The 121,896-nt window shown below is 36.8% G+C and overlaps 2 protein-coding genes and 1 long non-coding RNA gene across 16 annotated transcripts in view; 1 reads left to right on the top strand and 2 right to left on the bottom strand.

Annotated features, from left to right (window-relative positions):
- Nucleotides 1–11,389: 11,389 nt before the first annotated feature.
- Nucleotides 11,390–65,674, top strand: ALDH1A1 (aldehyde dehydrogenase 1 family member A1). Its single transcript, XM_021064911.2, has 13 exons — nt 11,390–11,508; nt 25,946–26,050; nt 34,096–34,236; nt 36,405–36,534; nt 38,378–38,439; nt 39,792–39,920; nt 41,177–41,290; nt 46,457–46,559; nt 48,197–48,381; nt 51,317–51,481; nt 55,160–55,317; nt 59,290–59,364; nt 65,077–65,674. Exons 1-13 carry the CDS (start codon nt 11,443–11,445, stop codon nt 65,147–65,149), a joined length of 1,506 nt encoding a protein of 501 aa, XP_020920570.1. The 5' UTR covers nt 11,390–11,442; the 3' UTR covers nt 65,150–65,674.
- Nucleotides 14,281–108,444, bottom strand: LOC110255694 (uncharacterized). Of its 3 annotated transcripts, XR_014841787.1 has the most exons (4): nt 108,275–108,444; nt 70,022–70,089; nt 27,272–27,344; nt 14,281–15,630 (listed from the first exon to the last, which is right to left on the bottom strand). It is a non-coding gene; the product is annotated as an uncharacterized LOC110255694 (long non-coding RNA). The 3 variants fall into 3 exon arrangements; XR_014841785.1 differs by lacking the exon at nt 14,281–15,630 and having other exon boundaries at nt 26,372–29,962; nt 108,275–108,367; XR_002336366.2 differs by lacking the exons at nt 14,281–15,630; nt 27,272–27,344 and adding an exon at nt 67,567–67,650 and having other exon boundaries at nt 108,275–108,358.
- A 9,670-nt stretch (nt 108,445–118,114) lies between these two features.
- The window catches only part of TMC1 (transmembrane channel like 1), a 397,188-nt gene continuing 393,406 nt past the window's right edge, over nt 118,115–121,896 (bottom strand). For all 12 annotated transcript variants that reach the window (XR_014841737.1, XR_014841739.1, XR_014841750.1 and 9 more), the window contains one exon: nt 118,115–119,708. Coding sequence is in view for 9 of the 12 variants with exons in the window: in XM_085018990.1 (XP_084875116.1) it covers nt 119,686–119,708 (23 nt within the window). In the remaining 3 variants the exon portion in view is untranslated. The remainder of the gene's footprint in view (nt 119,709–121,896) is intronic.

Raw genomic sequence — 121,896 nt, 5'->3', positions numbered from 1 at the left:
TTTAAAAGAATCAAGTAAAACTCTAAAAAGTAAAATCATAGCCAGTGAAATTAAAAACTCAATAGATGCTTTAAACAGCAGATTAAAAATAGATGAATAGAGAATAAGTAAACTAAAGTATAGGTTTGAGGAAATTATCTAGATATCAGCATAGAGAAATCAAGATACAGGGATTATGAAATAGGTGTTCAGGAACACAGAGGTTAGAGTGAGAAGGTCCAATATATGTCTAATAGGAATAAAGGTCCTAGCAAATATACATATTCTTTGGAAGAAGGTAAGATCATCATAAATCTTCAATTATTTCTATATATAAATTTTTAAAACAAATGTCTAGTACATGATATCTAGGAAAGTCAGAAGAAAAAAAGATAACATGAACAAAAGCCAGGAGGAACACCAGACAAAATATATACCTCAAGGAAGAGACTTAGGATACTGGAATTACAGCCACAGACTTCAAAAGATCTATATTTAAAAGACAAAACTAAACATTTCAGATGATATCTGAAAACTAAAAAATAATAACAAAGAAATAATTCTTGAACTAAAAGTGACGATTATCAAATGCCACCTAGATTGACTGACTTAATAGGAATTGGATACAAATGAAGGTAGAATTAGTAAACAGGTTGGAATAGAAGAAAATGCCCACAATGAAGCCTAAACAGGTAAAGGAATGAAAAACAGAGAAGAGAGAGTAAATGACTAAAGGACAGAGATATGTTCTAATAAGACATAGCTGTATTCCCAGGAGAAGAGAGAAGATTTAATGCAATGCCAATCAAAACCCCAGCAGCTGTTTTTGTGGAAACTGCCAAAATGATTCTAAAATTCACATGGAGGAGTTCTCTTATGTCACGGTGGGTTAAGGATTCAACATTGTCACTGCAGCAGCCTGGGTGACTGCTGTAGCACAGGTTTGAGCCCCGGTTCAGAAACTTCCACATGCTATGGGCGTGGCCAAAAAAATAAAATTAAATAAAATCCACATGGAAATAGAAAAGATATAGAACAGCCAAAAATACTTGGTAAAACAAACACTGGACCAACACATACCTGATTTCAAGACTCATCATTAAGTGACAACTATCCTAACAGTGCAGTATTGCTATAAAGAGACAAGAAGATTAATGGAACAATATAGAGTCCAGAAATAAACCTACACATACATAAACAACTGATTTTCTACAGAGTTATAAAGGCAATTGGTAGATAAAGAATAATCTTTTCAACAAATGGTATCAGAACAATGGTATAGGTAGACAGTTGTTGAAAGTCTTTTATTTATTTATTTATTTATTTATTTATTTATTTTTGCTTTTTAGGGCTGCACAGCACCTATGGCATATGGAGGTTCCCAGGCTAGGGGTCCAATTGGAGCTGTAGCAGCCAGCCTATGCCTATGCCACAGCCACAGCAATGCCAGGTTCAAGCTGCATCTGCAACCTACACCACAGCTCACAGCAACACCGACCGGATCCTTAACACAATGAGCAAGGCATTCCTAGTCATTTTCATTTCTGCTATGTCACTATGGGAACTCCTGAAAGTCTTTTATTTTATTTTTAACTACTACATTATCTGCAAGCATGTCCTATCTTAATAAAAATATTTTTGCATCTTTTTTCTTTTATCACTTAGTCTTACAAAGCATTCTCCATCTTAATATTTTTTTCAAAAATACAATTTTTGGCTTTGTTGAATTTCTCCAGTTTGTTTTTTTTTAATTTAATTCATGCCTTCCTTACTTTTATTCTTCTTTCTGCTTGCTTTAGGTATATACCAGTATGGATATCCTACTTCATTAAAATGAGCAGTTATTTCATTCAATTTGAAGAATTTTTTCCATATAAACCTTAGGAATAAAAATTTTTCTTGAAGTATGATTTTTGTTTGAGCCTCACAAATTTTAATATATAATTTTATTTTTTATCTATATGTTTATAGATATATTTATATTTCTACTCCCAAAGTAAGTCACTAAATGCAAATCCAATGTAGCTTTAGCTCTAATATGCAAGGATTTTTAATATTAGAAAAAAACATAAACTGACAACATACAGAATTAAAAAGAAAAAAAAATACAAAAAGCTAATGTGATACAAAAATGCCTTTATGAATTTCAACACAGCTGTAATAAAAAAAAAAACCTCTAAGTAAAGAATAAAAAGAACCTCTTTAAACTAATAAAGGGTTTCTAAATATTAACAATCCAACCCACTACAAAAATCAATCTAAAAGGGAAAACATTAGCAATGCTATCTTTAAAATCAGGATATAGAGGAGGATGTCCACTATCATTGCTTAAAATCCACAATGTGTTGGATGGCTTAGCCAGTGTAATATAAATTTGAAAATTAAGTATTCAAGAATAAATCTAATAAAATTCATACAAAATCTCCATAAGAATTTTAAAACTTTATTAGGAAATATTAAAGATTTGCTAAATACACTGGGGAAATATACCATTTCATAGATAGAAATGTTTATACAATGAAGATGTCAATTCTTTCCAAGTTGCAATTAATGTATCAAAACATGGCTTTTCATCAAACCTAAAGTAAAAAAGATTCTAAAATATATATGGAAGAGTATAAAGCCAAGAATAGCAGGTACCCTTCTAAAGAAAAAGAGCGGAGAGAATAAATTTTTTTCTATTAAACGTAGTGCTTACTACAAAGCTATATAAACTAATTAATACAAGGTGATATTGGAAAATGGATGGGCAAAATGACCAGAGAAATAAAGACGTTCCCCCCCAAAAAAAACACATTTATATGAACTATTATCCTATGACAATGGTAGCATGTCAAGTTACTGTAGAAAACAAAACGGTTCAATACAAGGAACTTGAAAAATGATTACCCGCATAGGGAAGATTAATCAGTACTTCTACTCAGTGCTGTGCTGTTAAACCAACTCTCTAAAAATCAAACCAAAAAAGCCCTGATTTTCAGCATTTGACAATTCTCACAATACAAATAGTCCACCCATGGTTGAGTTCAAGTAACCAATGTAAAGTCATCTGGCTCTCAAATTCCTTAAAGATCCATAATCATAAAAATTCCCTCTGTGGCTCAGTAGTAATGAACCCAACTAGTATCCATAAGGGTGTGGGTTCGATCCCTGACCCTGCCATGAGCTGTGGTATAGTTCGCAGATGTGGCTGGGATCCTGAGTTGCTGTGGCCTGAGCTAGTATGAGCCAATTGTAGTACACTATTAACTTTACCTCACACCCCATATAAAAATCAAAAGAGATTCAAAGGGAAAAATCTAAAGATCTTAATCAAAAAAGATGACAGCATATCTTTGGTCTGTGATATTGGGATGATTTTCTTTCAAAGAGCATAGTAAATATTGACTGTAAAAATAAAAGACTGAAAAATTTAATTATATTAAAGTTAACATGTTGCTCATTAAAAATATTGTATGTAAAGTAATATTCAGAGATTAAAAGCTGAGAAAATACATTAAAATATTATTAGAATTGTTAAAAATATGATTCATTAGGGATCAGAATCGTGTGTATTTTAAAATGCTACAAAATAATTAAAAATACATAGACAACCCAATAAAACTGTGCAAAATGTGTAACTAGGCTTCTATAAAAGCAAAACTGACCAATAAATATATGATCAGGTTTTCAATACACTTTGTGATCAAAGAAGGACAAATTAATATTGCAATGAGATACCATCTTGTATCTCTTTGATTAGTAAAAATTTAAAAGCCTGACACTCAATGCTGAAGAATATGAATCCACAGGGTCATTTTTTTCCACTGAAGGTAGAAGTATAAATTGATACAACCATTGTGGCTTTATATCCCAAAGTCTAACATTCCCATTCCTTAAGAAATATCAAATTATGTCTAATCACTTATGATGGAGCATGATAATGGGAGAAAAAAGAATGTATACATGTATGTGTAACTGGGTCACTATATGCTGTACAGCAGGAAAAAAAAAAAAACTGTATTGGGGAAATAACAAAAAAAAGAAAAAAAAGAAACACCAAATTTGATTCTAGACATATTGCCAATAGAAATATACACAAAAATGTTCAAAGAAGCACTGTTCATAATAGCAAAGCCCCCAATAACCTATCAGAGCCTGGATGAATAGACTATTATCAGAAAGGCATAGTGTGCCCTGCAGTCAAAATAAAAAAACTATGGTGACATGTAACAATATGGATGAATCCTATCAATATAACATTTAAGTAAGAAAAAATAACTCCATTTTTATAAAGTTAGAAATAACTATTATAAATACACATACACACAAGCACCTGCACAGAATTTCTGTAATACCTAGAGATACAATGCAAGTCAATCAAAAGAATAATGAATACAGGTTTCATAATTTTCTCATCTGGGTGGGAGAGAGTGGACAGAGCAATGGGATGAAGAACCACAAGTACACATGTAAGTTATTGTCAAAGTATTTTGTTTTGTGTAGCGGTTTGCTAGTGCTTATTATGTTATTAAACAAAACTAATTCTAGGAAACAAAACAAAAAGATGTATCTGACATTGTAAAATATCACAGCAAAAACAGAAGGCTCACCTAGCTGGAGTTTTGAAAATGATGTAATGAGGGAACTTTTTACAGAAGGGTGGACAGTTCACAAAGAGGTACTGATGAAACCAGAGCTTGCAGAGATGTGAGGCAGTGACCATTCCTTAAAGTCTGAAGAGACAGGAGGTGGAAATGATGTTTTCAAAGCCCAATCATGGCTCAGGGGTTAATGAACCCAACTAGTATTCACAAGGACTCAGGTTCGATCCCTGGCCTTGCTCAGTGAGTTAAGGATCTGGTGTTGCCGTGAGCTGTGGTGTAAGTCACAGACACGGCTCTGATCCCATGTTGCTATGGCTGTGGCATAGTCTGGTGGCTACAGCTCCAATTGGACCTCTTGCCTGGGAACATCCATATGCCACAGGTGTGGTCCTAAAAACACACGCACACCAAAAAAAAAAAAAAAAAAAAAAAAAAAAAGTCTGATTTTGAGAAATAATACAGAGTTCTCTTAGTTAAAATGCAAACTAAGAGACTAGGTAGTTATAGGTAGTTAATTGAGTGAAAACGGTCTAAACTAAATACTAGATACTAGAGATAAATTGGGTCTATGCTGTAATAAAGTGATCCTCAAATTTGAGTTTGATTCAGAATCATCTAATGGGCTTCTTAAAGCACAGATTGCTGGGGGCTGTCTCCAAAGACTCTGATTCAACTGGTCTGAGCTGGAGCCTGAGAATTTGCATTTCTAAGTTTTCCAGGTGATGTATATGTCATTCCAACTTGAACACCATGAGGAAATGGAGCCAGAGCTGCTTCAGTGGTTCTGACAGCTAAGTACACATTAGAACTTACCCCAGGAAATTTAAATGCATATCAACAGCTGGGCTCAAACCACTGTTATTGAATCGCATCTCTGTTTTGTTTTGAAATCCCTGGGTGATTCCAATGGGCTGGCAGGGTAAAACACTCTTGAAGCCTTCTGATGTTTAAGTTAAAATCTGAGTCATTATGTAAATGTTTCTATTTTTTATCATTTTGCATGGTCCCCATAAAACAAATCTGTAGGCTCTCAATTTTCAAACCCAGCTACCTGACTAAATGTGACATGTAACACAGGTACCCTACAAGCAGCTGGAATGTAAATCCAGAGCCTGGAAGTTAAGTTTGGAGTGTGGTTATAGATTTGGGTATCTATGTGTAACTTTAAAATGTGGGAAAAAAATCCAAAGGAGCAAATGCAAACCAAGTTTGATATTGTCCAGATAAAATGATCATTTAAAAAAAATTTAATGGCCTCCATAAACATCATTATCTGTTGCATCTTACTTTTGAAATTGAATGAATATCCATTTATACCACAACTGAACCCGGAAATTTTTTAAGATGTCAAGCACCTGAGTAGTTTTTATTCTGAGATACGGATGGGAAAGGGCTTTCTTTTACATGAACATGAATATTTAGTTGTTAACAACAAACCAGAAAAACATGCAGAGTACATGGCCAGTGATAGCGTGTACTATCTGGCAAACCTGAACTGATGCTTACATTGATTAGTGTATTCAATTCCCAAGAGTGATGTAAAAAATTACCACACACTTGGTGGTTTAACACAGTGCACATTCATTCTCTTACAATTCTAGAGGTCAGAGGGCTGAAGTCAGTGTCGCTGGACAATATCAAAGGGGTGGGCAGAACCAGCTCCCTTCCCTCCAGAGGCTCTGGGGTAGAGTCCATTTCCCTGTGTTTTCCATTTTCTAGAACTGCATTCCTTGCATTGCTTGGCTTCTAGCCCCTTAGTTGTCAGAGCTAGCAGCTCCAGTGGTCATAAGGCTTTCTGCTTCTGTGGTCAGATTCCTTTTGCCTCCTTCTTAAAAGGATACTTGTGATTATATTTAGGACCCACCTTGATAATCTAAAATAATCCCTCATCTCAAGATCCTTAATTCTTTTATCATGCATAAATTCAGTACACCAGAAATGACACTGAAATAAAAATGCAGCTGTTTAGCTTTCCAAATGCTGAGGCGAAGGTCAAAGGCAAATTGCAGATTTTGCTCAGATACTAAGAGTGAAGCACAATTTCTTAGCATTCCTACAAACAGCACACAGGTTTATAACTTCTTTCTTACTAATTTTTAATATATCACAAAAATTCTTCAAATATTTGTTAACTTTTTTTGCTAACCAATGATTTATCTAACCATTTGGTATTTTTAAAATTTTATAAATAATATTGTATTAGAGATACTTGTTCAGAATTTATACGTATTTGATTGTTTCCTTAAAGTAAACTTCTAGAAAGAGAATAACCAGATCAAGGGTAGCATATTTTTAATATTTTAATACAATTTTCCAAGTGTTATTAAGCTCTGAGAAATACTATAGGCAAAGGTCCATTTCTCTGCACCTTTACACGTATCTGGATTGGATTTAAAAAAAGTGCTCTCTGACTCTAAGAAATACTAACTTGTTGCTGTGTATTTCGCACTTATGTTTATTGGAGAACATTTGGGTGGGGAGTACTCCCTAGGAAACTTTCTTTACATATAACTACAATTTAATTCACCTGCCAGATTAACTTGCATCTCTGAATTTCCTTTGTAAAAATATTCTGACTGTGTAAACTTCTTACACGTTCAAAATCAGGGAAAAAAGATTGTATGGTATTAGATGTTAAGATTCTGGTCAACCAGGGTGAAGAAAAGGGAAACAGTGACAGAGGATGTACAAACGGCTGTGGGGTTCTGAGAGTGTTCTATTCTTTGACCCCAGTGGTTGTTACTTGGTTTTATTCCTTTCATGATTCTTTGTTGAGATGTACACTTATGACTTTTGCAGTTTTCTATAGGTGATTTGACTTAAATTTTTTTAAATTAAAACAAATAAATCAAAATAGAAAAAAAATATGTCTACACACTCAGTTTCAGGCACAATCTCCTCTGCATACCGAAAGTCAAATTTCTTTGCTCCAAAATCTGGTCATTTGCATGAACCTAGAATTTCAATGACATGATTGAATTAAGTATCATTTAAGTTGTTGATTTGACAGGAGGAAAGGGAAAGTGATTTCTGTGAAAACTAAACTGAGTGTTGTGCAAACACTGAATCTGGTCAAATTATTAAACACATGGGCTATTATATAACCTGCACATAAGACAAGTGTAAAAAAAATGAAAAAATATATCAAAATCTCAAAGTAGTGTACATTAAGATTGCCTCAAAGATGTCTTTAATGTCTTTAAATTCTTTCTGTACTTTAAGGAAACAAAAAAAATGTAAACACAATTTATGCAAGGTTATTTCAAATCCTAGCAGCATACCCAGTTCTAAGAAATAATTTTGGCCCATGAAGTTTAGCAAAGACCTGTTTAACCTAAAATAATTGTTTTATGGAGGCTTTAACTACTTTTTCTTTTATTGACCCTATTAATTAGTTCATGTCTTAATTGTACCAGATAAGAGAGGCATCTGCCATATCATAGTAACACAAGGCAAAGAGAAAACAACAAGCGGATATGTGAGGCTTTAACTACTTTTTCTTTTATTGACCCTATTAATTAGTTCATGTCTTAATTGTATCAGATAAGAGAGGCATCTGCCATATCTTAGTAACACAAGGCAAAGAGAAAACAACAAGCGGATATGTGAGGAACAGAAGAAATCAGAGGTAAAGAAGTTTTGCTAATTGGAGAAGAATGGCAGATGAACAAAAATTATGTTCACAATATGTTCACAAACTCAAATGCTCCTTTCATCTCCATTTTTAATAATGATTTGCCAACCAAGCATAGATCCTATCATCATACATAAGATCCATGTTATCCAAATGGGCATAAGAACCATGTGGTGTCTGCTGAAACTGCAGTGATCAGAAGCAAAGGGATATGTCCATTGCTGGGTTAACTGACCATCAGACTCACCCAGCCATGCTGAAGGCAACACTGTAGAGTCAGGGACACAGATGTCACTAAGCAAAAGAAGTTTTGCTCCAAAAAAAATCGATCCTGGATTTTGAAATCAGAAAGCGTGAAAATTAGCTATTTTTTAAAATTTCCAGCATAAAATTAGGTTTATTAAATGTGAATGGTTTTTATTCCAGTTATTCATGTAAGTGGAAGAAGGTTAGACTCCATTAGTTTTTTAAGGACTGAGGTTTGAATGGAGTTCTACAGAGACTCCTCATAAAGTGAGACAGCAATTTCAGCAATGGTTGAAGACCTTGGAATCCATTTCTTAGAATAATACATTTCTGGAATAATAGTTTTCACAAAGGGCTGGAAGAGGTCAGATTCAAAAGAAAAACTATCTTCCTCTTTCCCCCCTCACTGTCATGTTTACGTGTGTGTGTATTTAATTTAACTTGTCTCTAAGAAGGAAAGATAAAGCATCCTTTGTCTATTACTCCTAAGTTCAAGTTCCAGCCCCTCCTCTACCATAGAATCCTTGCAAAATATACAAATATACTTTGTATATAAAAATATACAAGCTGGGGTCCAGTCTTAAAGTTGGCCTTCTTGGCCCCTGTGCTCTCATCTTTGTAAGGGAGGGAAGTGATCACCAAGGCCTTGCACCCACACAACCACTCCCAAGAATATACTATTCTATAAGACAAACTCCAGGGGCAGGTTGATACTTACTTTAGAAATGTGTATCTCAGACCCTGTGGTTTTTGGACAGAAAAGATCTGCCCTTCAATTAAGATTAAGGTTGGAAAGTTCCTGATACTCTGATCACAAGGCTTTACTCACAGGACATACTTGGTAAATGTTAAAATTAAATGGGCAGGTGTGGTAACCTGTTTCCAAAGCTGGTCCTTTTACCTAAGTTCAGTAAGGTCTGGCATAAAGGGACATGCTCTTATGTAAATATTCAATAAAATATGATTAAGGATGAGCATATAAACAGCAGATGACACACCAAGTGTGTTATGAAGCTTTGAGCTTTCATTGCCTAGACATCAAATAAACCAGTGTTTGACTCCACAAACAACTGCAAAGCTGAGAGCAGAAGAAAGCAGCAAAACACAGCTGTCTGGGCCTGGCCAGAGTACCACACTGCAAGTTATGTAACAGCTGTTGTGTAATTGTGCATTTAACTCAAAACACATTTTTAAAAGAGAAAATAATTATGTTTTCCAAAAAGAATGAAATTGAGAGAGAGAGAGAGAAGGAAAAAGAGAGAGAGAGAAATGATGAAATAACACAAAAGTTTCTATCTGGCCTTCCTGCGTGAGGCACAGAGGAGGGAGGGACCTTGGGGATGGTCGTCTTAAAATCTAGGAACTTGGCACGTGAGCCAGATATGGCCTGCCTACTGTTTTGGTAAATAAAATTGTATCTCAAAACACCTACACTCATTAATGTATCTTTTGTCTGTCATTTCTTTCATACAGTTGAGTAAATTACAATGGAAACCATCTGGTCTAGAAAGCAGAAAATGTTATCTATCTCCTTATAGGAAAAAGTTGTCAACCCCCATCTTAGATGAGTAAAAGCCTAAGCTTAAGTGCCTATGAGGGTGACCATTCAGGAAAAGCAGAAGAGGTGATTCTCAAACCCATCTGGGAATTCTCTTATGGCGAGGAGGGCAAGGAGAATAAATAGGAGTAACAGCCAGGGTTTCGCTGTCAAACTGGCCTGAAGTGAAATCTTGGCCTTGTACTTATTAGATCTATGATCATAAGCAAGCTGCTTAATCTCTTCATATCTTTAAAGTGGGAAACAAAGTGAGGATGGAAAAAAAAAAGGTAAGATTCCTGCACCTGATTTGGAGTCACTATTCAAAAATCCTTAGCTTCCCTACTTAAACCCCATATTTGGAGGAGCTGGTATTTTTCAACAAAATAGTAATTGTTGTTCTTAAATTCTTAGTAACCAGTTAAGAGCAACCAAAGTTTTCTATCTTATTCTGACTGTAACTTTCATGAGAGCTTCAATAAAATAAACTACTGTACTTAAAATGGGAGTAGTACAGTTAACTGTCTTTTTTGAATGTTCCCAACTTGAAACATTAATTTTAAGAACTTGCATTATTTGGAAGTCCTGCTTAAATTCACTCTTGGTACAATTGCCTGTTTCAATGATTGACAAATATCAGCCAACTTCCAAAACCAGAGGTTACTTTCATTTTAAATGTGTTTTAACAGACAATATTGCCATATAGCTATTGTGGTGATTGTGTGCCACAATGCAGTCTGAGTTCCCTAAAAATCCTGCTGACTCTTCTGTTCCCCTATATAAAGATGATTTAGAGCTCCAGAAATCCTAGTAGGTCTACTTACCAAGCACTGAAAATATATTTGACTGGTGTGATTTTTTTAAAGCAAACCTCAGGTAGGGTCTCTAAAAAGGGTCTTTCTTCACCAAACTGCACCCTGGTTTTCTGGGGCACGGACGGATCCACTGACAGCATTGCCCTGAAGACACCTGGACAGGGTCCTCTCCTCACTAGCTTCTGCTAACAACAAATGCCCTTTGAGTTTCTTTTTCAATCCTCAAATACTCTGATTCCAAGTCTGTCAGAGAACAGAAAGTTTTACAGTAGCATAAGAAGAGTGAAAAGCCAAAAATATAATAACTGGCCTTAGTGGCCAGAGCAGCTGTGATTCATATCCTTATCACAGGTTTCGGCTTTGTAAATTAATTCGTCTGCAAATAGTGCCTTGTCTCCAGATGCAGCGTCAATGCTGGAGCACTGGTTTCTTAAGGATTTAAGTTTAAAGTCAAGGGCTTCCTGCCCTAGGTGTTACAAATAAGTAGTGTCGTTTTCTTTTTGCTCCGAGTTTGTTCATCCAATCATATCCCAGTATGCAAATAAACCTTAGCCCATGCACATAAAAAGGAACAAATAAAGCTAAGTGCTCTATCAGAACCAATTCGCTGAGCCTGTCACCTGTATTACAGGAGCTGAACCAGAAATGTCGTCCTCAGCCATGCCAGACATACCTGTCCCACTGACCAATTTGAAGTTTCAATATACTAAGGTTAGTACAACTTTTATTTGCTGCTTTGCATCAGGTTTATAAAAACTACATTTATTTAAAGCATAAAAGGTCAATTTAAGCAAACTTGTGTAAAGAGCCCTTTGCAAATATAAAAATAAAAGGCTTGCAAAATGCAGGTGTGGGTTTAGTGTATTGATCAAATAATGAATTCTAAATTGTAGCAGGCAAATTTTCATAAATTTATTTCTTAAAATATTTCTAAGTGAAAGGAATTATCTTTGGTGTATAAGGTCCTTGTGCTAGGATTCAGGGGACTTTACCAAGCAGTTCTATTAACTTTCAGCAGAACCCAGCATGTTTAAGAGAGACGAATACTACAGAAACGGACTGGAAACAGACAAATGGGAAATGATTTTTTTTAAGTAAAAAAAAAAAAAAAAAAAGGAGAAACAGCATGCTTAAGTAAAACAGAGCATTACTGAAGTAACATAATTTTTCTATATGCAAATGAGTATCAAAACTGAAAGACCTGAATCTGATAATTGGATGAAGGAAAACTCCAGTTACAAAAAACTTCATGGGACTTGCATTATTTAGCATATTTGGAAAAAGAAAGCATCCTTATTTATTTCTTCAGCCAAATCTGCTGCCATTGGAGCGATGCATAATTGTTAACTGATAAATATTTAGAGAAACAAGAGCAGGAGCCAGATCCAGACTTAAAAATTCACAGCTAGGGAGAAATGGATCTTATTTGAATCGCTCAAGAGTACCTCTGAACTTTGCCTGTTTCACACTGTTGCATTCCTGCTTTCCAGTCAGAGCCTAGAACTCCCAAAGAAACAAGTAAAACAAACAAAACTAATCTAACCAAAATCACTTAAAAAGTGAGTTTTATGGTGTGATACAGAAAGGAAGGTAAGAAAGGAACCATTCCAACTCAGGGATAGCCATTTTGCTTTCTGAATTAACCAATGAAAAACTAAAAGCATTATCATTTAATGATAAAGTAAAAACCCCACTATTATTAATTTGTTTCCTTACTCGTAACCATGGATGATTTTCATAAGCACAACAAATGAGGAAGTTGTTCAGCTAACTGGCTCTTTTCCATAGAAAAATATCTGCAGAGATCAGACAGTGCCTTTAACATGGTCGACCAATAGCTACAAAGTTTATTAAAGTATTGTTTTCACAAGGTTTTATTAAAAGGGAAATTTTTTCCATTTGATTTTATTCAACATGGGAACATGAAAAATGTGATGAGTTCATACACTTCAAAAATGTTGCACTTGGCAAAAGTTTGCCCAAAAGATAACAAAACTCCAATTTTTCCAACTTTCTTATTCTAAGTTTGTCATTCACAAGAAATTTTAACCAAAAGGAAGCAAATTTTAAAATGCATTCATTTCATAAAGATCAAACCCATTGGCAATGACTGAATTATCCCACTGCTATTATTACTGAGTCTTTTTTTTCTATGATACCACCCGAAAAGATATTTTGGTAGTCTGAATGTCACATTTTTTTAAAATTTGATTTGCAGAAGTTTTCAGTTTTCCTTGTGTTAGAATTTCCTGGAAGCTCTAGTACAAAGTATTCTTTCTACTGAATGAAGCTACTCTTAGTAATTAAACATAGGGAAAAAACAGTAGTAGACAAATGAGACAGTCCTTAAAATCTACCATACAGACACTGATCTAGAGATTCTTTAATACAGGGAGATAATTTTAAGATTAAAATCTCCAGTTCACTTAAAAGTCATTACACAAGAACACCCTCTAGGGAAGCTAACTGATCTAAGTGTTCAAAAGAAGTCAAGACTCCAAGAGCAGGAATTTGCTCTTGTGTATAAGAACTTTTCTGAGTAAAAATACCCAGTGCAAGTCAGTGAATTTTGATTGCTCATACATCTTCTCTATAAATCTGTTCTGCTCAGATAGCATTTTATTGTCTGATTTATTAGTTACAGCATTTTCACACTTGGAAGGACACCAGTTATGTATGTAATTAAATCTAAATGGGTGAGCTTTTTCAAATGCCTTTGCATTTTCTTTTTACTGTGCCTCACTGAAGAATTGTATTGGATTTGCACTTATAAGAGAAGTTGCAAAATGATGGCTATTAACTAAGTTTCCTGGTTGCAAACCAAATAAGCAAGGATTTTATAGTGTCTGAGAAATTACCTTCTACGGCTAGCCCCTAAACTCCACTATTTAAGTGTCCATCTTTATTATCACTAGTATATATTGGTTGTGGTGGCAAAGCGGAGGGAAGAGACAAGGCTGAGTAACAAAAAGTTATTACAATTATAGAAGAGCTACATATTCTTAAGCTTGAGACTGTTTCTCATCTAAACAAAAGAAGTCACTGATATATGACTTTTATGACTTATTTCCTAGTACAGTCTGATTATTTTTTAAGGTGCATAAAACAGAGACTGGAGTTTGAGAAATACTTTCTAAAATGATACAAAAGGTCTTTGAATTTCAACCTCAATAACATCATTATAAATCCACATAAACTCAGATTCCATCTCTATCCTCCTTTTCCCCCTTTCTAATTCTGAACAAACCCTACATCTGCCAACACCTCCGTTTTATTGAGCTTTAAATGATGATCACATAAATTGAAAATTATGCGATCTTTGGACAAACTACATTAGCTCTCTTCTGCCCCTCTTTCCTTACATGTAAAATGGGAGTTTTCTGAGGTAAAAGAAAGTATTAAATGAGTTTAACGCATATAAAAGCACTTGAAATACCACCTGGTACATGGGAAGTGACTGATTAACATTAGCTATGCTACTTCTTTTTGTTTTTTGGAATTCTTTCCAATTTTCCAGAACCTTTTTTTTATTCAACCTTTCCTAGACCTATTTCCCACAAGTTTTCCTCTCATCTCATTCTTTTCTCGTAGTTTTCTGTCACTCTTTCTTGCACAGTCATGCCCCACCTGACAAAGATTGCATTGGAGCAAAGTTTCAAGGGTTTATCTGGGATTTCGGGGATCAAGAACTTTCTCTTACAGGATCTGATAACTTTGTTTTCCATTCTCCCTTCACAACACTGTTGTCTATCTTTAAAAAAAAAAAAAAAAAGACAAATAGAAAATTCAAGAAGAAAGCTTTCTCAGACAGGATTCAAACCCCAAAATATTTAGCTTAATTCAAATGTAACTCACTGAGTAATAATTCATTCATACTAGAAAAGATCTTCAGCTAATGACATCTCACACACACATACCCGCACAGGAAATACTGTAGTTAAGATTCACTGTGTTTACTCTGTGCCGATAACTGTTTAAGTTCTTTACAATGATGTTATTTACTCCTTACAATAACCTTACAAGGACGTAACTAGTCCCATTTTGTAAATGAGGAGACTGAAGAAGAGAGTGGCTAAGTTACTTGCCTTAAGCTACACAGCTAGCAAATGACAAAGCTAGACTTGGAAAGTTGTCAGTCTCAGCTATCACACCAACAAATGACTTGTCCAAGACAAAAATCACTTCTTTGGGACATGAAGTTGCTGGCATCCTGTTTTATCTTCCTCATTCTTTCATTTGTCCATTCCTTATTATTGGAGGGACATGCCATGAGCCTTCCTAGTTATTTCTAGTTGTCCCCAGGACAACAAGAGGAAATTTGCCACCAACATAGAAAAAGAGGAGAACAGTAAGAAAGACTGGAAACAGACTTTCTGCTTTGATGGAAAAGGTGGAGTTTGGAGTGAGGCCATAACACAGAGAACTTTGACCGCAGTGTGCAATTTCTTCAACTCTCAGGGAACAACAAATGTTGATTGGAAGAGGAGATACTTTCCCAGATTTCTGATATTACTGCTTAAGATATCTGCATTAAAGATGTATTTTTAATAAAGATTATGAACTATTGCGTACTATATGCTGGGTACAATTTAAAGTGCTGTTTTTCATCATTATATCCCTTTAAATTCTTACAGCAAACAAATTCAGGCCATATGCATTTCCAAATACCCCACGCTTTCACCCTCTTCACTCATTTCTCCTTTTTCTCATTTTTCTCTTCCTTTCTCCCCTCTTCTCTTCCCTTTAGCAGATCACTGAATGACAGTTCTGTGCTAGGCCTTATGATGTAAGAAGGCTAGTATGTTTCTTGCCTCATGGTGCTTATATATATTCCTGGAGGGTATGTGGGGTTGGGGTGGGAAAAAAACAAGCAAGTTAACACTTTACTCACAAAGTATGGTAAATGCTAAAAAAGATGACAATGGAAAGCTGAGACAATGTGAGGGGAACAGATTACTTTTGATGAGGTTAGGGAAAGTCTCTTTAAGGAGGGGATGGTTAAGGGGAGCAAGAGGGAGGCAGAACATAAGGTGGCCACAGAAAGTGGGGAAACAAAGACCCAGAGATAATAGCATGTGCAAGAACATATGCAGACAAGAGCTTGGTATTTTCAAAGAACTATCCAAAGGCAAACATGGCTGTAATAAAGTGAGGAAGAGAGAGCATGGATGAGACTGGAGAAAGAGGTTGCAGCCCAACTGCCTGATTTATTTCATTTGAAGGAATCTACTGAGGGGTACTTAAAACTGGACAGGACTTATGTTTAAGACAAAGCTGATTGTGCAGTGGCACTGCTTTCATTTGAGAAATCATTTTATCTCCCTTCTGAATGAAGCAATATTTTGTTTTCTCTTGGCTTGGAAGCAGCTGAACAAATAGCTGGATGGCTGCAAGGTGCAATGGTTTAACAAGATAAACCAGGCCTCAATTTTCAGCTCTTCTACTTATTTAATGATGTGACCTTGGCCAAGTTTCTCATCTACTTTAGTTTCAGTTCCCTTGTCTGTAAATTGGGAATAATAATGACTATCTTGGAAAGTGGCTGTGAGAATTAAGTGAGGTACTTTGTGGAAAATGTCCAGCACTTATTATTAGTTCCTTGATCCAGGCTCTCTTTAACCCTCTCCTTCCCAAGATGACTTCTAGAATTCTAAAAATTTTTAGTTGCCAATGTTAGTGGAACAAATACTTGTGATATTTGTCACAGTTCTGACTATATTCATCTATTGATCTCATATGAAGTTCACAATTCACCACCTGAATGGGTTAGGAAAAATGTTACTTGTATCCAATTTTAAAGCTGAGGACCTTGATTGAGCTCATACAGCTTAAGTGACTTGCTAAAGATCGCACAGCTTTTAAGAGTCAAAGCTGGATTATGAATCTTCTCATTTCAGATCTGATTCTCTTTCATGTGATTTAATTTTTTTCCTAAACATTAAAAATTGTAGTACTTGGACTACCTGTAACAAGGCTTTCACACCTATTACTTAATTTGTTATTATTCTTTCCTGCTCTGATAAAGAGAATGAAAATTTGGATGATAAGAGATGATTTAGACACTAAATCCCTAAACAGGTGGACCAATAGAAGGAAGATATTTTAGAGCAGTATATCTCAAATTTGAATGTGCAAGCAAATCACTCAGGAACCAGGTTGAAATGCAGATCTGATGCCATAGGTCTGAAGTGAGGTATGGGATTCTGCATTTCTAAAAGACTTCCAGGCTTTGCTGATGCTGCTCAAAGTATGGTCTGTTGACCACAGCAACTAACTGTCTACAAGTTTAGGGTCAGCCTTAGAACTTTACCTTCAGTAGTCACCATCTAATTACTTAGGAACCTCACTTCCTGATTTTTCTGGAAACTCACTCATAACCAGCCAGGTCAGAGGCACTTACCTTCTCCTTCTGAGAAAGTACCCAAGTCCAGCAAGAACTAGATCATGGCCACAAACCAGTGAGAGAACCAACTATTCATTCTGTTCCCAGGAGATAAACATTCTCTAAGAATGCAATATTTTAGCTCATCTCTGAAGACAGTCTTGTTTTGTTCTATAACGTCTGCCTGCCCATAAGAAAATCTAATCAACAAAAATCCTGAAGTAAATAGCACATACCCTAAAAGAGGATGTTATCCCATTTTATAAGGACTTTCAGAGTACTGTTCTTATGATTTCTGTAAACTGGACTTCACCTAATGAATTTGTCATTAACTACTTTGCCATAATGAGGGGGCTGGGTGAGTTTTGAAGAGTACAAGAAATAACTCCTTTGAGGCACAACCCAGAGTTAGATTAATGTCTCTGAAATGGCATGGGTAATCTATAGGATGATATAATACAGATTAACATAAAAGAAACCTCATGGGAATACAGGCATTGATAAAATGGCAATAAACTTGTCTCAAAAAGCAATTTATCTGGCTTGGGGTGGTGATGGTGGTGGTAGTTTAGGTTTTCACGATGCTATTATAATTGTGGCTGAATGCATTATACATTTACTGGATCTAAGTGGCAACACAGAACCATGTTCAAAAGAACATGAGGAGTTCCCGTCATGGCTCAGTGGTTAACGAATCCGACTAGGAACAATGAGGTAGCAGGTTCCATCCCTGGCCTAGCTCAGTGGGTCAACAGTCCGGCATTGCCGTGAGCTGTGGTGTAGGTTTCAGATGAGGCTCAGATCCCGCGTTGCTGTGGCTCTGGTGTAGGTCCGCGGCTACAGCTCTGATTAGACCCCTAGCCTGGGAACCTCCATATGCTGCAGAAGCAGCCCTAGAAATGGCAAAAAGACAAAAAAAAAAAAAAAAGACAAAAAAAAAAAGAACACGAGAAATATTGCTTCATAATTAAACATTTAATTAAGAGCCACTGCTAGTAAACAAATCAGAAAAAGGAAATATTTATGTAAATCTGAATTTCACCACATTTATATATTTTGAGCATGTGGGCAGGCATGCGTGCATGTGTGTGTGTGTGTGTGTGTGTGTGTGTGTGTGTGTTTGTCTGTTGAAAGTTCCCACAAAAACTGGCATTGCTTGCAAGGTGTGTAAAATGCTGCTAATACTTGGCTTTCTAATATTATAATATCTCTACCTGATGCCTTTGTTGTGATGTTAGAGTTATTAATGAAAATTTCTTGGCTGGGAATCTACACAAATATCACAGTTCTCAAAAATTTCCCTGGGAGTTCCCATTGTGGTGCAGTGGAAATGAATCCAACTAGGAAACATGAGGTTGCAGGTTCAATCCTTGGCCTTGCTCAGCTCAGTGGGTTAAGGATCCAGCGTTGCCGTGAGCTGTGGTGTATGTTGCATATGTGGCTTGGATCCCAAACTGCTGTGGCTCTAGCCTAGGCCAGCGGCGACAGTTCTGATTTGACTCCTATCCTGGCAACCTCCATATGCCACGGGTGCGGCCCTAAAAAGCAAAAAAAACTCAAAAAAAATAAAAAATACTTTGCCTAGACATCTATCTTCCCCACCCAGATCCCACTGATGATTTCCACTGCTCTCCCAATGCTTTTTCAGAAGTCAAATGAATTCAAACATCAAACTGAATTATGGTCTACATTTGGTACTTTCTTTAGATGGAAGAAGGCAATTATATTGTTGGTTCTTGATATTGTTAAATATTAAATATACATAGAACTTTCTAGTGCTTCTGCATGGTGTGTGGAAATTGTTAGCAAGTATTTGTCTCATCTGTAGGACAAAACAAAGGTGTAGCTCGAAACAAATGCTCTAGCATCTTTTCTTTTCCCCTGATTGAGTTGAAAGGCTGAAAGAAATTTTCAAACAAGAAAGAGTATGCACTTATGTTACTGAAGTCAGACTTTAATATAAAACAGAAATGAAAGGAAAATTTTATTTCTCCTACTTTTGTTTTGGTCACCCTCTCTTTTTGTTTTCATTCTTTTGACTACAGTTAAATATTTTCTTCCCCTCTGTTATTTCCTCCTTAATTTCCTTTTAGATTTTTTTTTTTTTTTTTTGAGTCTTAACATTTTGCTTTGTTGCCTCAGGGTTTGGGTTAAAAGTAATTGCCAGAGATTTAGCTTTGATTCTTTTCAATGTTTAACACTCCCACCTGACTTTTGTTCAGTCTTTCTCTCTTATTATTTAACCCCCGTCTTGTTCTTTCTCCCTGACCGCACTCCCCACCTTCATGGTCTTTGGTACTTTGTCAGTTTCTAATGCTGAGAGACAATTTATACATTTACATCATCCATCACTTCCTATACATTTACAATAGCATCCATCATTTCACACGCTGAGACCTAGGCTCTCAGGTTTGGAATTTCACACAAGTGACATAAAATGAGAGTCTCATCAACCTTCCTCTCTCTTGGCATGACTTAAAAGAAATTCTTTGTGCGTTGAAAATGTGATCTGCTAAAAATCTCTGTGCCACCAAGAAAGCATTGCCTTTTCTTACAGGACCTGAAGCTGCTGGCCAGGTTGCAGTCCTGCAGAGATGATGCAAATTTAGGGTACCCTGGGACTGATAGGGAGTCAGGGGTTCTCCCATTTAAGCCAATGGGTTCCAAAACCTTATATCAGCAGATAAGGTTAATAGGTTTCATTTGCCTATTAGTCAAATCTAACTTGATCTAAGCCAGGCATATTTTGAGAAAAGTGCTTATTTATTTAGAAGTATAGCTTTATGCCAAACACATTAAGATATAATAACTTTTATTCAGGAAAGGCTTTTTTTTTCTCCCTTCGAAATTATGATTTATTCTTGGACACTAAACTACATTCAGGAAACAACCTGAATATCTGACATATCTAAAATTTAAAGAGTAAAAATCAATTTTTAAGTTGCTCAGCATTTCCATTGATTGCTTCCCCAAATAAAAAGCACTTGGAGTTGAAGAGTATGCATAGTCATTTATAATTTCCCATCAATACTGTGAACTTTAAGTTGATGCCTACTGTACATATGTATTATTCAAAAGTATTCTGAGCCCAAAATTAATATAGTTAACATAATGGTTAAATAGGATCCAAGAATTTTTTTTTTTTTTTTTTTTTTTTTGCTTTTATAGTATGAGCTCTTCCCCCCCTAAACTTGGTAAAGGCAAAAAGCAAAATGGAAAATGAGGTTGTCACCATGATCAGTAATCTCAACAGGCCTACAACAGGTTTTGTAATTATTATAATAAACATTCATTAGCCTGCACTTCTCCATAACATTTTATTTAACTATAACAAGGATGATTATTTGAAAACATTCAGTTACATGGTTAGCTGGAAGGTAAATATAAGCCCAATAAAATTGAAACAGGAAAAAAAAAAAAAAAGATGATTAAGGTAGTTACTACCAGTAAATTCTCCATAGCTATGGGGAATAAAAGGATGGTACAATGCTTGACTCTTTCATCTCATTATCTGTGCTGAGTTCCGTTTTTATGAGAGAATGCATATCATTCATAATTTGCAAACTATACTGCTACACCACTCTAAAGCCTTAAGATCTCATGCCCAGTCTGTTAAAATGGTCTCCATCCTAATCCCCTGGACTCCATTTGTTCTACCTCACATCCATTTGGGGTACATTAAATTCAGTGTTCCTAAAGCATCCATTTGATCCTGTCACTCCCTTATGATATCCAAAATAGATTCTGAACTTCTCCCTTGGTTATCAAGATCCACCACAAACTGGCTTCATTTTCATGGTTGGAATTTATCTATAACTTGTCTTCACTGGTACTCTCTGTTTGGGGCTGATCTCTCCACTGTGTTCCAAACGGTCCAATAGGGTTCCCTCGCTCTGCTCATGGTTTTCTTTCCGGCTAGAAAATCAATCCTACCTTTCAAGGTTGCATTCTTCCAGGCTATGTTTCTCTCTTCCATGAGTTTCAGCCTGAATTTATTGACTAGAGCACTGCTTTGGTCATCGTACTCTACAATCCTCAATTTTTTACTGGCTGACTTGATATAAATATACTCTCCTCTTAGATCATATGCCATTTGAAAGCAAAGGCCATAGCTCACGCATAGTCTGTGTTTCCAGGGTATTTCCCAGGCATCTAATCATTTTTTGACAAAAACTTTTCTGATAAAAATAAAGTGTCTATTTTGGATTAAGTGAGTGTAAGCACAAATTCAAACAAAAATTAAGTTTACAGTGTTCTCCTATATTAAAGTTTAAAACTACATAATGCAGAAGAGTTGCTGGTATAATTTGGGATCGTCTGCAACTGATCTCTTCAGTTGCCTAGAGGCTGACAGATAAACTTATGTTCTTACTTTAATTCTCATTTACAAAATATTCACTGTCTTTAATCAGAAAGAGGAGTTTTATGTTAAATTTAAATGCTAGAGTCTGATAATGAAACTAGATGGTATATAAATATTATAATGGTTCTTTTACCAAAAGATTGGTTGATGGGATTAAAATAAGTTATAATATATTGAGAGCATATTATTGAGAAGTTGAAACCACAAATTATCAAGGTAAGAGAACTTAAGTGGGAGCTGGAAAGTTTCACCACAGGCCTAACAAAATATAATGCATTCTGTATCTTGTTTTCATTAGAGTTTTGGTAAAGTTATACTGTGAAAGGCTGGAATTCTGGGCATGTGTTTAACAGGGTAAGACTTAGTTTACAGATATAAAGTTGGAGGAGACAATACTATCTTTAGGAAAGAGAAAAGGCTGAATTTGAAATTTGTGAGTGAATCTCAATCAGGTTTTCCAAGGCTGGCTAAAGAATCTAGGGCAAGTACTATGATGTTTTTAGGTTTCTATTTGTAATTTGATGAGTTGATATATGTAGATAGCTAGCTTTAATTCAAAACAGAACATTATAAGTAATTTAATAGTAGGATGCTAAAATGCTGTGTTAGAAAAGAGGAAAAAATAAAAGGTTAAATCCAATTGGACCTATTAGTGAAATCTTCATGGGGAATTGGCATTTTAAGAGTCTGAAGAGGAAAAGAAAATAGTGAAACTCTAGTCTGAGGATCAGCATGAACAAAGGTATGGAATAGAAGAGCATATAGGGTTTTAGGCAGTATAATGAGGCTCAAACAAATGGTAAATTGAGGAAACAGTGAGATAAAAAGTCGGAAAAGGATATCGGTGCCAAATCATAAGCCACTTACATTGCTGTGCTGAAACATTTGAGAATGGAAAACCGCCTAAGTGTTCTAATGAGAGGACAAAATTTGAACTGGCTTGGCTTAGAAGGATTATGGTAACAGGGTAAAAAGAAATTTCAATTAGGCAGAGGTGGTGGTGGGGCACAGGGTGAAATTTTTTTTTACAATAGTACAGAACATAGTGATACAAAAGGATAAGCAAGGATTCTGTGTGTCATTGACAGAAGAGGGAAAGTGTGTGTGGGGTGGGTGTAAAAGAGAGAGAGTATGCATGAGTAAGTTTTAGAACCTTAGTTTGAAGTGAGAGTAGCATAAAGCTAGAGGTGACAGTGAGCTGAACTTGGGACACTTAGATTAAGTTGATTCCCAGCCAAGCTTTAGGGGAAAAAATAGGAGGTAAAGGGTGAAGATGCATGAAAAGAAAAAATACTTTAATAGCAATTATAGGATTCCATAAAATGTGTTTTTGATAGAATGCTGATTCACTCCAAGAGATGTGGACCAAGTCAGTAGTTTTAATCTGTATTTATCTTTCTTCCAGTTGAACTGAGATCCCAATGTTTTTTTTTTCTTGAAGGCTAATAGAAGCTTTATGGTCTTTGTCTGTATTCCATTATCCCATCAGAGAAACAAGGACTTCCTTGATACTTCTGTCTTTCTCAAACCTCCATATATGTGTCTTTGGACATCTTTTTTTTTTTTTTTTTTTTTTTTTTTTTGGTCTTTTTGCCATTTTTTGGGCCGCTCCCTTGGCATATGGAGGTTCCCAGGCTAGGGGTCCAATCGGAGCTGTAGCTGCCGCGTCTGCAACCTACACCACAGCTCACGGCAACGCCAGATCCTTAACCCACTGAGCAAGGCCAGGGATCGAACCCAAAACCTCATGGTTCCTAGTCGGATTCATTAACCACTGAGCCATGATGGGAACTCCTGGACATCTATCTTGCCTCTTCATCTAAATTACTTTGCACCCCTCCCCCCTTTTTTTTCTCATGCTCACATCTTTGTCCTGCCAGTTCCAGGCTAGCACTACTATTCTTCTGAACTCCTCCAATACATAGGTTGTATTGGCATGAACAGGCAAATAAGGAGGTTTACCCTTCCTCATTGTTTATCAAATCAAAATATCAGCATGTACTCACATACAGAATATTACAGGTCTTGTCCCTATGTAGCTACTAGATTCTAGGTTCTTTGATTCCATTTTAAGTTACTTAATTCAAGAGTTCTTTACTGAGGTTAAGATCACAGGAGGTCTGGGATAGTGTTGACACTTTGGCTGAGATTTTTATTGTTGTTGTTCTGAGGATAAACTAGAAAAATAGACAAATATGGTCCTTGACCTTATCTTAGCTTACAGCCTAAGAGGAAAGGTGGATACTTAAAAGATGACCTTTTTAAAAAGTGGAAAATTTTATAAGAGAAGTGCAGGAGACCAGGGAAATTTTTTAAAAGTAATCTTATGAATCACAGAATATAAAATTAATTTTACTTAAGCATTTAGGGATACATGGCAAAATACACTTTATTAATTTAACAGAATTTTGAGCTAACTTTGGATACTGCACACAGAATAGCTAAGTCAGTGCAAACTCATAGGTTAATTTAAAAGACTACTTTTATTTCAAATATATACAATATAAGTGATTAAACTAGCACTATAATTATACTAAATGTATAATTTTGATAGCTGTCATTGGGGAATTTTTAAAAGCTCAGTAATTTGTAATTAGTTTATCAAAGAATTTAAAGCTTGGGGGCAGTGTTTTAATACATCCTCCCTCAGGGTTGCTCAATTAATAATTTATCTTTGAATATCAAGTAAGAGGAGGTATCTGAGTTAAGATATATAAATCCTGTGCACATGTCCCCCTTTATTTAAAACTATACATGTCAGAGTTCCCGTCATGGTGTGGTGGAAACAAATCCAACTAGGAACCGTGAGGTTGCAGGTTCAATCCCTTCCCTCGTTCAGTGGGTTAAGGATCCAGCATGAGCTGTGGTGCAGGTCGAAGACATGGCTTAGATCCCATATTGCTGTGGCTGTGGCATAGGCTGGAAGCTGTAGCTCGGATTCCACCCCTAGCCTGGGAACCTCCATATGCCAAAGGTGTGGTCCTAAGAAGCAAAAAAAAAAGCTACACATGTCAACTAGCTGTGATTTAAAATTAAACTAGTTAATGTTATAAAAATAAATCTAACAAAAAGTTGCAATACATAATATTCAACACTGTGCTTATGATTATTTTTAATTTCAACAATGAATAAGAAAAAAGGAGAATAAGCAAGAAATAATAGGATCAAAGGAGGGGAAAGAAATTCTAGCTTTTTCAGAAACAAAACATAACTTTATTCATCACAAAAGGACTACTTTTCAATGTGGCTTCATCAAATATTTTTACCCTATAAAAGATGAATGAGATATCAAAGGTCTATTAGGTTCCACAATGAAAAGCAAATTCAGGACAGCAAGTTGAAACTCAGACTTTTAAATGACATACTAACACTTCTTAATATTCCTATTATTTTAATGTGTACAGAGAACAAAATTCCGTAATTTTCTAGACCCCTCTTTTTGTCTAGATGCAGGTCAACTTCTCACAGATAGCACTAAGAAATCTAGTACCTGATTTCATGTTGGACAAATTACCTTTTTTCAAGAAAGCAGAATGAAGCCTTTATACCTTAAAAAAGTCAGTGAAAAAATGTTACTAGCGAATTTTTTTCCTAAGCAATCTTTTTATTTATTTATTTATTTTTGCCTTTTTGCCTTTTCTAGGGCCGCTCCCACGGCATATGGAGGTTCCCAGGCTAGGGGTCGAATCGGAGCTGTAGCCACCAGCCTATGCCAGAGCCACAGCAACGCGGGATCCGAGCCCCGTCTGCAACCTACACCACAGCTCACAGCAACGCCAGATCCTTAACCCAGTGAGCAAGGCCAAGGATCGAACTTGCAACCTCATGGTTCCTAGTCAGATTTGTTAACCACTGTGCCATGACGGGAACTCCAAAGCAATCTTCTTTTAAAATCCTCTCTCAGGCTACCTTTAAGACAGTAAAATAAAGGATCAGAAAATAGTCACTTATGTTACCAAGTCACCAGTAGCCTAAAATGAGTATGTTCAGAATCTGAAGTGGAAAATAGACAATGATTCATAAAAATCAAGCTCACTTAATGCCTTCTCTCTTGCCTCAAATGCATGGTTATTTCAGATAAAAGCATCTTTTTCTAGATTATTTTATCTGGTTTGTATTTTCTAGTCTTTAAATGACCTCATATCTTAATGAAATTTAAAAGTATTACTTTCCTGTGTTTATGTGTGCAGGCACGTGCACAGGCCTGTGTACATGCATGCATACATATGCGTGTATGTAAAATGTCTTAAACAGCCAAAAAATTTTTGGAGGGGGCAGGTATGTGAGGGAGTAAGGTTTTAACACTGGCTTCAGTTAGGTGTTCTGCAGTCCTTTAAATATAAATAGTGTCCAAAATTTGTTGCATAAATGTCCTTTTACTTATCTTCTCTCCATCTCTACAGATTTTCATAAATAATGAATGGCATAATTCAGTGAGTGGCAAGAAATTTCCAGTCTTTAATCCTGCAACTGAGGAAAAACTCTGCGAGGTAGAAGAAGGAGATAAGGTGAGTTTCCCAACACTAATTCTATTTTTATGTTAGGTTTCTTTGTTTCTCACCATTCTGAGCTCCCAACCCCCATTCTATGTTCAAATAGACAAGTCATGAAAACATAGTTTCCAGGGCATCTGAGGAAATGTTCTTGGTACATAAAGGGCACTCAGTAGTCATATAATGTTGATGAGCCTGTGTTTCTGGGTGTGTGTGATTCTTTTCATAGCATTTCCCTTGCTTGTCTTTCAGTTGAAATAGTGTCTATATTTACTATAAAAACAGACTGCATATGAAGTGAGTGGTCACAGGTTTAAGAAGTAAAGAAATCCTTCATACAAATTTTTTTCTTAAGTTTAATTGGTGCCTTAAAAGTTGAATTTTAAAGTGACTTATATTGAATCACAAATTAAAAGTATTGTTGCTTTCCAATAATATTAGCAACAAAAGTTAACATAAATTTTTTATAAGTGGTAATTTTTAATACTAATTTTTTTAAAAAAATTAATAGACAAAGCAACCCTATGAGGAACGTACTACTTTCAGTTACTTTTACAAATGACAAAACAGCAGAATAGAAAGGTTGAGTAATTTACTCAAGAAGATATTGCTTACTAAAGAAGGAAATCACCATTCAAATGCTGGGTTTCTGACCCCAGAAAAGCTTGTAGCTGGTAGGGCCATTGACTTACCCTGTGATTATTATAAATGTAGGAAAGGGTAATATTAAATAGGCTGGGGAGTGAAGAGAGTAAATGCCTTCCAAAGTTTTAGTTGAACACATACTTTGGAAAGCATAAGGTCTAATTTGAAAAGATTTCTCTGGTCTTTAGATGTCCAGATGTTATCAAGCTTTAAATTTTTGCCATGTATGATATGAAGAGGGAAATTATTTTGCTACCTGAAAAGACTACTTATTGGGAGATAAAAACAGCAAAGGATAATTCTACTCATGACACTACATTCAGTTCATTGCAGGAATCATGTTCCTGTCCTGTCTCCATTCTTTCCTTATCTTCTTCCCAATCAACTAACCTCAAGTTAGTACACCTTGAAAACTTACTCAAAAGTAGTGATATACCTGAGGGGCTTTGGGATTTAGGAAAGGTCCTGGATTCAGGTTGCAATATTATCAGAAGAAATAAGACCCATGCCTTGAGGGGCAAGAATGCAGTTTAGACAGAGGGGTCAATAGCCTGAGAAGTAGAAGCAGAAAAGAATGGGGACACTTGTCACCTGCTTTCAGATTTCACTTTCTATACAGCAGAGTTCATCCGTGCATAAATTCTTCAAGAGCTTCTCATTGCCGCTGGGCAGAAAAAAAAAAAAAAAAATCACACTTTGTTTCGGGCTTCCATCCTGGGCCATCCCATCAACATAAAAGTTCCAAGCTCACCATGCCCAGTACCATGCCCCAACACTGGCATGTCAGTCTGAGGCTCTGGGCCATGGTACAGTCCTTAGGACCTAGTTCAAATCACCATCTGTGGTAACAGCACAGAAGTTCCACATTTGCACTTACTCTCCTGAAGTTTTTGTTCCTTTCTGTGTAAAATGAGGACATAGGAAAAACTTGGGGGAACTTAAATAAGTAAACGTGTAAAATGTTTTTTAACACTGCAAGGCATGTAACAAAGCCTCAATCACTACAGATTTTATATTTCTTTAAAGCCTTCTCTAACCTCCCCAGATAGAAATGCTCTTTTCTGTGTCATTACAGAACATCACATTTACTCATATTCTAACCCTTGTGTTTTATAGCTATTAGTCAATTTGTTTGGGACAATATGCCTCCTGTAGAGATGGATGCTACATCTTACCTTTATTCCCACAACATTTAACACACTATAGCTAGTGGATAAATGAAATCATCTTTGCCTTCATCAAGCTTTGAGCTTATTTTTTTTTCCCATATACCCCACTTCCTCACCTTAGGGATCTAATAGTGAATTGACTACTGACTAAAACAGTAATTCTCAAATTTTTGTATTTGCATTAGAACTTCTTAGAAGGCTTGTTAAAACACGTATGACTGAGCCCAACCCACTGCAGAATCTATTTCAACAATTCGAGAGTTGAGGTTGATTAACTTGCATTTCTGACAAATGTTCAGGTGATGCTGATGTTGCTGATTGAGTGAGGGTCCAGGAATACACTTTGAAAAGCACTGAACTAATATATTAAACTGTAAGTTGTATCTCCTTTCAGGTATTAGCATTTAGTAGGAGGCATGAATTTAGACAACTACTTGTCTAAAAGCTGATGACTGGAAACTATATTGTGATAATCATTTGCATCTCTATGAAATGGTGTAAGATGAAACTTGGGCAAAGAAATACTGATGATCTGGGGCAGTATGCTCTAGGAGACCCAGAAGCCTGTGCCCTATAAGCCATTCCCCAAAATAAGAGAAAAATCAATTTTTCAAATTCAACAAAAAAGAACAGTTTCTATCAGAGATTTCTAGAGGTCTACTCAGCATTACATTACTCTAAAAGCCCTTGTGGGTGTCTGAGTAGCTCTGACAACCTTGAGGAGGTAGGAAAAGCAGTAACTAGCAAGGTGACGACAGAGTTGAGCCCCTAACAGCTGCCTACTCTTTCTCTCCAGAGGTATAAATGCCACTCAGGAGGGAGACTGCAACTATTTGCAGTTTGCATTAGTGAAAAAGACAAACAAACAAACAATCCTTGATGCTTTAGCTCTGAGGTCTTGGATGTCTCACTTTGCCACTGGCTTCTGGGATTAGTTTCATCAGAAAAAGAAGTCTGTGCCTGGAATTCCAGGTGAAATCTTGTTAGACAATTTGAGGACTTTTCTTGGTACCGTTGGTTAGAGTTACCTTCTTCCTAAAGTGTAGTGAGGGAAAGCTGATGATCGCAGGTGAAGTTTTAGAAATATCTCCTGTTTTAGAAATATCTCCTGTTTATTTGTTCTCTGCTTGTGGACAACTACTCCTGCACCTAGAAGAGCAGAGTCCTCTGTGCAAATGTAGATTAAAAACATTCATTAACATCCAGCAAAGCTTCAAATCAGGTCACGATGGTAATGGAGTTGGCTGGATATTTGATCTCTCCAGTTAAGATTGTTTACAGTATAAACTGTCCATACTAAGCAACAGTTTGCTTAAAATCCAGTGCTCTTGTCATCGTATTTTTTGAAGTGATCTACTAGCATTTGTCTTAAAATAATTATTGTTGTTCTTACAATTTTGCCAACACATATATAGTAACTTCTAATATTGTTTAGTGAAAGGTACAAATCTAGTCAATTACATGGTCACAGTAAACCTAATATTCTGGAACTGACTCTTTAGATAATGAGTCAAGAGGCTTTAAAGATTTAATTTATAAGTAGAATGGAGCTAACAATGGGCTAGTTACCGCCTTTCAATGGCACTATAAAGAAAGGAGGAGGGGCAAGAACAAATGGAGGTTACAAAGCAAAGCACAGATGTGGGTGGGAACTGTTTTCTTTTCACTTCAGTGACTCTTTTAGGCTATACTGACTAATCCCCAAAACTGCTTTTAATACTAAAGCATGACCTAACAAATAATTGGTGTGGATAAATGTAAATGTCCATTAAAGTAAGTGCCTGTGACAGGTGTAAAAGTAAAACTGGTCTGATAACTATTTTCTTCAAATCTGAATGAATTCAATACGGAAATGCACAGTCTGGGAGGGATGAAAGAGTTTAGTTCTTCCTTAACTTCCTTAAGAGGCAGTGATACTTCATCATTCAGATGGTCTTCATACTTTCAATTTGTAGTCCCTTACTTCAAAAAAGGAACATTTTACACACTGTAAGGTAAAAGTGTTACTGACGGTAGAAAGTCTCAGTTGATGCATCACATTACTTTCTGGCTAGTTAAAAATTGCATCCTTGAAAATATTTGTCTTCCATTAAAAAGTCAAGAAATACTAGCCCTGTAATAAAATAGTAATAATAATAATTTACAAAAAGCCTTATGCCTAAAAGTTTTGATTAATGTAAAAGCTTTGTTATATAACAGAATCAACTAAAATATGAATTATTTTGTAAATGTCCATATAAGTAAATTATTCATATAAAAAGAACCCTTATATAAAATCAATATAACATGATGAGTTTTTAAGATAGAAAAAAATTATTAAATATTTAATAATTTTAAATATTAAAATTTGGGCCTGTTTATTAGAGGGCCGAATAGTAAGAAATTATTGTACCTTTTAACACAAGTATCAGTAGATATTCATTGCAAAGGAGAGCATTATCAGGATAGTCTTGGAGAGCTATAAAACTGGATTTTAGAGTTAGATTTAGAACCAATCTTTGGTTCTACTATCTGCTAGATTTTGTGTCCTATAAAATCAGGTCTGTGATGCTTAACTACAGTAGTAATTGTGGGGTTATAAAGGGTTTAGCATAGTGCCTGGAGGTTAGTAAGCTCTCAACTAGTAGCTGTTATCAAACTGGATTAGTCTGGTTGTGATATTTGAGCTGGGTTTTAAGAATATGTAAGATTTTGAAAGGAAAGGCATGTGCTAGTATGACATTCTAGGCAAGGAGAATTATAGGAACAAAGGTGAGAAGTAGTTGGGTCAGATAGAGTAGAAAAATGTGAACACAAGTTTGAGTTGGTGAAGTGGGGCCACACAATGTCAGGTCTTGAAAGTCAGAAAGAGAAGTCTGGCATCAGGACTTTAGGCAAAGGGAGAATCTGCAAATATTGAAAAAAGAAAGTATGATGAGGTCAAATTATTTGAGGAAGATTAACCTGGTAGCAATAGGCAAGATAGTCTGGGGAGAGAAGAGAATGGGCTTGGGAAGACTAGCAACAATATGAGATAATAATACGCTAAAATAATACAGGGCAATGAAAACTGAAAGGAAGAATTAAAATATACTGTAACTGCTGAAAGTTATTTTAAGGTTGTTTTGACTACTTCAACTACAATAGCACTTGCTATCATTTAATGAAAACGTCACATAACGTCTGTCACACAGAAAATGTGTTTCAAGTGTCACCTTAATCTTTAAAACAACTCCTGAGTCAAATTATCCCTATTTTTAAAGATAAGAAAACTGAAGCTTAGAAACGTCATATCACAATGCAGTTCACTTCAGAATATTTTACATGATTTATAATAATGGTATGATTATTTGGTTGTATGTTTCTACCACACAATTGGAATTTTCAAAAGGGCAATCTCCTTACTACACCATTTTATCATTCGCATCCTGAAGATAAGAATGCTACAGAATAGTGCATTCAGCAAATGTTTAGATGGACTGACAGGTAGAAAAATAGATGGATGCTTCAAAGCTTACATAGCTAATAGGTGAGGAACAAGAATTCAAATCTGGGTTGTTTGTCCCAAAGATATATATTAACTACCACTACTCTTTCTGTGCCTGCAAGATAAAATATAAGAGAAAAGGAGAATCATGATCCAAAGGACATAACCACAGAAACATCGTTATCTACAGCAGCATTTTCCAAAAACATATTTTCCATATGGCATAATTACTTGTATTGAAGCCAATTATTCCATATACCTTTGAGAGGCCTGGATGCTTATGATAAACCATATTTGGCTAAGGTTGATGGTGGAACACTGAGCAGAAGAATCCAAGTGAAAGCTGTGTCACACAGATCTTTTTAAACACAGATCAGCATGTATTTTTTAAGCTGTGGTATCCACAGATCATGCTGGCAACTTCAGATTCTTGAAGTTTTCTTTTTTTTTTTTTAACAGTTCTCTTTCAATATATTTTGGAAAAGATGAGAACCTATGGTATAAAACAATGTTCAAATATAAGCAATCAATGCGATTAACTTAATATCCAAAATATGACTGTATAGATATATTTCTCAAGAAAGGAGAGTAAGGATACATGTATTTTATTATATAAAATCATTATTCTCTCAAAATGTCCATCGACAGAGGAGTGGATCAAGAAGATGTGGTGCACATACACATATACACAATGGAATATTTTCATTAAAAGGAATGAAATACTGGCAACATGGATGGACCTAGAAATTATCATGCTAAGTGAAGTCAGCCATACAATGAGACACCAACATCCAATGCTTTCACTGACATGTGGAATCTGAAAAAAGGACAGACTGAACTTCTTTGCAGAACATGTGCTGACTCACAGACATTGAAAAACTTATGGTCTCCGGAGGAGACAGTTTGGGGGGTGGGGGGATGTGCTTGGGTTATGGGATGGAAATCCTGTGAAATTGGATTGGTAGGATCATTATACAACTACAGATGTGATAAATCCTTTTGAGTAATTAAAAAAAAAAGTTAGACAGTAAAATATACAAGTGTATGATGATTACAGTGAAAGAATGTTCACTTGAAGTCTGTATCATATTATGACCTAATGAGAGCAGCTTATATTTCTAAAATACACCTTGGCCCCAGATCATCTTAGTGTGGTGATAAATACTGTGAAAATAATTTACTTTTTTGTATTTTTATTTTCAGACCTGTAAGTTTGGGAATTTTTAATGGGATATAATCAAAGGCAGAGGATATTAATTTGGGGGCCCATGCCTCCCAAAGGGAAGGCATCACCCTTGAAAGGATTCAGTTTAATTTGGGCAACTTAAAAAAAATTAGGACAACTTCCCCTTCAGATTCTTTAAGGAAACTATGTCTACTGCACAAAAGACAACCTACTGGACTAAGAGGTACCACAATTTGTGGCGCTTATATAGTTCCATGTAGATGCCAGACTGATATACAAAAGAACACTGGGACAATTTATGCCTTTAAAGTGTTTGCAACTGAGTTGATAGAGGAAAAAAGATATATAAAGTAGTAATAGAAGAGGTTGTGATTTTTGTGGTAGGTACATCCTATAGGAGCTCCAATGAGATCTGAACCAAAATCTATGGGAATGAGTGGCCAGGGAAAGTACTTAACTGAGGTGACTAGGAAAGAACAGGAGGAGAAAACCAGTTCAGAAAAATTAAAATTAAAAAAAAAAAAGTGTGAGAGAGGACACAGGGGTGAAGGCAAGAAACCTAGACTCAGTGTGACATTACTTCATTACTTGATATTTTTTGAATTAATGTAATTTTAAGCAATGCCTTAATAAGAAGAAACTAACTTCTTCACTTAGGTAGGGACTGAAAGGATCTCTTTGCATCTACTTGAGAAATGTGAGGCTGTAATAAACCAACCCTTTTCCACACCAGCTCTGCTGCCTTTGTGCTTTTTCCCCTCTGCACAAGAGGAATGAGCACATGTTTGTAATGCTTACTCTTCAACAGCAAAACAGTTTTTATTCACCCTTCAGTAGAGTGCACAGCCTGTAGAGTCATTAGAGATCCAAGAAGATACTTACTCTTAGATCTTGAGCTTTCCCTGGAACTCTTGGTAACCCATTCACCAGAGCAGCATAAGGCAGTGGTGAAGAGCTAAGACTCTACAGTGAGCTGGGCCCCATTTAAAACACAGTTTGGTGAGTTCCCTTATGGCACAACAGGTTAAGGATCTGGCATTGTACTTCAGTGGTTCAGGTCTTCACTGTGATGTGGGTTTGATCCCTGGCCTGGAAACTTCCACATCTTACAGGCATGGCCAACAAATAATAATAAATATTTTAAAAAGAGGAAAAACACCCCACAGTTAGCCACTTTTCATCTTTTGAGTTTTAGGAAAATCTCCTCTTTCTCTTTTCTTCAGTTTCCTCATCTGTAAAATGGGGAATATATCTGACTCATGAAATTATGGATAAATAAATGAATTAATATGTGCAAAGCAATTAGACCATCACTTGATATATGGTAAGTGTTCCAATGTTAGCCAACAATTAAAGTATATTTTTATTCTAGGAAAGTAAGCATTTACTATATGCATGGTACTCATCATTCCAAAGATAAGGCAGTGGGTATAATTCCAACATACCGAAGTTGATTTTGTACAATGTACTAGACTTTGAGCTTATGAAGATACAGTACTTGCTTATGAGGAGTTTTAGTCTATTTCATAGTGCTCACTGCTATCAGACTTGCTAATGTATTTAGTCCAAGAAAAGAATTCCCTTTGACTTGCAGGAGGATGTTGACAAAGCAGTGAAGGCCGCAAGACAAGCTTTTCAGATCGGCTCTCCATGGCGTACTATGGATGCTTCAGAGAGAGGACAGCTAATAAACAAACTGGCTGATTTAATTGAAAGAGATCGTCTGCTCCTGGCTGTAAGTATTAACCAATCTGGACAGGACTCAAAATCTCTAGAAAGTATTCATTGTTTGAATTGGCAAGTTATTTTGGTTTTAGTGATCACCACATACTCTCTACAAACAAACAACAACAAAAAAGACTTCTGCCATCTCTTATATATGAACGGTACCATTGACTTAGTCTCAGATTAAGTAATCTACTCTTTGACTCTAGATGATGTGAAGGTCTACGCCCAGAATAGACTCTATAGTCTAAACTTTGGCAGACTGAGTCAAATCAAATTAAACAAATTTCTTTCCTTTACTCAAGAATTGCTGAGCCTTTAACAAGGTCATATGCAGTATGAAGATCCTAGAATAATGTACTGAGTTTCTTAAACTTTACCACTGAGCTCCTTGAGTGAAAAATCTCAGGTTGTTAAAGGCACCCAGAATATTGCTTTAAAATAAGTCTTATTTATAAATAATCTAACCCACCAAGACAATCAATAAATGGCCACTTTTTCCCTTCCTGAAATGTGCATATTCAAAATAGTCTTAATTAAATGATTTTTTTTTTACAGGTAAAAGAGTGAAAAATAAAAAAATCCATTCCTGTCTTTATAAAATGATATTTTTTATACATGCTTTTTTAAAAACATTTCAGCAGTTATATGACTCAGGACATAAAATGGGTGGGGAAAGTGTTTCCTTGTTTTCTTCTCAAAGGGGCATCACAAGGAAGCCAATTTAACACAAAGTAACACTAATATCATATTTCAGAGTCAATTTTTATTACTTTTAGGATCTTAATTGGCAGTAAAAAAAAGGCTTACATTAGCAATTATATTAATCAAAGGCCCATTTATTACCCAAAGATTCAACATAATTCAAAGTATGCAAAAATATGAAATTAGAAGTTATATGCATTACAACATTAACCCAAATGTCCTATAAGAAGAAAGCAGGATTTCTTAAAACTTGGCTCCCCTAATTTATCTGATCTGTGGACTATAGATGTTGACTGCTTCTATCAGCATAAGATCCTAAGGGTGAAAAACAGAACAAGCATACAAAAAATCATGTTTGATTAAGTTTTTAGGTGGCATATAGTAAATGTGGAGACATAAGATTGTACAACAAATGAGGAACCGACTTAAGAGTTTATTACATGTACTTTCCTGCCCCAGCAGAACACTGGGCCCCACAGAACTCTTTAAAGTTCTACTTAAGAAAAGGAGGAAAAGAAGAGATAAGTCATCCTAAAACCATTAGGGCACTAGACTAGAAAACGTTGAACTTTACATTCTGACCATTCAAGTAATAATTATTATATTAGTGGCCAAAGTGAGTGTTTCATAATTCAAAATTTTGCCGAATAGGATCTCCCATTGTGAACCCGACTAGCACCCATTAAGATGCAGTTCAATCCCTGGCCCCACTCAGAGGGTTGAGGATCTGGCATTGCCATGACCTGCGGTGTAGGTCAAAGATGTAGCTCAGATCTGGCACTGCTGTAACTGTGGTGTAGGCTGGCAGCTGCAGCTCTAATTCAACCCCTAGCCTGGGAACTTTCATATGCAAGTACGGCCCTAAAAAGCAAAAAAAAAAAAAAAAAAAAAAAAAAAGCAAAGTTTTGTTGAAGAAAACTCATGGATTACAAAAAAAAAAAAAAAAAAAATCCAGGAGTCACTTAAGTTTGTATGAGTTGACTGGTTATATCCACATGGAATATAAAAATAAAAATGATTATTGAGGCATTATTAATGGTCACTAGCAGTAAATTGTCCGTCATAATTGTATTATACAATAAGTGAAATCTTATTGGACCTCTGATCTGACCAAGCAAACTGGGTGTCATTCTCACAAGCTGTATGTATCAAATTGTGACAAATTCCCAGAAAGCTCGCTCACTAGGGGACATTCAGATTGAGATAGAAGGAGCACTAGGGTTTAGAAACCAAAACCTTAACTAACATTTCTACCCAGATCTTGCTATATCCCTAAGTAAGTGTGATCTTAGGTGAGTCATTTTAACTCATTTTTCAGTCATTTTTTCTTTATAAAAGAAGGTTAGACAAAATTGCTTTCAGGAGTTCCTCTACTTTCAAAATTCTCTAGCACACCACTACTCAAAATATTGACTATTTATCAATTGAAAACGTCTATGGAAATTTAGATTTGGGATGCGTTCTCTTTTTCAGACAATGGAGTCAATGAATGGTGGAAAACTATTTTCCAATGCATATCTGATGGATTTAGGAGGCTGCATAAGAACACTGCGCTACTGTGCTGGCTGGGCTGACAAGATCCATGGCCGCACAATACCGATGGGTGAGTAGCTTTGGGAAGCCACCAGGGGTGAGGGTAGGGGTGAGGAAATTACTGTAGAGATGAAAAATTCCAAACTCTCCTTTTTAAAGATGTCAACCAAAAGGGGCAAAATTATTTTCTTCTTGACTTTGAGACAGTGCAGTTCTGAACCTGAAAGTTCTGCTAAGATTTATCACATGGCTTTTAAAATTGTTTCACCATAATCATGCAGAAGATAACACCATAGGTTATTTAGAGAATGTTAAAGTAAGAACATTTATATGCCCCCCAATTACTGATTTAAGGTAGTTGTCTCTCTAAGGGCTCAAACTTTTCAAAGTTGGCCTCTGAAATTATTTATTTGGGTTTTATTCCAATGGTGACATTTATATCCTTTCTATAATATAATTATTTAAGCCTCTTTGTATATTCCAGTATGAGTCACCTATGGTCATCTGTGCCTGGTCTAACTCAGAAGAGTTACAGCAGATTAAACAAACCAATTCCCACATTTGTTTCAAATAGTTTCAAAAAAAAGATGGAGCTGTGTTTATAGCCCAATTTAAGAATCTGTGTGAGGGAATGTATATGTCTTTTAGTATTTTAATAGAGTATGCACATAATGGGATAAGAATATGAAAAAGATCAATTTGAAGAACATTATGAGAATTTAATTCATATAAACTTACTAGGGCAATATAATACCCTCCAGGACTGGCCTTGATGTGCATTTCCCATCTAACTGGAACATCTAGCAGGTCAGGAGTGATAGCCAGGAAGTGAAAAGGGGAGAGTGAGATCATGCTGGGACCAAGTACTGTGGCTATTTTAGAAAATTTTACTTTACCCTTTGACAAACTGGGAGGAGCCATTTAAAGTATAAATAGATCTTGATAAGGAGCTTTCTGCTATGATAGCCACGAAGCTTTTTGAGGGACTAGAACAGAACAAAACACAAAGCACAATGCAACCTCGGGATGAGCACATCAAACCTAAGAGCCATAAGAAGCAAGCAAACCCAGATTGAAAAGAAATGTCTTTTATTTCTGACTTTTTTTTCCATAGATTAAGAGTTTGTTTTTATTGTTTGGTAGCAGATAGAGAAATTTTTAGAACAAGCCAGTAGGAAAAGCCTATCACTAATAGGGACATATTTTTTAATTCTACTAGCTTTTTGTTTTTGGTTTTGGTTTTGGTTTTTTAGGGCTGCACTGGTGGCATATAGAGGTTCCCAGGCTAGGGGTCAAATCAGAGCTATAGCCGCCAGCCTATGCCAGAGCCACAGCAACGTGGGATCTGAGCCACATCTGCAACCTACACCACAGATCACGGCAACACCAAATCCTTAACCCACCGAGCAGGGCCAGGGATCAAACCTGTGTCCTCATGGATGCTAGTTGGGTTCCTTAACCACTGAGCCATGATGGGAACTCCTAATTCTACTAGTTTTTAATTTTACTATTTTTTAAATTATATCATGTACCTTAAAAAATTACTCATAGAATTTGAAGCTTTCAGAAACAGAACTCTAACAGTATCTTTCTTAGCCACACACCTTTTATTTTCTTTCTCATGAAAGAAAGAAAAATTTGAAAATATGTGAGATTTAGAAGGTAGCCCTCCTATAAGATCAGGTATACAATAAATATCATTCAGGTTTCTTCTAATTTTGCATCACTGCTTTGACCTAACTCAGTTTTATAGTTCCTCTCATTTCAAATTACTATTCGAGGACTCAGTTTTTCATTTTATAAATAGTTGGAGGAAGGTTCTTTTTTTTCCCTTGCACATCAGCTCCCAAACCACCATTCTGTGAATATCAAGCACATTTATCTATAAAATGATTATGTGTTTTATTTTCCAGATGGAAACTTTTTCACTTATACAAGAAGTGAGCCTATTGGAGTGTGTGGCCAGATCATTCCTGTAAGTTGTTCTCTTGTATACTTTTCAGTCTTAAAAATAAAATGAATTCTAAATCTATTTTATTTGGTAATGAAGTGTTCTTGGCCACAAATGAATGCTTAAAGTATCTGCTACATGTGGAGCAAACTGTAATTGTTGAACTTGGATCTCTGTACTGTACCCTTTTGGTATAAACTAAGTAGTCTAGAAATATATCTATATTCTGGCATCTCTCTCAAGTATGTTTCACTATTACAACATCATCAAGCCTTTTACTTTATGGTTTGTTTTTTAAAAAGCTGTAGTACATACTCTGTTTAAGACCCATGTTTTACATGTACATAGCAAAGTGGTCACTGTTAGTACTTCTGCTGCAAGACGTCAATCGTTTCAGTGAAGCATAGAATGGCCTACCACTCTCCAACACTTTCCATTTTCTCATTGGAACCTCTCATCATGGAGAATAGTAGCAACCAAAGTGTTCAAATCCAGAATGAAATTTCTTAATTAAATGGAAGAAACTGTGCCAGAGGCATTTGGAACAGAGTATGGAATATATCCAACTTTTAGATAAGAGGCTTTGATACTCCAAGTTCCTCTTAGAGAAAGCAGCATTTTTAAGCAGAATCATGAAGATTTACCTTTAAGTCCAACAAATAGGAAACTACCAATAATTCCACTTAAACTGACATAGTAAAAAAGGTCAAACAAAAAGACAGTAAAATGTCCTGATGTTCTTAGATGAGGAACTGGGAATGACTTATCTTCTGGTCTAGAGATTGAAATGTATACATACTGACATTTTGAATGTCTGTTATCAGCATTTACAGATGATGATATCATGTACAAATCACATATCACTTTCTGAGTTCACATGGCTGTGACTGAGCTGAGCTTTGAACCAAGCTGTCAGCCCTAGACCCTAGACTTCTTTGTCTTTATCAAGATATTTCTCTTGTAAATAAATATTACTAAATATTATTATGGTAAATAGTAACATATAAAGATCTATAGGGAGGGAGGAATAATTATACTTTTTAAACACTTACAATTTGCAATACATGTAATAGTAAGGCTTGATTTTTAAAGCATTCAGTAATTTTTTTTCTCCTGGTAGAAAAAGAACTCAATACAACTGAATTTGGTAGTTTTATGACTTTCTCCTGCTCTCTTCCTGTATCTAGTTCCTCTGGAGTTATTTAGTATTTATGAGTTGCTCTTCACAACGAACTTAATTAGAATATACCAGATGATTAAACAAAACTACTACAATTCTTACTTAACATCTACAGGAAGTGTATAATGTGGAAGTTAGATTAACAAATGCAGCTTGCATCAATACAAAGACTCTATTGTTATATATTGCTTTCCAGTGGAATTTCCCGTTGGTCATGCTCATTTGGAAGATAGGGCCTGCCCTTAGCTGTGGAAACACAGTGGTTGTCAAACCAGCTGAGCAAACCCCTCTCACTGCTCTTCATGTGGCATCTTTAATAAAAGAGGTAAGTTTCCTAAATCAGAATATGTGCAAGAACGCAGGAGTTCTAATTTACAATAGGAAGACCTCATCTGGTGCTACTATAAACTACATCATCTGCCAATGACTCCTGACACATTAAGCATGCCTGCTGACTGGGATTTCTGGCAGTCAACCCAAATGAACTTCTGCCCAAAGGAAGATAGGAAGGCAGACTCAAAAGCTTAAGTCAAATAGTAGTCTTATGATCACTTTTTAATTTCTTTTGCCCAACATTCATGAATGCAAATTCATGCTGAAATTTAAATGATTTTCTTTCATATATTGAAATGCAGGTTGGTTTATAACTGCCACTAATAGCCTAGAAAGTCTGCAGATTTGTTTAAACTAGTCTATCTGAAAGTTGGAGGCCTCTGAGCTAATAATGCTTGCTTGTGGCAACTGGGCTACATTATTTCTAAACACATTTACCCATAAGAGAATCTGTATATATTCTCTTTTCTATTATAGTTTCCTCTGCATTTACTTTCTTGCTCAAAAACTGGCAAAAAGCACATAAAATTTAGTTTCTTCATCTATCTAGATTGTTTTAACTTTTTCTTGCATTTTATTTTTCATCTTTCATACCTTAGCAAAATTTGAAAAATAGGCTTTAATCACTAGAAATTTAAAATTTAGAAAATCTGAACTCACATCTTAAAAATATTCTTCACTTCAAATTTAAAATAGGCAAAAGAGGAGTTCCCATCATGGCTCAGTGGTTAAGGAATCGACTAGCATCCATGAGGATGCGGGTTCGATCCCTGGCCTTGCTTAGTGGGTTACAGATCTGGTGTTGCTGTGGCTGTGGCGTAGGCCCTAAGCTTTCAACAGGTAAAAACTGAAAATGTGAGAAGCTAAAAATCCTTTAGCTTCTCATTTTTGCTGAATAGACAATAAATGCATTGTTTTCATTCTATGTAATTTATTAAACACTTTTACACACTCTTTTGGGTTACTATTATGAAACTTGAGATGGCAATCATTTGAGCACTGATCCATGAAAGTCAAACATGGACTTACTCTGAGGAGACCTCAATAATGCAAACTTTGAAGTTAATTTAAGTGAGCTAAGAAATGAAATAAGAAGAATAGATAATAATAAAAACACTTTGATGAATCTTTCTTTGTAGAAAAACTCATAAGTTTAGCATAAAGAGGTAGCTTTGATCTTATACTATCCTCTTTTTTCCAAAGAATTAAATGATGTTTTGTTTAACTATTTTACTTGTTATGTTTTAGGCAGGATTTCCTCCTGGAGTAGTAAATATTGTTCCCGGTTATGGGCCTACCGCAGGGGCAGCCATTTCTTCTCACATGGATGTAGACAAAGTGGCCTTCACGGGATCTACACAGGTAATACCATTTACTCAGGCCAGTAGCTAAGAATGTCTGCATCTTCAGCAGTCAGAAGCATGTTTTATATTACTGTTTTTAAGCTGACATTTCCTTAAAACAAAAGTTCGCTTGATGATTTGTTCCTTATTCTAGGCCTCACACATGTTTATAGAACATAAGCAGATGTCATGGAGATGAAATGAAATACCTATCACAAACTCAGAAGGATTGGAGTAAACTCTTTTCAGTGTGTTATTACTTTCCCTGACAAGAAATATGGCTGACTAGACCTTGTCAGATGATTAGTAAGGTTTATGACAGAAAATATAAATTAAGCCACAGTGATTTGTATGAATGAATTTAATTTATCCTGTAGATTAAGAAAATCAAGTAGCAGAACCTCACCCTTAGCTCCTTATTTGGGACTCTCTCTTCCCTGAACATTCTAAAAGGGAGCCAGCAGTTCAGCTTCCCTGATCCAACCTAACTTTTCTGCCTCACTGGCTCCAGGCCAACTATCCAGAAGGTTAAAGAACAGGACCCCAACTGTGGATACTTCAAGGAGAGGCACAAAGGAGAGAAGGGAGAGAGAGGGGAAGAGAGAGAGAGCAAGAGACAGAGAAAGAGAGAAAGAGCGAGAGAAGAGAGAGCCATCTAGAAGGTAGAGTTTGGGAGAACAGTGGTGATTTACTATTATTGCAAGCAAAAAAAAAAAAAAAAAAAAAATGGTGAAATCCTACTGTATCAAGCAAAAAAAAATCCTTAAGTCATTCTATTAGATTATGTGACATTGTTAGATGTTCAGTGCAAAATATAATGCTGGCCTCTTACAGTATAGAGGATAAAGAATGAGGTTAGCAGAGGAGTTCCCATCATGGCTCAACAAAAACAAATCTGACTAGCATCCATGAAGATGCAGGTTTGATCCCTGGCCTTGCTCAGTGGGTGAAGGATCTGGTGTTACTGTGAGATGTGGTGTAGGTCACAGATGTGGCTCAGATCTGACCTGACTTAGACCCCTCTTGTAAAGCTGCTGAGACAAATAAGAAACAAAGAAGGCTGCAAAAAAATACTAAGATTTTTACTAAGATTTGTTGTTACGGCGTTCACAGAAAAGAACAGTGATATCTAAGTGGTCTGGGTGTTGAAAAATGGTTACTTTTTTTACTTTCTGGAGACTTAAAAAGAAGAAAGAACATTCTAGATAAGGAAGAAAGGCTAATTTGATTATCTTATACTCCATATTATCCACTCCAATATAAAGAAACATTTACATAGAGAATTAAAATGGTAGCAAATCAAACTTTATTTGTCTTGGTTTTTTTTTTTTCTATTTTTATTTGGCCTTGTCCATGGCATGTGGAAGTTCCCAGGCCAGGAATCAAACCTGCACCACAGCAGCAACCCCAGCTGCTGCAGACAACACCAAATCCTTAATCTGCTGCATCACAAGAGAACTCCTTTCTTGATATTTTTAAAACTAGATAAATACATACATTTTCTTATTTTTTTATAGTTATAGAATTGAAAAAGTTTACATTCTACAAACCCTTAGTTGAGGTAGAAGAAAGGAACTCCACATTCAGGAGTCTGTGAACAAAACAATTGGGAATGTTTGAGACACAGCAATAAATTAAAAATGGTGAAGTCACAGGTTGAAATCATAGCAGAGGAGGTAAAACAGGAAGGTACAAATTCCCCAGCTTTCCCCAATAGGGACTCCAGGTACAGTTTCTGCTCTAGATCCTAAATACTTCTCTAGTTTGTCTGGGCCAGAGGCTACTGTTCCTTGATCCCATCTCCAGTATCACCGCTTGTTTGTCTTGGCTCATTCCTGAGTCCCTACAGCATTTGGGGGACACTTTACCTGCTCCCTTCCCCAAAATAATTTTATATATTAGAAGACTAGGAAACATATGGGTTCAAATTCTAACTCTACCCCTCCTGGCAGTGTATCTTCCAAATTTAAGTAACCTTGCTAAATTTGAGTTTCTTTATATGTAAAGTGGGAATAATAATATCTACCTTATTGGAGTTCCCATGGTGATTCAGTTGTAATGAACCTGACTAGTATCCATGAGGATGCAAGTTCAAACCCTGGCCTTGCTCAGTGGGTTAAGGATCTGGCGTTTCCACGAGCTGTTATGTAGGTCACAGACATGGCTCAGATCCTGCGTTGCTATGGCTGTGGCATAAGCCAGCAGCTACAGCTCTGACTAGACTGTTAGCCTGGGAACTTCCATATGCTGCAGGTTCAGTCCTACAACAAAACAAAACAAAACAAAACAAAACAATCTACCTTACTGAGTTACAGAATAAAACTGAATGAACTAATTAGTAGTAAAACATTTAGCATCCTATACAGTGCTCACTAAATGGCATGATTATTGTTATGTTCTATATGCATTTCCATTTCCTTGTTTCTTCCCTTACTCTTTAATTTTCCACACTTAGTTCAGAAGGCATGAGGAAAGAGGTCCCCTCTTCATATAATATTTCTCAGTCTCTGCACCATTTCTTCCTGATTATTCCATGTATCTTCTCAGTCCTCCAGGCTTTTGCCCATGCACAGCCACACCTGCTATAATGAGGCTCTCACCACCCATCATCTCTATGGCTTTCTCTGTAGTCCCAGGGGCATTCTAAATAAGAATTTTCTATCTGTGCACCCATTGTCCATGATGTATAATTATGATAGCCCTTGCTCCCTGCTTTGTCATGAACCTCTCTCCTTACTGTTCTCAAAGACAGTTTCACTTGTTCTTATCTCTAGAAACCAGTACAGTAACTACTTCTGATTGAGTGTTAAAGAATTAAGTATGACTAAGTTGATTTTAGAAGCCATACAGGAAAAAAAAAAATCAGTCTTTCTGGGTCCTCTTTTAACTTTAAGCTTGTTGCTTAGCAGATAGTAGTGAACTTGCCAAATGCCATGAAAGATGCAAGCAATGGATTTTATGTTTTGTGGTTCATGGTAGTAGCCACTGTCGTTATAAAAATGTTTCTAGCAACATAAGAACTCTCATGTCTCTTTAAATTTGTCTAAAATAGAATTGAACCCACACTGTGCAGGATGTGATATATTAGAACATTTTCATGAGCATTTGCTACTTCTGGACAGTGCCACAATATTATGGAACATAATGTTTAACTCAGTCTTAATAGTTTTTACATTTTCTTCACTGAAGACATCTTCGAGAAAAATAATGAACTTTTACTTTTTTTCAAGTGAGGAAACAAAATCACAGGGCAAAAACTGATGCTTCCTTATTTTGTCTTTAGTTAGACCTTTGAGAAAACTCATGCAAACCTTTTATTTGCCATCTGAACTTGCAAGAAGCAAGGTCTAATATTCCTTGTATTTCTAACAATTCTTCATGCTAATTCTGTTGACATTTGTAACTTCTAGAAAAATGCCTCTGATCTTTCTCCCAAGACAAAAATTATCTACCTTAAAAAGTTTCTCCAATAAAACTTTCTAAGCTAAAAAAGGGAAAAAAAGATGCAGAAAGAATCTGGAGAACTCAAAGGGAGAAAGGCAAAGAATATTATCTAGAAAATAGAAAATTCTTAATCATCTTAAACAAAAATTCAATTATTGAATGTGGCCATAAGAAACATGTTGTGGAAGGAAAATGGAATATAAAAGAAATTTCATTCAGAGTTTCCCTACTGCCAGTCTATTTTAGTTTATTTTTATTACCCTACATTTAAGGGTTTGAGCTAGTGCATGAAATTTTTAACTAAGCTAAAAATATGTTTAATTAGTGCTCTACTCTGTAATGTACAGCAGCAGTCAGTTAAATAATCACATAAAATTTAAACACACACTCAGCAAGCACCTATTTATCTTTTATTCAGTCAGGATAGAAATTTTATTAAAGTGTGAAATGGTGAGTAAGAAAAGAAATCTGGAGAATAAAAGAAGCAAGATAAATGAGTCATCTTGTAAAAAGAAAAGCAAAGATCATTTTAGTGTACTGAGACTTCAATAAAAGTAATAAAGGAGAAATAGTTATATAACAGGTCAGATTTTAGAGATGAAAAATATATAAACAACTACAGAAAGTTATCTTGATGAGAAGCGATCCACAAAGGAAAAAAAAAAAAAAAGAAAACCACTTATTTCTCTGAAGAGAGTCAACTAGCATTAAAGAAGAAACCAGAACAGTAGGATTCCAGCTAACTGAAGAAGCAGCCCAGAGCACAAATTCAATTTCTCTTTTTTGGGGGAAGGAGGGGGATTTATATTCTCCTCTTTAAAAATTTTTTTATAATGACTTTTATTTTTTTCCATTATAGCTGATTTAGTGTTCTGTCAATTTTCTACTGCACAGCAATATGACCCAGTCACACATACATGCATACATTCTTTTTTTTTTCACATTATCAATTTATTCCACTGTTTACAAGTGTGCAAGAGAGCAGGGCGGCAGGGGGATGAAGGGGGCTATCGGTTAATCAGCGGTTAACCATTACTGACAATGCTAAGAAAAGATATGTAATGATAGGACATTGTCACTGCTACCAGGGAGGTGACATGAGTTTGAGAAACTGATTATGTATGCAAATGATACAATCCGAGGGGACTCTGAAGAGTCCTCATGAGGACTCTACTGCAGATGAGAGGAAGAAAGGGTTGTGTCTGCCTTCAGTCATCATAGCTTCAAAGAGAAGCTAAGATATGAGCTGGATCCCAAGGAAGGGTGGGGTGGAGGAAATCCAAGTTGGGGTGGTTGGGGCGGGCTTATTCGAAGCAGAGAGATGAGATTCTGGGAGTGCTGAATATGCCAATTTGTCTGGATAGTTTTCTGGATTTCAGTAGGGGATGAAAAGTCAAAATAGATAAGTTATGGTTGGATCATTTGTCAGGAATGATCAGAAGAAAGATGAAGTTCTGATTAAAATGAAAACTAACCTCCACATACATCAAGATCATGTATATCTAGATCACCTGTCATGTTCAGAATCTGTTCTTGTGAGTTTTTCTGATTCATCATATGGTTATGCTTGGATGGAGGAGCCTTTGATATATGAAGGTGCCAAATCTAGAAAAATGCTATTTAACATTTCTCCCTAATGAAATGTAACTATGGCACAAACATGGTGTAAATTTAAAGTGCTAGGGAAACCTGCCTTCATGAGAGAGGATTAAGCCTCCTCCTTTGTAATGCTCCACTTCAGGTTGGCAAAATGATCAAAGAAGCTGCCGGGAAAAGCAATCTGAAGAGGGTGACCCTGGAACTCGGTGGAAAGAGTCCTTGCATTGTGTTTGCAGATGCTGACCGTGAGTAAAAGCCACTCTGCTCACTTCTTACCCTTCATCCTTTTTTGGTGTCTAGTAATACCATACAGTGAAGGGTTTGCTTCTAACGTCCACATGTAAGGCATACTTGATTAAGAATCCAAAACTACTCTTAAAAATCTCTTAAATTGTCCTAAAATTACAACACCTAAATAAGTCCAACACAGACACAATTCCTTCCTGGTCTGGAATAGACTGCTGTTTTCTCAAACTGAACTCCAGAGAAACTATTTTGCACTTAGGAACCATAATGTATTTTCTTAAATTCCACACTTTAAATATGGACATCACTTTAAACTGGATGAGATAATCTCAGACATATTGGACTAAACCAGCTGGAAAGACAGCAAGTTGCAAATCTGTTATCTCCCTTTCCTCTGGGTCACGCATTCACTTAATGAAATGGCCAGGGGAAAAGGACACATACTAGTTAAGTAATTTCTCTCTCTCCCTCTCTCTCTCTCTCTCTTTTTTTTTTTTTTTTTTTTTTTTTTTTGGCGCTAGTTGAATTTACATGTATTACATATATCTACTTATGATATAACGCCACTTAACAATATCCTATGTTCATTCTGATTATTTTATCAAGTAGAATCCCACAATTATTTCCTAAATTGAAGTCAGTTCATAGAAAAAGAAACTCAACTGTTTCTTTAATAGCTGCATTATTGGTTTGCGGCATTAAACACAAACCACAGAGGGCTGATAGAATTGGCCTCTGTTGTGATTATGATTTTACCTGAAGCTTTTCAAAGCACACTTCCTTATTATGTATTCTACAAACAAGATTTCTGATTTTACTAAGCTTTTCTATAAACTGCTTTCACTACAACTTAAGCAGATATGCTTAGTGTCCAAAATAAAGATAACAATATCCAATTGCTACAATGTTAAACCTTCCGCATTTAGAAAATTAAAACGTAAAGAAAACTTTCTTCTGGTTGTTCAGCATCTACTAATAAAGCAAACTATTTACTCCTTTTAAGACCTTGTAACCATCTCAAATAAAAAGATGAAGAATACTTTAAAGGCCTATGTGAAATAATATGGCACAACTTAGATAAATTTGTAAAATGTTTTCTATAGAATAGGGTTGTAAGGTAGATGGGCAATTTTGAATATCAGTGTTTTTTTGGAAATTTTGAGGGGTTTTGTATTTTTTTAAGAAATTATCACTTTTTCTATCAATCAGGTTATCTAAGAATGTTTTTAAATACTTATGTAAGGGTTACTTTACATTTTCTTTATCATTTAGTTAAAACCTGGGGCCTGAAAGAAATATTCACAGTCATCTAATTTATAAGTGGAGATATTTATAAAAATCTTTTGCAGTGAGATTTACCTTAGGACAATGCACACTCTTGGAATTGCCTATATAAAAGTTGTATTAGTAACCACTGTTTTTTCAGAGTCTACTCCTTTTTCTATCATTTTTATAGCAAGTAAAGTACCAGAAAGGTAATCTGTCACCCAACTGATAAGACAGAATATACTGAATCTACATCTGACTACATGACTCATGATTTTTTTTATACCACCACATGCCTCTAAGAAATATGTATAAAAACATACAATCTTTTGAAAGTATTACTTCTTTAACATGGATGTCTTCTTTGCAGTGGACGCTGCTGTTGAATTTGCACATCACGGGCTCTTCTACCACCAGGGCCAATGTTGCATAGCTGCATCTCGGCTTTTTGTGGAAGAATCAATTTACAATGAATTTGTTCGAAAGAGTGTTGAGCGGGCTAAAAAGTATGTTCTTGGAAATCCTCTGACCCCAGGGGTCAATCAAGGCCCTCAGGTGAGTATAAAATAGATTAAGTAGAATTCACAGGGTATAGGAATAAAATATCCTCTCTCGGCCTGGTATTAATTGAATATGATTACTTCCTATCTGCATGTCTTCCTAGATGACAATAGTGTATCAGTTTGGTGATTAAAAAAAAAAAAAAAAATGAAACTAACTCCCAACTGGTTTTGTGTTGCCCAGTTTCCATATCTAGAAACAGTTTAAGAAATACATTGGAAATTAAAGATGTAAGGGAAAAAATGCTATAAATTCATTTTCCTCACTCTGTATACCTCTGGATTCCTATATACAGTTCCTAGGCACTTGGAAGTTCTTATGCAATCCTATCATTTATTTATTCCTCAGAATAAATCCTCTCAGCTTCCATTCCACCTTTATAAGCAGCTAGCACACCTCTAAATTCTCTCCAAAGTCTTTAGTCACTCTGACTTTCTAAAGATAACACAAGTATCCAAAAAAGTCCCGAGTTCCAGACTTTGTGCCAAACTTCTCATTTTAGTTGTATAAGTCCAATTAAACACTAGAGTTTTCATTTTCTTCTGTCTGCTTAAAATTATCATCAGTAAGAGTGTCTCTCTTATCCAAAGCCTACCTTTCCTTCTTCCTTACACAGTTTTCCGTTCATTGTCTATTTTCAAGCTCCTGGGTCTTTGGTTCTAAATTTACTCTTGCCCTTTGAGATCTTGATCTAGCACAGAACATCTACTTGATATCATAGAGTTTACAGTCTAGATATGTTAAAAGCCTGTTTTGGATTTTCATGCTCATGCCAAAATACCCAAGTTGGAAAATTTTAGGACTAGGCATTGCCAAATATTGAAACCTGAAAACCTAAAATAACTTACTTGGTAAATGAAATAATGTTTTGTTTAGCTTAATCCTATTACATTTTGTATTTATCTTTGCTTTTAATGAGTTCACAGAAGTAGTTGCTAATTTTGATCATATTTTGATAACTTTTCAATGGATGCCAAGACATAATAAATTCAATTTTGACTTGGTCTCCCATTCTAAAAAAGAATGGGATTCTAAGACTTTAGCTGTGATTATTTCATTCTCTAAATATTTATCATCTATATATCTATCCATCTATCTATGTAAAAGTAAAGAATACTTTCCATTTGAGATATACATATATCAACGAGACTTGATAGACAGATAGCTAGATGAATAGAAGGAAGGAAGGAAGGAAGGAAAGAAAGAAAGAAAGAAAGAAAAAGAAAGAAAGAAAGAAAAAGAAAGAAAGAAAGAATGAAAGAAAGAAAGAAAGAAAGAAGGAAAGAAAGAAAGAAAGAAAGAAAGAAAGAAAGAAAGAAAGAAAGAAAGAAAGAAAGAAAGATGTGAAGAGGAAAGGAAAGAAGTGAGAGGAAGGGAAGGGAAGATACTTAATAAGCATTGTTGGGCAATACTTTCACTTAATTATTCCTAAGAGAAGGGAATTAAATAGACTTTAGGAAAATTTCTAATCATAGAGCTAAGTAAATAATCTAGTGATCTAACTGCTTAACATAAGACTTTAATCTTTATATGTGAAAAGATTTTTAACACAGGTTGCACTGAATTAGTAAAATAAGTAAATATATTGGGACTTTGAGAGGTAATAAAAGAATTAAAGCCCTTGAGGCTCCTTTACCCTTAAAAATGCTCATTTGTTGTTATAAGAAAAAAACTTATGGAAAAAGTTCTTTAATAAGCTTTAATACATATTTTAATACATAATGTAAAATCATACAGATATATGGCTATCACATCTTTTTCAAATGAAAATACTGATACTTCTAACTTTTTAAGGAAATGTACATTTTGGTCTTTGAATCAAATTGGAAAAAGACTTTACCAAGGAAGCATTTGTTATATATAATTTTATCTAATTGGATGTGGGAGCTGGATTATGTTTAGGGAGAACTTTATGAAACCTTTTCCTAGGACTTAGAACATAGGAGAAATGGTAAAGTCAAAGAGGAAGACAAAGAACAACACTTGTGAGTGGTGAGAAGAGACTAGGTGAATTGGCAAGAGGCTTCCACCTAACTCCTGGATCTCCAATGTTTTCCCTTTAAAACTTAACCCCAGCTACACCTGAGACAAGGCAGTCTTCACCAGTGATTTGGAATCCAAAAATTACTCAATCCTTTAACCTCCCCAGATAGGAAATGAAGCACCAGGTAGCTCCAATTCCAGTGCAGGGAAGAGAGCTATGGTCCCCTGAGTTCCCAGGTAGAACTGTAGATACATTCTTTTCTTTATAAAAATATTGTTAAAAAAGCATTTAAGTTCTATAGTTCTTATAATCTATTCAGACGTGGGCCATTTAATTAAGCACGATGGCAACAATCAGGACAGGTTGGAAATTAGAACCATACCTGCAGACTGCCCCAGGCGGACCTGAACTGGGTGGGATAACCGGGCTGTGGTCAGCATGGACCTGGCCATAGGGGATGGCAAGGATGAGGAGCATCAGAGGTCTAGGGATCTTCCTAAAGTCACAAAGCATCTGTTTTCCAACTGCCATGTCTAATTAATCCCAGAATCAAAGTTTTCTTTTTCTTCTTTCACCATTTAATTTCAGTTAGGATTATAGTTTCCTTGTAAATATGGTTAATGATTAACAGATCTTTTCCACATGCAAATAAATGAAAGTTGTGTAAAAAGGCTTACATGTGTTTGCAGTGCCAACATACTTTTCTTGCATGACTCTAAGATAAATACTAAATATAAATATTTATCTTCAAGTTTTCTTTCCAGAAAGTCATGAGAATAAAATATACCCAACAATGACTCTGAGCCTCCATCAGCTATTTTGTTTGAATATTTAACTTAATAACAACATCCTAGTATTTTGAAACCCTTATTAACAGTCTGGGCGAAGTATTATCTTTACAAGCTACTCTTTTCATTTCCTTTTCTTGCGTTATTTTTCAAATAGATTGATAAGGAACAATATGAAAAAATACTTGACCTTATTGAAAGTGGGAAGAAAGAAGGAGCAAAACTGGAGTGTGGTGGAGGCCCATGGGGGAATAAAGGCTACTTTATCCAACCCACGGTTTTCTCTAATGTTACAGATGAGATGCGCATTGCCAAAGAGGAGGTAAATGGTTTCATTCTTTACTGTCCCTTTGCTGCTAAATTTTGTTTGCATGGTTGCATGGTTGTTCCTTTAACATTCTCAGCTCTTTGAACACCTTTCTCAGTAAATGTTACTCTTCATTTCTAATACTGATAAAGGATTAAATTATTTTTGATCAAGACTAAGAATAATAAAGAATTCACTGGGCAGGCCAAGAATTTCTAGCCAAATGCAGAATCAAGATGTTCTAGTGCTTCCTTTATAGATAAGTGATGGGAAATACCACCCCATGCTCGTTGTTCCTTTTCCCCCTTTGGAAATAATATATTTTAGAATAACTCGAAAAGAACAAAGTATACAGTTTTTTGAATCAAACTCCTTATTTTGAGATAACTACAGATTCATTTATTGTTGTGAGCGATAATACAGAAAAATTCCATGTATTCCTTACCCAGTTTCCTTCAATGGTAAGATCTTACAAAACCATGGCATAATATATAGTAAGTATGTTAACAGTGATCCAGTCAAGGCACAGAATACTTCATCACCACATGAATCTCTCATGTTCCCTTTTAACAGCCAAATCTATATCCCTCCTATGCCACTCTATCCTCAACCTTTGGCTTTCTCTTAAACACTAATCTGTTCTTTACTTCTATAATTTTCTCATTTCAAGAATGTCACATAGTGAATTCAATACTTTATGCAACCATTGGCAACTGTCTTTTTTTTTTTTTTCCACTCAGCATAATTCTCAATAGATTAACCTAGGTTGTTGCATGGAAAGATAGTTTGTTCGTTTATTGCTGACTATTCCATAGCATGAATGCACTAGTTTATTTAACCATTGAAGAACTTTTAGTTGTTTCCAGTTTAGGGCTATTTGAATGATGCTGTTATAAACATCAGTGTACAGGTTTTTTTGTGTGTGTGACATAAGTCTTCATTTCTCTGGGATAAATGCCCAGGAGTATAATTGCTAGGGTTATGTGGTAAATGCAACTTTTTAAGAAACTGCCAAACTGTTTTCCAGAGTAGGTTAACAATTTCATATTCCCATAAGCAATGCATGAATTACCTCAATTTCTTTGCCTCCTTGCTAACATTTGGTGCTGTGGCTATTTTTTATTTTAGCCATTCAGATAAGTATAATAGCTCACTGAGGTTTAAATTTGCATTTCCCTAATGGCTAATGATGCTGAACATCTTTACATGGTCTTATTTGCCATCTGATATCTTCCTTGATGAAATGTCTCTTCATTTCTTTTGTCCATATTCAAATTTATTATTTCCTTTTTTACTGTTGAGTTTTTAGAGTTGCTTATACATCCTGTTGATCTTTTGTGGGATGTGTTTGCAAATACCTTCTCCCAGATTATAGCTTGTCCTTTCATCTTCTTATCAGGGTCTTTCTCAGAACAAAAGTTTTCAATTTTAAGGAAGTCCAATTTATCCATTTTTCTTTTTGTGGATAGTGTTTTTGGTGTCAACTCTATGAACTACTCTTTATTTACTCCTAGATCCAAAAGATTTTGTCTGTGTAATTTTTTACTTTCTTTCTAAAATCTTTTTTTTTGGTTGTCTTTTTAGGGCCATACCCATGGCACATGGAGGTTCCCAGACTAGGGGTCAAATCGGAACTGTAGCTACTGGCCTATACCACAGCCACAGCAATGCCAAATCCGAGCCATGTCTGCGATGCAATGCCAGATCCTTAACCCACTGAGCAAGGTCAGGGATTGAACCTGCGTCCTCATGAACTCATTTTCTGCTGAGTCACAACAGAAACTCCTAAAATCTTTATAGTCTATGTTTTACTTTAAGTCTGTGGTACATTTTAGGTTAATTTTTACACAAGGTGTGGGAGTTGTCAAGATTATTTATTAGTTTTCTTCCATACATGTCAATTGCTCCAGCATCATTTGTTGAAAAGGCAATTTTTCTTCCATTCCCTTACTTTTGCAACACTGTCAAAATTCAGTTGTGCATATGTATTTATGTGTACCAATTGCTGGGTTTTCCACTCTGTTCCACTGAGTTATGTGTCTGTTTCTCTATCAATACTCTCTTAATTATGGTAGCTGTATAATAAGTCTCAAAATTGGAAAGACTGAGTCCTCTCACTCTATCCTTTTTCAAAATCATTTTAGCTAATCCTAATCTTTTTCATATAAATTTCAGAATAACCTCGTCTGTATATATTAAAAAATCTTGCTGCTGGGAGTTCCCGTCGTGGCGCAGTGGTTAACGAATCCGACTAGGAACCATGAGGTTGCGGGTTCGGTCCCTGCCCTTGCTCAGTGGGTTAACGATCCGGCGTTGCCGTGAGCTGTGGTGTAGGTCGCAGATGCGGCTCGGATCCCGAGTTGCTGTGGCTCTGGCGTAGGCTGGTGGCTACAGCTCCGATTCAACCCCTAGCCTGGGAACCTCCATATGCCGCGGGAGCGGCCCAAGAAATAGCAACAACAACAACAAAGACAAAAGACAAAAAAAAAAAAAAAAAAGAAAAAAGAAAAAAAATCTTGCTGGAATTTTGAAAGGAATTTCATTAAACGTGTCTATCAATTTGGGGAGAATTAACATCTTTATTGTGTTAAATCTTCCAGTTATTGAACATAATAGGTCTCCTCATTTATTTATATCTTTCATTTCTTTCATTAGATTTTGTAATTTTCAGTATACAAGTACTACACATGTTTTATTGAATTTATAACTAAGTATTTTTTGAGTGATTGTAAATGGTATTTCTAACTTCAGTATGTACATTTCATTACTAATATACAAGTGCAATTGATTTTGAATGTTCTCTGTATCCTGTATATCAATGAACTTAGGTATTCTAGAGGGTTTTGGAGACTGAGAACTTGTTTATAGAAAATCAAACCATCTACAAATAGGGACAGTTTTACTCCTGTATTTCTAATCTGTATACCTTTCATTTCCACTTCTTGCCCTTTTTACTTGCTGGAATTCCAGCTCTATGTTGAATAAGAGTTGGAAAAATGGGCATCTTTGCTTTGTTCCCTATTTTAGGGGAAAAGCATTCAGTCTTTACCATTAAGATATTAGAGGTGAGTTTTCATAAATCCCTTTATTTTTACTCTGTTGATTTTTACTCAAATGATTTTTCTGTATCAATTGAGATGTCAATGTGTATTTTTCCTTTCATTCTATTAATACGGTGTATTACATTGATTGTTTTTTGAACACCGAACCAGCCTTCCATCTCTAGAATGATCCTCACTTGCTAATGGTGTTCAATTCATTGGAGGTATTGGTAAACACTATTTGCTAATATTTTTTAGGAATATTTGCTGTAGTTGATATTGGTCTGTGGATTGAAGGATACCAGTCTATAATTTTTATTATTTTTACTTTTATTTTATTTTTCATTGTTTTTATTGATGTGCCAAGGGCTTTACTGTCAGTGTCACATACCAAGGGTTTTAATGTCAGTGTTACATATTGCATATTTTACTTTTCATTGTTTTTATTGATAATTAAAAACATCTAGTAATTGCTCATATGTGCCAAGGTCTTTATTGTCAATGCAAAATATGTGCATTTACATGAAACATAATAAATATAAATATTTATGCATATATTATAGATTTATATTTATAGCTACAATATGATATAAAATATTTAGTTGTAACCTATTACTTTGATTTATTTCATTCATTTCTGGTTGTGGTATAGATATTTGGACCAGTGCAACAAATCATGAAGTTTAAATCTTTAGATGATGTGATCAAGAGAGCAAACAATACTCTCTATGGCTTATCAGCAGGAATTTTTACCAAAGACATTGATAAAGCTATCACAGTCTCCTCTGCTCTTCAGTCTGGGACAGTGTGGTAAGTCAGACCTATGTAATACCACCTTTTCAAAGTCAACCACATTAACAGGCCACTTTGAACATTTTCTGACTTTAATTTTTTGCTTGGAATCATATGACCTGCTGTTTGAAAAATCAAACAAACAAAAAACCTCTGCTTTACTGGAAGAACTTTAGAAGGGCATATGTGTGTGTGTATAAACATACTTTTTAAAAAACTCTATCCAACCTTCTGAAATCACTTGCCCAAATATTTTATTGATGTTTGGCAAATATAAGTGTAATTAAGTAATTTCTAGGCACTTGGCACTATACTACACACAAGGGAGATAAAAGCTCTGTTTTAATCAAGGTCATTAGATAGTAATTAGAGTGTTTAGTCAGTGTCCTTATGCATACAAACATTTAATTCTTATAACAGCTTTTTACTCTGGGATTACCAGAGATGTCCAAAAGTCTTAAATTCAAAGAACATGAGTTTTGAGTAGCCCGTCTATCTCATTTTTCACCTGGCTTCTATCTCTGATTTTTATACTTTAAAGGATATAAATGCTAAGGCTACGGCTTTCAAACTGTTGCATCCTCTGCCCAGACCTCAGCCTCTGGGCTGCTTTGTTGGTAATTTTTGTTTCATCAAACCTCACTTCATCTCTTCAGCCCTGGCAACATTCAGAATCCACTGAATATTGAAAGGTATCTACTCTTGAGAGACAGCCAAGCAATCCTTGTGCTTCTTTTTATTTATTTATTTATTTATTTATTTTGTCTTTTTCTGGGGCTGCACCCACAGCATATGGAGGTTCCCAGGCTAGGGGTCGAATCGGAGCTGTAGCCACTGGCCTACACCAGAGCCACAGCAACACCAGATCCGAGCTATGTCTGTGACCTACACCACAGCTCACAGCAACGCCAGATCCTCAACCCACTGAGCAAGGCCAGGGATTGAACCTGCAACTTCATGGTTCCTAGTCAGATTCGTTAACCACTGAGCCATGACAGGAACCCCTCTTGTGTTTCTTGATAGCTCTTTTTTTCTTAACCCAAGAGAGTCACGATTTAGTTAGTATGTACTCGATGCAAAGCACTGCACTGCATTCTTCACCTTCATTATCTCATCTTACCTTACAACAACTGTTTAATTGGTATGGCTGATTTGTTGACGGAAAAAAAAATGAAGCTTAGTGGAGTTACTTGATCAAGTAGTTGATCAAGATCACACAATATATAACAGCTGAGAGTCAGACCTGCTTAAGACTCTGACTCTCAACCTAGGCTATACATTAGAGTCTTCTGGGGAACTTTAAAATATCTATGGTGATTTGGTTGGAGGAGGGTATGCATCAAACCCACCAATTCTATCAGTCTCTGTTATTGGGACTGGATGCAGGTCTTTTATTTAAAAAGTATTTTTCAAAGCTCTCAAGTGATTCTAGTATACAACCAGGACTGAGGATACTACCAAAAGCCTGTTTTTTTATTTTTTTTTAATATGATGGGATGTTTCCTCTCAGAGACTCTTATTTAAAATCAAACAAATTCTTCTTAAACAATCAGTATGACTGGTGATTAACAGAGAATTTTTCTATAAAATTTTAATAAAATTCACCATTATTATTACATGTACATATATTTTCTCAATTTACTAAAGACTTACTCTGTAGCATGCACTTTAAGAAGCACATTCTGGGAGTTCCTGTCGTGGCTCAGCGGTTAACGAATCCAACTAGGAACCATGAGGTTGCGGATTCGATCCCTGGCCTTGCTCAGTGGGTTAAGGGTCCGGCGTTGCCATAAGCTGTGGGTGTAGGTTGCAGACGCAGCTCAAATCCCACATTGCTGTGGCTCTGGCATAGGCTTGACAGCTGCAGCTCCGATTAGACCCCTAGCCTGGGAACCTCCATATGCCGTGAGTGAGGCCCTAGAAAAGGCAAAAAAAAAAAAAAAAAAAAAGGAAGCACATTCTGTACTTACTTATATCTTACTCCTTGAAACAACCCTATTAAATATTATCACTCCCATTTTACAGAGAGAAAACATGCTTACCAAAGGTAATACATGGGGGGAGGGCATAAATTAGGCATTTGAGATTATACACACTACTACAATAAAATAGATAAAATAGATAACTAACAAGGACCTACCATACAGCACAGGAAACTCTACTCAATATTCTGTAATAATCTGTATGGGAAAAGAATTTGAAAAAGAATGGACAGGTCCATGTGTATGTGTATGTGCATATATACATACGCATATAAATATACATATGTGTATATATAATATATATATAAATGATTTACTTTGCTGTACACCTGAAAATAACACAATGTTGCAATTTAACTATACCAATAAAATGTAATTTAAATTTTTTTAAAATATTATTACTCTCATTTTACAAAGGAGAAAATACATGCTTACAGAGGCAGCATAACTTTCCCAATATCACCCAGGTTTAAGGGATAGAGCCAGAATTTGTGGGTAGAGCACGTCCTTTCTTCATAACAAAATAGAATCATAAAAACAGAATCAATTGGCATGGCTGATCATTTTGAACTTACTTTTTCCTTTAATGCGTACTTCTTTAGTTCTCCATCTACTTATACGAAAATAGCTTCATTTCCAATGTAGGGTTTTTGACTTTGGAATAACAGGATGTTAAGTGCCTGCTTAATTAAGAAGCTTGTTATGACATCATTCCACTCAGCATGGGAATCTCCAGTCAGGACTTTCTCTACTAATATTCTCATTACTATATATCCTAAAACATAACAATGTTCTGACATTGTCACAGACATAGTCACTGCTTGGTGTTTTCAGAATAACTATTGAATTCCAGAGTTGCTAGAATTTTATCCAAAATTTCAAAGAATAGATCTGATTTGGCTGTTGAAAAAGCAATCAAACAAAGCTGAGATGAGTTATCTTTTGAAAATGTAAAATTTTTTAAGGAAATATCTTCTACAATGGGAGACTTGGATAAGAACCTTATGGTCCAATGAGAATATGAAGCTCTCTCAACTAGGATAGTAAATGCTGTAACAGAAAATACCTGAATATCTAAGAATTAAATGAAAAACTGACCTCTTCTAAGCTCAACACAGTTTACTTGGAAGCCACACTATTGTTTACCTATTATAATAGCATTAAAGAAGGGGAAAATATTTTAAATACACTGTTTCTCTTTATAAATAATACTCTTTCCTCTATGAATAGTAAAAATAATGTAGGTAATTAGATTTTGCTATTCTCTTTGGCCACCAGGAAATTTAAAGCTAAATAAATTGTTCATGTCCTGCATAACTACATTCTAACTTTTCCTCCTTGTCTTCATCTTTTATCATAACTAGCATATCATTTTAATCATTCATTTTTTTAAATTATATTTTTTCATGTAAACATTTTAAAATAGTTTTAGAATATGGCAAGAGATAAATTAATAATGAAATCCAACTTCTGCTAAGGCCTCTGTTTAAGCAATTTTTTGAATTAATGAAAAAAGTGAACTTAGTATATGAGACATATTATGATTGCAAAAGAAAATTGATTTTAGCCTGTTAAGCACACAACCCACAAAAGAATCACAAGGCTTACTGTATGTCAGTAAAGAACACTCATCTAACAAAATCCTGTCTCTCACAAACCATATCCTTTCTCTTATGGCATACTGACAATTCCAACTTTCAGAATCCAAACTACAACTTCTCATGGACATGATGTGCTATCAAAATGGTTGTCCACATCCAGAGTTGTGCCATGCTACTTATTTCCAGGCAGTATGTATATACACTGTATATGTATGTATGTATGTATATGTATGCAGTACGTATATATACTTCTTCATTCTAATTTATAGTGCTGGTCTTTTTTTCACAATGAGTATGTGATACTGAAATTAATGGAGTTGTTAAAGCCCTCTCTGAATTTCAAAAATCCCAAATTCAGGAGTTATTTCATAGGTTAAGCATGATCTACAATGTACTTCTCTTTTCAGGGTGAACTGCTATGGTGTGTTATCTGCCCATTGCCCCTTTGGTGGATTCAAGATGTCTGGAAATGGACGAGAACTGTAAGAATAATTTTTATTAAGAGAAACACTTATCTTGGTAAAAATGATTGTCACTCTCAGGGAATCAACTCCTAGCTGCTACTTGAATTAAAACCTGCTTCTATTTTCTCCTGGTTAGTGACACTGTCAAAGAGCTTTTCAAATATTGGATTTACTCCAAAAAGTGCCAAAAAAGATGAAGGCAGAGGGAAACATAACTTGTTAAGCTCCTACAATTTATAAGGGATCATACTAAGCACTTTACATTGGTTACTGAAATATTGCTTACTTTTAGAATTGTTTGCCATATACATGAATGTAATATATTTCGGAAATATTTCTATAAAGAAGGTGGAAACTACAAATTGGTAATTGCAGAAGTGTGCAAATATAAGAACACTTTAGCTATTTGAACATGTCAGATAAGTAAATGAGGTGCCTCTTTCTCAAAAAACTTTTCAGTGAAGGAGAAATGATTCTCATTTGTTGATTTTTTTTTTTCAGTCTTTTTGTCTTTTAGGGCTGCACCAGCGGCATATGGAGGTTCCCAGGCTGGGGGTCCAATCAGAGCTGTAGGTGCCAGCCTATGCCAGAGCCACAGCAATGTGGGATCAGAGCCGTGTCTGCAACCTACACCACAGCTCACAGCAACTCCAGATCCGTAACCCACTGAGTGAGGCCAGGGATCAAACCCGTGTCCTCATGGATCTAGTCGGGTTTGTTAACCACTGAGTCATGAAATATTTGAAATATTTTTTATATAGATTATAAAATTTTAAATTATCTGAATGAGTTATTTTTGTACTAATATCTAAACTGAAAGGGAAATTCCACTGAGAAAAACGTTTAATCATGATTAGATTGTGGATGGATAGATAGATATAGATATAGATATATTTTATGAGCCTCCAGTTGTTTTTTCAAACCATGATATACTGACTTTTTAAAAGTGTGCACACATACATATTTATACACAGAAAGTAGTGGCAATATGTTTGGTCAATTTTGTCCAACAATTTTAATCATTTTATTTCTTAAAATTTTCTTGTATTTATCAATACACTTTTTAAAAGTCATGAAAAAAGACACATATATACAAACCTTTTGGAATCAAACATAGTAAAGCCACTCATTTTGTAAATAGCAAGTAAAAATGAGTCTAAGTTTCTAAAGGTCATAAGTGCATTAAATAGCCACATACTTGTTATTTAAGTAAATCAGCAAAATTACAATAAAATGTCTATCTTTGGGATGCCGGTGAAGAGGCCTTATTAAAATGATCCAACCTCCTTCTCAATATACATTCATTAAGTAGTTGCTATGTGCATGAGGTCCTAAGAGCCCCCAAAACATGATAGCATGTTTCATCATCCATATAATTATGGTGGCAGGAGGGACACGTAATAGATAAAGAAAATGTGATACAAATATAAAATGGAATACTACTCAGCAATAAAAAGAATGAAAGTTTGCCATTTGCTGCAACATGGATAGACTTGAAGGGCATTATGCCAAGTCAAATAGGTCAAACAGGAAGAGACAAATACTATATGTTATCACTTATATGTAGACTCTAAAAAATACAAGCTAGTGAATAAAACAAAAAAGAGCAAACTCAGAGCTATAGAGAACAAACTAGTGGTTACCAATGGGGAGAAGGAAGGAGGGGAAGTATAATATAGGGGCAGTGGGGGAAAAAAAAGGTTATTATAGGATTATATGAAATCATGTGTGTGAAACTTTTGAAAACTGTAAAACATAGCAGAACTTAAAGAATATTTCATTCAATAAAAAAATGTTTAGGAGTTCCCGTCGTGGCACAGTGGTTAACGAATCCGACTAGGAACCATGAGGTTGCGGGTTTGGTCCCTGCCCTTGCTCAGTGGGTTAACAATCCCGCGTTGCCGTGAGCTGTGGTGTAGGTTGCAGACGCGGCTCGGATCCCATGTTGCTGTGGCTCTGGCGTAGGCCAGTGGCTACAGCTCCAATTCGACCCCTAGCCTGGGAACCTCCATATGCCGCGGGAGCGACCCAAGAAATAGCAAAAAGACAAAAAAAAAAAGACAAAAAAAAAATGTTTAAAGATACATAGTGCAAAATAACCTATAGGCACTATGAAATAAACAGTAACAAACTGGGAGTCATACCTCATGAGGGGTAGAGAAGCAGTTAAAATGCAGAGCACAGGGTAGAAGACAGAAAATCTGGACACCACCAGAGCGTAACACTTAGGATATCTCTCTAGCTTTCACTACTCCATATGTCAAACGAAGGCACCATTTGTGGTGGAGATAGGAGTGGAAGAAAAATGTAGAAGGTCTATGAGCTCTTTTGGATGCTTAAGATTCTATGGCTCTAACCCCAGAAGGAATTCAGTGCATAAAAATTTAATGTCTGTTGATAGAATAAGAGAAGATCTCACAAAAAAAGATAGGACTTGGTCTATGAAAGAAGTGTAGGATGTTAGGAAGGAAAGAAGAGGGCATTCTTGAAGGAACAATCCATGGGGCATGTTGAGGGGTTAGTGAAAGTGGTTGACTGTCAGGGATTTATGGAGTTAGGAAGTAGGATTTCAGTGTTAAATAGAATATAGATTAAGAAGTCTTGAATTCAAGAAAAGCGGCTTACATTTTATTAAAGGAGCAATGAAAAGCCATATATATCTTTAAACTATCACTGCAGCAGTAGAGTGGCAAAAGATCAATCATCAAAAGTTCATGGCATAGTAAAGAAAACATAAGTGGAGACTAACTCACCTCCATGTGAATTCTGACTCCACTGCTTGCTAGCCAATTCAGCCTAGTTCAAGTTGCCTAACTTTTGAGCCTTTATTTTCTCCTATTTAAAATGGAATTGTTACTATTCCTCTCAAGATGGTTATGAGTTAAAAAAACATACTACAGTTCATTCCCTAGCATTGTAACTGTCACAAAGTGGGGACTCAACAAATGGTTTCATCCTTCTCTAGTTCCATTATAATATCCATTATTGGGGAGTCCCTTGGCTGAACTGAAGACTTTGTACAAAAAGCTATGACAAAAGTTATGACTATTTTGAAGGACACTTAGTTTACTATTGGCCCAGCTTCTAACACATTTCTCTAGGAATGTTGAAAAAGAATGGATATATATGTATGACTGGGTCACTATGCTATACAACAAAAATTAACGCAATACTATAAGTCAACTGTACTCTAATAAAATTAATTTAAAAACATTAATTTTGTTAAAAACAATTTGGTGAAGCTTTTTCAGAGAGTGCTTTAACAACTCCATTAATTTGGTGAAGCTTTAATTTTAAGACATAAGGAAATGGAATAAGAGAGGGATGGAAAACAGGAATAAACCATCAATCATTTCCTAAAAGTCTGCACTATGGGTATAGATAATTTCCTCCTTTAAAATACAAAGGAAAATGTTGTACTGCAATTTTTACTTCAAAAATTCCAGCTGAGGATGCTAGTATTAATGTCTACCCAAAACCAAATTTGGCAAATGTAAAAGACAACTCATTTGCTCTAAGATGATTAAAGAGAATTAGTGACACCATAACCTCAATTGACTCCCAAGAGTTCAACTACAGTTTATCCTCAAAGACAGAAAGGTAGAAATCATCAACTGGAGACAGAATCTCAAAGAGCTAAAAACAGTGGTATGCAGACCCCAAGGAGGTGGTGATGGTGAGTGCCCAAACCAAGATTTGCATCTCAAATCATGGTGCTAGCCCTGAAATGAATTAAATGGCAGAAATCCCTCCCTCTGTGTAACAGCACTGATTTCCACTTAGGTTAACATAGGTCATTTGAGATTTAACTAGTGGCATTTCAAACTGGCTCTCATCGCATCACAAGATACTTCTTTCCTCCTCTCCCTTTCAGAAATGAGGAGAAATAAAGTGTATGATATGAATAATTTTTGCTTGGTTATATTTGCCAAGCCAGTTTGGCAAACATTTCCTCTCTGCCTACTTAATTAGTGCCAGGTATTCATTTCTGGGTGCAGAGTGAAACATAAACATAACTTGTTACTAGTATCTTATACTCCAGTGTGCACCCTGGGTGAAAGCATGGGTATCACCTAAAAGTCTGTTGGGAATGCAGAATCTCAGACCTCTCCCCAGACTTGCTGAAATAGAATCAGCATTTGAATCAGGTCCTAAATGACTGGTACCTTGAAGATTTTAGAAATACAGAACCAATAACTCATAGGCTAGTAATATAAAGAGAAATGTGAACAGACGTTTTTGTTATATCACAGACACAGAAATGTCTACGCATCATAATACTAAAAATCAGAGCTTATTTTAGATTAATCATCATACTTTACTCTCCTGAGAGTTTTAAGTGTCCATGTAACCCAAAATACGATGGAAAGTCTATCAGCAAAAATCATAGATTAATTTTATCTAACTCTGTGAGATAAAATACTTAACTAAAATATTATCCTTTAATGGGTTTCAGACAACTGAAGCTAAACCCTTTAATTACTTTGAAGAACATGCTCATTGAAGCTTTTAGAAGCTATTTTCAGAAGCTTAATGGTGCAAGAAAATAATCAGTATAAGAGGATTAGGTTACCCAGGAGAAAAAGATGTCTACTACATACCCGTCTACATCACCAAAAGGGAGGAGTGGAAAATGATCTAGATCTTTTCTTCTGTAAGCCTACATGGGCACAGTGTTATGATTTAATAGTACTCTTATGTACATGTAATTTAATCCTTCATCAAAACATCACAGAGAATAATATAACCTAATCTTTTTAGTTATCTTTTAACAAGGGTGAATCAGTTTCCAAAACTGGTAGGAGGTCTCCATAAACCTGAAAACAAGATATCAGGGTCCTAACTGATTAGCTTAAAGTTAATTCTTGATCACTTGGGTAGAATTTAAGATTTATATAAGCAAATGACAGGGGTTGCATGAATAGGAAAATCCAAAAACCACAAAAAGCCCAAAAGTCCTGATTTAGGACAGTGAATCATCTCCCCATCTTCAAACCAAACCAAACAAACAAAACACAGTACCCCACAAAAAAAAAAAAAATTCCTCTAGCAATAAAGTTAAGAGTTTTTCGGGTTTTTGATTTTGTTTTTGTTTTGTGGGGGGCATGACTTTGATTTTGTTTTTGCCAAGAATCAAGAATAAAAAAAGGTATTATTAAAACTACAGCTAGAAGATATTTTGTTTCAAGCTATATTAGGGCATGTTAGGATGAAACTAGAAGCCGGCTTACTTTTAGCCCTCTCATCCCTTCTGGGCCAATCACACATGGTAAATACAATAAACTATACTTGAACTTATAGTTTTTCTATACTACTTGAGCAATTATGTATTACTACTTTTCCTCTAGTACTATATCTATCTTATTTATCTTACTGAGATAAAACTTTTGTTGGGCTGATTTTTTGTGTATGGTGAGAGCTCTTTTATAGTCAAGTAAAAAAAATGTCAAAAAGAGAAAATTTCTGTGAAAATCAATGAGTGTACATTATCATTTAAAATACAAAAAAAAAAAAAAAAAAAAAAGCTTCAAAGTTTTTTCCCACAAGGGGATTTGTGTAAGACCAGATATCTTTTGGTTGGCTAGCTACTATGTGAAATGCTTCTGTACACAGAAAATATTTTCCATTGTCCCTGGCCAGACAAGCAGGAACAAATATGTACCAAATCACTGACCATAGTATATTTCTACTGCTGTGCTAAATTCTGTGCATTCTCTCCTCTCTCTCTAGCGGAGAATATGGTCTCCATGAATACACAGAGATCAAGACAGTCACAATCAAAATTTCTCAGAAGAACTCATAAACTACAGGATTGCAGAGATGACTCCTCAATGGCTAAGCGTCTCCTATAGTGGCTAATATATCATAGTGGGTTTTAAATGCAAAATTGTTCTTTCCTTGATTTTTTAAACATAAACTAATCATAATAGCATTAATACTACACATAGAAAACTTGACATGTAGCTTACACTGAAAGAATCATTTACCTTCTGATAAGTGACCCCCAAATCCTATCTGTAATGAAAAGAATGGATTTGGATGAACGATCTCTCTAACTCTGTAATAGTTGTGTGCTTTTCTTTGTAGCAACTTGTCAAAAATAATCATTTTATAGAAGAGGACCAGTTGTTTAGCTTCTTTCCCTTGACAACCCCTTGAAGTACTTGTACCTGTTAACTGCAGAGTAGATGTGCTCTAGTCCCTGTAGTGGTGAAGCCCTTGGAGTTTGTTGAAATGTTTCGTAGAATGTCTGCTTGTGAAATGAAGTAATGCCTGAAAACTTAGTTGTAACCTAAACATAAAGCTTAATAAAAACAACCTTGCATGATTCTTGTTCAGTGTGAATTTTTAAAGTAGAGTTTTGGTTATGGTGATTTACTCTTCCTATCACTCAAAAACAGTGCTAAATTGAGAATAAAGACACACTGAAAAATAGAAGTCTAATCTACTTATTTTCAAATGGGTAAAGAAACACATTTTATTCTCTGGGACAATTCTTAAAATTAATAGCAAACATTTGAGATACATGGCTTGAGTCCTTCAGCAAGCATTTACTGAGTTTCCACAAACTTCTGGGCACTATGTGAGGTGTTGTAGAAAACAGATGAATAGAGGATGGTCCATTATCCAAGTGCATTACTATAGGGAGAACAAACACACTATCCCCCCAAAAAAAGGATGGGGCACATAATGGAAATGAGAATTCTAAGAACTATAAGAGTACAGTGCCAAAAAGTAGAATGACCAGTAACTGATGGACTTGAGAATGCCCTCATGACAGAAATTTGGCTGGATGTGAACCTTAATAATGAGCAGATGTGCAGTGAATAAAGAGGAAAGAAGTTCTATATCACAGTTCCTCGGGACATGTTTAACTGAAAAAAAAGGTCTGTATAATATTTTCCCCTCTTGGAGTTGCAGATTGCACACTGGCATATTCTAAGTTCTGAGAAGACCTACAACCTAGTTAGTTTTGTTTAATAATTTTTCTTCCCAAATTTACTTAACCAGAGGCCTTGTATTCTCCTCACCCCCATTTAATACCAATTAACATTAAGAAACCCACATCAGAAGCTGCTATCCTGTGCAATGAAGTAAGACTGAGTGTTCTGAAGAGCAATCTTAGGGTTTTATTTGTTTTGTTTTGTTTTTTTGTCTTTTGTTTTTTGAGGGTCATACCTGCGGCATACAGAGGTTCCAGGATAGGGGTCTAATCAGAGCTGTAGCTGCTGGCCTATACCACAGCCACAGCAACAGTAGATGCAAGCCTCGTCTGCGACCTACACCCCAGCTCACGGCAACGCCAGATCCTTAACCCACTGAGCGAGGCCAGGGATTGAACCTGCAACCTCATGGTTCCTAGTCAGATTCGTTTCCACTGCGCCACGACAGGAACTCCTGAAGAGCATCTTAGAATCAAAGGGAAGCAGCTGGGAAAATATCCTCTGTAGAACTAACTGGACCATATTTACATATTCTGACCCTCAGACAAAGAGCTTTTTCTTGTTGTGCTCTTATGTGGATTTAAGCCCAAGTGTAATGTTTTTTGGGTATTACTATACATATTGAAAGCTTGTACTTCAGCAGCTTAAAATTTAAGCTTAGTAATCTTTAGGATAACATCTGTTTTCAGATTCAGATTTTATATAAATGATTGTTTGTCATTTTACATTAACACGTTAGTGATACTCTTACTAGGACATTATAAGAGCTACCATAGTCAAGTGCAACAAAGTGTTGAAGAATGAGATTTATTAACTTCTTAGACTTGAAATAATTTCACCTCCATTTGCAAGAGTTTCTCAAACTTGTATAGGCCTAAAAGATTTGCAATCTGGACTATCTCATACCATTTGGGACAAAATGACCATTTTGAAAACTGGAGGAATTAAAGTCTAGAGAGAACTGAAATATGTCAGAACACACTGGGAAGGAAAAAAAAAGCCAAATACAGAGGGGGCTCTGTTTTCTGAAAACCAGACAGTGTCTACATTATGAAAAGATGTATTTAAAAGTATGAATAAATAAATTAATAGGTAGACAAGTAAATATTGTAATGGTTTTGCACCAGACCATTTTTAAATGTAGAACAAAGAGGGATGAACACAGGATGAACAGAGAACAAGACAAAAGCCAGAAGCAAGTTTAAGTATTTTAAAATTAAATCTTCCTTGTATAAATAAGACATTACAGGATTAAACAAAAAATATCTGTTTAATACTGACTTGTCCTGACCCTCTAGACATTATTTGTGTTCCTTCTCCGCTGATATATAAAGTCACACTGGCAACAATTCCTAAAAGCCTGAAAAGTAGAAGGGTATCTTATTAGCCCATGGGCTGCAGGAAATAAAGAAAGGAATTTTATCATAAAAAACTCAGCTCTGCAGTCATAAATATGAACTCATTTTCCTCAACATCCACCTGGAAGAAGTATTTTCATCTCCAAGAACCATTTTCATCTCCAAGAACCCCAAAGTTACTCACAGGATTTTGAGGTAACTGGATAGGCAAAAGCAGTATCAGGGTTCAGGTACGGATTCTCAAAAGTCTAGTGTCTTTTTTTTTTTTTTTTTTTTTTCCATTTTTCAGGATACACGTTTCTGGGTTTATTTTAAAATAGCCAGTGAGAAATAGGGAGAAAACATGTTTCTTAAACTCTTGTGGCCAATTGAAAACAGTTAACTCAAGTAGGGAATTTTAGTCATTTCTTCATATAATTTTGGAGGGAGTAATGGACACAAAAGACACCACTCCCTGGATGATGTGCGTTATTTTTTGAGTATCTAATTTCACATGGACTTTTATAAGTGTACACTTATCATCAATTTAACTTTTATCTTATTGGGCCTTTACAGAGTATATCAAATAACCAAGTTACTTTTTAACTTAATTCCCAATTAGAATTTTCCTTTTTCTTTTTCTTTTTTTTTTTTTTTTGTCTTATGTCTTTTAAAGGCTGCACCCATGGCATATGGAGGTTCCCAGGCTAGAGGTCAAAGTGGAACTGCAGCCACCAGCCTACACCACAGCCACATCCGAGCCACATCTGTGATCTACACCACAGCTCATGGCAACGCTGGATCCTTAACCCACTGAGCAAGGCCAGGGATCGAACCCACATCCTCATGGATACTAGTCGGGTTCGTTAACCACTGAGCCACGATGGGAACTCCTCATTTGCTGATTTATCTTAGGTTTTTTTTTTTTTTACTTTTTTGTAATGCTCTCTGGAGATGCATTTGAGTCTTCCCTTTTTAACAGTGAGAGAATAACTAAGAAGGAGAAGTGGAGAGGAGAGCCAAATTTCCTGGGTACCGAACTTCAGTGACTGCCAGGGTAGCATGAAAGCTCACTCTTATAACACACTGGGACTATGGCAGTTTGTAAGATACAATCCTGAGTCAATGCACAAATAAGGGAGAATTAGCTCAGTCATCACTCTGATATTCTGTGGGGGAGAAGAAATGGAATCTCTCTTTCTGAAGGCAAGGCCACAGTGTTCCCAGAGGGGCCTGAAGTTGCTCTAGACCATGTTTCTAATCCAGTCTTTAGGTTCCGGCTGATGGTTTTATTCCAGGAGGGAAATAGCCACATCCATTGACATCTATAAACATTTAGGTTAATTTCAAAATCCCAATAAAGTCAACTTTGTAGGTTAATGGAATATCTATGCCAAAAGTGTTGCAATGTTTTTTGTACATTTACTTTAGTGTTACATGCTGACTAGTTTCACAATCTTTTAGTTTAGTTTACTTTTATTTTGTTTAGTTCTGTTTTAATGGACATCTTTGAGTTTTATAGAAATGTTCATAGGAGGCTGACATGGCACTATCCTAAAGGGATTTCATTAGAGTTTCAGGATCTTACTTTTTTTTTTTTACTTCTGTAAAGTCACTTATTTAAAGATTCATCAGGTCTTGAAAAATACACTAAATATGAAAATGCAAATCTGATTAGGCCACCAACTAAATTTTTAACTTGTTATCTTAAAATAATTCCCAACTTTTGGAGGAGCTGCAATAGCAACACAAAGAATCCTCATGTATCTTTTGTTCACTAATTCTTAATATTTTCCCACATTTTTCATTCTCATTCTCAATATGCATTCTTTTTTTTTTCCTTAAGACAAATTTTTTTAAAAATTTTTTTATTGTTTTGTCTTTTCTAGGACCACACCTGCAGCATATGGAGGTTCCCAGGCTAGGGGTCTAATCAGAGCTGTAGTCACCGGCCTACACCAGAACCACAGCAACACCAGATCCGAGCCTTGTCTGTGACCTACACCACAGCTCACAGCAATGCCGGATCCTTAACCCACTGAGTGAGGCCAGGGATTGGACCCAAAACCCCATGGTTCCTAGTCGGATTCATTAACCACTGAGCCATGATGGGAACTCCAAGACAAACTTTTAGTAATAACTCTTAGACTTCATGTCCCCAAAATACATCAGCATATTTTTCTAGAAATAATGTAATTCTTTCACAAAGTCACAATTTAATTATCTAACTTGGGAAATTTAACATTGATGAAATACTAGTATCCAATATAAAATCCACATAAAATTTTCTCTAATTGTCCCACTAATATCCTTTATGACTTCACTCCTCCCCCCCCCCCCACCTACCCCCATGATCCAAAACTTAATTCAGCATCAGGCACTGCATTTACTTACCACAGCTTCCTTTTGTCTTGCTGCTCCTAGTAAGCACGCCCAATATTCAGCCAGGCTGTTTTGCTTGCCTGGCAAGAAGCATAGAGGACACACAAAACTCAGTGTTACTGAGTTAACAAGATTCAGAGGAAATAAAGAGTTTTAAAGAATAAATACTTCATTTCAAGGTTTGATTATTAATATCCATCCTCTATGGTAACAGACAAGGATATTTATAAGCTGAAAAATATATTTTCTCCCTTGGACAATTTTGAAGAAAAGCTGCATGCTCCCTTGAGGCTATCAGAGACTGTCCCTTGTCTATAGTACTGCAATGTTTCCTTTTATCATTTAACTTCCTAGCTCACTTATTTGAGTATTTTCCCATAAAAACAGGTTGCCTACATTCTGATGACATCTGGGAAGGTACTTTAAACTTGAACTAGTTACAACTCCCTAATCACATAGAAATATTTTTAAAAGACTCTCCTTTCAAAGTGCAATTGTGGTATAAAGATCTTGATCTTTGGAGTCAAAGAGATTCTCAATTCTGATTCCACGGCTCACTAGTGGTATTATCTTAGGTCAATGATTAAACCTTTCTCATTTAGCAATCATTCAAAAGAAAATATTGGTTATTAGTATTTGGGTAGAGATATCATGTTCTACATAACCACCTGGGCCTTTGGAGCCCAGCAAATTGGTTTCAAATCCCTGTTCTGAACTCACTTGAGATTTGGAACAAGATATCCAACCTCTCTAAATTCCAGCTTCTTTGTCTTTAAGAAGTAATTAATAATGGTATTTACTTAACTGAATTATTCTGAAATACTGTTTGTAAAATGCTTTCAGGGTTCTTAGTATATGACAAGTACCCAACATATTACTGATCTACTGATGAATAATGATAAATGTTACTATAAAAATTATAAATTAATAATAGCAATATTAAACAAAAATAATAAAGTACCTTTAGAGATCAAAGAAAGTATCTTTCTCTTGACCTTGACTTTGTATCTTCTCTATGCTCTTTTGCTCAGTCTTCCAATGACCTAGCTGCTAAGCTAATCTTAGTTAGGACCACATAATTGTGATTTGCCCATCCTTCCCATCATTAAAAAAAAATCATTCCCTTCAGATAAAAGTTAAAAAGGGTTCAGAGAAGAATGTGAACAAAAACTTGACTTAGAGCTGAGGTTGGAAATTTGAATATATTTAATCCCAAGTGGGGTTAGTTCTAATTAAATGAGCTCAACTGCCTTTCACCCCTGAGTTGCCAGTCATCATGATTAATCTTTACGCTAACAGTCAGGGACAGCAGGACTAAGCAAATGACAAACAGAAGAAACTGGTTTCAAATGCTGCACAGGAACCCACAAAGACATTGGTTACCCAGTGACCGATTCCGAGACTCAGCCCATATGAATTCAATGAGAAGGATTAGTGGACTTAAAAGCACATGGCTTAGCATTTGTGTTCAATGTTCAGTCATCCCAAATTCATATAACCACAGAATGTCAGTGCTAGAAAAGAACCTAGTGTTCTTCTAGCCCAATAACTTCATTTCACAGAGGCATGGAGAAATTGAGACACTTGAAAAGTCACTAAATTAACACTGGCAGAGTCTGTCTGTCTAAAGCCCTCTGTACTCTAACTCCTAGTTCTGTGCTATTGCCTGGGTCCCCATGTGGCATAGTAGATGTTTAACTGATACTTGATTAAATATGTAGCATCCATTCTATTCCTTGGATCTTAAAAATGGAGTTATATAATATCCATTAAAACATTTTAGTTGTATGTATTTTATTCACTGGAATTTATTCCTTTTGTCAACAAAAGGAAAAACTCGAAATGATACTTTTTAATAACCCTTCAAATAATTTCAATTAGTTATGTTTTTGTTTTTGTCTTTTGTCTTTTTAGGGCTACACCTGAAGCATACGGAGATTCCCAGCCCAGGGGTCAAATCGGAGCTACAACTGCTAGCCTACACCACAGCCACAGCAATGTGGTATCCAAACCGCATCTGTGACCTACACCACAGCTCATGGCAACACTGGATCCTTAACCCACTGAACAAGGCCAAGGACTGAACCCACGTCCTCGTGGATACTAGTCGGGTTCGTAACCACCAAGCCACGACAGGAACTTCAAATTTCAATTAGTTTTAATCATTTACTTGCAAAGAAAAGTGCCTTTAGCTACAAAAACAAAAATTTACATTTATTGAACAGTTATTAGACATCTACTGTGTATACTAAGGACTGCAAAAGAAATGATGTGTATTAAGTCCTCATTCTGTGAAAATACAATTCTAGTGGCTGACCAAGGTTATTTGTTTCATATAAAAATGAAAGATCCTGCTCACTCAATGCTTATATCTAATAGAGTAGATGAGAAATATGCTCTAAATCATGGAAATAAAAGAATGTACAAAATATAAGATTGATAGCAAAAAGTATGCAGTTGTTTGGAGGGAGGAAAATGGTTTCTCCCTGGAGTGGCTTTTGTGGAGGAGGCAGCATCTGGCCCAGCCAGATATAGAGTAGGACCTGAACAAATACAGATGAAGCAGGAAAGATGTTCTGGCATGGAAATAGGAGTAAAAGTGGAAAAGCTCCAGGTTTATATCATGAACAGTGAAGGTCCTGCTTGGTTTGGAAGATGAAGTTGGACAAAGAATTTGGGGCAAGATCATGGAAACTTTGAATTTCAAGCCATAAAAATGTAACAAAGAGAAATCTTAAAATGAATGATAAACTCTTTGAGATTGATTTTTTCAATTAAACTTTTAATTTTTAAATAATTGTAGAATCACATGTAGTTTTAAGAAATAGTAGAAAGAGATCCCACATACTTTTTACTCAGTTTTCCTCAATGGTAATATCTTGAAAAATTATATTATTATTTTTTTTTAGGGCCACACGTGTGGCATGTGAAGGTTCCCAGGCTAGGAGCTAACTCACAGCTACAGCTGCCAGCCTACACCACAGCCACAACAACTGCAGAATCCAAGCTGTGTGTGTGACCTATACCACAACTCATGGCAATGCCAGATCCTTAACCCACTGAGTAAGTCCAAGAATCGAACCCGCAAGCTCATGGTTCCTAGCCAGATTCATTTCTGCTGTGCCATGATGGGAACTCCTTGAAAGATTCTAACACAATATCACAACCAGAACATTTATGTCATTACAGCCATTTTCCTCATCACATGGGTATCTCATGTTGCTCTTTTATTGTTACACCTATGTCTCTTCCACCTTCATCTCTCCCTTAACCCTAACAATCTGTCCTCCATTTCTGTAATTTGCCATTTCAAGATTCATACAGTGGGCAACCTTTGAGACAGGCTTTTTTTTTCCAACCAGCACAATCCTCTGGCAATTCATCCAAGTTATTGTATGTATTGAATCATAACCGTGTAAAATATATGACTGAAATTTACCACTTGCAATGGGAATTACCTTGGCATGTTTTAAGATACGTGTCTATAGAGCTGAAATGTCTTATCGTGTCCCAGCCAAGTTTAAGTTTGGAATTACAATGAAAGGTGGGTAAGCAAGAGGAGGATCTACTGGCAGAAACAGAAAGTTCTATTTTCCTACTTCTAGAGATGTCATGAAATCTCTGAAGTTCTGCATCAGATTTGAGAAAGTTCTTAAAGTATCCACATTAGAAATGAAAAAAGCCTTGAGCAGGACCCTCATATGAGAGAGTGTACCTCATGTTCTTAGGCAAGCACAAATCATTATCAACCCCATGTGTCACCCCCATGTGTCTTCCTCCTCCATCTCCATTCACGAGTCCCTAGAAAGCCTGAGGCTTCATCCTCAGGACTTTTGTCATGCTGGTGCTTATCTTGTCCAATAGATTGTTCCATTCCAATTGCTCCCCCACCCAGAAGAAGGTAGATAATTGCCATTTGAGCCTAGCTCTTTCTCCCTGCAGCTGATGAATTAGGTTAAGACACCAAAGCTATCAGCAGCACTCTAGACCCTCCCTGCAGAGTGAAAGGTACAACTGCCATGGAATACCACAGAACACCATAGGACACCACAGAATACCTTGTGGTACAATAGAACATCATGATATACCACAAAACATCATGGGACACAGTAGGGCACCAGAGAACACCATGGAACACTATACAACACCATAGTACACTACAGAACATCAGAGAACACAATGAGATACCACTGAACACCACAGAATACTACAGACCACAAAACACCACAGAATATCATGGGAAACCACAGAAAAACATGGGATGCTACAGAATACTACAGAATACCATGAATCAACACAGACCACCACAGATAACACAGAAAACCACAGAAAACCACAGATTACCATAGAACACCACAGCATACCACAAAACATCACAGAATACCCTAGAACACCAGAGAATACAATGGAACAACACAGAATATGACAGAATCCCACAGAAAACATGAAATATCACATGATAACATGATACACCACATATCACCAAGAAATACCATGAAACACCATGAGACATCACAGAATAACACAAGACAACACAGAACATGACAGAATAACACAGAATACCATGGAACATCACAGAACACCAAGAAATACCACAGAATACCATGGAACACTAGAGAACCATACAGAAGATGAGAGAACACTGCTAAACACCATGGGAAATCACAGAACACTATCAGACATCACAGCACAGCACATCACAGAATGCAACAAAATACCACAGAACACCATGCAGACCACAGAAAATAACAGAATACCATGAAATGAAATACCACAAAACACCACAAAATATCATGGGACACCAAAGAACAAAACATAATACTATGGAACACCACAGAACTTGACAGAATACCACAGAAAATTGTGAAACATCCCAAAACACTACAGATATCACAAGAAAACATGGAACAGCATAGACAACCACAGAATATCACAGAATACCTAGGAAAACCACAAACCACAAAACATCACAGATTACCACAATAGAAAACAACAACCATGGGACAAAACAGATTACCTCAGAATAACACAAAATACCAAACAACAACACTGAACATAACAGAACGTTGCATAACACCATGGGACATCACAGAACACCACTGAACACCAGAGAACACCACAGAAGATGATGGAATACTACGGAATACCATGGAATGAAACACCACAGAACAACACATTCTATCATGGGACATCACAGAACAAAAAATACCAGAGAACACTACAGAATACTATAGGACAATACAGATTACCACAAACTATCATACAGTACCACAGAACATGACAAAACACTGTTGAACAATATGGGACATCACAGGATTCCACGGGACACCACAGAATACCACATAATTAGACAGAAGATGACAGAATACCACAGAATATCATGAAACGAAACAACACAAAACACCACAGAATACCAGGGTACACCACAGTACATGATAGAATAACAGAGAATACCATGAAACACCAAAAAATACCACACATTATAACAGAATACCATGGGAAAACACATTACCCCAGAATACCATTGAATGCCAAACAATAACAGAGAACACGATGCAACACTGCAGAACACCACTGGACCTCACAAAACTACATGGGAAACCACAGAACACAGGAATGACAGCAAATACTACAGAGTACCATGGTATATCAAAAAACATGACAGTATACCATAGAACATGATAGAAGACCATGGAACACCACAAAATACAATGGGTTACTACAAAACACAATGGTAAATCATTGGGCAACACAGATTACCATAGAATACCACAGAACACCAAACAATAACACAGAACAGGACAGGACACTGCAGAATACCATGGGACATTATAAAACAACATGGGACACCACAGAACACCACAGAATAACCCAGACTATCATGGAACACTACAGAACACCGCAAAAAATGACAAACATCACTGAGGTTGACAGAGTAAGACATAATAGCATGAAATGAAACACCACAAAACAACACAGAATATAATGGGGCACCAAATAATAACAAAAACCACCACAGAACACTATAGAATCCCATGGAACAACACAGATTACCACAGATATTCAGAGAACAACAGAGAACATGACAGAACACTGCACAACACCGTGGTATATCACAGAACTCCATAAGCCACCAGAGAATACCACAGAAGACGGAAGAATACCACAGAATACCGTGAAATGAAACACCACAAAAAATCATGAGAAACCACAGAAAAATACAGAACTCACCAGGATACCATGGAATACCACAGAACATGGCAGAACACCACAGAATACTTTGAAACAACACAAACACCACAGATTACCACAGAACACAATAAGACAACACAGATAGACAACATAGGTACCACAGAATACCAAAAAAAAACCACACAACATGACAGAACACTTCAGGACACAATGGAATATCACAGAACAACATGGGACACCAGAGAACACCACAGAACATCACAGAACACCACAGAACACCATAGAAGATCATAGAATACCATGAAATGAAACACCGAAAAAAAAAAAAAAAAACACCACAGAGTATCACAGGAAACCACAGAACAACACAGAACACTACAGAATACCACAGAACACCACAGAAGATGGCAGAATCCCAAAGTATACCACAGAACACCACAGATCACAGAATGCCACAGAATATGATGAAATGAAACATGACAAAATAACACAAACTATCACGGGGCACCAAAGGACACCAAAAACACCACAAACACTATAGAATACCATGGGGTAAAACACATTACCAAAGAAAACCAGAGAACAAGAAAGAATATGACAGAACATGTCAGAATACCATGGGACATCCCAGAACCATGGACACCCAAGAACACCACCAAACATTGCGTGACTACAGCACCTCTCACAGAACCCTTAGCTCATTCCAGGCACTATTCTAAGTGCACCTAACCATTAGCCTATTTCCTGCTCTCTACAACCCTATGAGATTTGTACTACTCTCCTCATCTTGTAGGTGATTAAACTGAAGCTCAGAAAATTTAACTAACTTGACAAAGGTACACACCTAGTTAAGTAGCATCTTGAAGATTCATAGCCAGGCTGTCTAACGAGAATCTCCCTCATTCTGAACAATATGCCATAATATCTAAGCACCAGACCCAGTCAACAAATCACAAAGTACAGAATATTATTCGCACAGGAGAGAGGCTGTCTTCTCTCTCATTCACTGGCCCTAGCAGTCAAAACTTTACCCAAATATTTCTCTGCCCAGAGATGCTCAAAGCAATGATCTCCACAGCTCTGGTGTTCAAGGTCTTATTAGACCAAGTGAAGTGATTATGGTACTTCTGTAACATCTCAAGGCTTTTAAGCTATTCCCAGATGATTTTCAAAGATAAAAAAAAATTTATTAGGGCTCATCTCTTCCAACAACAGCGTTTCCCTGTCTTTAGGCAAATCAAGTCTCAAGAAAATGGTAGAAGAGGAAATTTTTAGATTTAATAAAATTTTAATCATTAAATTTTGGCTAAGGGAAGAAGCAAAGGAAGTTTGGAGAAATAAGGAATCAAAGCACAGGGAGATTATAGGCACAGACCCTGAGAAGAGAGGAATAACTACATTTTGTTATAATGTTAACTTTGGTGATTGTAACATCTCATGAGGTGATGGGAAGGAATGGTTATTCCACTGGATATATAAGAAATAAAGTCAGAGCCTCCCAGAGGAACAGCTATGGCAAAGAACAGTAATTTATTGCTGGGCAACAGGTGGAAAGGAAGAAGGAAGGTGTGCTTATACAGAGAGGCATGGGGACATTCCTCCTTCCTGTTGCCCGTGAATGTCAAAGGAGAGCTGTGTAGAGCTAGTTCTGCATGGAGAAAGGGTTCAGATAAGTGATACAGGGCTCAATACCACTGGAATAACAACCCACAACATCATTCCTAAAGGGATGCTTCCCTAAAAAAGGCTGACCTCCTAATCCTTTTTCATTCTTTTACCATTTCTAATACTAAGCAGAACATAAAGCAGAGTGGGTGGGGAAAGCATAATAAGAATGGAAGGAGCAGGCTGAAGAATGTCTTCTCTCCATCCCACAGGGTGCTTTCTCAGGGACCTAAGAATCTGCTCACAAATCCCTTCATATCTAAGAGATGGACAGAAGCTTCAGAAGAAAGTCTGACTGGAGATGGAAAGGGGACACTAAGGAAATTTCTGCATCTTTCATCCAAAAAAATATTGGAAGTAAAATGGTCTCTAACGAAGAGCCAAAAAGCCCACCCCCCAAGCAGGACTTACAGTGTCAAGCATCAGGAAAGGTAAAATCTCTGAACCTTGCAAATCCCAGGCTGGTTCATATAACTGAAACTGAGAGGTCATAGCCCCTCAGGCAGAAAGGGCTGGAGTAGATGAAAATGTTTAGCTACAACCTGCCCTTGGGATAATTGCATGTTCCAAACAACATCAAACAAAAAGGCAGTCTCGACTTTACTGGCATGAAGTGCTATTAGGTTGTCAAGAATCCTGTGATCTCAAACTGCAAAAATAGGCAGAAAATGACTGCGCAGAGGATATTAAAGTATTGCAGGATATTCTCTCCACTGTTACATTATCATTTTTTTTTCCCTCCAAACATTTGGAATCACATTCTGGAGGTGAAAAGCTGGGTAGGATTTTCCCACAAGGCAGATAATGCAATTTGAAGAAAAGAGCGTGGCTTTTCTGGGCTTATAAAAGTCTCATCAGATTGTCTACTGGTTTATAAGATGTTTTAGAAGCAAAGAAATATAGCCAGCTATACATAATTATACCTAGAAGGTAAAAGGGAAGCATTGAAATTACATTTCTATAAGTCAGCCACATTTCAATTAACTTCCCAGGGCTTTTTTGGGTAGTGAAAGATTGTTGCCATAGATTTATTTGCAGAATAAAATGACTGCAAAGTCAAACACCTCCCACTAGAAACAAAGTCTTTCTATACCTCCATAGATGGGGTTATAAGTGGAAGAGGATCTACCCATAAGTATCTTTATGCAGATGAATATATTGAGGCTCAGAGAGGTTAAATGAGATGGCTGCTATCACACAGCTCATTAGTGGCAGCACCATGACTAAAATCCAGGGTTGCTGAGTCATAGGCTGGGACATTTCCCAGGATAATTCTACCTGTCACGTTTCTAAACATAAAATCTTCAGGATGGAAATGATTTGCGAGTTTCTGGTCACATGTTATTGGTCATCATTTCATTTTGCCAGCTTGGCATGTGTGAGGAACCAACTTTTATCCATTCTCACTCCATGTGGTTGGGAAAGTGAGAACCCACGTACTTCCTCTAACTTCAGGAATGGGCATTAATCCAAGTCTGGTCAGAGTTATCTTCCTAAACCTAAGGATTAGTGTTGAGTTATGCACATGGTACCAGCTAAGCCAGTCAGAACACTATCTGAGGCAATTGCTGGAATTACAGAGAATAATTACTAAGATGTCTGGGATATAGACAATGAGATTTAAGGGATCTAAAAATACATGGCTTTTTTTTTTTAACTCCCCATTGTCATATGAAAATACATTTAGTGGGAGAAATTCTTCTAATCCTGCACAAGAACATCAATAGACTTGTGGACTTCTTTTACTCTCAGAGAATAAAAAAGTTCTTTATATTTTAAAGAAGTAATTCATCATTTAGAACACTAAGACCTACCTTTCCTCAAAGTTTAACTATTTGTCCTCCCCTAATCAGAGGTTGTGGTTGATGAAAACTTACAGACTGGAAAAAAAGGAAGAACACAGTCTTTCCTTCTTATCTCTTTCTTTTCCCAACTGACACCTTACCTTTCCCTAACCTTCTTAGCAGATGCCTTACCCTTTAGGGTCAAATCTGAGATGGAGATAGGGAGGGATGAAAAGGGAAGAGGAAGCAGCCCTGTAATAGGAAAAGTTTTATGTGCCTAGTAGTCTGATACCCTGGCTCTGCCCTCTCTGCTTCTGACTTTCTCTTGTGGACATTTTCATGGGTTCTTTGGAAACCTCTAATGCTGGAGTTTCATACCATCCATGCACTCAACCAGATGAACATTTCTTTACTATGCCTAGGGTCTTATTCTTAGCATAGCCATAAAAGGTCAGCAAGTCAAGCATTTTTTTTGACAGACTATAAGACAGCTATCCTGACGATCCTCTCCTATGTAGAGCTCACACACATTCTATACTGGGATGAACTCTGCTTGCCTCCCCTTCCCTTACTCCATATTCATGTGTTGAAGTCCTGACCCCCAGTACCTCAGAATGTGACTGTATTCTAATAAAAAGGACTTTAAAGAAACAATTAAGTTAAAATGAGGCCACTGGGGTGGGCCAATACCACTGGTGTCCTTATAAGAAGAGGTTAGGACATAGACACAGACAGAGGAAAGACCCTGTGAGGACACCTCAAAAAGGTGGCCATCTGCAAGCCAAGGAGAAGGGCCTCAGAAGAACCAGACCTGTGGACATCTTGATCATGGATTTCAGCCTCCAGAACTTTAATAAAATAAATTTCTGTTGTTTAAGCTACCCAGGCTATAGCCAAGTTGTTAGGGTAGGCCTTGGCAAACTAACACTCCATCCAAGGGAAACAGTTCTGATCACTGTTGCTGTCAAACTATGGAAGTGCAAGCTAAATATAGCTGCAGTTCTCCTTCATTCTACTTCTAGGGAAGCTTATCAACTTTCCTCTCATCCTCTAGATTTCTGAGAGGAGAATCAAACAGTAGTCAAAAGTGGGAGAGACTGATTGCAGATGGCACATAGCAAGCTCTCACAGTAATGTCTTGAAACTTCCCATTCATACCTTCTCACAGTTTTCTCCAAGAAATCTTTCTACTTCCTCCTTAATATTGCATAAGCCAACTCTTTTGTTAAAGACAAAATATTTTAGCATTGTATGATTCATCTTTAGCTAACTTTGCAAATTCCACAAGTGGTTTAGCACCTCCTTGGTAATGCAATAGGTATTCAACCTCAGTGATCCAGCTGAAACTTTTATTTATCTAGATATAAAACCACACCCTCTAGCTCCTTGACTAAATCACAACAACGTCTTGTTTGATTCACCTCCTAGAATAATGACAATAAAGACACAAATAAACCAGAGGCTTTTGCACAGCAAAGAAAACCATTTAAAAAAACAAAACAAAAACTCACAGAATGGGAGAAAATCTTTGCAAATGATGCAACAGACAAGGGTCTAATCTCGAAAATATACAGACAACTCATACAACTCAACAACAAAAAAACAAACAATCCAATTGAAAAATGGGCAGAAGATCTAAATGGACAATTCTCCAAAGAAGACATATGGATGGCCAACAGGCACATGGAAAAAAAATGTTCAACATCACTAATTATTAGAGAAATACAAATCAAAACTACAATGAAGTACGACCTCACGCCAGTCAGAATGGCCACAATTAGCAAGTCAACAAGTAAGAAATGCTGGAAAGGGTGTGAGAAAAGTGTACCCTCCTTCTCTGATGGGAATGTTAAATTGGTACAACTACAACCACTGTGGAAAACAGTATGGAGGTACCTCAGAAAACTAAATATAGAACTATCATATGATCCAGCAATCCCACTCTTGGGCCTATATCTGAACAAAACTTTCACTGGAAAAGATACATGCACCCCTATGTTCATTGCAGTGCTACTTACAATAGCCAAGACATGGAAACAACCTAAATGTCCTCTGATAGGTGAATGGATTAAGAATATGTAGTACATATATACAATGGAATACTACTACTCAGCCATAAAAAGATAAACTAATGCAATTTGCAGCAACATGGATGGAACTACAGATTCTCATACTAAGTGAAGTAAGCCAAAAATAAAAAGGCAAATACCATATGATACCACTTATTTGTGGAATAGAAAATATGGTACAGATGATCCTATCTGCAAAAGACCACAGCCAAAGACAGAAGACTTGTAGTCCCTGGGGTGGGGAGAAAGGGGGAGGGAATGGGATGGATGGGGAGATTGGGGTTTGGGGGTTCAAACTGCTATATTTGGAATGGATGGGCAAGGGGGCCCTACTGTACAGCACAGAGAACTATGTGTGATTGGGTCACTTTGCTGTACAGTAGAAATTGAAGAAACATTGTAAATCAACTATACTTTAATTAAAAAAAAAAATTCACACCCTCCAGGCAAGAACCTAGATAGTAATGAGGCCAATTCACAAAGAAAAGTAAAACTAGTAGTTGGACAGTCTCACTATTACAATTTGCACTCTTGAATTCAACTATACCTAAATAGATACTACCTTTGGACATTTCAGTTAAATGACCTAACTTCATAGCTAGCATTCTCATTGCTTGCTTCCTCATTTTCAAAGTTTCAATTTAAATGAAACAGATAAAACAAATGACTAGGGGCTTATTTTCAAGAGTTTTCTTATTGGTTGGTTCAGTTCCATCATCCTCTCTTAAAACTGCAAGTAGCGATCATAGTAGTTGCAGAGCTGGTGTGGTGGTATGAGCCTAAAGACTTCATTACTCAGAGGGCTGGGTGCAAAGATGCCTTAGAGTTCAGGAGTCTCTCTGGGCATTGAAGTTTGACTAAGGAGGGATGAATGGAGACTGAAGCTATTTCAAGTAAAGCAAATGACCAGAGCCCAAAGTCTCAAGCTTTCACCACAGCAGACTCCCAGATGATTAAATCTTTTGAATCCTGGCACTTCACAATAATCGAACCAGTCTTCATTTCCTGTCACTATTTTCACCGCAATATTTTTTATATCTAAACTTCATTCTCTGTTTGCAAAGTCTATTATAACAAGTGAGGTTGTCAATAAAACTCTCACTTGAGAAAGTACATTACTTATGCATACAGTTTTGCATACAATGTCATAGCATCCCTTCACCTTCTGAAATCTATCTGTAGGTCTTATAACTTAAGAACATCTCAGAGGTCTAAGATAGCAGAGTAGCAGGATATAAAGCTCATCTACTCCCACAAATACACTGAAAACACAACTGTATGTGGAACTATTCGCACAGAAAATTTGTGAAAAACTGCCAAAAAGACTTCAAGATTATGATAGAACAAGAAAAACATTACAAAACCAGATAGGAGATAAGAAAAAAAAAGAAGAACAACAGAAAAAGAAGCAAAAGGAAGAACATCTCTTTTATAGTTTTGACTGAACTGCCTTTCATAAGGCAGGATGCATTTTTGTATTATTCCATATTTTCAAATCTCAGGTATTTTCAAATATTTTAAAGTGCTTATTATGTGCCAGGAACTATGCAAAACATTTTGATTTTGCATAAATTACCTCATTTACTCTTACCACAACTTTCTGAAATACATGCTATTTTTATTCCCACTTTCTGGATGAGAAAACAGACTTAGTGGTATTATGTGAAGTCAGAGGCTGTGATGGACCCTGCACTCACACTCAGGTCAATCTCCGAAGGATGATCTTATTCTGACTTTCTTTTTGTATCTCCTTTTCTTCTCCCATGGCTTTGTCTCGTGAGCTTTCCCTAACCTCCCTGAATTAGTCAGGATAGGCTATATAACATGCTGTAAAAACAGATAAACCTCCAAATCTCAGAGGATATGCACAGTGAAGTCTTGATAATCTCACATAAAATCTCACTGTGACTACTGCAGCCTTCTTGCATCTTTCAGCTCTGCCATCTGAAACATGTGACCTTCAAGGTAGCCACATTAAAGGAAGAAGTAGACAGAAGAGGCACACAGCTTTCAATTGCCTCAGCCCAGAAATGATGTATTACACATATAATCGAGCTTATAGAATTTTAAGAAATTGTATTAGATTTATAATCCTAGCCACCATCACAGGACATTGTGCAAAGCCACCTCAAAGGTGCACATTTTAGTGAATATTAAATAAGCTCAGCCATTTTTTCTGTGTAATATTTCCCAGTTCCTTCAGCACTATAGCAGTGCACATCCCATGAGAGACAGATGGAGTTATTATCAAAAGGTCTAGAAGAGGAAAGCTTTTGATGATTCTAATTTGGAGTTCACTGGACATTCATTTTCTATTCATTTCTTATTCTGGTTTCTTTTTTTTTTTCCCACTGTACAGCAAGGGGATCAAGTTATCCTCACATGTACACATTACAATTACATTTTTTCCCCACCCTTTGTTCTGTTGCAACATAAGTATCTAGACATAGTTCTCAATGCTACTCAGCAGGATCTCCTTGTAAATCTATTCTAAGTTGTGTCTGATAAGCCCAAGCTCCCGAACCCTCCCACTCCCTCCCCCTCCTGCAATAAGCCCAGAGACATTTGTGTGTTTCTGCCACCTCACTGCCAAACAGAACATGTAAATCTGTGAACAACCACTCCAATGTCCAGCATCCATATATCAGAATAACAAAATTCTATAAATCTTCCAAAACAATTTAGGAAGGAGTAAAGAATCTATAACTAACTAGGCATTAATCAAAGCAAGGTACTGTAAAAACCCCAAAGGTAAAAGAAGTATAGGCGCTATCTAACGGCCCTATCCTTCATTAAGAAAATACAGGATGTTGGAAAATTGTCTTTCTATAATATAAGTGGAAGAGAAAGACAAGTTGTTACTCAGAAAATCGTGTACCCACATTAATCACATTAGTATTACCACCATTAATCAATGTATTACCACCACCACTACCCTATTTTTTTGTTTTTGTTTTTGACTTCTCAACCATAATAAATTACAGCTATATTTATTGAGCTATGGGCATGACACTAGGCTGTGTGAGTGCACGTAGGTGTGTGTATGTGTAGATGTATATTCTATATAATTTATCATAATCCTGATGACATTATGAAAGAATTAAGAATTTTCATTATGTAGTGAAAGAAACTAAAGTACAATGAGGATAAGTTATTTATTCCAGGTCCTAAGCCCAGCAGGCTGTAAAGCTGGCATTCGAACTCTGATTGAGATGATTCAAACAGTCCCTCTCACCAGATTAAAAAAGGGGTACAGAAGACCACCTTCAGAGCCTCTTAAAGTATTCCAAATAGACATTCCTGATTCTGCTCCATCTAGACCAGCAAGCACGTGCTAGAAATGAGCAGAGAGGATGGAGGTGCAAGGAGGGCCATGTTGGGTACCCAGGGCCTCATAGAACCAGAGAGCAGAATGGTAGATTCCCAGGCTGGTGGGGGAAATGGGAAGATGAGCCAAAGTGTACGAACTTCCAGTTTTAAGATGAATAAGTTCTGGAGATCTGATGTATAGCTTGGTGACTATATTTGATAATTCTGTACTGTATGCTTGAAATTTACTGAGAGTAGATCTTTCGCACACCAGGAAAAAAAAAAAGTAATTATGTGAGGTAATGGATGTGTTATTAAGTTGAATGCAGTCATCTTTTCATACTGCATACATATACCATATGATCATATTGCACACTTAAAAATACACAATTTTTGTCATTTATACCTCAATAAAGCTGAAAGGTAAGCAGCAAGGGGACAGGAGGCTTGTAGCTTTTCTATTCTGTCATCAGAGCATGAATAAGAACTCAGCCCAGTTACCAGAAATGAAACATGCTTATACTCCACCAACTAATTCATTCATTTCTTCATTTGTGGGTTTGTCTACTCATTCCTTTGTTAATTCACCTTTTATTTCTCTTATTGTTTACCCCCTCCTTAGTCAAACTTCCACAACTAAAGGGACTCCTGAGCTCAAAAGCATCTTCCTGCCCAGCCCTCTGAGTCATGAGAACTCCAGACTCAACCCCCCACACCCAGCTTCCCAGCTACTGTGATCATACTTGTTTTATGGCAAGACAGCAAGTGGCACAAGACCAACTGGCAATGAAACACTTGAAAAGAATCTCCTCATCAAGAGAGTTGTTTTAATTCAATTGAAATTCTTTAGATAAGAAAGTAAGATTAAAAGGATGAAAGCTCTAAATCCTGGCAGCCCTGAGTTCAAATCCCACCAGTTCTTATTTAAGACTTTGATCAAGTTAAGTTTAAAGCTGTCACTTTTAATGTGCGGATAAAGATGGGACCTAGCCCACAGGCTGAGAAGGTTAAACAGGATAACAGAAAACACTAGGAACACATGGCAAGGCACATGCTGGTCAAAGCTGGAGAGGGTGGGAACACAGCAAAAAAACACTGAGAAATTCCATGTCCTTACTCATCATGTGTTCTAATAAGGGAGGGAGAGACTAATGAAATAGACAGATAAACATTGTGGCTGATTATAAGTGCTGAGAAGAAACATAAGGTAGAATAAGTGTCTAAAAGTGACTGTGGAACAACTGGGTCACTCTTGAGGTGACACAGGGAGAGGGACATAGTGATGCTAACGCACCTATTCCTAGTGAATGCTGCTCCAAACAGGTCTTCACAAATAAATCCCAAAACTGATAGGCCCGTTGCAGAGAAAAGGAGAGAAATTCATCATCTCTATTATAAAATAATGGCATAGTTTGTATCAATTCTTCCTTGTTCCCTTTTTTCCTATATGAAGATTTACCGAAGTCCCTGAATATATCTGACTAAGCAATTTTGTTTAATGAACTGCTGACCAAACTCACTTTTTCATACAAACCTGTTAGCCTGCAGACCCCAGAACACTTTCATGAGGGAAGGGACTTGAAGTCTTGCAGGCTTTATAGTCACACGCTTTATTCTGTTCTTAGAAATCAGAAGTGGGAGCAAACCTAAGCTGGGAGGTTCAGAGGACCAGCCTTTTAAGCCAGTGGAAGAGGTAACACTTCTAACTTCCCAGGTTTGTCCTTAGTGGGTCATGAAAGCTAACTTGGACGGCCACCCTAAAGTGATCTTGGTGGGAAGGCAAGAAGCTTTTAGAACATTCTGTCCAGAGTAAAAAGGATATTTGGCAACAGATTTCTTGGTTTTCTTGTGCCCCTCCCATTCTGTTTGGTGTCTCCTTGTGAGATTTCCGAAACAAAGGAAATGCCCCTTAATCTCCCCCTTCACTTCCTTCTTCTGTCCAGGGTACCTGTCAGGGGTACTCAGCCTTCAAGGACCCTTTAGCAGGTCCTGAGGCCCCAGGAGTTACCAACCCTTCCCCACACTGTCTGCTTGGTTTTATTTCCCCAGAGCCTTAATGAGGCAGCCCTGTGCCCATGCAATTGCTTACTGCATGTGCCTGGCTCCCTACCCCCTTCCCCTTTGCTGTGGTCCCCACACCAATAACCTGTTTAATTTTGGTCCAATTGAAAGTGACAGCTCACCCTGTGTAGAACCAGCCTTGCTCTTTTAGTATAATGCCTCTTGCAGCTCAATTTTGATGTGCTGGCTTCTAAGGGATTATCATTCTTTGGCTAAATAGGATAGAGGCTGGTTTTAAAGTGACAACCCCCTTTTAGTGCATTGGTTCTGGTTTGTGCAAATGGACCCACAGGCCCTCTTGCTGGAGCAGGGCAGGGGATGTTTGTGAGGCAAAGCAGGAATGAGCCAGCTTGGGAGCTTTGGAGCCCCCCCCCCCCCCCACGCCGCTCTCAACCCCCAGGTCCAACCAGAACATCTCCTTCTACATCTGTTCATAGTGTTCTTCAACAAGTTTTTAGTTGAAAAAAGGATTATAAAAGTGGTTGAATACTTCTGGACTGGATTGACCCAGTCACCCCCATTAAACAGGACTGAAAGTTCAGAGTGCTGTGACTCAGTGCTCCACAGCACTTTGCATCCTAACCCTGCATCTCTAATTGGAGCTGTGACTTCAGCTTTGCCCCATCTATCCTCATTCAGCAGATGCTTATTCTGTGCCAGTGAATCTGAGCGTGACAGGACACCTTCCCCAAACAAAACAAAATAATATAGATCTGTCCTCTTTTGTGTAAATGCCTTAATATTGGTTTGCAGGCCCTGAATTCTAGGGCCCCAAACCTCTTTTTAAAAGTTTCCCTCAGGAAACTTTGTGGCTGTCATGCCTGCCTGGACAGACCTGAGTCCTTGAGGAATGCACCATGTGTTACTCTGAAAAACCCTCACCCAAGGCGACTTGGTGGTATCGTTTAGTAAGTGTAACACTGCATATGTGCTTCTTACATGCAACAATAGATTATGTTTTAAAATTTCCCATTTCTTACAAAGAAGGATAGGTCTCATAAGAGTTAATAATGACAACAAAATTATAAAGAGAGAGACAGAAACAGAGAGAGAGGAGAGGGGAGGGGACAGGAGGAGAGAAGAGAAGATTAAAAAGGGAATGATTGGGAGGAATTCCTGCAGTAGGGTCTAAAATCATAGCATCTGACCCTCTGGACACTGTGGTGAACTCTAGTCTCCTGCCGGGGGAAAAACAATACTCTATCCTTCTTCCTTGAGATTTCCCTAGGTTTGAACATAAAACCCAATTTAGCCCAAATAGAGTCCATTCTAAGGTATGGTTCAGCAAGCCAGTTTCTTTTTAAGTTGTTGCTCTGACTATGGTAATTAAAAAAAAAAAAAAAAAAAAAACCCTAATTCTCATTCTATCTCTTCCTCCCTCCCTCTCACACTCACCCCCCCCACACACACACTCACAATCAAATAGGAAATATTTCCATAGTGTATTAATGAAGATGTAGGCTCCAAAGTGCCTACCCTATTTCCTCTCCCCTGCACAGCCATATGTTTGATATATACCACTTTTCAGTGTTTTGGCAGTTTCAACTATCCATAAAAATAAAAAAAGATAGGCGCAGGAGGTGACAATAGCCATCACAACTTATTTTTTCTTGTCACATGTACTAGAAAAAAACAAATAATTCTGGGATAATTCAATACTTTGAAGAATCACCCAGAAACATAAACAAAAAGCTTCAGTGCTTTCCCAGTCACTGTTGCTACAAGAACAAGGGTGTTCAACTCTTTTGAAGAAACTCTAAATTCATCCCACTCTTTTGGAATATGTCAAAAATATTTTAAAATATCTCTTTGATTTCCTTGTTTTGTTTTGTTTCCTTCCTGCTGCTCTCAGGGAGTATGAATGAAGGAGACAGCAGAAGCAGAAAGGACAAGACAGAGAATTGTTTCTTGACATTTTTGCCACTGAAATAAAAAGATTTTAATAACAATAGTTACTGTTTTTTGGAGTTCCCATTGTGGATCAGCATTTAGCAAACCCAACTAGCATCCATGAGGACGCAGGTTTGATCCGTGTGCTTGCTTCATGGGTTAAGGATCCGGCGTTGCCCTGAGCTGTGGTATAGGTCGCAGACACAGCTTGGATCCTGATTTGCTGTGGTTCTGGCGTAGGCCAGTGGCTACAGTTCCGACTGGAACCCTAGCCTGGAAACCTTCATATGCCACGGATACAGCTGTAACAAGACAAAAAAGACCACACACACACAAAAAAATAGTTACTATTTATTAAATTCTGCTATGCAAGTCATGGTTTCATTTAATCCTTGCAGCTCATGCAAGGACATTATTATATCCACTTCATAGATGAAGACTGTGGCTGAGGAGATGAGGATGGAAACTAACAAAAGTCACAGGATATCCTAGCTGCTAGGAACTGTCCTGAACTAGGCACTTCATAGTATCCTGTGAAGTCTTCACAGCATCCCTAGAATAAATGCATGATTACTGACATTTTTATAACTGGTCAAAGTTAGAGGCCAAAAGTTAACTCAGGGCAGAATACAAGCCCTAGGTCATTCTAACTCCTAAACATGCACTCTGACTACTGCACCACAAACTTGCTCAGACTTTCCTAGGACAAATGTCAAAACATATAGTTACCACGCATATCCCACAATGAGAGATCTAGCCTTTCACTATGAAGTTTCTGAAAAGCATTTTTAAAACATCCTCCAGGAGTTCCCGTCATGGCGCAGTGGTTAGCAAATCCGACTAGGAACCAAGAGGTTGTGGTTCGGTCCCTGCCCTCGCTCAGTGGGTTAAGGATCCAGCGTTGCCGTGAGCTGTGGTGTAGGTTGCAGACGCGGCTCGGATCCAGTGTTGCTGTGGCTCTGGCGTAGGCCAGCGACTACAGCTCCGATCAGACCCCTAGCCTGGGAACCTCCATATGCCACAGAAGTGGCCCAAAGAAATAGCAAAAAGACAAAAAAAAAAAAAAAAAAAAAAAAAAAAAATCCTCCAATAAGCATCCACTGAGGAGTCCTCTGGGCCAAACCTTGGTCTGGACACTGCAGGAAGGTGACCCAGAACTTGATCCCAAGAAGCTCATGGACTAAGAGAGTTTGAGGTGTGGGGGAGGAGTATGAGAAAGAAGTAAGAGAGAAAAAAATTAGAGAACATAAAACAAGTCATACACTTATACAGCACACAGTAATACAGAAATCCACTAACTACCAAAGCAGGGTTTCTCAACCATGGCACTACTGGCATTTGAGGTTGGGTAAGTCTGTCGTAAGAACTGCCTGGTGCATAGTAGAGATAAGCAACAGAACATATAAAATTGCAGGCTGTTAATAATGCTATCTGATTTTTAAATAAGGGCTTATTATATACCAAGTACTTCAGAAACCTGATCTGATTCCATTCTCATAATCATGTTGTGATTTGTACAAACTGTGATGATGCCCATTGTACTAGGACTAAGGCACAAAGAACTTAAGTAATTGACCCACAGCTGCATAATAGTGACCAGCAGAGCTGGGGTTTGAATCCTGGACTGTCATAGGAATTAACGAACTGAGATGAGCAGCATTTTTAAAGTCTTACTAGGCTCACTCAATTTCTTTACATACACACAGACTAAATATAAAACTATTGACATAAGAAAATGAATATTTATAAGCTTATATGTAGTGTACTCTTTTTGTGGACAGTCTATCTTATCTATCCTGGAACTAGTTAGGAGTCATGCCCATATAATCTAGGGAAAATAATGTTTATTCTGAGAATAGACTAAGTTTTATATCTTGCTTTATCTTTTTGGCAATCCAACCTCTAACTGTATGGAGACCAAAAAAAATCCCTAAAGAAAATAAAATGCTATTGACTGAGACTAAATACATCCAGTTATTTTTATTGGAATGACTTAACAACAGGCAAGAAAACAGACCTGGACGTCTCCTCTTCTTTAAATAAATACTTGCAAGGGATCGTCATTCAGGGTTACTAGAAAGTTTTCATTTACATTGCCAATTCTATCATTCAAGCAAAGCAAGTAAATTTACATTAGTTATATTTTCTAGGTACTTCTCAGAAAATTCTAAGTAGAATAGTTCATTTATAGAAAGTGCTTTTAAATATCCATTAGCTAGGCTTAGATAACTAGGGGAGAATAGTGATTATTTTACATTCTTTCTTTTACTCCAGTGGACTCTGCAGATCTGCTCCTTGTTATTTAATTTTTTTTTCTTTGTAACTATGTTCTATTAGTACACTATCACAAATCTGGTAACTGTATGTTCCTAGAAATATCAACATAGGAATCAGAATTGTCATGGAAGCTTTATTAAATCAACGGGTTTAATTAAGACTCTTGTTTGCAAAATCAAGATGTAGGCGAAAAAAGCCACTAGTAACATTCTGACTCAGGGTGGCCAACCCACTAATTCATAATTAGCCTGCTGCATGTGAGGGGTCAGGGAGGACAAGGACTGAAGCTGAGTCTATACCAGTAGACAAATGCATGTCAGGTGGACTCAAATGGGGTTCTCAACAAATTGATTCAAAAGAAAAATCGTCTGTAGGTGGGACATTGTTTATAGGCCTGGCTCACGTTTGCCTTTGTGCCATTTTAGTGGAAAGAAAAAAAACCAGATCTGCTAGTTAACATAATAAAACCTCTGAGAAGCAGGGAGCTTAGCCAACTTGAAAGGCAAGCCAAATGATCTTCATGCACTTTTAAATTGCATTAGTAACAAATGTTGGGAAACATTGTGCTAATAAATTTATGATTTCTACCTTCAGTTTCTACATAAAGCAAATACAAAATGAAGAATCAATCTGAATAGAAGAGAACTATGTAAATTTCATGGATTTCCACAACCAAGGGTTTTCCCTAATTCTGAAAGGAGTTCTTCCATTTACCACAAATATGTTTACCTATGTTAAAATAATACCCTACTTAAACAAGAAGCCCAGTGCTTCTTGGAAATAGTTAAATTCTTCCTCATTCAAACACTTTGTAACTAGCAAACTTCCTGGTCCATTATATCAGTGCTGACTCATTTAGGTCTATACTTAAATGCCACTTAAAAAAATTTTTCCCCTAACTTCCTAATTGTAGTCAACTTCCCATGTTACCCTCTATTTTAAAAGCTGCATATTTTATTCATAGCATTTATAACAATTTTTAACTTTATGTGTATGTATTTATTTGTCTAATGACTCTCTTCCCATTTAATGCCTTATCCACCCATGCATCTCAAGTCCACAGCACTAGAGTGGAGACTTGGTGCATAGTCAATGACTGAATAATGAATAAATAAGAAGCAGAAATGAGCATGACTGTGCCTTCCCTAAGAAAAGCAAAGAGCAGCCCCTGCTTCTGGTAGGCCTTGGCTGCATTTTGTTTCTCTTCCAAAAATGTCTGTGATATTCCTTCTTGTATATTTATAGTAGTATTCTTTTTTTTCTTGAGCCAGCTGGAATAAGTCTCCATTCAGTGCAACACAAGTACCCTAAGTCACAGCCAGAGAATGGAGCACCCTGACATAATAGTCAAAGCAAATATGATAATAACAAGGTAACATTCTCAAAGGAAACATCAGAGGAAAGAAGGAGTCCCCTTGTTATTGTTTATCTTTGCTTCATCCAAGCTGAAATTGAAACTCTCAACCAAATTTGCTTCTGAAATTTAACCCTTTAATAAACTGGCCTCTACCTCCACCTGGTGGAGATAGAGAACTATAGAAACAAACCAATCCAAAGAAGGATAAAAATCTATTTGGTTTCTCAAAAAGAAAAGATATGTACTCAAAAAGTCAAATAGATGACCTCCTGGGATGTGTTCAACCCTTCAAATTCTCTGAAAAGAAATAGGTTGGAATAATCATTTGCTATTATTCTTGGCTCCCATTTATTTCTACCCTTCTAAGTTCTGCCATGTATTTTAAGTCCAGGGACCTGCATATTCCATTTTCCCAGTTACTTGCCAGCAAGCTTCTGGGTGGTTTCTACCAATGGGAAGTCCCAACAGAAGTCTGGAAGACAGGAATAGGGAAAGGAGGTTTGCTTCCTGTTCTAGATTCTGTCAGCATTTTCCAGCAGCAAGAGAGCCAGCACTCTAGGCTCTACTTTAGCACTTCAAGCACCTACAGCAAAGAGTCTCCACATGCTGATTATCACCTTCTCGGCACCTGTTTTAGGTGGTGTTTTTCAGGCAGGCTCCTCCTCCAAAATCCTGGGATCTAGTGAACTCGGTGCCCTCATTTACTCCTTCAGAGAGGTTGTTGCTGCTGCCAGCAGCTACTTAGCATAGAGTTACCTGAGTATAACCAATTCAAAAAGGTTAAACATCTCTTTTCCTACCCCCAACACCCGATGGATCCAGAATCTAATTTTTGGTCTTTAATAGTACTGTGGACTGAAGGGAAATAGCATCCATTGGTGAGCATCTCTTTCCAAGTCATAGAGAGGGAAGGCAAGTCCATGTAAATCGGGATTACACTTTTTTGCCAAAAAAATAAAATCTACTTCTTAAGGTAAATTTGATTTTTTAAAAAAGTGCTTCTCAGAATTTCTGAACTTCAAAGTTTTGTTCTTTCTACACTGCTTCACTCATTTTATTCTAGAAACTGAAACTCCCGATGTCTCTATTAGCCATAGCAAAACACTTATAAAAACAAGTAAATTTCCACCAATGCCAAAAAATATTTCCTAACGATAGCACAATGATTTAGTATTGTTGTCCATTATAAACTGTGCATTATCCCTGGAATTTAAAAAACATAAAATATTATAAAATTCATGGACTGAAGTTCTCATAACCAAACAAGGGAAATCCATTATTAGAAAGGCTCAGTCTACATAAGGTGTGCAGTTCTGCATCACTTTGAACTGCTTGGGTTCTTGGGTTCTCTACTAAGAATCAACTTATCAAGAAGGCAAACCCTGGACCTTGGCAAGTCTGAAAGAGTATTCTTTTACTTTGGAGTTTGAAAAGGTTATCTGGTAAAACTACTTGAATCTTAAGACAGTAAAGCAGAAGAGCAAAAACAAGAATATAAATATGAAATGAAATCATTAATAATGCAGTTACGTGTTTTCATCCCTACCGTTACAACTATTTTAATTTTACTGTAATATCTGCAATTGATGTGATATTTTATGTGTGGGTTTTCTACTCTTCAAATTGTTTATAGCTTTTTAAGAGAATTTCATATTTCATGTTTTGATTTTAATTAAATATTTTGAATAGTAAAATTAAATAAATTCATAATCGTTTAAATACCTGAGATATTTTTAATCGAACTCTGTAAGTACTGATGGATTAGCCTTGTACACAGTGTAAAAATATTTAGAGAGATTATAAAGTGTTAATGTTTAAGTGAATGTTTATAAGAGAATGGTTTTAAGTTTAATGAATTAAGCATTAAACAAAGTAAAAGAAGAAGGTTGTATGTTCCCTTGTGGAGCTAAAGGATCTATTCACACATTTGACTTTCCCTGTAAAACACACACTAGGTTGGGGGAACAACTTGTTTAGACATTAAGTCTCTCCCAGCACCAATACCACATTCACTTAATTATCAGAGACCAGGAGCCTAGCAGGTCTGTAACTTTAGCTGCATATGACTTTTAATAGAACCATGCCTTTTAAATATTAAATTTTAATATTTTAGCTATCAATGTTATACATGTGAAGCTGACAGGAAATAGCCCTTATAATTATCTAGTGCCATCTTGAATGAAAAATCTCTTTGGACTTATTTTTGTTGTTGTTGTTGTTTTGCCTTTTCTAGGGCTGCTTTCCGTGGCATATGGAGGTTCTTAGGCTATGGGCCTAATCGGAGCTGTAGCCTCCAACTTACACCAGAGCCACAGCAACGTGGGATACGAGCTACATCTGTGACCTACACCACAGCTCACGGCAATGCCAAATCCTTAACCCACTGAGCAAGGCCAGGGATCGAAGCCACAACCTCATGGTTCCTAGTCGGATTCGTTAACCACTGTGCCACGACATGAACTCCTGGACTTTCAAAACTGAGCTGGAAATATGTAATTTTAAAATATGTCTCTCCTACTTAATCACAAACCTCTTTAGGCATCATTCTTCTTCGTGTATACAGACACTCTGGAAAATAGTAAAGTGTTCAATAAATATTTTTGAATAAATTATTGAGAGGGTAACATTTTGTGAATACCGGAAATGCTGGAAGGGAGGGCACAAACTACTGCTTATTTATTATTGATGGAAAAGGAAATTGATTCAACTCTTTGGAAGTAAAGTTAGCAATGTCTTATAAACATGTCATAAGATTGATTGCCCTCATAGGAATCTGGCTTTAAGTAATGGAAAAAGAAGCAACACAAGAACAAAAACATTGTAAATAATGTGCATGTCCACTTAGGTGGAATTTGTCAAGTAAATTATAGTTTATTCATTAGATGGAAAACTATCCCTCTGTTAAAAACGTTTTTAGACATACAACTTTTGGAGATGGGATTAAGATGACAGAATAGAAGGACTGGAGCTCAACTTCTCTTCTAAAAACAACAAAATTCACAACTAAATGGATCAGAAACCTTAAAAAAGATATCCTACTCCAGAAGAAAAAGAGGCCCACATCAAGAGGTAGGAGGGGTGATTTCGTGATATAAACAACCCCATACCTTCCAGGTGGGAAGACCCACAGACTGGAAACTAACTGGTTCACAGAGGCTCACCTACAGGAGTGAGAGTTCTGAGCCACACATTAAACTCCCATGTGTGGCAATCTGGCACTGGGAGAAAGAGCCCCTGGAGCATCTGGCACTGAAGGCCAGTGAGGCCTGTGTGCAGGAGCTCCACAGGACTGGGGGAAATGGAGACCCCATTCTCAAAAGGTGCACACAGATTTTCATGTGCACTGGGTCCCAGAGCAAAGCAGAAGCTCCATAGGAATCTGGGTCCAACCCAACTGCAGTTCTTGGAGGACGTCCTGGGAAAACAGGGGTAAATGTGGCTTGTGAGAGAAGGACATTGGAAGCAAAGCTCTCAGGATTAATCATCAGCGTGTGTTCTCTGGAAGTGGCCATATTGGGAAAATCTGGCCCTACTTGTCAGTAGCGCTGAGAAGCCCCAGGGAAAACAACAATCCAGGTGGGATCACAGCCCCACCCCTCAGTAAACAGGCTACCAAAAGACCCCTCAGGCACACAGCTGCCTCTAATCCCAGCTAGAGCCTAAGCCTCTACCAGAGGGATTAGAATCAGCTCCACCTACCAGTGGGCAGGCACTAGTCCCTCCCATCAGGAAGCATACAGCAAGCCCCCAATACCGACTTCAGCCACAAGGGGGGCAGCCACCAGAAGTAAGAGAGGCTATAACTCTATTATCTGTAGGACGGTCACCACACCAAAAACCTATAAAAATGAAGTCAGAGAACTATAACTCAGATAAGGGAGAAAGGAAAAACCCCAGAAAAACAGCTAAGGGATGAGGAGATTCTCAGCTGACAGGAAAAAGACATTAGACCCTTGATGCTGAAGATGATGTAAGACATTGGAAATAAACTGGAGGCAAAGATGGATAATTTACAGTAAACACTGAGCAAAGAGATACAAGATATAAAACTTAAACAAGAGATGCCAAATACAATAACTGAAATAAAAAATTCACTAGAAGAAGCTAACAGCAAAATACAGGAGGCAGAAAAACAAATAAGCAAGGTGGAAGACAGATTAGTAGAAATTACAGATGCTGAAAAGAAAAGAGAAAAAAGATTGAAAACAAATGAAGAGAGTCTCAGAGAACTCTGGGACAATGTTAAATGCACCAACATTCACGTTATAGGGGTGCCAGGAGGAGAAGAGAGAGAGAAGGGGACAGAAAAAATATTCCAAGAGGTAACAGCCAAAAACGTCCCTAACATGGGAAAGGAACCACTCACTCAAATCCAGGAAGCACAATGAGTACCATATAAAATAAACCCAAGGAGGAATACACTGAAACACATATTAATCAAATTGACCAAAATTAAAGACAAAGAGAAAATATTGAAAGCTGCTAGGGAAAAGAAACAAATAACATACAAGGGAACCCCAAAGGTTATCGGCAGATTTTTTCAGCAGAAACTCTGCAGGCCAGAAGGGAGTGGCATGATATACTTAACATGATGATGGGAAAAAACCTCCAAACAAGATTACTTTACCCAGAAAGGCTCTCATTAAGATTTGAAGGAGATATCAAAAGCTTCACAGATAAGCAAAAGCTAAGAGAATTCAGCAACACTAAACCAGCCTTACAACAAATACTAAAGGAACTTCTCTAGGCAGAAAGGAAAAGACAGCAACAGGAAACAAAAATTCCACAAATGACAAGGCTCAGAGTAAAGGTATATACACAGTAAAGATATGAAATCATCTATGCACACTTATACCATCAAAATCAGAAATCATGAGAAAAGGTGGGTACAAATGCAGGGCACTGGAGATGAACTTGCAGTTAAGAGAACAACAACTTAAAACAATCTCATATACATATAGACTCATATCAAAACTTCAGAATAACTGCAAACCAAATAGCTACAATTGATACACAAACAAATAAGAAAAATCAACTCAAATATGACAGTATAGATAGTCATCAAACCAGAAGAGAGAACAAAAGAAGGAAAGAAAAAGAGCAACAAAAACAAATCCAAAGAAATTAATAAAATGGCAATAAGAACATATATATCAATAATTACCAGGAGTTCCCATAGGGTTTAGTGGTTAACGAATCCAGCTAGGAACCATGAGGTTGCAGGTTCAAACCCTGGCCTTGCTCAGTGGGTTAACAATCCGGCATTGCTGTGAGCTGTAGTGTAGGTTGCAGACGGGGCTCGGATCCCACGTTGCTGTGGCTCTGGCATAGGCCAGCAGCTACAGCTCTGATTAGACCCCTACCCTGGGACCCTCCATAAGCCACAGGAGCAGCCCAAGAAATGGCAAAAGGCAAAAAAAAATTAAAAAATAAAAAATAATTACCTTGAATGTTAATGGACTAAACGCCCCAACCAAAAGACATCCACTGGCTGAATGGATACAAAAACAAGACTCATATATATGCTGTCTTCAAGAGGCCCACTTCACTTCTAGGGACACATACAAATTGAAAGTGAGAGAATGGAAGAAAATATTCCATGCAAACAGGAATCAAAAGAAAACTGAAGGAGCAATACTTACATCAGACAAAATAGATTGTAAAATGAAGAATATTTTAAGGAACAAGGAAGGTCACTACCTAATGATCAAAGGATCAATCCAAGAAGAAGATATAACAATTTGAAATATCTAAATATCTACACACCCAACATAGGTTCACCACAATATATAAGGCAACTGCTAATGACCTTAAAAGGACAAATCAACAATAACACAATCATAGTGGGGGACTTTAACACCCCACTTACACCAATGGACAGATCAACCAGGCAGAAAATCAGTAAGGAAACACAGGCCCTGAATGATGCATTTAACCAGATGGACTTCATAGATATTTAGAGGACATTCCATCCAAAAGCAACAGAATACACATGCTTCTCAAGTGCACATGGAACATTCTCTAAGATTGATCATATCCTGGGCTACAAATCCAACCTTGGTAACTTTAAGAAAATTGAAATCATATCAAGCATCTTTTCCAACCACAACACCATACGACTGGAAATCAACAACAAGAAAAATACTGCAAAAAACACAAACACGTGGAGACTCAACAACATGCTACTAAACAACCAGTGGATCACTGAAGAAATCAAAAAGGAAATTAAAAATTACCTAACAGCAAATGACAACAAAGATACGACACTCCAAAACCTATGGGATGCAGCAAAAGCAGTTCTAAGAGGAAAGTCCATAGCCATACAAGCCCACCTCAGGAAACAAGAAAAAGCTCAAATAAACAACCTAACTTTACATCTAAAGCAGCTCAAGAGAGAACAAACAAGACCTAAAGTTAGTAGAAGGAAAGAAATCATAAAGATCAGAGCATAAATCAATGAAATAGAAACAAAGAAAACCATAGAAAAGATCCATGAAACAAAAAGCTGGTTCTTTGAAAAAATCAACAAAATTGATAAACCCCTAGCCAGACTTACCAAGAAAAAAGAGAGAGGACTCAAATCAATAAAATTAGAAATGAAAAAGGAGAAGTAACAACAGACATCACAGAAATACAAAGGATCATAAGAGACTACTATATGCAACTATACGCCAATAAAATGGACAAATTCTTAGAAAAGTAGAATCTTCCAAGACTAAACCAAGATGAAATAGAAAAGATGAATGGACCAACCACAAGAACTGAAACTGTGATTTAAAAACTTCCAACAAACAAAAGTCCAGGACCAGATGGCTTCACAGGCGAATTCTATCAAACATTTAGAGAAGAGCTAACACCGCTCCTTCTGAAACTATTTCAAAAAATTGCAGAGGAAGGGACACTCCCAAACTCATTCTATGGCCACCATCACCCTGATACCAAAACCAGACAAAGATACCACAAAAAAAGAGAACCACAGGCCTATTTCACCGATGAACATCGATGCAAAAATCCTCAACAAAATATTAGCAAACCACATCCAACAATACATTCAAAGGATTGTACATCATGATCAAGTGGGATTTGTCCCAGGGATGCAAGGTTTCTTCAATATCTGCAGATCAGTAAGTGTGATACACCACATTAACAAACTGAAGAATAAAAACTATATGATCCTCTCAATAGATGCGGAAAAAGCCTTTGACAGAATCCAACACCCATTTCTTTCTTTTTTTTTTTTTTTTTTTGCTATTTCTTGGGCCGCTCCCAAGGCATATGGAGGTTCCCAGGCTAGGGGTTGAATTGGAGCTGCAGGAACCGGCCTACGCCAGAGCCACAGCAACACGGGATCCAAGCCACGTCTGCAACCTACACCACAGCTCACGGCAATGCCGGATAATTTATTAACCCACTGAGCAAGGGCAGGGACCAAACCCACAACCTCATGGTTCCTAGTCGGATTCATTAACCACTGCGCCACGACGGGAACTCTTTTTTTTTTTTTTTTTTTGTCTTTTTGCTATTTCTTTGGGCCGCTCCCACGGTATATGAGGTTCCCAGGCTAGGGGTCGAATCAGAGCTGTGGCCACTGGCCTATGCCAGAGCCACAGCAACGCAGGATCCAAGCCGCGTCTGCAACCTACATGACAGCTCACGGCAATGCTGGATCCTTAACCCACTGAGCAAGGGCAGGGACCGAACCCTCAACCTCATGGTTCCTAGTTGGATTCATTAACCACTGTGCCACAACGGGAACTCCCAACACCCATTTCTGATAAAAAAAAAAAAAAACCTTCAGAAAGTGGGCATAGAGGGAAGCTACCTCAACAAACCCACAGCCAACATCATTCTCAATGGTGAAAAGCTGAAAGAATTCCCACTGAGATCAGGAACAAGACAAGGATGTCCTCTCTCACCACTAATCTTCAACATGGTTTTGGAAGTCCTAGCCATGGCAATCAGAGAAGTAAAAGAAATAAAAGGAATTCAGATTGGAAAGGAAGAAGTCAAACTATCCCTATTTGCAGATGACATGATACTATATCTAGAGAATCCTAAAGACTCTACCAGAAAACTGTTAGAGCTCATCCACAAATGTGGCAACGTCACAGGATACAAAATTAATACACAGAAATTGATGGCATTTCTATACACTAGCAATGAAAGATCAGAAAGAGAAATTAGGGAAGCAATCCCATTTACCATTGCATCCAAAAGAATAAAATACCTAGGAGTAAACCTACCTAAATAAACAAAAGACCTATACTCTGAAAACTATAAGACACTGATGAAAGAAATCAAAGATGACACAAACAGATGGAAAGATACACCATGCTTGTGGATTTGAAGAGTTAATATTGTCAAAATGACTATACTACCCAAGGCAATCTACAGATTCAATGCAATCCCTATCAAATTACCAAGGACATTTTCCACAGAACTCGAACAAAATATTTTAAAGTTTGTGTGGAAGCACAAAAGACCCAGAATAGCCAATAGCCAAAGACATCCTGGAAAAGAAAAATGGACTGGAGGAATTAGGCTCCCTGACTTCAGACTACACTACAAAGCCACAATCATCAAAACTGTATGGTACTGGCACAAAGACAGATATATAGATCAGTGGAACAGGATAGAAAGCCCAGAATTAAACCCATGCACCTACATCCAACTAATCTATAACAAAGGAGACAAGAATATACAATGGAGAAAGGACAGCTTGTTCAATAAGTGGTGCTGGGAAAACTGGACAGACACATGGAAAAGAATAAAATTAGAACACGCCCTAACACCATACACAAAAATAAACTCCAAATGGATTAAAGACCTAGATATAAAACCAGACACTATAAAACTCTTAGAGAAAAACATAGGCCAAACACACTCTGACATAAACGACAGCAACATCTTCTCAGATCCACCTCTTGACAACAAAAACAAAAACAAAAACAAACAAATGGGACCTAATCAAACTTCAAAGTTTCTGCACAGCAAGGATACCCTAAACAAAATGAAAAGACAACCCACAGAATGGGAGGAAATCTTTTCAAGTGTATCAACTGATAAGGGATTGATCTCCAAAATATATAAACAACTTCTGCAGCTCCATACCAAAAAAACAAACAAGCCCATCAAGAAATGGGCAGAAGATCTAAACAGACAGTTCTCCAAAGATGACATACAGATGGCCAAAAAACACATGAAAAGATGTTCAACATCACTCATTCATAGAGAAATGCAAATCAAAACCACTCTGAGGTACCACCTTACACTAGCCAGAATGGCCATCATCCAAAAGTCTACAAACAATAAGTGCTGGAGAGGATGTGGAGAAAAAGGAACACTAGTACACTGTTGGTGGGATTGTAAATTTGTGCAACCACGGTGGAAAGCAGTATGGAGATGCCTCAGAAAACTAAACATAGAACTACCATTTGATCCAGCAATCCCACTCCTGGGCATCTATCCAGACAAAACCATGACTCGCAAAGACACAGGTACTCTGATGTTCATTGCCACACTATTTTCAATAGCCAAGACGTGGAAACAACCTAAATTTCCATCAACAGAGGAGTGGATAAGGAAGATGTGGTACATATACACAATGGAATATTACTCAGCCGTTAAAAAGAACGAAGTAGCAGCATTTTTAGCAACATGGATGGACCTAGAAATTATCATGCTAAGTGAAGTCAGCCATACAATGAGACACCAACATCAGGTGCTTTCACTGACATGTGAAATCTGAAAAAAGGACAGACTGAACTTCTTTGCAGAACAGATGCTGACTCACAGATGTTGAAAACTTATGATCTCCACAGGAGACAATTTTGGGGGTGGGAGGTTGTGCTTGGGCTGTGGGATGGAAATCCTGTGAAATTGGATTGTTATGATCATTATACAACTACACATGTGATAAATTCATTTGAGTAATTAAAAAAATACAAAAAGAAAAAAAAGTTTTTATATATGGTATAACAATATGAAAAGAAATTATAGCATTAACTTATTTTAGAGGCAGAATTTAAAACAATTATGACAACATTATGAAAAACACAGATTAAAAATTGGTGGAAAATAATACCAAAATTGTAGTGGTGTTAATTTCACCCTCTTTCCATTTCTCAAATTAAATAAAACATGCTTTTGTAAATTATCCTTAAATTTACATCAGAATTAAATGCATTTTTTAAAAATTTTATCTCTATTTTATCTTCTAACTATAAAGTCATTTTCAGGGGATCAAACAATATGCATTTTGAAAAATGGGATGTTTAAATTAGGAACAAATTCTACTTTTAGCTTTTAGCTCATAGAAGCATGAACATTAGGTTCTCTATTATTTTTGATATATCACTTTTTTTTTAGGGCCACACCCACGGCATATGGAGGTTCCCAGGCTAGGGGTCAAATCAGAGCTACAGCTGCCAGCCTATACCACAGCCACAGCAACATCAGATCTGAGCCACATCTGTGACCTACACCACAGCTGACGGGCAACTCCAGATCCTTAACCCACTGAGCGAGGCCAGGGATCAAACCCATAACCTCATGGTTCCTAGCTGGATTCACTTCTGCTGCACCACAATGGGAATTCCTGATATATCACATTTTTACAAGTTTTGTGCACATGGTTCAATGCAACTAGATGTTGCAACAACTTCCAAGAAAATAAAAAGGGAAAAGAAATACTGAGTTGCAATTACAATGAAATAAAGCTCGAAGAGACTTAAAAATGTTATGACGCATCCCAGCCAATGACCACCACCAATATAAGAGTGAGACCATCTTAGACCTTCCAGCCTAGCCCAGCTACCAATCTTTCAAATCAAAACTACATGTGAGGTCACATATCAGTTTCCTTCTGGAGGAGTATTTCACAATATTAAATGTTCTTTTACAACCTCGACAGTAGAGATCATTGGGCACAGTCTCAACAGTACTGGCAACTGATGTTCTTAACACAAGCTCAACAGTCCAAGCAATTTCGTATTCCTTCTAACTCTATCTCCTCTTGGGATAGGGTGCAGTAGAGAATACATCTTTCCCATGGACCTAATTTTATACAGCATCCCATCCTTCTTAGTCTAAACAGACAGGAGTAATTTAATGTTTCTGGGCATAAATACATCTAGAGGGGTTGTTAAAAATATAGATTTTAGAGACATTAAGATTGAAAAAATAAAAAGGTAGAGTCAGAAATGAATACATTTAACGAGCATTTTTCATGACCATTCTTATCCCTGCTAATGAGTCTGATGACAACAATGAGGCCTGTTTATTGAGAAAGTGTCCTAAATATTTCATAGAATAGTCTTACACTATATTCTGATCATCAAAATGCGTCCAGATCTGAGGCCTCCTCTAACCTCATCTACAGTTGATTGGACTGACTTGGATTTCCTTAGATTTTCCTGACCTGCAGCTACTTCCCAGGCCATTAAGCAGCATCCTATTGATGTTATCATTAAAGCTTTGGAAATTTGTCCTGTCACTGTCATTATGAGAAAGTGTAGTTCCTCTTCTTAAGAATTATATGATAATGTATTTGTTTACCAATATAGCAGACATATCCTCAAGTCTACACCAGTGTAATGATTAGTCAGTGTTCAAGATAAACTCTACATCTCAACTCTCTAAGTGGATTCATTTGAACTCCAGGCTCCATTTCTAAGCCAATGTCCTGGGGCTTGAGGAGAAAAAAGATGTCAGCCTTAGATTCGCCATCACCATTTGAGCTCTGAATTAGCTTTTTTTATCTCCTGAGCAGTTAAATTAATGTCCAGCCATTTCAAGAATTACTTGAAATGGTTGGACATTATAAAATCCAGCACTGGCATCCCTTAGTACTGTTGCTTCAGACTCTCGAAAGCTCCTTATCCTCACCACCTACTTTTCTAGCACTTTTTCAATATAGCTTTGTATGAGCCCTGAAACTAAGCATTGCCATCATCATCGTCATAAACAGCAATCAAGCATTTATTAGACACATACTAAGTGACAGATATGTTTATAAGTACTAGAGATTTCATTCCATTTTGTTTCATCTTCACAATCTTATGAAGTCTGCATATTATCTCTAATTTTTAAGTAGGGAAATTCCATAGTGGCCTTTCCCCTTTCATTCCTTCTTCTTAATCTATATTAAAAATCTCAAAGTAAATTCCAAATAGTTGTAGTCTTGGACCTTTTGTTTGATTCTTTTCCTGAAATATAGTCAATCTTCTGCTTATGCTTATAATTCATGTTTGTAAAATGTGTAACACTGAAGTACATATGTTTTAAGGAAAGTTATACTCTTGAGAAAAACAAAATATTACAAAAATCTTCGTCACAGTGTATACATTTAGCATCATTCCCTATAATGAATGCCTAATGGTAGCATGTCATAGTGTGTCACCGACATGAGAGTCAAAGAAAATTTCTTATTGGCTGATCTCAGGTCACACACCCACCCTCTGGATGCTTCAGAGTAGAGACAAAGAAGATGTAGCCCCTTTGGCTTCTATCCAGAAAAAACTACTTCCCACTGAATCCACAGATGTCAATCTCCCCAGTGGTACTGCGATGGTGAATTTTATGTGTCGACTTGGCTGGGTCAAGCATATTCCAGTGTGTCTGTGAAAATGTTTCTGTATGAGATTAATATTTAAATTGCAGACTTAGTAAAGCAGATTGTGCTTCCTAATGTGGGTGGGCCTCATCTAATCAGTTGAAGGCCTGAATAAAAGAAAAGGGCTGACCCTCCTGCAAGTAATGGAAACTACTCCAGCCTGATGGCCTTGAGCTGGGACTTCAGTTTTTCCTGACTTCAGACCAGAACTGAAACACTGGCTCTCCCTGGGTCCCAAGCCTACCAGCTATTAGACAGGAACTAGTCAGCCTTCATAATCATGTAAGCTAATTCCTTAGAAAAAGTGTATAAATAGGTATGTATACATAGATATAGATACATACAATATGTACATATACATCTTATTTTGTTCTGTTTCTGTGGAGAACCCTGATTAATACAGGCAAAGTCAAGGCCTGTTAGCACTGTTAGTCACCAACTAATTCTTAAACTTTATACTAAAGATAATTGAGAGTAAAACCTTAACAGTTTCGCTAGGTGCTTTTTATAAAAGAAGCTTTAAAAAAACTGTCTTAAAAACTGTAAGCCATGTCACCATTTGAATCCCAAGAATGTCACTTCAATAACATGCACCCATATCAAATGTCTGCTACAATAATTCCTAGCACATTTGGAATTCCATTCTGACCCTGCACGGAACACTTCATGTACTTAACAACTCACTAAGCCTTGAGGGAGGTACTACTGTTTTCCAGGCTTTACTGGGGAGGACATAGGAGAAGCAACCAAGAAATGAAACAACCAAGAAACCAACCACACCTCTGTTGAGGGCATGATCCATAGGCTCCTGCATTAGAGAGGCTCATAGAGACTCCAAAGGAAACAGAGGAAATCAACCAGCAAACTTATGAAAAGACTAGGTTCTAAGCCAGAGAGGTATCTTTAGATACTTCAGCCTATTACTACTAACAATTGTTTTGCCTTTACCAAAATGAAAACATGTTTCTTGTCTCAGAGAATCCTTAGTTGTCATTTTTTTTTCCTATTTTAAATTTAAATTTGAATTATAAGCTGTAGGACCCCAGTGATTCTAAACTCAATTACTTTTTGCTCCCTTACCTCCGTCTTTGGTATATATCATGGTAAAAAAATAAATTAAACATATAAAATAGAAGCAATGAAATAAAATTAAAATTAGACCGTTATGCTTTATGCTAGATTTTAGGGAAGTTTGTTTTTTTGTGTTTTTACAGTTAATGAAACATTTCTTAATAAAATTAAGCCACATAGGCAATCTCAGCAGGAAGAGGTAACCTAAAATGACAGAGAATAATAGTTTCAGTTATTGCATGAATAAACTTGAAAACAAAAGTTTTCAAGTAAAACTTAAAAGTTTGAGCTCCTCCTTGTGGTAGTACATAAGCGCTGAACTCAAATCCTTGGTTCTTGGTTCAGGAAAAGCAGAGATAATGTCTTAGTGCGCCAGGAGAGAAAATCCATTTTTTTTTCTTTTCAAAAAAGAAAAAAAAACAAGAAAATCCTGAAAAAATGGTTTCAGAATATGCAAAAGATTATTTTAAGAACTTCTAATACCAGAAATATCATATTGCACACTGATGTCCCTAGGACAGCATCCTGCCGACAGATGGAATATGTTTGTGTGTGTGTTAATTTGTGCTAATTACTAATGTTTAAAATATTTTGATATGGGGAGTTCCCGTCGTGGCGCAGTGGTTAACGAATCCGACTAGGAACCATGAGGTTGCGGGTTCGGTCCCTGCCCTTGCTCAGTGGGTTAACGATCCGGCGTTGCCGTGAGCTGTGGTGTAGGTTGCAGACGCGGCTCGGATCCCGCGTTGCTGTGGCTCTGGCGTAGGCCGGTGGCTACAGCTCCGATTCAACCCCTAGCCTGGGAATCTCCATATGCCGCGGGAGCGGCCTAAGAAATAGCAACAACAACAACAACAAAAAGACAAAAGACAAAAAAATAAAAAAATAAAATAAAATAAATAAAATATTTTGATATGGGAGTTCCCATCATGGCCCAGTGGAAATAAATCTGACTAGGAATCGTGAGGTTGAGGGCTCAATCCCTGGCCTCGCTCAGTGGGCTAAGGATCTGGCATTGCCCGTGAGCTGTGGTGTAGGTCTCAGATGCAGCTCGGATCTGGCATTGCTGTGCCTCTGGCATAGGCCAGCAGCTACAGCTCCAATTAGACCCCTAGCCTGGGAACCTCCCTATACCACAGGTGCAGCCCTTTAAAAAAGAAAAAAGACAAAAAAAAAATTTTGATATGTGCAGAAAAGTCCAGGTTTTCCAGCTTCTCTTTAAAAATCCGAAGAGCTGGGAGCCTGAGATCTGCAACAATTTGCTAGAACTAAGTAGTTCACACTCCCTAAATATAGAACAAATCTCTTCATTTCACCAAGGTCCCACTAGATAACTTCACTTACAGTGTTGCTCTCTTGGCCACTGCTAGCCTCTGGGTTTGCAATCCCCATTAAGACAAAAGTGTACAGTAAAAAGACTCCAGCAGCGATGAGCAATCCCAAAAGAGCATAAAACTCCCAATAAAAGACCCTTCGGCTTCACAGCTTTGTCATAGCCTGGCTGGATCACCTTGGGAAAAAGCAGTCTGTATCTTTTAGCCTCTATATTTTCATCATTTCTTATGCTCATCTAATAATACTGGGGCTTTATTTTTACTAAACAGAGTGGTTTGTAAAGCAGGTATGGATTATACCCTACCACAAGATTTTTTAAGTGACGTCTGTTTCTTTAAAACAGGCAAATTATGGTCAAAGTCCCAACTATCTAATTCACGGTATTTTAAACACTTTTTATAGCCCCCTCTCACTTCCCAAGGGGCCTTAAATAATCAATAAATAAATAACATAAAAAAGCACATTCTCATCAGTTATGTCTCAGCTCCAATGTCACCTTCTCAGACAAGCTTCCCTGACTACCTTGCTACAAAGCAGACCTCCAGCCACCACTCTGCACATTTGCCTTATTTTACCTTTTTCTTAGCCATTACCAGAAGTCGCATTGAAACCAAGGATAATACGTCAATCTGTTTCACTTACCTTCACTAGTCCAGGTCCTTGGAAGACTGGCGTCCTCCAAGGGTCACGTAGCCTAAAGAAGGTTCACCCAGAGCTGTTTCCCAGAAGCTGAGCGAGTTGGAGCTGAGCTGGTTAAGACCTGATGGGATCACCCACCGTTCAACTGGGCATGCACCTCCCACATTTCACCCTGCAGAGGCCTGTAGCCTAGTTATGCCTGCGGACAACGTTGATTCCACACCTGTTTCCAATCACCTCTCCCCATGCTCCCACATCTCAGCCTGACCTGCTGCTTTATTCTTTATCCTGTAAGTATACCTTGAGCCCCTGTCCTTCTGGGAGGTGGGTTTGACATGTATTCTCCACCTTCTCGTTTGGCTGCCTGGCGAATAAACCCTCTCTTCTGCAAACCTACGTGTCTCCGTGTTTTGGGTTGCCCTGCATCAGGCAAAATGAACCTGGTTCGGTAATATTGTTGTTGTTTTATGTTTACTCCTTCACTTAGTTCATCTGTTTGCTTTTGTAATGGTTTCTTGTGTTTCTTCCTTAAGGAAGGAGATCCCTTCAGGGCTGTGTTCTAGAACCTAGGAGAGTGCCTGATACTAACTACCCACAAAGGTTGAGTAGTATTTACCAAACTATACTGAAGATTGGCTGGTTCTACATAGAGTGTTTTGGCCTCATGTGTTCTCTCCAGGGAGATTAGAAGGGGAAGGAGTAAGAGTGCGGAAAGTCCAGCTGATGTGATCAAGGAAGACCAAGAGCCATCAGTCACAATCACAGAGGTCAGGATTGACCTTGCTAGCCTAAAAACTAGCAGGTAGGGATCACTTCTTAGCAGTCAGTCTGACCCTGAACCTGCAAGATTCCTCCATAAAGGGCTTATTGGATTCACTTGAAATCACTCGGTAAAACTTGTGATGGCCAAAGTTGTTAACACTTATTTTTCATAGTTTTTTGGACCAGGTTCTAAACTTTAAAATGAATTTAAAAATTAAATAACTTGGAAAATCAGGAAGAGAGCTAGTGTCTTCATCCATAGGGCCAAATCCTTTTTTACTAATATTTCATAATATATCACAACTCAGCATGCATATCAATAATAGCCAATCAAAAGCCATGTGACCCAGGTGTTTAAGAAAAATTAACCACAAGTGCTTGTTGTAAAGTAATAATTTTTTATATATAAGCTCAGGAAATGGTATGACTTAGCATTCAACTTCATCATGAACTGAAGAATATGATCCCTGTTTCCCAGAAAAGGAAACTGTGATCCCCATTTGTACTCCCCTGGTTATAAAGCACTAGAAAAGGGAACACAAATATGACAGTGTATGTTTGTCAACTCTTCTTTCCTCCCTCCTCCCTGTAACCCCAAACAACCTGGACAAGGTACCATGAGCATGCTGCCTTCTCTTTGACCTGGCATGTCACTACTTTTAAGAAACTTTGATGTTTAAAAGGTTATTATTGCTGTTTATATGAAAAAAACTTCCCCAGACTTTACCAGCCTTAGGTCCATTAAGACCTTAGTAACATTAAGATCCCAAGTGTTGTGGCACCACATTTGGGGATGTAAACATTAATACCCTACAAAGGGACACCTGTTTGTCATCCACAGTCTATGAACTGATTGATGAGGCTCATCAATTGTGAAGCTTGCTCTGGACTCTTATTTTGCTCCTCTGGTCCTTCAAACCAATACCTGAGAAGTGCCTGTCGTGGACAGCTGCCTTGAGGACACCAGAATCCTTTTAAGTGGGCCATCTCTCTATGATCCCCAAGCTGCCAGTTGATGGTGGTGCCACAGCCATGTCATGCTCCATGCACAGTGAGCAGAATATCTCTCGCTTCCCTTCTATGTGTGAGGCATGTTCCCCTACCACCAACAGAGCATCGTATGTACCCACTATCCCAGAATCCTCCCCCCAACTGGCCCCATCCAATTCTATCTGTAGTCTCTCTCTCCTTTGGACTCTAATATATTCCCATTCCTTTCCCCAACTACCTCAAAGGCAGTATCCTCCCCACCCTCATGTATATCAACTGCTGCAATCAAATGAGCTACCAACTCTGTCAGCTTATCAGAAATGTCCTAGTGTTGCGAGACATGTTTTTATAATATTTTCTTAGCCTCTTTGCTGAAAACTCCATCTTGTCCTTCCTTACTTTGTCCGGTCTTCCTGCTTGAGAAACAGTCAAGGTGATGGTAAATGATTTAAGCTTAAGAACAAAGGCATGGATTATTCACGGGGTCAGCTGAATGAGGACATAATACATTGGTCTAGGCACCCCAGACCTGTGCGGATTGGCACGCCATTTGCACAAGCATGATATGTCCTCTAAAGAATAAGAGAAAGAGGAACCTCATGGCCAAGTGGTTTATGAGTGGTCGTTAGCAGAATATGCATTAGCAAAGAGAACTAAGGTGCAAACCTAGGCACACAGGGTTGCCACAAATAGGCATGCTGTTTGCAGAAGCACAGTGAGGATTCTCTGAAATGCTATGCATAGATAGCTAACTCAAATGCTAATGATTCTTAAATGCCTAAGTTTAGAGTAAAAGTTTAACCATCTACCAGCTAAAAGAACTTATAAAATAATAAAAAAAAAACCCTATATCCTGCACCCCCTTTTCACTTGATGTAATCCTCAAGACCACAATAAAAGCAGTGTGGTTTCCTGAGGCAGGGCTCTTGGTCCCTGAGATCTTGAGTCCCCCGGTTCCCACCTTTACTTAAGATAAATGTCTCTGTGTCTTGTTTTATGTTAACTTTTTTTCCTTAAGTTCCGCAGTACCCGTTCTTCAGCCCCATCCTGCTGAGCTGGTCTCGGCATCCTAGAAGTTCTGAAACCCAGTTCTGTACAACTTAAAAATTTCACTAAAAGTTATTCCATAAACTCAGTTTTTAGAGCAACACTGTATAATAGAAATTAACAGAGCCACATGCATGCTACATGTCCTTCAAATTTCCTAGTAGCCACATTAAAGAAACAAAAAGAAACTAGTGAAATCAATTTTAGTAATTTATTTTATTTAACCAAAAACAAAAAATCTTTCAAACAATCAAAATGAAAACAAAATTAAGGAGGCATTTTACATTAGTTTTTCCTACAGTCTTAGAAATCAGTGTGCATTTCATATTGTACAACAGAAACCATAAAGTTAGAACTTGCCCTCTGAAGGGAAGTTTTGTCTGGATATATGCCCAGGAGGGCGATTGCTCGATCATATGATAGTTCCACAGTGGTTGTACCAATGTACATTCCCAGCAACAGTATGGGAAGGCTCCTTTTCCTCCACACCCTCTCCAGCATTTGTTATTTGTAGACTTAATGATAGCCATTTTCACCAGTGTGAAGTGGCACTTCGTTTCAATTTTGATTTTCATTTCTCTAATAATTAGTGATGTCGAGCATTTTTTCATGTGCCCACAGGTCATCTATGTGTCTTAGAGAAATGTCTGTTTAGGTCTTTTGCCCATTTTCTGATTGGGTTGTTTGTTTTTGTTGTTGTTGAGTTTTAAGAGTTGCTAGTATATTTTGGAAATTAAGCCCTTGTCAGTTGCATCATTTGCAATTATCTTCTCCCATTCCATAGGTTTTTTTCATTCTTTTTATAGCTTCCATTGCTGTGAAAATGTTTGTATGTTTGATTAAGTCCCATTTGTTGATTTTTGTTTTTATTTCTATTGCCTTGGGAGACTGACCTAAATTTTATGGTTTATGTCCGAGAATATTTTGCCTATGTTCTCTTCTAGTTTTATGGAGTCTTGTCTTATGTTTAAGTCTTTAAGCCATTTTGAACTTATTTTTGTGCATGGTGTGAGGGTGTGTTCTAGTTTCATTGATTTACATGCAGCTGTCCAGTTATCCTAGCACCACTTGAGGAAAAGATTGTCTTTTTCCCATTTTATAATTCTTGTCTTCTTTATTGAAGATTAATTGACCATAAGTGTCTGGGTTTATTTCTGTACTCTCTATTCTGTTCCATTGGTCCATTTGTCTGTTTTTGTACCAGTATGACAACATCTTAATCAGCATAGTTTTATAATATCATCTTAAGTCTGGGAGAGTTATACCTCCTGCTTGCTTTTTCCCCTCAGGATTGTTGCGGTAATTCTGGATCTTTTATGTTTCCATAGAGATTTTTGGATTATTTGTTCTGATTCCATGAAAAATGTTATGGGTAATTTGATAGGGATCATATTAAATCTGTAAATTGCTTTGGGGAGTATAGCCATTCTAACAATTCATCCTATCCAGGAGCATGGGGTATCTTTCCATTTCTTTAAATCCTCTTTATTTGCTAGATTAATGTTTTATAGTTCTCAGCTTATAAGTCAATTTCACCTCCTTGGTCAGGTTTATTCCTAGGTATTTTATTTTTGGGGTGTGTGATTTTAAAAGGTACATTTTTAATATTCATTTTCTAATATTTGTTTTTATTATGCAGAAATGCAACTAATTTCTGAATGTTAATCTTATATCCTGATATTTTTCTGAATTCACTGATCAGTTTGAGTAGTTTTATATGGAGTCCATAGGGTTTTCTTTTTTTTTTTTTTGCCTTTTCTTGGGCCGCTCCCGCGGCATATGGAGGTTCCCAAGCTAGGGGTCTAATTGGAGCTATAGCTGCCAGCCTATACCAGAGCCACAGCAACGCAGGATCCAAGCCGCGTCTGCAACCTACACCACAGCTTATGGCAACGCCGGATCGTTAACCCACTGAGCAAGGGCAGGGACCAAACCCACAACCTCATGGTTCCTAGTCAGATTCATTAACCACTGCACCACGACGGGAACTCCCACACAGGGTTTTCCATACATAGTATCATGGGATCTCATATAGTGACACTTTTACCTCTTCTCTTCCAAAAAAAAAAAAAAAAAAAATTCTTTCTTTTTGTCTGATTGCTGTGGCTAAGACTTCCAATATTATGTTGAATAAAAGTGGTGAGAGTGGACATCCTTGTCCTGCTCCAGATTTTAACAGGAAGGCTCTTAGCTTTTCTACATTGAGTATTATATTGGTTGTGGGTTTGTCATAAATGGCTTTTATTATGTTGAGATATGATTCCTCTATATCCACTTTAGTAAGAGTTTTTATCATGAATGAATGTTGGATTTTGTTAAATGCTTTGTCTGCAGCTATTGAGATAATCATGTGGTTTTCACTTTTCTTTTGTTAATGTGGTGTATTAGAAAATTGATTGATTTGCATATTTCACACCATCCTTGTGAATTTGGGATGAATCCCAAGGGAAACATACAGTGCTCCGCCGAAGGGCATTCCATAGTGGCAACCCCTGAAGTGAATGGGGCCATTTGTGGTGCCTGGTCACAGGACCCTTAGTGTTGGTGGGTTGTGCCCACATTTGGAGACTGAGGTGGCTGTGGCAGTTGGCACCCACTCAGCTGCTCATACAAGAGGCACTCCACCCCGAGAGCCAGCAAGTGCACTGAGAAAGAAGTAAAGGTGGTGCTGCCCTTCCTTCTCTGGCACTCCCCAACAATGTCACCTTGCTTTTCCGGCAGGCCCAGGCCTCCTCCCACACTCCCTCAGCTGTGGCCCACCACTCCCCAGTTACCCTAGTCCTCTCCTCAGAACGGACCTCCATAGCCCATCTCAGCCCCTGCCCAAGTGTCTCAGATTGAGGTGCACCAGATGGTGGTACTGATCACCTGGGCAGTTCTCCCTCTGCATTACCCTACTCTGTCCAGCTGCCGTGCTTTACTCCAAGCTGTGGCTGATCTCCATCCTGGCTGATCTCCCTGTCCACTAAATGCCCTCCCAGAATGCGGATTCCATTCCTCTTACACACCTCCCTCTCAGGAATGCTGCTCTCATCCTGATTCCTTTTTTTCTTCTTCTCTCTCTTTTTCCCCTTTTGTTCTACCCAGTTATGATGAGTGTTTCTTGCTCTTTTTGGAAGTCTGAAGTCTTCTGTGAGCATTCAGTAGCTGTTCAGTGTGAATCGTTACATAGAGATGGGTATTCTGGTTGTTGTTTTTTTTATGTGTTTGTGGGAGAAGGCAAGTGCCATGTCCACTCCTCCAAAACTTTGATCCTGCTCTAGCACTTACTCTTAAAAATGGATTTGGTGATGAGGAAGTAATCAATGAACCTAATCAGTTACTCTCAGGTGATTTACGGAGAGTTATGATTTTAGAGTTTTACAAGGAGCATGAGTATTCTAATCCAATTTAAGAAGGTACTTTCTCCTTAATATTCTTGGTGAAGTCTTCAGCTGGTCAGTCCAGGATTTTAGAACCTAAATAAACTTCTGAATTTAAGTTGGATACATTTGGGTGCCATGATCTACTTAACACAGTCAATTACTAATCTGCTACATTGTGGAATAGTCTATGACTTCACTTGGATTTATGGGATTTCTATTATTTTACATATGATGCAAAATGAGTAATCCAGAAAGGATTTGATTGGTAGCCCACCAGCAATAAGATGCCAAGGTTATGCATCCAGGCTTTTCTTTCGAAGTGATATTACCCTGAGAAATATGACTCTCATCAACAGAAGCAACCCAGAAATTAAAGTTCTATAAAAACATCAAGGACTCTACCTAAAATCCTTTGATTTGGAGAAATAATGTTGAGCCAGTTACTTTTAATAACAAAATCAAAACATAAATAACTAACGTAAGTAACTTTGACCAAAGTTTTAGTAAATCAAATAACATAGGAAAAAAGTTTCCCATGTGGCACTTGTATTGGTCATCATAAGTAAATGATACTTAAGTTGATGTAGCATGTGAAATTTGAGTTTCCAAAAAAAAGGATTTTAAATATTTTCCTTAAACTTGAGTTTCAAACGTCTAAAAAAAGAATGAGAGTTCCTGAAAAGAGCTTTTATACAGCCATAAACAAACAGTATCAAGAGAAAACATAGTGACATTTAAGGCTAATTATTATGAAAGTAATAAATGAGTAATATAAAATGAAAAGTAATAAAGAGTAATATAGTTCTATCAATAAATCAGCCAAAACTGTCATTGATTTAAAAGTCTACACTAGAAAATTAATGTTTTTACATAAAATTTGTTTTGAAAAGACCCAAATTTAAAGTTAACATTCAATCTTTAAATAACCTAAATGTACAACGGTAGAATAATTATGCTGTATTAATATGAAAAAATATTTTGTAAGCATTTAAAAATACCCTGAAGTAATTTTTATGACATGGGAAAATGTTAAATAAGAAAGTATAATAAGAACTAAGTATATCTTATGATGCAAAATATTTTATTGAGTCTGAGTGTGTGACTATGAAAAGAAAAAAAAAGTACAAAAATGTTAACAGAGGTTATTCTGGGTGGTGAAATTATGAAGTCCTTTTGTTTTTTTTATTCTATTATAAATTTCTAAGTTTGGCATAATGAACATGTACTTCTATTACAAGCTTTTAAATAACCAAGGATTTGTATGAAAACTTTTTTGTGTGTATAAAGATGATATGTGTTATATAATATCTAAGTTCCTAGAAGAGGTCAAGTATTTCATGTACATATTTTTCCATTATTCACAAGACCCATCTTGGTAAAGGCAGCTGGATCATCCAAGGTAATCCATTACAAGAGAACTTTAAGAAAAAGAATCTCGTACACACGCTTGAGAAGTCCTGTCACCATCATATAATGCTGTTTCCTTCTTGCAGGAAGTAGATGCAGATAAGGGCTATGACTACATTTTATTTAAAAAAATATCCTTAGGTCTCAATGTGTTTTCTAAAAAATCCAACTGAGAGCTGAGAACATCTGTCCATCCCATTCTTAAGACTCTTGTTTTTTGAAGCCTGTTTACATATTCATTTGGTATATATTTCTTTTTTCTTTCTTTCTTTTTATGGACACACCCACAGTATATGAAAGTTCCTGGGTTAGAGGTTGCATTGGACCTACAGCTGCCAACCTACACCACAGCCACAGCAATGCCACATCTGAGCCACATCTGCAACCTACACCACAGCTCAGGGCAACAGTGGATCCTTTAACCCATTGAATGAGGTCAGCGATTGAACCCACATCTTCATGCATACTAGTCGGGTTCTTAACCTGCTGAGCCATAATGGGAACTCCTGGTTCTTTACAAGTTAATTGTGGAAACTTTTTTTTTTCTTTTTTTTTAACTTTTGTAACCCAGACAAGGCAAAAGAAAGTTTTAACTGTTTATTATCTAGGTCTATATTTTTGACTCAAGAGAGACAGTAAAGTCAAGGGACTCTCATCTTACCTTCATTGCATTGGATTCCCCTCTGCTAAAACACTCTCTTGCTTTTTCCCACAGGAAAAAGAGTGGTTTTCCACTCTGAGCTAAATTCCTTTGTTTGCATCCCATTTACTAAGTATATGATAACAATTCTGAGGTCTAAGGTTATTTGCACATCAAAAAAATCCTAATTTGGGAAGAAAGTGAAAAAGGTGAGAATAATATTTGGCTTTTGTTTGACATTGCACTTAATAGAGAATAAGATAAAGTCTCTTTTCTGAATACTGATAGTGTACTATAATATCCGTGTCATTTTGAAGAAAGGGAGAACCTTGCCCTGAGTGGGAAGTTGTCATTAATTCTGTTCAACCCTAAAACAGCTTTGCAAGTTCTAGTACCTAGTATTCTGGAAGACTCTAGAAACCAAGGATATGGCAGGTAGGGCAAAAAGTGGGAGAAAATCAAGAGAGCAACTGATAAGGTTTATAATGTGTGATAAATGTTTGACACAATGTTTGATAAATATTTAGCAAATAGATGAAGAGGTGTTGGCTTCATCAGGTTCCTGGTGGTCACACACTCAGTGTGGTCCCAGTGTTTATTACAAGCCTACCCCCCCACAATTTGCACATTGTGGGAAGAGGCTGGTAAAGCACTGCAACAGTCCAAGTTCCAATCAAGTTAACTGAATTAAAGGCAGGGGTCCAGTCCACAAAGGACAGTGGAGTATCAGGCAGGGAAACTGACACAAAACACCTTCCTATTGACTGATCCACTGAGGAATGAAGATAGCCCTTGGGAACCATCCCTCACCATATATAGTAAGATGGGGGTCACTACTATATTTCTAGACCCAGTCATGACAGACTCTGGCTCTGGTACTTGTAGGGACCCATCAGGATGAGAAAACACAGTTCAGGTCAAAGTTTGTTAATATAAACCTCTTGATATAGTTTAAACTATGTATACATCTCAGAAGCCAAAAGAGATGACTCTCATGTGCTGAAATGTAGTTTTTCAGTTTTTTCAACAACTGAATGGTAAAACCCTTCAAATAAACAAATTAAATTTTCATGTACATACCAGAATTTATTTTTATTCCTCTTACGAAGAATAAAGGTGAAGACTTCTTTTTCTTTGTATTCTAAATTTGTCCCATGGCTCTGATCATTAGATATGGAAGTAATGATACAGGAATAACCATGACAACTGGAGTCCCCTAAGTATCTGAATAGCTGTAAAGCAGATTTGGAAGTGACACTCCTTCTTTCAAATACTTGTCCATGGGGTAGGATGGAAATATTTCTAGCAGCTCTCTGGAGACTGAAAGATCTAATAAAAATTTTTAAAATGTTTAACATCAGTCAGGTGGGCATTTAGGTGCTATAAAAGTCTAACTTATTTTTTAATTTATAGAAAGATCGAAACTTAGCATATTGTTTCTAAATGCTTATACCATGAGCATTTGTTAAAAAAGCACATCGCCTTTAGGAGACGAAGTCCTCGGGGGATAGTTTGTCATCTCTCATCATCTTTCTTGTGAAGTAGATCAAGAGCAAGGGAATGTCATCCACACTGTAAACTTGGTGCCACATATAAACCAATTCTCTAATCATAGTACAGAAATGATCCAAGTAGGGAATAAGCACTAGCTTTATTTGCTCATCTGCATTGTAATCTAATGAGATAATAAACTCAGCATATCAACAGATAATTCCATTTCTTATATCATATAATATTTTCATGCAGATAACAAAAGGTTTTGTTTCACAATTTTACTGCTGTAAGTTAAATTGATTCAATTTAATTAACAAGCATTTATTCAGTGCCTACCTGTGCACAGCACTATTCTAGGCATACAAAAGGGTTAGAAGATATGATCCCTTCTTATAGGGAGCTTATAATCAGGACAGGAAAGATGATTCATGCATATAATAAACCATCTTTATAATTTACAAATTATAGGAAAATCAATAAAATATAGACTCTAAGTTAAAGACACAAGAGTTCAAAGGAAGGCTATCAAGAAGTGTTGTGATTAGGAATGAAGGCTAATAAGGAAAATGTGACCAGAGGAGGTCATCTTGAATTTGGTTTGACTGAAGTTATAAGAACATGAATTGGCAAAAGAACACAGTGCTCTTTCTATGGCCAGGAGAAGACTGAAAAGATGAGAAACTAAAAAAACAGGACAATAAAAATCAGCATGCCAATTGTAGGGAATAGCAGGCAAATTGGGTTAGGTGGTTGGGGAGACACTGAGTTAAGACATATTGAACTCACAAAACAAAGCTGGCTGAGAGCATTGACTGTTACTATTCAAAGTAAATTTAAACTTTAAATAATAATGCTCAAATATATCTATAAACTAAAGCCCCTACCCCCATAAAATATGTTTTCATAACCTTAACAAAAAAGCAAAGAATAAGTATAGAATATCAGAATATAAGCTCAGGAGATACAATGAGGTCATGATGAGACTGTGATGGAATAATAATCACTTATGAAGTCTTTTTTTTTTTTTTTAGCTTATAAAGAGTTGTCTAAAACCCATGTATCTCCTTAAGGTGAGAGACCTGCAACCCAGTGCAGATCAAGCCCCTAATTTACATATGATTTTTCTTCTAAAAAGCCCTTAACGTTTCATACAGAGTCCAGCAGCAAATAAAGAGTTTGAGTACATGTTTGTGGGGACCATGGATGGGGAAAAAGAATGAAAAAGGAAAATGATGTTAATTTCAAAAAAAATGAGTAGATGAATGATTATAAAAATACTTTATGAAGATATTTCTGAACTTAGAAGAAAAAAAGAGGGTGAAATATTCCTGTTCCCTGGCTAAGAAAACTAAGGCAGAATAAATGTATAAAATGAAAGTCCATATAAGTAAAAGGTTATAAGTAAGCCAGTTACCTGTACTGCTGCATCACACACACATAATTTGTTGAAGAAAATGTCAGGGGACTGGCTCAGGGGAGAAAGTGGTAGTGCGGGAACAAATGCTTAATTCAGAATAAGGTAAAGGACCTTCCTTCATAACTAGGACAGGTGATGTCTTGATTGACCACCGAATAACCTTGATAATCCATCAGGTTTAGAACAGAGAAATAGCAACTCCACATGTTTGTTTTCAGGGCCTTCACATAAATTACTGGTTTCAAACAGCACGATGAGGAGTACTTCTGGGCCTCCAGGATATCTGTGACTGTTACTGGCTGCCAGCAGCTGCAGCTGTTCAAAAAAAAGTAAAATTGAAATAAATGAATAAATAGGGAGAGAGAGAGACAGATGGACAGACAGATGGAGAAAGAAGATGAAGAAGTAAATGAAAATTGAGCCTTAAGAGTGCCTAAGGGTTTTGCTTGAGGTGATCTGAAATCTCTATCTTCCAAATGTGCTTCATGGTGCCATAATACTTAAAGTTTTTATATTCCAAACTTTTGTTATCTCTTATTTTACAAAATCCTCACAAATTCTAAAGACAGGAGGAAAAATTTCTGCTTATTACTGTTTATGTAATTAATATAGAAATTTATTCCTGGAGTTTCTGTCATGGCTCAGTGGTTAACGAATCCGACTAAGAACCATGAGGTTGCGGGTTCGATCCCTGGCCTTGCTCAGTGGGTTAACGATCCAGCATTGCCGTGAGCTGTGGTGTAGGTTGCAGACACAGCTTGGATCCCGTGTTGCTGTGGCTCTGGTGTAGGCCAGTGGCTACAGCTCCGATTAGACCCCTAGCCTGGGAACCTCCATATGCCATGGGAGCGGCCCTAGAAATGGTAAAAAGACAAAAAAACAAAAAGAAAAAGAAAGAAATTTATTCCTTTCAAAGTTTTCCAATGTAAGAATTCCTCATTGTCTAGTATGTGTTCAGTAGATACTTATTGACTATTACATATCGGGTCTTATATTTAAGTCCTAAAGAAGCAACTATAAGTAAGATACAGTCTCTGCCTTCATAAAGATTATATATATCTTTAAACAAATTATGGGAAAATACCAAATAAAAACCATGTGATAACATTATATCATTATTTAAAACAATATTCCTTAACTAGAATTCACATCTTAGAAATCAGAACATTTCATTCACTATTCTAATACTCATCTGCAAATATCAAGTTGTAGTCCCAATCTAAAGCAAATACAAAAGCTCTACAGCAGATATGTGTGACATATGCTTCCAACTATATAATGCCCAGCAGAGACTTACTTCAGCTTTAATGACACACATAGACTGAAAGTGAAAGGATGAAAAAATATTTTATGCAAATGGAAATCAAAAGCGTAGGTAGCTCTATTTCTATCTGACAAAATAGATCTTGAGCCAAAAAGTGTAATAAGAAAGAAGGTAATTATGCAATGGTTGAAGAAGACAAAAATAAATGTCTTTAATAAATGATGAAAATACAAATAGAAAGATATTCCATGTTAATGATTAGAAGAATTAATATTGTGAAAATGTGCATACTTCCCAAAGCAAACTACAGACTCAGTGCAGTCCCTATCAAAATTCCAATGGCATTTTTCATAGCAATAGAAAAAAAAATCCTAGAGTTCATAAAGAACCACAAAATAACCACCAAATAACCAAAGCAATTTTGAGAAAGAAGAACAAAGCTGGAGGCATCACACTTTCTCATTTCTGTTTGCATAAAAACAGACACAAAGATCAATGGAATAGAATAGAGAGCCCAAAAATAAACACACACATATACAGTCAGTTAATTTTTGACAAAGCACCAAGAATATACAGCAAAATGGATAATCTACTCAATAAATGATGCTGGGAAAACTGGATATCCACATGCAAAAGAATGAAACCTTATACCATAAACAAGAATCAACTCAAAAAGATTAAAGACCTGAATATAAGATCTTAATGCATAAAACTCCTAGAAGAAAACAGAGGAAAAAGCCCTTCGCATTGTCCTGGCAGTAATTTTTTTGATTTGACACTGATAGAAAGGGCAGCAAAAGCAAAGAGAAATAAATGGGACTACAATCAACCAAAAAGCTTCTGCACAACAAAGGAAACCATAAATAAAATTAACAGGCAAACTAAAGAATGGAAAGAAATTACAAACCACATATCTAATAAGGGGTTAATATTCCAAAATATACAAGGAACTTATATAACTCAATAGCAAAAAAGATAATAATAATAAAATAAACCAATTTAAAAATGGTCAAAGGATATGAATAGACAGTTTTCCAAAGAAGACAGATGGCCAAAAGGTACACGAAAAGGTGTTCAAAATCATGAGTCATCAGAAAAACACAAATCGAAACCACAGTGAGGTATCACTTCATGAATATTAAAATGTCTAGTATCAAAAAGGCAAGAGATGGCAAATGCTGAAAAAGACAAGGGGAAAAGGGAACCCATGTGTACTGTTTGGAATGTAAGTTAGTTGAG

Source organism: Sus scrofa, chromosome 1 (genome assembly GCF_054392235.1).
Source record: "Sus scrofa isolate SSC_HxYL_T2T_F1_AM1 chromosome 1, Sscrofa_HxYL_maternal_Yorkshire_Landrace_v2.0, whole genome shotgun sequence".
NCBI lineage: Eukaryota > Metazoa > Chordata > Mammalia > Artiodactyla > Suidae > Sus > Sus scrofa.
Note: the sequence above shows the minus strand (reverse complement) of the source record. Positions and strands in the feature narration are given on the sequence as shown.

Excerpts from the sequence above, each read along its gene's own strand:
- ALDH1A1 (XM_021064911.2), top strand. The coding sequence starts at position 11,443 with ATGTCGTCCTCAGCCATGCCAGACATACCTGTCCCACTGACCAATTTG. Across the intron at positions 39,921-41,176 it reads TGGCATCTTTAATAAAAGAG|GCAGGATTTCCTCCTGGAGT; the intron begins GTAAGTTTCCTA and ends GTTATGTTTTAG. Across the intron at positions 41,291-46,456 it reads CCTTCACGGGATCTACACAG|GTTGGCAAAATGATCAAAGA; the intron begins GTAATACCATTT and ends GCTCCACTTCAG.